Raw genomic sequence first — 121,896 nt, forward strand, 5'->3', positions numbered from 1 at the left:
GAGATGCTATCTTCTTCTCTCATCAGATGGGCAAAAAATGTAAACAACTCATAAAATACAGAGTTCACAAATTGCTCCAACCTTTGGGAAAATAATCTGGCACAACTTGTTAAAATTTAAAGCCTGCCTGCATCCTTTTTGACTCAGCAATTCCACTTCTAGCAATCTGTCAGTTTGAAACAAAAGCATGGCCACACATGAGTAGGCATACAGGAGATTCACTGAAATAGTTTCTGCTATTCACTCTTCGTAATAGCAGAATGAAAGAAATGGAAAGCAACCTGAAGGTCCATCCGTGGAAGGGCTGAATAAATTAGTCTACAGACCTCCTGTGCAATGTTGTTAATGACCAAACAGAATGAAACGTGGCATATGGATATGACTGACTTCTAGACATGATATTAAGAAAAAAGGAAAGGTGCAGAATAGAATATATCATATGTGCAATATATATGATATATGTTGATATGTAAACTTGGAGGGACAATGTATGTGCATATTTGCTTGTCCATGCCTAGCAGATCTAGAAGGATACACGAGAAAGGTAAAGCTCATTGCTTCTGGCAAGTTAGCCAGGTACCTGAAGGAGAGGGGTGGGGACAAGCTCCTCTTTCGAATACTCTTGTGTACCTTTGGAATTTTGAACCATGTGAATGTATTGCTTATTAAAATTTTATTTTTATTTATTTTTTAAATATTTTTTGAGAACTCACCACGTACCAGGCATTAGTGGTCTCTCTCTGTTTTATTTTTAGTATTTATTTATTAGCTGCACCAGGTCTTAGTTGTGGCGTGTGAGATCTATTTCCCTGACCAGAGATTGAACCTGGGCCCCCTGCACTGGGAGCATGAAGTCTTAGTCACTGGACCACCAGGGAAGTCCCTTATTAAACTTTTAGACTAATTAAAAGAATACACAGATCTAAAAAAAAAAATAAATAAAATAAATAAATAAAAACAAACAAAAAAAAAGAATACACAGATCTAAAAAATATTGGAAAGATGTCCACAGTATATTATTAAATGAAAACAGTATGTTCTAGAATAATAAAAATGATTTTTTTGGTTAGGGGAAGAAAGCAAAAAAAAATAAACAGAAAGCCCTAACAGTATACACACTGACACGCACATACACTTGTTTAGGCATTAAAAAAGAAATTTTTTCTTTACACATGACCGTGCATAACTTGGGCTTTTCAGGTGGTGCTCGTGGTAAAGAATCTGCCTGCCAGTGCAGGCAGATGTAAGAGACATAGGTCTGATCCCCGGGCTGGAAAGATCCCCTGGAGGAGGGCATGGCAACCCACTCTAGTACTCTTGCCTGGAGAATCCCATGGCCAGAGGAGCCTGGCGGGCTGCATTCCATAGGGTTGCAAAGAGTCAGACACAACTGAGGTGACAGCACGCAGGCAGGCATAACATTTCTAGCTAAAAAATAAATAAATAAACTGCCATTGCTTTGATTTTTCTTTTCTTTCTTTCTTTCTTTTTTTTTTGGTCACAATGCTTAATTAATTTTGAGCTGAGAACCCTGGTCAGGAAGACCTTCACGCAAACCTTTGGTACTTCAGACATGGTGCAGACAGCTTCTGCTGGCTTCTTGAGCCTATTCTGGCAAAATGTATGTTGCTTTCCTCCTCCTCAGAAGTTTCAGGTTCTGGGTTTCTAACCCAATAGGGTTGGCCCTCCAAGCACCTCCCTGGCCCTGCACAAGAGAAACATGCATACTCTCCAGTATATTAGTGGGATCTGAGTGGCGTGTTTCAGGAACAGAACAGGGAGGCACAAGCAGAGTGAGGAGCTCCTGGGGCCCCATGCCAGCCTCTGTCCTCAAGGAGGCTGAGCAGGAAGAGGCTCTTCCCCCTGCCCAGGGCCTCTGGGTGTATGGTCCCCAGAGAGCTGCTTGGACACCTGTGAAAGTGAAATTGTTAGTCATTCAGTCGTGTCCAACTCTTTGCGACCCCATGCATGGTAGCCTGCCAAGTTCCTCTGTCCATGGGATTTTCCAGGCAAGAATATTGCAGTGGGTTGCCATTTCCTTCTCCAGGGGATCTTCCCGACCCAGGGGTCGAACCTGGGTCTCCAGCATTGCAAGCAGCTTCTTTACCATTTGAGCCACCAGGCTGGGACCCCTAAGAGTTGCAAATTCATTATTTCTGGAAGGAGATAGATGGTGGCTTTGTTCACCCCTGAGATTCTTTGCTCAAATGGTCAGTCGCATTTGAGATTTCCATTCAGCTTGGTTTCCACTGAACTTCTGGCTCTCCCAGATTCATTTCCTGGCTCTAGGTCCCACAGGTCCGGTCCACCTCTGCCATATGCTATGCATAGAATTCTGGGCAGGCGGTTTATTCTCTTTAAACCCGTTTCCCCTTCTGAAAAATGGGGGGGGGGGGTGAAGTGATAAAACTCCTCTCCAGGCAGATGTTGCAAGAGGAAATATGCTGCTAGTGAGCCTAGCACATGGTAGATGTGATGCCTAAGCCGCTGGCTTTCAGCACAGTGAGGTTTTAGCCAGAGGAGGCCATGCTGCGGGGGTGCGGCCTGCCTCTGGCTAGAATGGTACTGTGATCCTCGGCGTGACTTCTGGGGTATAGCTGATGGGGATGGTGCACAACTGCTTGTGTGTGGCCTGAGTATGGGGCAAGTGTGTCTAGAACTGTCTCCTCGGGGGAGGTTCAGGTAGAACCGTCTGCCGTCTTGAAGCCACCCAACAGGGAAGGAGGGCTATGTCCACAAAGGCTCTGAGGCCCAACTTATAAAAAAACTCTGCTGGTCCCTCGTGGGCAGAGGCAGCGACACCCCGCATTCCCTGCTCCTGACACCTCAAGTGAGATGAGACAAGCGCAGTCATTAATTATTTCAGAAATAACCGAGGCAGCACTTGCCACCCCAACAGCTGAGGCTGCACATGCTCTGTGGATTTTAATTATTTTTTCAGGGCAATGCTTGCATTCATCAATCACAGACCCGTTCCGCTGAGCGCTCAGGGATGGGTTGGGCAGGATGAGGGAGTGATGCCTGGTTGGGCTCTCAGGGAGCCCCAGGGTGGTCGGGAGGAGTAGGGAGAAGGTGGGGTGCGATGGGACGAATTTAGGGAAACTCCCTGAGAGCAAACGGATCCTTTGCTCCAGGGGCTGACTCGGTGCGGGAGCCCAGCCTTTGAGTGTGGAAAGGATGGAGACATGTGGGGAGGAGAGCCAGGGTCTGTATCCAGGCACCTCACTTCTTAGCCACGACCTTAAACAATGTCACACACCTTTCCTCTCGGGAATCAGTCAGGGATTTGGAGACATCATACTGTGGAAGCGGTGGGAATAGCAGGAAGAAGAGACTAAGGCCCAGGGGGGTACACTGGCTGCCCAAGGTCACCCAGGGGTCATTGGTGAGTGGGATCCTCAAGGGTCCCACCTCTGGATCGTCGCCTCCATGTCTCCCGGGGCCTCCCCTGGTTCACTCCTTTTCCAGGCCTGTTTCTAGGAGCCTCACGTGCTTGATAGCTGCTCTCTTTAGGTGGTGATGCTAGAAATAGGCCTGGTGTGCACCCAGCAAACCCGGGTGTCCCGCAAGCCTCCTTCCTCTTGGCTCTTCAGGCTTGTTAACTATTCTTGGCTGTTCAGGGTTTTCGGAGCAGGTCCAGGTGGTGGCTTGCCCGAAGAGTGAGGAGGGAGGTTCAGATGAGCTCCTACCCTGGGGAGTGGAAGGGATTCTCCTTTTACCCAGGAGCCCCCCTGGATCCTGGGGACTTCTGTCCCGATTCCTGGCTATTCCTACCAATTCTACTGGATGATTTTTCCAAATTCCTGACCAATAACCTCTGTCCAAAACAACATTTCTAATTTAAAAAAATAAAATAAAATGCCATTGCTTTGATTTTTCTTTTTTCTTTTTTTTGGTCACAATGCTTAATTAATTTTGAGCTGAGAACCCTGGTCAGGAAGACCTTCACATAGCTGCCTCCTGATGCGGTGTGCAAGGTTTTGGAGGGCAAGGTTCACATCTGTTTCGGGACTTCCTAGTGGTGCAGCGGTTAATAATCTACCTCCCAATGCAGAGGATGTGAGTTCAATCCCTGGGATTCTTTACCACTGAGCCGCCAGGGAAGCCCAACTTTGTGTTTTAAAAAGACCAAAGAAACACTGGTAAAATGTTACTGTTCTGTAAAATAACATATTATATGAAAATAATAATAATAATTCTATATAATAGTATATTATATTATTATGGGACTTCCCTGGTGGTCCAGTGGCTGGAACTGTGTGCCCCCAATGCAGTTTGGCCAGGGAACTAGATCCCACATGGTGCAACTAAAGATCCTGCATGCCACAACTAAGACCCTGTACAGCCAAATAGGATAAATATTAATATATATATGCAATCAGAATAACAATTAGTTTAATACAAGTAGCCAGGTATCACTAATTCTTAACCATTATTTATTATTGCTAGTTTTAACCTTGACTTAGGGCTCTGGCCAGAACAGAAAGTATCTTGAATTCATTCTTCATCTCTTAACAGTCTGAAACTTCCTGGGATGTATATCTAAATACCTCTGTGGGGCTTGAAAACACCTTTACTACAAAAGGCCATACATGTGGCTTTTCTTACTTGCCAGCAGTGTTCTCATAGCCATAAAGACTACATATTTTTAGTTGGGAGTGCTAATTAACTTTACTGTTGTCCCTTTTTTCTCTACTCCTATATCTGCCCCTGTATCTCAATCCATAGACAGAAGAAAACAAAAGAAAAGAAAGCCAGGTCCGCCTCGCGTGGCCTCTCCCCTCACCAGCAGCATGAACATTTTAACTACCTTTTCCCTGAGCAGAAAAACATTACTCTTCACCCATCAGCTTTTCCCTAATTATTATTTCTCTCTCCTTTTTTTTTGGAGAAAATTGCTTCTAGCCTCTCTCCTCGCCTTCCCGACCAATTACTCAGCTGGGTTTACTGTAAAATAAAGTTTACATTAAATTGTTTCCATGGCAACCTCACACACAGGTTCTCTGGTCCTAAAGCAGTCATATCCCTTTCCTGGTTATAGACTCAAGCTTGCCAGAAAGTAATTTTTCCTTAAAGTACACAGACAGAACCTAACAAGGTTTGTAAAGAGAGATAAAGTCATTGCACAAGATAGGGGTCCCTTGATAGGGGGCATGAGATGAATCCCTGAAAAAATCCTCTGTTAAGTCATGGTTATTTACCTTGTGCTAGAGCCATTTTCAGTCTGCATAAGAAAGCTTGTTGAATTATAAATATCAGGGAGAGCGCTCATTTCTGGAGCACCACCCGCTACGTGCTAGCCGTTGGACAGAGCTCTCTGTACACATGAATTGCTTCGTTTAGTTTAATCCTCTTTGCATCCTGCAGAGATTTTTGCCCACAGACTGTCATTAGAGCCAGTGGGCATCTGCTCCCATGGAAAATGTCTCAGCCCCTGAAATTAACTAGCTGGAATTGAAGCAGTCATCCATGGACCTCCTAATAAGAATAACAGCTGCCACTTGCTGTGCCAAGGCAGTGACGGGAGGTTTGGCCGCATCCTCCCAGTGATTCAGCGTTAGTACAGGCTGCAGAGGTGGCGTCAGCTCCCTATCACGGGTGGGGAAACAGAGGCTCAGGGATGGAAAGCCCCTTGCCCGCACAGCTAGGAAGTTACCAAGCTGGAGTCTGAACCCAGGTGGGTTTAGTCCCAAGGCACGTGCTCTTGTCACTTTCCCTCCTTGAACTGCTTCCTGCCAGAGAGCTAAGGGAGAGACCAAAATCGACCAACTGGTGGGCTGTCTTCCTCTCCCACCCCCCTCAATTTTTCCTTCTGGCCATCTCCTGTTCCGTCTTAAAGGCTCAATTTAAAAGCTGCCTCCTCTAACATCCCTGCTGGTCCAGTGGTTAAGCATCCACCTGCCAATGCAGGAGATGTGGGTTTGGTCCCTGATCCAGGAGGATCCCACATGCCGCGGAGCGACTCAGCCCGTGTGCTGCGACTTCTGAGTCTGTGCTCTAGAGTCCAGGAACCCCAACCACTGAGGCCACACGCCGCAACTACTGAAGCCCGCACATGCCAGAGCCCGTGCCCTGCAACAAGAGAAGCCACAGCAAATGAGAAGCCCGTGAACTGCAGCTAGAGAGTAGCCCCTGCTCGCCACAACTAGAGGAAGCACACACAGCAATGAAGAAACAGCATAGCCAAAAATGAATAAATACATAAAATTTAAAAAAGAAAAAAAAGATTATCCCTCCCAATACAGGAAACATGGGTTTGATCCCTGGTCAGGGAAGATCCCGCATGCTGCGAAGCAAGTCAGCCTGAGAACCGCAAAGACTGAAGCCTGTGCTCTAGAGCCCGAGATCTGCAATAAGAGAAACCACTGCAATGAGAAGACTGCACACCGCAATGGAGCATAGTCTCTGCTTACCGCAACTAGAGAAAAGCCAGCGCATAGTAACGAAGACCCAGAGAAGCAAAAAAAAAAAAAAAAAAAAAAAATCCTGCCTCCTCTGTGAAGTCTCCCTGACTTCTCAGGAAGATTTGAGTCTGGCAAATCTGGCTCAAGTACTCATGAACTGTGGGACCTTTCAGATTGCTTTTCTCTCCTGAGTCTCAATTTGTTCATCTGTAAAATGGGCATCTCACAGGATCAGCATGAAGTTCCAATGTGATGAAGTGTAATGGAAGTATGTAGCAGAACTCCTGACAATAGGAAGCCCTGGGTAAATGTCAGCTCCTATGATTGGCCTCCCATAGTACCTCATTCTCATTTCGAATATTGCAATGATCTTATTTTGAACGTCTCCCTAGTTATTGGTGAGGCCTTAGAGCAGGATCCTCATTTTCTCCACTGTAGCTCCATCTCTGGCACTAGTGAATGTTTGTTGTTGATTGAATGCATAAAATTATCTGGGACCATCTCCCAGAACACTGGGCTCCTGGGAAATGTGGCCTGGAAGAAGTAAGATGCTGGGACTTCCTGTTCTTCTCAAATGCAAACATCCTGAGGAAAGGTCATTGACCAATCAAGCTTCAGCTGGGCTTGGATGACATGCAGCTGGGAAGGACCACAATCTTGGGGACTGGAGTGGGAAGATGCATGTCCTGGGGACAGGAAGAGGGAATTACAACTTTGCTCAGTGCCAACCCAGGCGAGGTCACCCTGAAAGACCTCTTGGTGCTTCAGATCTATTTTGGGGAGAAAACAGAGTATATAAAATAAATAAATCTTATAGGCCACCCGAGTCACGGGTTCTTCATCCCTTGATGTCATAAGTTCCAAAACTGGTCCACCAAGACAAGAGATAAAAAAGAGGGGTGTTTATAGCCAATAGGTGGGCTTCCCAGGTGGCGCTAGTGGTAAAGAACCCACCTGCCAATGCAGGAGACTAAGAGACATGGATTCATTGCCTAGGTCGGGAAGATCCCCTGGAGGAGGGCATGGCAACCCACTCCAGTATTTACATGGCAACCCAGTATCCTTGCCTGGAGAGTCCCACAGACAGAGGAGCCTGGTGGGCTACAGTCCAGAGGGCCACAAAGAGCCAGACACAACTGAAACGACTTCGCATGCATAGCCAGTGTACAAATGTGGGGGGGGCAGGTGGGCAGGTGTGGGGGGGTCTGTTCCCTCGAAGCTGACTTGAGGTCTCCCTGCCGAGCCGCAGGTCTGCTCTGGCCCAGGCTCCTCCTCCCGGTGACTCAGCATTGTGGTCGCCTGCGGACATTGAGGACCGGGACTCTCTGGGGCTGGTCAGTCAATGACCTGCTCAGTTCATGGCAGCTTTCAGACAAGCGGATCCTAGGAGAACATCCACCGGGGCAGCCGAGACTGAGAAGAGAAACAGAAGAGCTGAATCCTTTCTGGGAAAAACTGTTATCACAGATGAAACGCGTGGCTAAACTCCACTCTGCCCAGACTCCAAGCCCAGATGCTCTCAAGTCACTGCATTTTCCTGTGGCTCCTCCTTGGCCTCAACTGCTCCAGCTTGTCAGTTCAGTCCAGTTCAGTCGCTCAGTCATGTCCGACTCTTTGAGACCCCATGGACCACAGCACGCCAGGCCTCCCTGTCCATCACCAACTCCCAGAGTTTACTCAAACTCACCTCCATTGAGTCGGTGATGCCATCCAACCGTCTCATCCTCTGCTGTCCCCTTCTCCTCCTGCCCTCAGAACCTTTCTCAACATCAAGGTCTTTTCAAAGGAGTCAGCTCTTCGCATCAGGTGGCCAAAGTATTGGAGTTTCAGTTTCAACATCAGTCTTACCAAAGAAAACTCAGGACTGATCTCCTTTAGGATGGACTGGTTGGATTTCCTTGAAGTCCAAGGGACTCTCAAGGGTCTTTTCCAACACCCCAGTTCAAAAGCATCAATTCTTTGGTGCTCGGCTTTCTTTATAATCCAACTCTCACATCCATGCATGTCAACTACACAAAATCAGAAAAGCGGGAGAACCAGAAAGGACTTGGAAAACACCTGGTTCCACTCAATGTTCCCGGGAGTGCCCTCTGTGTGCCAGACCCCAGGATACAGAGCCTGATAAGACAGTCATGAGCACCTGTGCCAACCTCACGCCAGGCGCTGCTCTAGCACTTGATGGATAACAGCTCACTGAGTGATCACAATCACGTTGTTGTTATTATTCCCGTTTACAAAGGAGGAAAGTGGAGGCGCAGAAATGGTAACTTGCTAGAGGCTACACAGATAGTAAATGGCAGAGCCTGGATCGGTTGCCAGGCAGTCAGGCTCCGGGCTCTTGGTCACTATAGTGGTCCTTGCAGTTGGCCGCAGTCTGGCAAGTGTGTGCAGACAACAGACAAGGAAATAGGCCATTTCTGGGGCACCGAGAAGCCCCACCCTGGGAGCTAAGAAAAGACCTTCAGGAAGAGATACTATTTTTTAAGTTTTTTTTTTTTTATGCTGACCATTTTTAAAGTCTTCATTGAATTTATTGCGTATTGCTTCTGTTTTATGTTTTGTTTTTTTGGCCATGAGACATGTGGACTCTTAGTTCCCCAGCCAGGGATCAGACCCACACCTGCTGTGTTAGAAGGCAAAGTTCAAAGCAGTGGACCGCCAGGGAAGTCCCTGGAAGAGGTATATACGCTGAGATCTGAGCTATGGGAGAGAGGGTGGAAACAAACGAGATCCGAGCAGAGGGAATAAGGTGAGAAAGGCGCTGAGGCTCAGAGGGGTGCAGCAATCTCGCTGGAGATCCTACGGAGGGTCCAAGCGCAGCTGACCTGGAACGAGGGCCCAGGCTTCAGACCTTCAGCATACAGTCCAGAGGATTCCCAGCACCAGGAAGGCAAACCAGCAGGAACTCTAACACTACTGCTGCGCCCTGTTGGGCCTCAGGACAGAATCTGCTCACGCACCTCACCCAAGTGAAGGTGAAAGTCGCTCAGTCGTGTCCGACTCTTTGCAACGCCGTGGACTATACAGTCCATGGAATTCTCCAGGCCCAGAATACTGGAGTGGGTAGCTTATCCTTTTCCAGGGGATCTTCCCAACCCAGGGGTCGAACCCAGGTCTCCCGCATTGCAGGCATATTCTTTACCAACTGAGCCACAACCCAAGAAGGTCATACAAATCTGCACAGGCTCACTAAAGGAACAGGACAACAGAGAGCAATTATTAGGCATTTTGGCAGAGACGAGGGCTTGAAAAATCACCCCTCATGTAAGCCTCCACCCCCCACTTTCATTTGTCCCTCTTTCTGGCTCCTCTTACCTTGTCCTTCTTTCTTCTTCCTCTTACCTCGTGTGAAAAACGCCCTTCAGTACTACCCTGGTGGTCCAGGGGTTAGAATCTGCCCGCCAATGGAGGCACAGGTTTGATCCTTTCCCTGATCTGGGAAGATTCCACATGTCAGGGAGCAGCTGAGCCCGCTCACCCCAACTACTGAAGTCCACGCCCCCTAGAGCCAAGGCTATGCAACAAGAGAAGCCTCCCCAGTGATAAGCCCCTGAAGCACAACGAAGATTAGCCCCCCACTCGCAGCAACTAGAGAAGAGCCCGTGTGAAGCCAAAAACGAAGATAATAAAATGTAATAGAAAAAGAAAATGCCCCCCCACAAAGATAGGTTCATATCCTAGTTCCCAGAACCCGTAAATGATACCTAATTTTGAAAGTGGGTTGTTACAGATACAGTTAATTTTAGGATTTTGAATTTGAGAAGATCATCTTGGATTGTCCCAATGAGCCCTGAATACAATCACAAGTGACTGTGTAGCAGAATAGCAGCGTTGCTCACAACAGGTAAAGTGTGGAAGCAACGCAAGTATCCTTGCATTGAATTGCTAAGCAGAATGTGGTATAAACATGCAATGGAATATTATTCAGGCTTTAGAAAGAAGGAGGTTCTGACACATGCCACAACATGGAGAGAACTTGAGGACATTATGTTAAGTGAAACAAACGGGTCACAAATGAAGCTGCACTTAAATGAGGTACTTAGAGCTGTCGGATACATTGGGTAGAAAGTAGAATGGTGGTTGTTAGGAGCTGGGGGGGAGGGGAGGTTGGGGAGTCATTGTTTAATGGGTACAGTTTTGTTTTACAAGATGAAAACAGTTATGGAAATGGACGGTAATGATGGTTGTACGGCATCATGAATGTATTTAAATGGCACTGAATCGTACACTTAAAATGGCTAAGGAAGTGAATTTTATCTTATGTATATTTTATCACAATGAAAAATGGGAAAGAGGGCTTCCCTGGTAGTCCAGTGGTTAAGACTCTGTGCTTCCAATGCAGGGAGTGCTGGTTCAATCCCTGGTTGGGGAACTAAGATCCCACATGCCGTGCATTGTGGGCAAAAGATAATAAAAAATACAGAGACATTTAAAATGGGGAAAATGTATCCATAAACAAAAGAATTAATAGTAAAGTCACAAATCACCAGTTTGAAATACATACATAGATTTATAGAGAGAATATATAAATATAATTATATATAGAGAGAGAAGGTAGAGGGAGATGAAGACAGATACACAGAAGAGAAGGCCATGTGAAAACGCAGCAGAAAGAGATGCAGCCACAAGCCAAGGGATGCTGACAGCCACCAAAGCAGAAGACAAGGAACATATTCTTCCCTAGAGCCTCACGAAGGAGTACTACTCCTCACACTGTGGTTTAGATTTCTGGCCTCTAGTATTGTGAGAAAATACATTTCTCTCATTACATTTGTGGCAATTTGTTACAGTGATGTGTGCTACGTCACTTCAGTCATGTCCAACCCTTTTGACCTTGGACAGTAGCCCTCCAGGCTCCTCTGTGCATGGCATTCTCCAGGCAAGAATACTGGAGTGGGTTGCTATGCCCTCCTCCAGGGGATCTGCCCGACCGAGGGATCAAACCCGCATCTTTTATGTCTCCTGCATTGGCAGACGTGTTCTTTACCACTAGCACCACCTGGGAAACCCTCACAGCGGTGACAGGAGACTAATACACATGCCTCCCTTTCCCATCATTCCTTTTCCTGGTCTTTCTCCTCTGGGAAGAAGTGAAAGAGATGGGGACACACCCTGGAGGCCCTCTGTCCTCCTTGGGAGTCTGAAGCAGCTGGATCATCTCTTCGTTTGCCCCTTGTCAGGCCCTCATATCCTTCTTGCATGTCACTGGACATGTCCTGGCCACAAATTGGAGAACACACGACCTCTCATTTACAGATGGGACTCAGGGGCCCAGAGAGGGGCCATGACTTGCCTGAGGCCACACAGCGAATTAGTGACAATTCCAGAGCAAAGACAGATGTGTCCTGCCTGACAGCACTTCCACAACTTCTCTCTTCTGCCTGTGTTTCCCCAGCTGCTCCCAGCACAGAGCTGGGAACACCGCATCCCCTTGGTAACCTACCCAGAAAGGTAATGTGGGGTGATGGTGAACAACGTGGGCTTTGAAAACCCATAAACCTGGGACTGAATCCTGGTTCTGTCACTTAAATGCTATGCAGCCTTCAGTCCTTGACCTCTCTGGGCCTCAGTTTCATCATTCATGAAATGGAAATAATAATAATAATAGCACCTCCTTCAGAACAATCCTGAAAGAGAGCAGAGGACAGATGTGAAGAGGATAGCAGTGAACTCAGCTGAAAAATGGGTTTAATCATAGCGTTTACCTTAGAGTGTGATTGTAAGGATTCAAAGTGATAATGTACACATCCTATTTAGAATGGTGGCTGGCATGGAAACAATAATATTAGCTGTTACTATTTATCTTCGCAATTACATTGCTGCGTCCTCTTGTGAACTAAGAATTTGCTGTCTCTTTAGAATCAGTTATTTTAGGATAAAGTGAATATGTAATAATTGTTGTTGAAACTGTCTGCGTTGGGAATTTCCTGGCAGTCCAGTGGTTAGGACTCAGAGCTTTCACTGCTGAGGGCACAGTTTCAATCCCTGGTCTGGGAACTAAGATCCCGCAAGCCTCACCGCAAGACCAAAAAAAAAAACTATTAAGTGTATATAAGTTAAAAGCATGAATGCTGAAGCCAGATTAATTGATGCAGGTCCCAGGTCCACTTACATTTGACTTGGGCACCTGTGCCTTAGTTTCCCATCTGTAAGTGAAAGTGAAAGTTGCTCAGTCATGTCTGACTCTTTGCGATCCCATGGACTATACAGTCTGTGGAATTCTCCAGGCCAAAATACTGGAGTGGGTAGCCTTTCCCTTCTCCAGGGGATCTTCCCAACCCAGGAATCGAACCAGGGTCTCCTGCACTGCAGGCGGATTCTTTACCAGCTGAGCTACCAGGGAAGCCCCTTCCCATCTGTAACTTGGGTATAATAATAGTATCTACCTCCATAGAGGTAAGAGGATGAAATGAGATATTTTACATGAAAAGCTCAGCATCGAGCTGCCACAATTGTGTTTTCAATAAATGATATTCGTCATTAGGTATGACCATAGGGTCGTCAGGAGCAGTATACGAGGTAATGCACAAAAGAAGTTAGTGCAGGGGGGACACAGCAAGTGCCCTCTAAGCGGCACATGTTGTCTCTGCTGTCACTTCTGGCCGAGAGGCTGTGGAGGATGGGGCTGTCATTCCCAGGGCCCACAGGTTCCCGGTCAGGCAGGCGTTTTCCCCACCGCCTGCAGGCCCCCAGCTTCACTCTCAAGTTTTGAGAGCAGCATCTGATGCCCATTATAGATTGAGTTCCCCTAATCCACCCCAAGCCCTTTACCAGTTGTCAGCCGCTTATCAGCAATTAAGCTTCTGTTTTAGATGCCAAGACAGAAATACATTTTGCTGCTGAGTGGGGAGGCGTTCAGATGGGCTGTCAGACTCAAGTTCTTAATGTTCTTTTCAGTTTGGCAAAGACTTTCATAGACTTATGTGGACTGTTAAAACCACAAGGGACTCTAGAGAGGCCCATTTTACATGAGTGAAAACTGAGGCCAAGGAGCAGAGCCAGGTGAGCCAGAGGCAGAGGCAATATGCGTAGGGAGAGACCTACCTGTATTCATGTGAGGCTTGACAAACAGTGGGCAGCTGTGTAGAAATTGCTGTTGTTGTGTGTTAGTTGCTCAGGCGTGTCCAGCTCTTTGCAACCTCATGGACTATAGCCCACCAGGCTCCTCTGTCCATGGAATTTCTCAGGCACGGATACTTGAGTGGGTTGTCATTTCCTTTTCCAGGGGATCTTCCAGACCTAGAGTTTGAACCCGTGTCTTCTGCATTGGCAGGGGGATTTTTTTTTAACCCCTTAGCCACCAGAGAGAACCTGCACAGACAGAGGATATCTGGCCATGCCAGTTTCTTAGGATTCTTCTTTGCCTCCCTTTTTCTTCAGAGATAAGGATTCTCCTTTCCTCTGGGTAGAGAGAGGGCACCCCTTATTGAGGGTTTTATGGGAGACTCTTTCAGGGAAGAAGGGTTAAGGAAGGCGGTCAGAATGACTTTTCCTGCTTCCGGTATTTTCTCAAATCCTTCAGCTTAAAATATTCAATATCCAGGGTGCCGTATTTGGGAGCAGTATGTCCTGAACCCCACCCGGGGACCATTTTTAAGAAAAGGAAATAAATAAGCAACAAGGATATATTTTTATAAAATATATAGCACAGGGAAATGTAGCCACATTTTATAATAACTTTATTTCTTTATTTATAGCCACCCCACACGGCTTGTGGGATTTTAGTCCCTCAATCAGGGATTGAACCAGGGCCCTCTGCAGTGACAGTTCAGAGGCCTAACCACTGGACCCCCAGGGAATTCCATGTAATAACTTAAAAAAAAATTTCTTTAAAATTTATTTGACTGCACTGAGCCTTAGCTGTGGTGTCTGGGATCTAACTCCCTGACCAGGGATCAAGCCTGGGCCCCCTACATTGGGAGTGCAGAGTCTTAGCCACTGGACCACCTGGGAAGGCCCCCCCATAATAACTTTAAATGGAGTATAAATCGATAAAAATATTGAACCCAGATACCTACGATCATTTTTATTTGTTTATTTATTTATGTTTGGCTGCTCGGGGTCTTCGTTGCTGCCCACGGGCTTTCTCTAGTTGCAGCGATGGGGCTCCTCTCTAGCTGTGGTGTGTGGGCTTCTCATCGGGGCGGCTTCTGCTGTTGCCGAGCACAGGCTCTAGGGCGTGCAGGCTTCAGGAGCTGCAGCACGCAGGCTCGAGATTGCAAGTTCAGTAGTTGTGGCGCATGGCCTTAGTTGCCCCATGGCATGATCTTAGTTCCTCAACCAGGAATTGAACTCATGTCCTCTGCATTGGCAGGTGGATTCTTAACCACTGGACCACCGGGGAAGTCCAGAAGTCCCTATGACAAAGGAGGCAAGAATATACAATGGAGAAAAGGCAGTCTCTTCAACAAGTAGTGCTGGGAAAACTGGACCGTGACACGTTAAACAATGAGGTTAGAACATTTCCTCACATCATATACAAAAAAAAAAAAAACCCTCAAAACAGGTTTACAGACCAAAATGAAAGATCTGAACCCACACAACTCCTAGAGGAGAACATGGGTGGAATGCTCTTTGACATAAATCGTAGCAAGATTTTCTTGGATCAGCCTCCAAAGGCAAAAGAAGTAAAAGCAAATGTAAACAAATGGAACTTAATTAAATTTAAAAGCTTGTGCACTGCAAAGGAAACCACCAACAAAATGAAAACACAGCCTAGGGCATGGGAGAGAGTATTCGCAAATAATGTGACTGACAAGGGTTTAATATCCAAAATTTGATCAACAACTCCAAAAACTCAATATCAAAATACACAAACAACCCAATCAAAAAATGAGCAGGAGAGTCGAATAGATACTTTTCCAAAGAAGACATACAGATGGTCAACAGGCACAGGCAAAGATGCTCAGGGAATTCTCGAGCAATCCAATGGTTAGGACTGCTGAGGGCCCGGGTTAAATCCCTGATCGGGGAACTAAGATCCTGTAAGTCATGCAGTGGCAGCCAAAAGGGAAAAGGCAAAGACAGAGAAGAAACGACGTGTGACAACTCTAACAGAGATAGGCAAGTCCAAACCACAACGAGGTATCACCTCGTACATGTCAGGATGGCTATCATCAAAAAGAACATGGATAACAAAAGTTGGTGAGCTTGTGGAGGAAAGGGAACCCTCATACACTGTTGGTGGAGAATGTAAATTGGTGCAGCCACTGTGAAGAACAGTGTGGAGGTTCCTTAAAAAACGAAAAATAGAGCTACCCTACGATCCAGTAATCCCACTCCTGGGCATGCTGTTGTTCTTTTTCAGCTGCTCAGCCACATCCGACTCTTTGCGGCCCCATGAACTGCAGCACACCAGGTTTCCCTGTCCTTCACTATGTCCCAGAGTTTGCTCAAACTCATGTCTATTGAGTCAGTATTGCCATCCAACCATCTCATCCTCTGTCATCCCCTTCTCCTCCTGCCTTCAATCTTTCCCAGCATCAGGGTCTTTTCAAATGAGTCAGCTCTTCGCATCAGGTAGCCAAAATATTGGAGTTTCAGCTTCAGCATCCGTCCTTCCAATGAATATTCAGGACTGATTTCCTTGAGGATGGACTGGTTGGATCTCCTTGCAGTCCAAGGGACTCTCAAGAGTCTTCTCCAACACCACAGTTCAAAAGCATCAATTCTTTGGCGCTCAGTTTTCCTTATAATCCAACTCTCACATCCATACATGACTACTGGAAAAACCATAGCTTTGACTAGACAGAACTTTCTTGGCAAAGTAATGTGCTTCCTCAAATCAGGAAACAGAAGTGGAGGCCTGTCCCAAGGTTCTCCCCTCACCTTACACAGGGAAAGTGGGAATGGCTCAGGTCACCTTTAGCGCTGCTTTATTCCTTACCTTCTCTCCCAAGCACAATGCTGTGATGGAGCTTTTGTTTAGTCTTTGCTGCATTTTGGATGAATGAAGCACAGAGCCCCAAAAAACTGATTTGGGGAAAGCCTGTTCTAGGCCAGTTTCCAGGATATATCCAGCCCCAATCTCTGTCCTCCCGCAGAAGGGGGCTGAGTTACCCATTGTATGTATACACCATATATTGCTTATCCACTCATCTATCAATGGACGCTTGGGTTGCTTTCTCAAAGATAACTTTATTAAACTCTTTAAAAGAATTGCCATTTTAGACAGAAACCTCTTTAAAAGTTCATGTGTCCCAGCTCTACTATACGAGAAAGAAGTTGGGTATGGAGTGGAAATCTCTAGACCTTTAGGCTTCGACTTAAGAATCAGAAGTCTTATAGGCTTTCTTAGCTTTGAGCTAAGAACCAGAAGTTCCAAATCCAAGTCCTAGTTTTGCTATCAAGGCAATTTTAATCTTCTAGGCCTGTTTCCTCACTTGTAAAGTGAGTGATGGTATAAGTAATCGTATCTTAATCCATGTGCTCATATTTTATTCCATACACATACCCATTATGTGCTAGTGAAGTTGCTCAGTCGTGTCTGACTCTTTGTGACCCCATGGACTGTAGCCTGCCAAGGCTCCTCCGTCCATGGGAGTTTCCAAGCAAGAATACTGGAGTGGGTTGCCATTTCCTTCTCCACATTAATTGTGGTAGACAGCATAATTCTTTTTTTTTTTTTTTTTTTTAGTGTGGCTGCACCAGGCCTAAGTTGCAGCACTCAGGATCTTCCATCTTTTTTGCGGCATGCAAGATCTTTAGTTGCACTATGCGGGATCTAGTTCCCTGACCAGGGATCAAACCCTGGCCCCCTGCACTGGGAATGCAAAGTCTTAACCACTGGGCTACCGGGGAAGTCCTCAGTTCAGTTCAGTTCAGTTGCTCAGTCGTGTCCGACTCTTTGCAACCCCGTGAATCGCAGCACGCCAGGCCTCCCTGTCCATCACTAACTCCTGGAGTTTACTCAAACTCATGTCCATCGAGTCAGTGATGCCATCCAGCCATCTCATCCTCTGTTGTCCCCTTCTCCTCCTGCCCCCAATCCCTCCCAGCATCAGGGTCTTTTCCAATGAGTCAGCTCTTCACACCAGGTGGCCAAAGTATTGGAGTTTCAGCTTCAGCATCAGTCCTTCCAATGAACACCCAGGACTGATCTCCTTTGGGATGGGCTGGTTGGATCTCCTTGCAGTCCAAGGGACTCAAGAGTCTTCTCCAACACCACAGTTCAAAAGCATCAATTTTTCGGCACTCAGCTTTCTTCACAGTCCAACTCTCACATCCATACATGACCACTGGAAAAACCATAGCCTTGACCAGACGGACCTTTGTTGGCAAAGTAATGTCTCTGCTTTTTAATATGCTATCTAGGCTGGTCATAACTTTCCTTCCAAGGAGTTAGCGTCTTTTAATTTCATGGCTGCAGTCACCATCTGCAGTGATTTTGCAGTCCCCTAAAATAAAGTCTGACACTGTTTCCACTGTTTCCCCATCTATTTCCCATGAAGTGATGGGACCAGATGCCATGATTTTAGTTTTCTGAATGTTGAGCTTTAAGCCAACTTTTTCATTCTCCTCTTTCACTTTCATCAAGAGGCTTTTTAGTTCCTCTTCACTTTCTGCCATAAGGGTGGTGTCATCTGCACATCTGAGGTTATTGATATTTTTCTCGGCAATCTTGACTCCAGCTTGTGCTTCTTTCAGTCCAGCATTTCTTATTTAAATTAAATAAGCAGGGTGACAATATACAGCCTTGACGTACTCCTTTCCCTATTTGGAACCAGTCTGTTGTTCCATGTCCAGTTCTAACTGTTGCTTCCTGATCTGCATATAGGTTTCTCAACAGGCAGGTCAGGTGGTCTGGTATGCCCATCTCTTTCAGAATTTTCCACAGTTTATTGTGATCTACACAGTCAAAGGCTTTGGCATAGTCAATAAAGCAGAAATAGATGTTTTTCTGGAACTCTCTTGCTTTTTTGATGATCCAGTTGGCAATTTGATGTTGGCAATTTGATCTCTGGTTCCTCTGCCTTTTCTAAAACCAGCTTGAACATCTGGAAGTTCACGGTTCACGTATTGCTGAAGCCTGGCTTGGAGAATTTTGAGCATTACTTTACTATGGCAAGTCCTATGAGTATACAATTTCGATTCAGAATGAAGTCCTGTCCTTGTCACTTACTTGACCCTCCCACAGACCTCCTTCTCTGAATCTGTTCCTTTATCTGCCAAATGGGCTCAAAGAATCAAAATGAGGTCCTGGGTGACTTGCAAGTGCATACAGATGTGAGTCGCTATCGTGATCACCCTGAGGCTAGTTCAGCGTCTGCTGTGGAGCTCTATTTGTGAAGGGGAGAGGGTGGTCTGAGCCAAAGAGATGTGAGGTCACCCTTCGCAGTCACACAGGAAAGAGGGGACCGTATGTGGGACAAAGAGACCGTGTACGGGAAGAGCACACGGAGTTTAAGATTTTTCAGGGCAAGGATCTGAGCTGGAGGCAGATCGGATGTTGAGGGGATGGTTGTAAAGGTAAAAGAGCTGTCAAGATGCGCTAAAGTGAGGGGCCCTTGGTGACGTAGCCTTGGGGGGCTGAGCTTTCCTGAGGGCTGGGATGGAAAGCAAAGCCCCCCCACCCTCTTCTCCCTCAGTCTCCCCCCACCCCCCGCCCCCGCTGGCTGCTTCCCTTCCCCAATTCCCCCAGGGCTCTGGCCTTTCTACAGTCACTTTTACAGTTGCTGGTGAGAATGGTTTCTCTTCTGGTGTGACTGGCCCAGGGTTTTGTGGCTTTCACATGTCAGAACATGTGCCGGAATCCTCACGCAGGGAGGCCCTCTCCACTATGTCCCAATACATCTACTTACATTCCAGAAACATCAGGCAATCATCTAGTTCCAGTCCTACAGGTTTTTTTCCCCCTCTTTCTCAACACTCAAGCCTCAAATAATATCTTTGAGATCATTTTGGGGTGCATTCAAAAGGAACACACTCAAAAAGCTGGATGCCTTGCTCTCATTCACTCACTCATCAAACATCCAGAGAGCCCCTCCTTTGGGCCAAGTTTTGTGCTAGGCCAGGGTTTCCCTGGGATTCCCAGGTGGCATGATGGTAAAGAATCTGCCTGCCAATGCAGGAGCTGCAAGAGACTCAGGTTGGATCCCTGGGTCAGGAAGAGTCCCCAGAGAAGGAAATGATGACCCACTCCAGTATTCTTGCCTGAGAAGTCCCATGGACAGAGGAGCCCGGTGGACTACAGTCCACGGGGTCACAAAGAGTCGGACACGACTGAATGAGCACACACACATGGTGTGTGTGTCACAGGGGAAATGGTCAGGAAGCATGTCACAGGGAAATGGTTGCCTCAGGCTCCAAGAGGTCAGGGAAGGGCTAAAACTTGAAAGAGAAGTAGAAATTAGCCAGGTAAAGAGCCAGGAGGCTGTAATGGGAGTGAGAAAAATCATTTCAGGCAGAAAGGATAGCACGGGCAAGCACTCTGTGGTTTGGGGGAGCACAGGCTTGAGAAAGACCAGAGTGACTGGAATTCAGAAAAGAAGAGGCTAGAGCAAGGGGAAGTAGAGGCCAGGCCAGGCTTCATAAGTCAAGGCAAACATTATTCAAGCAGCAATGGGAAACCACTGATGTGTGTTAAACAAGACACGAAGTTTCTCAGTGTGATGTGCCAAGCCGAAGACTTCTCCCCCAAATGCCAATAGTCTGAGAGCACTCTGGTTTGGCTGCAGTGGTCCAAAAGGGTCTTCGAGATTGTCTGAAATAATCCCCTCCTGCGGGACTTTGCTGATGGTCCAGTGGTTAAGATGCTGCGCTGCCAATGCCGGGGGCATGGGTTTGTTCCATGATCAAGGAGCTAGGATGGATCCCACGTGCCGTGCAGACAGCCCAAAGATTAACAGTCTCTGTCCACGCTCCTCTGTGTGCCTCTCTTGTACAGGCCCTTGAGTCCTGGTGTTGGCGATATCACCAGTGCTCAGATGCTCAGTTGTATCCCCCTCTTTGAGACCCCATGGACTGTATGTAATATATCCTACAAGTCTCCTCTGTCCATGGGATTCTCCAGGCCAGAATACTGAAGTGGGTAGCCATTCCCTTCTCCGGAGGATCGTCCTGACCCAGGGATCAAACCCACATCTCTTAAGTCTCTTACCTGGGCAGACGGATTCTTTACCTCTAGCACCATCTGGGAAGCCCAGCTACATCACGAAATAGGCCTCAAAGCTGAATGATTTCTGTGGTATCTCTGGAAGCTTTGGAAACTTTAGGGCCAAAGCAGGGGCCAGGCAGAGCCTGAATTTGGAGAGGCTGAGACTTGGTCTCATGCATCTTTGCATCCCTCACTGAGGCGTTAAAGGATTATTATTAAAGGATTCTTTTCAAAAAAGGGTAAAATCATAATGTGCATCTAGGTATAAAATGAACACATGTTAGAGATTTCATTTAACTCATTACCAGTGAACGAACTGGTAAGATGTTACAACTAGTTTAAAGGAGAATCCAAAGAACAGACATATTTATTGATCAAGAATATTGACATAAATGCCCAAATGGAAGACAAATCAGCTTCTTTCACAGGGAAGGAATAAAATCCATGGAGTGTTGGCCAGACAGAACTTGCGTGTTGATAGACCAGAACTATTTTACTTTGCTCTCAGTTCTCTACTATTTACAGAGCTATAAAGTAGTTCAAAGGCAATAAAAAGCTAGAATTTCCAGCTAGACAGCATGGAAAGCTTGCACCAGACCAGCGTCAGCTTTTACTGTTAATGGCCAGGTAGTAAATATTTCAAACTTTGTGGGCCATATGGTCTTGTTTCAACTATTCAATTCTGTTCTTCAGGTGTGAAAATAGCTGTAGATAAGACCCCAATAAGCCTGCTGTGTTCCAATAAAACCCAACTCAGGGCAGTAAAATTGGAATAGCATATAGTTTTCACATGTCACGAAATATTCTTTTAATTTTTTTCAACCCTTTGAAAATGTAAAATCCACTCAAGGGATATGAAAGCAGGTGGCTGTCGGATTTGCTCAATATATAATATTTTGCCAACTCTTGCTCTAGACAATGCTGTTTTCCACTGAAGCATAAGTTTTTCTCTATAGTCTCTTGATTTGGTAGGCAGAATAATGCCCCCCTCCATATATGCACATGTTCTAACCTCTGGAACCTGTGAATAGGTATATTGTGTAACAGCAGAGGGGAATTAAAGTTGTTAATCAGATGATTCTGAGATGAGAAGGCTACCCTGGATTATGTGGGTGAGTCCAGTGTAATCCCAAGTGTTCTTTTGTTTGGGAAAAAAACATTTTTATTTATTTCGTTGCCCCAGGCCTTACTCGCTGCATGTGGAATCTTTAGTTTCAGCTTATGGAAAACAGTTTCCCGACAAGGAATCAACCTTGGGCCCTCTGCTTTGGGAGCTCAGAGTCTGAGCTACTGGACAACTGCAAAAGTCCCCATAAGGTGTTCTTAAACACAGAAGAAGTAGGCCAAAGAGTCAGAACACAGAGCTGGCATCATGAGAAAGACTGGACAGCATTGCTGGCTTTGAAGATGGAAGGGGGCCATGAGCCAAGGAATGCAGGCAGCGTCTGGAAGCTGGAAAAGGCAAGGAAATGACTTTTCCTCGAGAGCCTCCGGAAGGAACACAGTCCTACTGACAACTTGATTTTAGCCCAGTGAGACCCATTTTGGAGTTTCTGACTTCCAGAACTACAGGGTAATACATCTATATTGTTTTAAGATACCAAGTTTGTGATAATTTGTTACAGCAGCAATAGGAAACTTATATACCTCCTTTAATAAAAAAATATAATTTCAAAGAAAGATTATTCTTGGTCACAGAATAAAATTGGTCTCATTCAGTTTGGCTTGATTATGTACACAGGTGCAGTGAGAATGCTCACTTACCAGATCTTAACAATTTGTTTCAAATTTTCAAAAGGAATCTCAGATTGGGCTTTAAGTTTAGGTAAATTCCTCTCTTCTTGAGTCCTCCAAATATCTAAGAGTTTGGGATTTTCCAGGAAATGAACTTACCGATTCACCTATAAGGTTGGGAATGCTCTTCGTTGGGCGCCAGGTCACTTTTACTGGGAGAGCTGTGAAAGCATTAACTTCTATTTCTTTAAAAGTGTTAGTCATATCAAAAGTGGTAACTAGGGACTTCCCTGGTGGTCCAGTGGTTAAGATTCCAATGCAGGGGGTGCAGGTTTGATCCCTGGTTACAGGGAACTAAGATTCCACATAATAGTGCGGCATGGCCAAAGAGGAGGGGAAAAGAAAGCAGTGACTTCAAAAGCCTGCAATTAAAGACTATTCTTTAACATGTTAACAGTTTGAGGTAAGCATCGCAGTTCTTTTTTACTGGGTGGGGAAAGGGAAGACTCAGATGGTCCTTCTTGGCTGAATACATAAACTCTTGGCTGATGACGGATTGTTGAACCTTCAGAGAAGCATCAGAGTAAAACAAAACCTAGCTGTAGGTGCCCTCATAGTGAAAGAGATCACACTTCTGTTTATTATAAGAGTGTAAAAAAATCACTCTCTTCTTTAAATTGCAAGCTTATGGAAAAATGAAGTTAATTGAGTAGACCTAGGATCCATGAACAAATTTCTGAACCCCCCCCTTTTCTGAAGATTATTTTTTATAATCTACAGAATGATTTCTGAATTATTAGGTAAATACATCTGTACCTAATATTGTATGTGCATTTTGAAAGAGAAATTGTTCACAACTTTCATCAAATCCTGAGAAGAGATGTATCCTCAAAGAGATTAAGAACGGCTAAACTAAATGGTTCTAAGGTTCTTTCCAACACTGATATTCTGATTTTATGATCTGCCATCACTACTCCCATCACCTCCATAGGCTGCCCTTGTCCACAGCTACAGGGCAGAAACGACTCTAGTTCAAGCAACATTTTTCTCTTTCTTCTTTCAAATAAGTATACACCCATTCTCACCTGCTGGACTGAAACTGCTCTGATCACTGTTGGTGACTGCTATTTTTCTTGCTATTTTAACACACTTCAGTGTATAGGATGTTCTTATCACTGTAAATTTTCCAAAGTGGTTTTCCTTACTTACTTATTTCTACCTTCCAGTAACCTAAATTTTACCTTTTCAATTAGGACCCATTTCCTCTTAAGGAGTCCTGCTTGATGACTATATGGTTCATGTAAAATTGTTTTCAAGGCAAATGGCTGGTCAGAAGTCTGGGATAGTTTGAGCAGTAAAATAAAGTGTGGTAGTAATGGATTATAAACCATAGAATAAAATAAGAATCCGTGAGTCCACACTGATAAATGAATAGAGGAGAAGGAAAAGTTCTTCCTTATAGTAGACTACCTATAGACTTCCTTCCTATAAGGAAGTCGACTTCTTTCCTTCCTATAAGTCTTCCTTATAGTAGAATATATAAAGGAATACTGCTAAAACTAGTAACATCATCTCAGTGAATATCCCCACAAATGACCTGTTAATTTCAAAGGGGAAAATAGTAACTTTACAAGGGAGGAATCTAGCAGATAGCATCTTAACCGAGTGATTAAAGCTAACAGCAACACTGAGACAAACCCACAAACATGCCTCCTGATATGATGCATGAAGGACATGAGATCACTTACATGGTATTTCTGCTAAACAGGCATGTATGACCCGAACCCCATCATGAGGAAACATTAAGACCATCTCAGACTGAGGAACAAACTACAAAAACAACTGGCTTGTACTCCTCAAAAACAAAGAAAGGTTGAAGAATAATTTCAGATTAAAAGAGTCTAATAACTAAATGCGACATGTGACGGTGGCTTGAATCCAAAATTGAGGAAAAATAGCTATAGGACATTATTGAAATGGCTGATGAAATTTGAAAATGGGCTGTGGATTAAATAATAGTATTCTATCAATGTTCAACTTTTTTTTTTTGGACACACTGCCTGGCATGTGTGTGGTCTTAGTTTCCTGACCGGGGATCAAACATGTTCTCCCAGCATTGGAAGCTCAGAGTCTTAACCACCCAGACTGCCAAGGAAGTCCCAATGTTCAGCTTCTTGACTTCTACAGTTTTACTGTGGTTATGCAAGCAAATGTCTGCTCTCAAAAGATATACATGAAATAGTTATAGTTATACAGACACAATGTCTACAATTTACTCTTCTAAAATTTATTTTAATTGAAGGACAATTACAATATTGTGACAATTTACTCTTTAAAAGAAAAAGCTTCTCACTTTATATTGGAATATAGTTGGTTAGCAATCTTGTGATGGTTTCAGGTGGACAGCTAAGGGACTCAGCCATACAAATTCGTGTATCCCTTCTCCCCCAGAACTCCCCTCCCATCCAGGCTGTTGCATAACATTCAGCTTACTCTTAAGTTTCAGAAACCACACATTCAGAGAGAGGGAAAGATAAAGCAAATGAGATAAAATGTAAACAGTTGATAAATCTGGATAAGGTTATAGGGATTTCCTTGTACTAACTTGAAAATTTTCTGTAAAGTTCAAAATTATATGAAAATAAATTATAACAAGCATAGTTGACCAGAAACCTTTTATTTCACTGCACAGTGCTAAAAATATCCCTAGGATTTAAGGCCACTTTCTTGGCTTGGTAAACACCTCTAAGGAACATAACTGAAACTCTATGAAATAATTCAGAGGTTCTTCAAGATCCTAAATCTTCAATAGTCATTTACTCATCATTGTTGAGAAAAAAACTAATTTTCCATGTAATCAAAATTTATTCAAGTCAGGAATAAATAAGTGTATATCTTTCAGCAAATATGTGGGAACCTTTGTGCCAGACACATTCTAGATGTTCAGTGGGTCAAAGAGACCAAGATCCCTGCCTTTAGGAAGCTTATGGTCTAGCAGTAGGAATAGACAATAAACAATGTTCATAATTAAGAAGTAAGTGATATCTTATGCGTTAAGTGGTGGTAAGTGCTATAGAAAGAGTGGACAGGGCATGGGGGACCAGAAGCGCAGAGGCAGGGCAAGTCAGGCTCAAACACTGTCACTTGTGTTAGAGTTTGAGCCAGCTCCAGGGGTTGGTGATGGACAGGGAAGCCTGGTCTACTGCAGCCCATGGGGCTGCAAAGAGTCAGAGACGACTGAGCAACTGAACTGAACTTGTGTTAGCTGCTCAGTCATGTCCAACTCCTTGTGACCCTATGAACCCCCCCGGGCTCCTCTGTCCATAGGATCCTTCAGGCGAGAATACTGGAGTAGGTTGCCATGCCCTCCTCCAGGGGATCTTCCCAACCCAGGGATGGGACCCGCGTCTCTTATGTCTCCTGCATTGGCAGGCAGGTTCTTAATCACTAGTGCCACCTGGGAAGCCCATAAATAGTGTCAGAAAAGGCCTTATTGTGGAGAAGCACAGGCTTGATAGAGAAGAGTTTGCAGGCATCTGTTGGAAAGAGCAATTCAGAAAGGAGGAGTGAGTGCACAGAGTCCTCACCCCTGGACCACCAGGGAATTCCCATTTTGTTTTTTGGCACAAACTGCTCATTTTCAAGGAACAGAAACAACCCGTGGCTGTAGTGGAGTAAGAAAGTCCTACTTCTGCTGAAAATCCTCCTCTGACTTCCTATTTCTCTCAAAAATTCTTGCAACCCCCTTAAAGTTCCTATGGACTTCCCACTTCTTAACTTTCTGATTTCATCTCCTACTCTACCTTTAAGTTCACAAACATCTTTGGGACTTCCCTGGCACTTTCATTGCAGGGGGTGAGGGTTCAGTCCCTGGTCAGGGAACTAAGATTCTGTATACTTCGGGGTGTGGACAAAAAAAGGGTCTGAGTTCATAAAACATTTTTCTTTTAAACTATTAATATATTAGAATAAAACTGTCTTCTTAAAAATGCATTATTATCTTTTGAAATGCAAGCCTCACTTTTTTTGGAATGTAGGTTAATAATTATACTGTATTGTAATAGCATAGTCACAAGTTATCCTGAGTATTGCATGTAGATTAAAATGTTAAGGTCGGTCAAAGTGTAACATGTGGATGTGTGAGTCATGTAAAATAAAGGCACAGGAAGTCCAAAATTTTGTGTGCAGACATCCCCCTCACTGTTGGTTCCCTCAAGTATAGGGTTTTTCCCAAAATGTGCATGCATCCTCTGTTTCAGAGAATCAAACAACTTCCGATTATCGCCAAGCTCCCTCCTAATTCTAGACTGACAACCCATTTTCCAGAAGAGAAAATTGCAGCTCACAGTAGACAACCTACCTAAGGGACACACACCAGGGAAAACTGGGAGTCTATCTAAGCCACCTGAAGCGACCTTCTGCAACCCACCACTTTCCCAGAAGCAGCCCCAGGGACAAAAGCACAGAAGTTGCCTCCTATAAGAATAAAACAGGTCACCCTATTATTCCCCAGGGACAATTATGGAGTGCTTCAGGTTGTGTCACTGATCGCGTGCTGCCATTTTGCAACTCCAGATAACTTTAGGTTCCCATAGCAACACACTCCTACTCTGGAAACTGACATTGTTCCCTAATCCACGTGGGAAGGAACAAGAAGCTTCTCCCAGAAAACACAGCAGGTAGGAGAAGCCACATCATGGGGGTGTGAAGGGTGGGGATGGTTACTAAGGACTTTGTCCAGCCAAAGACAATGAACCTAACATGGTCACCACTGAATGACTAACCAATCCTTGTCCATTCTCCATTGGGTCCAGGGAGAGATGTCTGCCAAGAAAGTGTCTATTTCATATTGCAAGAAATATTACAATGCTTGGCAGGACCAAGGCAAAAATTTAAGAACCTAAGCTCCATCAAGTAAAAAAACTTCCACTAAACTTCATTAAAAGTACACAGCATTTTTCATAGAAAAGCTGTTGCAAACCCAGAAGATTCATGTTGGCAGATAAACTGAAAGGTCTATCACATGCAGAATTATTTGGGAGGTTGTTTACTGATGTCTGCAACTTTGAAATGGATCACAGAAACAAGATGGATTGATGGAGGAATGGACAGATACATACTAAAGCAAGCATAGCAAAATAATTGTAGAAGCTTAGTGGTTGGTATCAGAGAAGGCAATGGCACCCCACTCCAGTACTCTTGCCTGGAAAATCCCATGGACGGAGGAGCCTGGTAGGCTGCAGTCCATGGAGTCTTGAAGAGTTAGACATGACTAAGCGACTTCACTTTCACTTTTCACTTTTATGCATTGGAGAAGGAAATGGCAACCCACTCCAGTGTTCTTGCCTGGAGAATCCCAGGGATGGGGTCGCACAGAGTCGGACACGACTGAAGTGACTTAGCAGGAGCAGTAGCAGTGGTTGGTATAGGAGTAGTCACTGTTAAGTCTTTCAACTTTTCTCTAAGTTTGAAATTTTCATAATAAAATGTTGGAATATACTTAAATGAGTATCATGAGACCAGCGAAGTAAAAAAGGAAAAGTGTGAGAGAAAAGATGGTTGGGGAAAGATTAAAAGGGAAAAGAGAATATCTTCAGTGTTCTTCCTAAGCTGATTCCCTTTCTCATTTCTATCCTTGAGAGCTTATTGAAGCAGATTTTGGTTAAATTGGACTGAAATTATTGAAATACATTTTGGTGTCAAATGAAACCAAAGGATTTTTTTTTTTTTTTTTGAGTGTACTGCCCAGCATGTGGGATCTTAGTTCCATGACTAGGGATCAAACCTGCGCCCCCTGCGTAGGAAGCACAGAGTGTTAACCGCTGGATTGCCAGGGAAGTCCCAGGAACCCAAAGGAATTTTTGAAAAATATCAAATCACTAATGTCTTTTGATGTTTTGAAATTGGCTACTGTTATTCTCAGATGTTTATGTAAAATAAAATAAGTATTTAGTGTGGGGTAGAATTAAACACGTGTTTTGTTTTTTTTTTCCTCAAGCCTGTAAGTCCAATATCTCCAAAACAGAAGCTAAAGCTGGCAGCTTTTGAATGTTAGGGCTTATCACTCAAGTCCTAGGGTCAGTGGAATATACAATTGAAAAACTTCTTCAAGGCTCATACTCATTCCTTTATACACAGAGCTCAAAACAGTAAGTGTCAAGGTAAAAGCCAAACTTAAAGTCTTTGATATTTAGAGAAAATTTTCTGTGAGCTGACATCTTCATAAATATGCTCTACTCATAAAAGGCCGAAGACAAAGATCTGTTACCTGTGAAAGTAATGCCACCTGGTGGACAGAGATGGGAATGTCTTTACCAACTAGTTTTCTTCTTTAGGGAAAGATTGTTGTTTAGTCGCTAAATCATCTCCAATTCTTTGCGATCCCACGGATTGTAACCTGCCAGACTCCTCTGGCCATGAGATTTTTCAGGCAAGAATATTAGAGTGGGTTGCCATTTCCTTCTCCAGGGTATCTTCCTGACCCAGGGATTGAACCTGCGTCTCCTGCATTGGCAGGGTGATTCTTTCCCACTGAGCCACCAAGGAAGCCCAAGATTGTCTACTAGTTCTTTACTTTTTCCATTCTTAATTGCTCAACAAACGTGTAAAAAGAACTTCTGTCATGTTGAGGTTTGACAGAAAACGAAGTTCTGTAAAGCAATTATCCTCTAAAAAAAAAAAAAAAAACCCACACAAATAAAAACCTCTGGAATATTAGAAAGAGCACAGAACCAGAACAACTTGTCCCTATATTTCTATTTCTTTATATCCTTGTATTTCCAGCATTAGTTTTGAATATAATTTCTCACAAGGACTTGCTAATTATCAAAAGGCCCACAAAATGGTATTTATATGATGGGGTGGAGATATTAGCTAATACTGGGTGATAATCATTTCACAATGTGTTAGTGTATCCAATCAAGACACTGTGCACCTTAAATTTACACAGTTACATGTCAATTATATCTCAAAACAGCTGGGGGCCAGAGGGTGAGGGAATGGGAAGAAGCCCAGAGACCAAATTGCCTTCCATGTGCGTGTGCTCACTCAGTCATGTCTGACTCTTCGCGACCCCATGGACTGTAGCCCGCCAGGCTCCTCTGTCCATGGAATTCTCCAGGCAAGAACACTGGAGTGGGTTGCCATTTTCTACTCCAGGGGATCTTCCCAACCCAGAGATGGAACATGGCTCTCCTGCATTGGTAGGCGGATTCTTTACCACTGCGCCACCTGAGAAGCCCTTATAAATCTTCATATACTTAAGATGATTGCAGTCTCCTTGGTCATGCCATGCAAAACCCCACCTTTAAACAATTCTTTTCCTAGGGCCTGGAAAACTCTCCAGTTTTCTAATTAATAATGCCCATGGGTAGAATAACACCTCAAATGAAAGGCCTGGGTTCTGATATCTGCTGTCAGTCTACTAATTGTGTGGTTTGGGGAAATCACTCCCTTTGAATCCACTTTGTTTAAAAAGATACTTGTTTATGACTTACTTATTGGGCTGGCACATGCGATCTTCACTCTTCATTGCAGCATGTACAATCTTGTATCTGCAGCATGTGGGATCTAGTTCCCTGATCAGAGATCAAACTTGGGCCCCTTGCATTGAGAACATGGAGTCTTAACCACAGGACCACCAGGGAAGGCTGAGTCTGCTTTATTTAGATGTCTTTTGCCCACCCTACTTCATAGAGTTAATGGATCTTAAATCTTCTGTCTCCTTTTAACACCCATGTCTGGGATTAGCGGCCAAGGCCTAGAATGCCTCTCCTCCGTCTGCCCTGAGCAGAGAGGGAGCGTCTGCTTCCCTGCCTTTAGGGTACAGCAGCAGCTATAGCAGCAGGGAGTTGGGGCAGGATCAATACTGCAAGGATGCTAATTATTTTGCTCAAGATTACAAAGTTAATAAATTTAGATACGGATCTGGCTCCAAAGCCCATATTTTTTTTTTTAATTGTGAAACATGACACCAATAACAGACAAGTGCATTACACATAGAGATTAGTGAGTAATTATAAAGCCAACACCCATGGAGACACCACACAAAGCAAGAACTAGAACTCTACAAGTCTCTTGTGTCTCTTCCACAACATTCTTGTATGTGAAGCCTGGTGCACGGGCACCTCAGTTTCTCTTAAGGTATAGCTTTAAGGAGTAGTAATCCTGTGTCACTGAGTATATGTGTATGGATCTTCAGATTTACTCGGTAAAGCCTAACCATTCAAGTGGTTTTTCTGACTCTGCCACCGCCAGAATGAGTGTTCCCATCGTTTCACGTTCTTACTTGCCCTTGGCAGGCACCTCCCTGACTGCTAATGAGGTTGAGCGCTTATTCATGCTATCACAGAAATAGCCTCCTCATTTATCTGGCCACACTGGGTCTTAAGTCGCGGCACACGGGATCTGCATCGGGACATACACGCTCAGTTGCCAAATGGCATGTGGGATCTTAGTTCCCCGACCAGGGACTGAACTGGCATCCCTTGCATTGCAAAGTGGATTCTTAATTTCTGGACAAACAAGAAAAGTCCCCGAAATAGCCTCTTTAAGATGTGCTGATTCATGATTTGTCTCTTGCCCAGTTTCGTCCGGAGTTATACCATGCTCTCCGTTCCACTCTGTGCCTCCTAAGAGGCTCTAGGTGTGTCCAAATGGCAAAGCGCAGAGGTGAGACAAGCACCAGAGCTTCCTCTCTGTAATGCTCAGAGCGCTATCAGAGGTGGCCACAAGGCAGGGCTCAGGAAACGAGCTGACTGAGGAGTACAGAATCCTCACCGGCAACCCCCGAACACAGACTTACGAAAACCAAAGAATTTTTCTAAGTCTGGTACAGTGTTCATCTGGAGGCAAAACCTGAACTGACAAAAGGCTAATTATAGCTTTTACTCATCCTATGTTTCCTGCAGAAATATTAAGCTAACCTTGGTGGCTGTCCATAGACTCTGCTGTGAGGTAACATATAATGTTAAGTACTTATGTTCCAGAACAGCTTCCTAAAATCTGAAAATTTCTGAATTCTTGAACACATCTGGCCACAAAGATATTGAATACAGGATTCTGGACCTGCCATTTATTGAATCCCTGCAATACTTCTAGCACCATGGATAAGCAGGTGCCTTACATACATAATAGACCTGTTGGGAAGATTAGATAAGGAAGTTACAAACCTACCTTATTCTACACAGGAGACACCAGAGGCTCAGACTGGTTGATATGCCTAGTCCACACAGCAGAGCTGAGATCCGTGTTTACTGAAATTAGTGTATCTTACCAAACACATACTTGGTATATTAAAGCATAACCGATAACTACAGTCATTTAAAGGTATCAATGAAGCATACTTAAAAGTAGTTACATGTGAGCCAAACTGCATGCCGGCAGCACACTCACTGGGAAACGTGAATTAGATGGATTAGTCACACTAACACAAATCAGAGGCAGTGAGCGCACACACTCTTTTCAGAGGCGAGAATTCTGTCCAGAGAGGTCAAAGTGCACGCCCAGGGCCTCAGAGCTAGGCACTCGGAAGAGCTGAAGACATTCATTTCAGTCTGCTGAACTATAACCTAGCTTCCTGATACAGATACCAACAATCAACACGGCACTCCTCATGGACTTGTAAGGCAATGTGAAACTGTTATTTCTGAAAAATTCAGTATTTGAAGCAAACAAAGTTTAATAACATAGACTCACATCTCCCTTCCCACTTTGCAAGCTTGCAAAGCTCTTGCCTTGTCTTGGAGGGTGAGAGTGTCTTTTTGTCCAAGATCCACTGCTTAATCAGAGCTGACCATTCCACTCACTCCCATCTTCTCTCGGGCTTTGGTTTCAGTCATCATCCCCTTTCATAATTTTTAAAAACATTTAAAATTTTTTTATTCTTGGCTGCACTGGGTCTTTGTGGCCACACAAGGGCTTTCTAGTCAGAGTGGGGACTACTCTCCAGCTGCAGAGCGCGGGCTTCTCATTGTGGCGGCGTCTCTCGTTGCGGAGAACAGGCCCTAGGGTGTGCAGGTTTCATAGCTGTGATGCTCAGGCGTGGCTGCCTCTTGGCATGTGGGATCTTCAGGGACCAGGATTCAAACCCGGGTCCCCTGTATTGGCAGGCGGATTCTTAACCACTGGACCACCAGGGAAGGAGGCCCCCTTTCACATTTTTAACTTTGCTTTCGACTGACCCTTCCAACCTTCAAAAAGCCGGGAGGGCCTCCTCCCTTCGTTCCCTCTAGTCATCCGTGTTCCTCTTTTTCAGAAGCTTCAGATTAGTCTACCCCCCCTCCTACTTACCCCTGAAGCACTAGCAATTTTCCATCTCGCTGTGTTCCTCTGGCATCAGAGGGCCACCTTCTGGGGACACATCTCGGTCTTCTTTCTCATCCTCGCTCTGTTTGATGTTGTCGACCATTCCCCTCCTAGAGGCTTCTCTCCCTCGGGCTTAGTGCTGCTCCTGTTTCCCAGTTCTCTTGGAGGTTTTGTCTACAGACGTGATCTCTTACTTGAGCTTCACACTACATGCAGGCAGGCGTATTCCAAATTCAAGTTTCTGGCTTCTCCAAAGACACACCCATCTGTCTTCAAACTGCTTAGTCTCTTTTGACCCCACACCTGCTCCTGAATTCTTATCTCAGGAAATCACTACTACCTACCAAATAATCTAACTAGAAACCTAGTGGTCACACCTGACCCTTCTTTCCCCTCCCTCCAAATCAAGTCCCTAATTCCTGCTGGTAGCCCATCAAACAAGTTCAGAGGAGAAGCAAGTTCTCTCTTCTTGACAGTTCAGTTAAGCAAACATTTGAGCACTTCACACACACTTAAAATGAACTAGAACTGTGTACAAATTAAGTAGCCTACAAATCTCAGAAAATGCTAAACACCTACCAATTTATTCGTATAGGTCAAAACACTTGGAGAAATCACTGTAGATAACTCAAAATGTACCAGAAATCATAAAAAGGCATTTCTAAGTTGACAAGGGCCAGCTTTTATAAATTTGGTTTAAAATAGGAAAACAAATAGCTCAAATTCATCCCAAGTCGTGGCAGCCGTCTCCCAAGGTGGCCCCTCTGTCTCACCTCCTGGTAGTCTTACTCTTGTGTACCCTTCCCACTGGACGGGGCTGACTGGAGTGATCAACGGCATATTGCGGAAATGATGGGAGTCCTGCGACATTATTCCCTGGGTGGGTGCGGGAGCTAGCTGCATGAGAACATTCTGTCAGTCCAACGAAGAGGTCCACTTGGCTGGGACTGAGGTTTCCTGCCAGCCACCAGCACTAATTCCCAGGTGTGTGAGTGAGCCACAGTGGAAGCAACATTCTCCAGCCTCAGTCAGGGCTCCCAGTGACCACAATCTCCTGAGACTTAAGCCAGATCACTAAGCCACTCTTGACTTCTTCTCCCAGTTTAACTGTATGAAGATTAATGTTTGTTTTAAATGGCTGCATTTTGACCCTCATATAAGAAATGTGGAAAGCCCTGTAGCACAAGCATTCACATTATTGACCAAACGAAGACACTCTGAATGTAATGACTATGGGAAAGTTCTGAAAGTTCTCTCAACTTTTACAGATATGAGAATTCATTCTGGAGAGAAAGTCCTACTGAATGATATCAGTATTGGAAAGTCTTCCATTTTTTCCACATGCCTTAGAAAACTTGAGAACTCACACTGCAAAGGAACTTGTGAATATAAAGAATGAAGGACAGCCTTTAACGATGTCTCTAACATTAGGAAATACACAAAAATCCTGTCTGGACGCAAAATCTCTAAATGTATCAGCACTAGAAAAATTGTCTGTGATTCCTGTCTTCACTGACATGTGAGAACTCATACTGGAGGGGACCTTAGGAATGCAATCAATGTGGTGAAGTCTCAGCCTCAGTTCTGCAATGAGTGGTCACAAAATATACTGGGAACAAAATGTATAAATATTAAGTACAAGATTCACTTTATCCATATCCCATTCTTAGTTTGGGCCACTAGCTCATTCCATTTGTCTTTTTTTAGATAAACATTGATGTCTACAGCTGTCTTCTAAAATAAACCTTAAACCACATTCTTAAAAAAATACTAAATAAACTACTAAGCTCTGGGGGTAATTTGTTACGCCACAATAGATAATACCACAAAGAATTCCCAAGACACGTGAAAACCTGTTCAACTATACATGAAAATTTTGTCCTCCGACTTTTACCTGTTGGAATGTGGAAAATAGACTCTTGGTTGTGAGCAGCCAAGAAGAGGTTGAAAATACCTAAGAAGTTATTTTGAAGAGTACTCCATAAATCAATCCCTGTGGGAGAGTTGATGATTTCCAACTATGGGGGTCAGAAGTCCTCCAATACAGAAACTGATGACCAGACCAAGTACCCTAAAGGCATCAACTTATGATTGTAGGTGACAGTCATACAAGCACTAAAGACCCCAACTCGGACTTCCTAATGTCTCTCTCAGTACTAGCCACCTATTTGGTTTTCTAGACCATTTCTGTCAAAATAACAGGCAACAATAACATCCCAATTGATGTTTACATTCACATTTCCTACTCCTTTCACTTCAGGCACCACTGAGTGAAGCTAAAATAGTCAGTTGAGAAATTATACCTTCTCGGACTGGCCATTATACCTCCACCACTCTTCACACAGATCACAGTGTGGTGCCCACAAAATCTCTTGATTGCTAATTATGAGTAAAGGTCTAGTTTTGTTCCTTTCCATAGCACACATGGTTGCTGTCCCATAAAGGGTAACTTTAAATGCTACCATTTAAAGCATGTGACCATTTATGATCTCAATATTTTAGTGCCTTCTGCCCTATCATTTTGGGAATACACCCTTCCCATACACCTCTACGCCTAAAATTCTGGCTTACTTCAAGTATCATCTCCTATCTTTTCTCTTTACTACTTCCCACTGGCAAATTGTTACCTGACCTCACAAAAGATAGCTAATTGCTATTCACTGGAAACCTCACAGATCATTAAGCTATACTTCTCTCACATTCTGACATCATCATAATTGCTTTCTGCCCACCTAGTCTTCCCCACCAAACTATGAACCAAAGCTCAGAACCCCGAGTTTCCCACAATTAGGTCATAGTTGAATAATGAAAGAATTGAGCCTAGGCGTCCCAGTCTCCTGAGTCTTCTGTGTACCTGATCTCTTTTAGTCTATCCTACTGTTCACCAGTGTATTATATCATTTACTCAGATTATTTCTACCACTATACCCTTCATTTCCTGAAGACATCTAGAAAAAATCGCAATGTTTAACTGGAAGGAAATGTCCACATCCTCTCATTCTGATGTTCATTCATCTATTCCCCCTAAATATTATCAGCATACTGAAAAGTCACCCAGAACTTTTGTAGAACACTACCAAAGAATGATCTCTTATTAGTATTCTGCCATTTACATAAGCATCAACTTAAGAGCTGCCTCTTTCAATTCAAAATGAATATTCTCTTCTCCTTTAGACATTCTTACATGAAGAGTTAAAAGACTAGATGAAAAAGCCCAGGCACAGTAAGATTAATGTTAAATAAGGCACTATGACCTTGAGAGAGCAAAACTCTTTGCTGCTGATTGGACACTGACAGTTGAATCAAGTTAAAGCTCATGTCCTGTTTATTTTGTAGGTGCCCAAACATAATCTAGAGCCTGTTACCCATCATCACCTGGGGGCTTATCAGAAATGCAGACTCTCAAATGGTACAACCATTTTAGAAACAGTTTAGAAGTCCCTCAAAATGTGGAAGTTAACATATGACCAAGATCTACTGTACAACAGTTAACAATACTGTACTGTGCACTTGAAAATTTACAAGGTTAGGTGTTGCCGTGGTGCTGTAATTTCTTAAAAAGGTATCAGGACCCAGAAATTTCACTCCTAGTTATTTTAACAGAAACGAAGACACGTCTTAACTGAGATGAAAACGTGTCAACAAAATCTTGCACACAAAATGTTCACAGCATTACTAATAAGTCAAAAGGAATAAAAGGTATAAACAACCCAAATGTTTCATCAACTGATGAATACATAAACAAAATGCGGCATGTCCATACAATGGAATATTACTTGGCCATAAAAAGAAATTAAGTACTTGATATGTTACGTGAATGAATCTTAAAAATATTCTAAGAGAATTCTACATAATGTATGAATTCATTTACATGAAATATCCATAAAAGGCACATCCATAAAGACAGAAAGTAGATTAGTGGTTGCTGGAGGCTTGGGGTAGTGGTGGAGGTGACGAATGGGAGTAATTGTGAATGGACATAGGGTTTCCTTTTTGGCATGACGAAAAATTTCCTGAATGAAAGACAGTGGTGATAGTTGCACAACTATTATAAAAACAAACACACACAAAAAACCACTGGATCCTACACTTTCAAGGAGAGAATTTTATATCAATTGTATTTCAATACATGTTACTTTTTCTTTAAAAAAGAACTGAAGGTTCTCAGGCTGACCCCAGACCTACTGAATCAGAATCTGCCTTTTAACAAGATCCCCAGGCGATCCTCATCTGCATTCAAGCTTGAGAAGCACTAATTTAGAAGAAATACAGTCAAAATTATTTCTCTAGTTCATCATTAACTATTATGGGACAGTTAACTTGATTTCACCAGGGCAGATTTTTGTCACAATTGCTTGAGATACACAATCAACTACCATTTATCATGATTTTTATAACATCTGCTTTTTCCTTTGAAAATCTGCAAAGTTTTAGTACTGGGTGGCACCTTTATTGAGCTAAGAGCAAAGCCTTGGTATATATATATTTTAAACCCTCAACAATACTCGGTATACTGTAGGTGCGCCTACATGAAGTAAACCACCAATTTTGAAAAGGGTGGCAATAACATAAAGTGACCAAAGGAGATACACCTCCACATGGGAAATGAGACCAAAAAAACCCACTCACTTCAGAAAACAGTTTATTAAAGGTCAAATCAGATTTACAGAAATATAAAACAGGATAGAGGTGCAGAGGCTTCAAAGAAACTATACATACAATAGGAAGTAAATTACCTACCTGGAGTCTTCACAAGTTTTTCTTTATTACGTACAGAGCCTAATCTGTTTTTAAAAGAATCCTAGGGAAAAACCTCAGGAGTCGTATTTTTCATGATTCAGCAGCTAAAGAAAATGTCCACATTCCCGAAAGAGGATTGGACGTAAGCAACAATAGGTCGTGAACAGAACAGGCAACTGTGATAAGCTCTGCTTCTCCTCCGCAGCCCTTGAAACTGTGTGTCTGCATGCACAATACTGCAGGGAGTAGTGGGAAGGGGAAGGGAGGGGGAAGGCAGCGGCAAAGCCATCATGCTAAATGGCCGTCCTGGAGCCAAGAGCTAAAGAAAGGGAGTTTTTGGCTCTCTGAAAAGTTGGACAACTATTAGCTATAGTCTTTCTACGCTACCTAAACTTTCCCTTTTGAAACTCTCCAAGTTTTATTCAGAATCTGGAATGCTTGCCGGCGCTCCTAGCCAGGTACTGCATATAATGCCACGCCCAGACTGGGACTCCAGGCACTGCCGTCAGCCTGTCTGGGTTCAGATACTGGTCCTGGGTCATAGCTGCACAAAGCTGAATAAGCTCATTAGCTTTTCTGCCTTAACGACTTAGAACAGGTTTTAGTAATAGCGCCCATCTTATAGGACAGTTATAAGGATTAAAAAATACACACATAAAGAGCTTAGAACAGAACCTGGAACATAGGAAGTATTTTAGTAGATGTCCCTCTCAAACACAAGCGCTGGATCTTTCAAATACAATTTGTCATATTTAAATTGCAAGCTACACAGGATTTTTGATTGGGAAGTGGAATTAGTCTCATTTTATTAGATTCTGATTCCCAAAACTAAAATTCTAACTACTTTATCAATAAAAATGAATTTACTGAGGACATGAACTGTGTGCTATTCCATCTTTTTACTCCAGGTCCGGCACAAGGCCTATTACATAGAAATCTAATAAATCTGGAACAATTTAATCTCAGTAATTCAAAAATTATCTATAAAATCCATGGAGGTGAGGTTAAGGGAGACCTATAAAACCCATTATTTTATTCTTGTCTGACTATATACAATGCAATGTAGTTCTGGTAGGAACTTAGAAGCATTTGAAAATTTTTTCTATATAGTTTAAGGGATAAAATTAAAACTGAAAATATTTAAGAGAGGGGTTGAGGACAAAGCAACAAAAACCGGCACTCTGTACACGTCAACGCCAGTCCCAGCGTAACTGCTGAGAAGCAGAGGAAAAGCTTCATGCTGGCTGGAAGAGCTCCACCTTGGCCACAACCACAGAGAACCACACCAAACCGGGGCAAGACTTCTGAAGCTCAGAGTAAAGAAGCTATCCATTTCTACTACCACGTGCGTAACTGGTTTAAAAATACCTAATAAAGTCTTTCTTCAAAACAGATCTCTCACTTACCTTTTCAGTACATTTCCTAAAAACATTAAAGACAGACGTAAGGTTTGGTTGGTAATTTCCATGAACTCAGTTCTCTTCCTCTGACTCCAGTGAGGCTGACGTGACAAAGCAGGTTTTACGCTAGAAATGAATTCCTACTTCCCCGCGCATTCTTCAGATTCATTTTCCCCCAAATGTCTGCACGGTTGGCTTCCATTTCAGCATCAGTCACGAAATCTTGAAGGTTAGACACAGTAAACAGGGAAGGACATAAAATTAAGTGACATGGGCGTAGCTTTGAGTCTCACAAGTTTAACAGGGATGAGTCATACTTTAAAGTATGTGAAAATGAATTATATATTTTGTTCCTTTATGAAATTCAGACCTTAGTCAAGCTAAAGGTATCAGTTTGGTATAGCCCCAAATTTTGTTTGTTCCTTTAATAAATGTTGAGTGAAATAATGTGTAAATCCCACGAAGACCAAAATGCAAGTTGATCAACTTAGTATGAGTCTGCACCACCGATTTATTTTGCACTATAAATGTGTAAAGGACAAACAATTCTAAGAAAAGTAATGAAAAATACCGGCAAATTATTCTGATTCTCTAATTTGCCAGACAAATTTGAAATGGGTATTTTACTTACGTTATCACTTAAGTCGGGGACGGGGGATGAGGGAAGGAAATGAACCTTATCTGATTATCATTAGTACTAGCTTTAAATTAAGACTTATTCAATTGCTTTCTTAGGAAATTAGCATTGAAATTAACTTAGTGAGAGGAGAAAAAATACATGTGGAATTAACAACCAAGAAATGTCTTTAATGCTTTGCAAAATCAACTGAAAACCAAAACATTCTACACTTCAAGTAGTCAGCAAACAAAACTATTTTTCTTTGCCTCCTATAAATCATTAAATAGGTTTGTTGTACTCACATACTGACACCTCAATTCCCTTTGATAGCCAAAAGTGACAGAATCAGGTCATGACTTTGGGAATGGAAATGAGAGTAGGTAGATTAGGGGAACTCAGGCTGACAAAACTTGTTTTTTAGGGGACTGGAAGAGAAAGCCATCAGTATGCCATTAGTTTGAGCATTCTGACCACGCATCAGGTAGTTATCCTTGTGGAATGGTTCTGGATTCCGAATGACGCCTTCCTCCTCAGTGTACTCACTCCATCACTGGCTGAGCAGTCCACACTGGAGACCATTTAAAAACGTGCCGTTTGTAATAACCATTATCTATTTTAGTAGCTAGAAAGGTAAAACAAAAGTTAGCATATAAACTATCTTTAGGGACTAGGGCAGAATACTAATTCAGGAATAATGAACATAATGACCAGAGCAATTTTTCAAAAAGTACAATGAATACATCCGGTACTAAGGAGTTGGCTTTTGTTTTTAAGGGGGTGGGGGGAGAACAACCCTCAAAATGTCTTTTATTCAAAGTCTGTTCCAAGTACCCTCTTTCTTCTGCAACCTGTTTCACGATTGACATTCCAGACACGAATATAAAATAACATGGTTAGGTATTCACTAAACAGGAAGGTGAGCCAGTGATACTGCTCAACTAAATAACAAACACTGGAATCAATATGACTTCCATCCGCGAAAAGGGAAGTTTTGGACGAAAATCAGACATAGCAACAGTTGCTCCTGATGCCAGATTCTAATAGCAAAGGGCAAGAGGGACTCAAGTTACCCACCCTTAACTTTATGAAGAAAAAGCAAAGTTGAGTTTAAAAAAAAGAAAAGGAATCACCATTTAGAACGATCTGAAAAGAGCTGAGACATTTTATAAAACAGAGCAAGCTGTGTGAATACTGGGTTCAATGCTTCTTAGTTTGCAGTTAAGAAGTTGTATTCAAAGGGAAGATAAAATGTACATATAATTTTCTTTCCAAAGCAGGACACTGCTCAAAGCCAGGCAATGAGGTAGGGCACTTGTGTTAAGATGGTATCTGGAAATAAGGCAAAAATAAAATACTGTTTGCTGCAAGGTTAAGATGCATCCTGGATTAGATTTGTTAACCTAAGAGCCACGAGCTGGCAAGAGCAGACTTCTGTTCTTGAAGGCATTCTAGTTCGTATTATAGTATTTTGTTCTTGTACAGCCAACAATTAAGTTTCAAGGTCTGTATTAATATCTTGAAGCTGATTACTCGTCTCACTTTATGAATTTTCAAGGTAAATCTTGCCTTTTAAGTCAGTGGTAACAACTATACTACAAAACATTTCCACTGTTTGTATTTTAAATCCTTTAACATAATATACTTAACCACAGCTTTACTGACATCACAAACTGCTCCTACAGATTTAAAAAGACGAAGGGTAGGGGTAAACTGAGAAATGATTATCATTATACCCGTTCTGTCAGACCAGGTGAAGAGAATAAACCTCAAGATACAGAGAGTTAATTATTTTGTTTCTCTTCATGCCTGGTTTATAAGTTGACCACTGGACATAAAAAATGGAGGTCCCAGCACCAAGTTTTCACAGGTATTTTCATCACTCATTTGAATACCAAGGATATTGGCTATCCAACCCACATACATATTTGTATTTCTATAATAGTGTAAATAATCAAGAATCACATGAGTCATACCCTAATGATAACAGCCATATTTTTCTGGCCTACACCAAATCCAGCTACACTTTTAAGGGCTTACAAGGTTCTTTAGTAATTTCAAACACATAAAATGAGTAACATTCTTATTTTACTTAAACCAAATACCCACTGTCCCTGACTGAGGGGGGCTCAATAACCTGTCTTTCAAAAATGATACACTTGATTCATATATATTTTGAATCAAGCTTTTCCCAACACGTTCAACTTAGTTCTCTCAACTTGGTTCTCCAGTCAGGGTCAAAGCCAAGAGCAAAACTGAACCTGTAGACTAGGCCTAGCTAACACTGGCCACCAGTTGTGATGTGGAAATCTCTCCCCGTTTGGGATGCTCTGGATATAGCAGTAAACAAAGGGTCAAGCGTAAACTACGTCCACAAAATGGAGATTCCTGTAGTCTTAGCTCATGAAAATTAATTTTAAAACATAACAAGGTGTTACAATTATTTTAGTTGTGAAATGTGAAATATCAAGGGAGTAAGATACCAGGGAACTTCCCTGGTGGCCTAGCAGTTAGGAATCCACCTTCCAATGTAGGGGATGCAGGTTTGATCCCTGGTCTGGGAGCAGGATCCCACAAACTGTGAGGCTACTAAGAGTGTCCCAACTACACCCCAGCGCAGCAAATGGAAAAGGAAACCAGAAAAAGAATTCTTGACAGTAATTTCAACTTTTTTATACAAAATTTCCTGATAATCAAAAGTCATCCAAGGGCCCTTCAAGAAGTCTTATCCTATCCATTGGCTGATGATGGTGAAGGTGATCAGATTCAGGAATATTTACAGATTTTTCCTTTGGAGATGCTGTTGCTCTTGGACTGAATGCCATCAAAGCCATTATGACCTGGATACAGAACTTCTGCTGCAAACCTGTGTCTCCAGCCTGGCTTCCCATTTTTTCCCAAGTGCATACTTGAGGAATGAAATACTCATTTCATGTTAGCTGTGAGTAAACCACATTGGAAGCAAAGCAGACCACAAATTACTTAATATCTCCTGCCTTCCTGTTGCTGACCCTACTCCATTTCCTGCAGCGTTCTATTTTCTTTTTAAGAAAACATTTCCCTGCATAATTCTCTTCTCCCAATATTTGTGTGGGCTTTGCCCACCCCATCCTCTACCCTTTGAAAAAGACATCAAGCTAAACTCCTGGAAATTTCAGGGGGAAAAAATCAGTGTTGAAACTTAGACGCAGAGCTTCCCTGGTAGCTCAGACGGAAAAGAATCCACCTGTAATGCAGGAGACACAAGGGATGCGGGTGTGATCCCTGGGTTGGGAAGGTCCCCTGGAGAAGGGAACGGCTACCCACTCCAGTATTCTTGCCTTGAGAATTCCATGGACAGAGAAGCCTGGCGGGTTACAGTCCATGGGGTCTCAGAGTCAGACACAACTGAGCGACTAACACTTTCACAACTACTACTCAAACAGTAAATACTACTTTCCATGTACATTACCCAAAGGGTCAAATTTAAAAGGCCGCAATTGATCTGATTAGTGCCCTCTCCCCTTTCTTCTTGTCTCCGGTTCCAACAATGAACCTTAGAAATCATGGCCACTGGCAGATTGTCAGGGGCAAAGTGAATGCACGCTTTACTCCTAAGTGTGGGGGCTCTGACTCCAAGTTTCTCTTAGAGAAAACCTGCATTTGAATGAACTTTTGCCAATGACTGTGAAGTAACCTTGAGTGCCACTCTTAAAAATAAATGGACATAACATTTCCAAATGTAAACAGCCACACTTATTTTTATATACCAGATGAATTTCCTACTTACAACAAACTAATTCCAAAGATGCTTTACAATCTTTATTTCTGATTGCTATCAACCAGCACCTTCTCTTTCCCTCTAGTTTTTCTTTTTCCAAGTAAATTCTCCAACAGTCTAATGGTTCTACCTGATACCCTGGGTGAAATTCTCAATTTGATCTTGCTAAATTAGGTTACTATAAAAAAGATATAAAATGTATAAAGAAAAATATACTCTTGGATAAGAAATCATCTCTATGATGTAGACACTGTTATAGTCTATGCAGTTTTAAACTGAGGAAGCAGTTAAACTGTGCTATTTTATAGATGATGGTGAAGTCTTAAAAAAAAGTAATCTTGGGAGTTCCCTGGTAGCCTAGTGGTTAGGATTCTGGGTTTTCACTGCCATAATCTGGGTTCAATCCCTGGTTGGGGAACTGAGATCCTGGAAGCTGCACGGCATGCCCCCCAAAAAAGATTTTTTTCTATATCTTTTTAAGACTGCCATCAGAGCTTTGTTCTCAGAGATATGATTATCAAAACAAAATAGGAAAAGAGAGAATATATATTATCTATACACAGAAACTCATGTTCTCAACTTACTTGGCAGAAGAACCTAGTCATTTTCATTCACTACAAAGTTCTACTCCAAGTAAATGGAGTTTAAGCAAACATCAAGTAACTTCAAGTGAAAAAAGAGATAATGCAGACATTTAGTTTTCAAAGAACACTTGTTTGACAGGAAAAGGCGTTAAATTTTTTGGTTTCACTAAAATTTTTTGAAGTGTGGCACTTATGTTTCTAAATTAAAGAATGTTTTAAAACAACTTCATGAGCAGACAAAGGAATATGGCACTTCCAAGGCTTTGTCTTCCATCACGTCTAGTCACAGAAAAGAACTTTAAAAACATGCAGGGTTCACCTTGGCACAGCTGGGTCAGATATATGAGAGAGACAATATGGAGTTGATATTCAGTGAGGGCTCTGGGGAAATTGGAAAGCATTTCAGACACAGCAGCAGTAAAAGCTTGATTCTGATAAATCTAAAACGTGTTTTAGATTAATATTTGTTATCCACTTTACAATTAAGTAACTTAAGTACTGCATAAAATTTTACACAGGGGAAATATTTTAAAGTTCTAAGTACTTCCTAGTGTAATATGAAACCACTTTTTTTATGTGAAGGATTAGATAATTGATGTTACATTTATAAATATAAGAGAACTGAAATATCCATAATTGTTTGGGCAAAACCAAACCACTTAAATTGTAATTTTCAGACTGAACACAGGAAGTAGGCAACTAAAGGAAAGGACTTCATAACCCTAATGCCAGAAAATGTTTCATATTATACTTTTTACCTATGTCCTTCTTCAAGTCTGAGGGCTCCAAAACATGCTAGTGAAAAAAAAGATCAAAATTAGCATTAACGTAAGGATTTTCAGTCAATATTGCAAATAGAATCACCAGGGGGAAAAAGGTCAGAATAAAGAAAACTCAAATATGTGACTTAATGAGAAACCCTTGAGACATACAAAATCAAACTGCATTACTTACCAAACCTCTACACCATCTCCTGATACATATCCAGGGAAAAAATGTATCATAAACAGGCAGAGCAAACACTTTAACAGCCCTCCCCCTAAGTAACAGTTCAAAATGCAAAATTTCAAGACAAAACATAGGTCAATAAAGTACAATTATTTTGAAGCCTCTGATACAATTTCTAAACTAATGAATAAACTTCCAATTTCCTGCTCCTGAGGATGTTGAAATATTTTGAAAAGGGGGAAAAACAGCAGAACTTAAATGTGTGTGTGTGAGAAGGGGGAATCTACACAGAACATGCGGTAGGCGTACGCTGCAGGGAGGAAAGGGAGAGAGAAAACACCAAAATTAAAAATAAAAACCTTTCTCCACTTTACTCTGGAGCTCTATTTTTTCCCTTCTAGTTTAGCGAGGTCCACAGCTCTGTTTCTGAACAGACCAGATCTTTAGCATCTGAATGAATCTTGACTCCACTACAAACGTTCCTGCCTCATCTGTAGAAGCAAAGCTGCGCAGGTTAAGAGAACTCCCGAAAAGCACTTTCAGCAGCAGCTGACACGCAGGAAGCACTTAACAAACGCTAGCCAGTGGCATTAAACACAGTACATGTTTACTTAAATTTTACTTCCTCATTGGCTATTCTTTTTTATTTTTGCAAGGCAAAAGCAAGGATCTCCCTGATGGGCTCTGTGAAAGGCTGGAATTTGAGCCCAGACTTTGCCAATGTATCTAATGATACTTAACTTTCAGAACAGCTTCAGGCAAATTTTTTCAAATGTTCTTTATGTAGAAGTAAGTAGCTGATCCAAATATGAGGTATTTGGATCTTCCTGCCTGGCATCAACTATTACTATTAATAATAGGAGATGAAACAACAGTATACCATATATTTTTATACACACACAGTGTTATGTATATGTTAAATGTGGTGAACTAACTTTTCAGGTTTGCTGTGGGGATAATCAAAGTGGTCAGACTCTACTTGCAAGTACAAAACCAACTTAACCTCTTTTATCCCATTCCTCTACAAAATTACAGATTTGTATATAAAGAAGCAAACATGTATCAATCACAAAATGTAGAAAATATTCAATGATGCTAAGGCCAGGGCAACAGAAGCATACAACAGCAAATAAAATTTTCACAAATTTAAACCTTAAATTCTAGAATACACCGTTTTTAGCTTGTAATTCAAAACTCCCCACAATAAATCTAACCTAAAGAAAATGCCTTGTCTCTCGCTCTAAAAAGCAAAATATATTTCTACAGAAAGATAAAAGTGAAAATAAGGTTTTAGCACTAATACGTGCTTTATTACAAACTAGCTGTACAACCCTGGCTATGTCATTCAACCTCTCTGGGCCTCAGTTTTCCCACTGAAAACAGGGACACTAGTGCCTAACACGGGGGTTCCTGTGAATGTTAAAGATTATATAAAGTGCCCAGCGGCATGTAGCTGGTACACAGCAGGAACTCAATGAATAGGAGCTACTGCTTGACCAGTATGAGAGGTGTTGGACATCAAGTCAAAAATTCAAAATATCAAGAAGCCTCTCTGTACTTTAATTTCCCCAGGAAGAGACACAGCATCAAACATAGGAGGCAGGTCTGACAGCCTTTGTCTAGGGGGGCTATCACCATGACTGAAGTGTAGATTCAGACAGTCTCACAAGTATGGACAACTGTTGCAATACGGACACGTACTGCACTAGTGTAACAGTACCTTTGTTCTCAGAAAATACAAGAGTATGTGAAAAATCTATGCATCCACCTGTTCAACTTTTAGGCAGAGACTGGCCAACGAGGCTGTTTTTCTACTGGTTGGTCTGTGTACTTTCAAGAAGTGGAATTCTGAAAACTTTAAAGCAAAAGATTGCTCTTTAATAGTCAAGAACAGAGAATTTTAAATTCCCTTTGGGTCACTTGGTTCAGCCTCAAAACCTGATGCAAACTCCTAAATCCATATGACTAAATCTAAGCCTTCCACATTTTCTACTTACAGATTGTTACCCGCTGGATCTAGATAGTAAGTTTCAGTACAACTTCGTTGGCAAATTGCCACTTAAGTGATTTCAAGTATTCCATGAAGTGGGCCACTGGTTGATATCTATAAATCATTATACATGGCAATTTTCATAGTTCAACCATATATCCCTGTTATTTTCATGAATGATATATCACATTCCAATCCATGTCTCTTTAGAAAATGGAATAATCCCCAACGTAATTGCTAATAAATAGTGAGTTAGAGCAAGGTGGACAAAGGCAGTGTAACTTTCCTACAGTTAACAGTAAAGGCTTGAGCAGAATCAGTGTCAGAATGGGAAAGGAATAAAAGGTTTGAAAGGAAAGATTAAGATGCCTGGGAAGCATATAAAAGGTCTCAAATTTCAAGAATTTAGATTTGACATCATTATGTAATGGGAATGTATGTATTTGTGTGGTAATTATTACAGCAATTGTACAGGACAGAATACTGAGAGACATCAAGTAGGAAAATTAGGAAGAGAGTTGTAACAAACTAGAAACTGACTTCTTAAGACACATAGCAATGCCTCCAAACCTGTGAGTCTTAGATTTAGGGGTACATCAAGTCAACTAAATGTGAATTTCCTCCCTTACGAGATTAGCTCCATAATGGGAGAAGACTGCCTTCTGCCCACTGCATACTTTTATTCTTTAGAACATTATTTAGCATAAATGTATAGTCGAAATCTGAGTGTAAATGCTACTGTAATTAATTAAATAATTCACTTAAGAAGTATTGCTGAATTCCCACAATCTTTTAACACAAAATTTCCAATCAGTTAACGTAGTCAAGTACAATCATTAGTTCCCATGGCTAGTCTGATAAATGTCTTTCTACATTTAATCCTGCAAGATTAAGAACTACAATCCTAGGATAATAGAGAAAGTAAGTAGAAGACCTCATAGAAGAATCAGTATGACTTAATCAACAGAAAATCCAACAGAACAACTATTAAGATTGCAACCCGGAAGATCAAAATGTGCTCCCCAAACACATAATTCTTTCATGGTTATGTAAGAAGGAAATGGCAACCCACTCCAGTGTTCTTGCCTGGAGAATTCCATGGACAGAGGAGCCTGGCAGGCTTTTTATAGACCATGGGGTCGCAAAGAGTCAGACATGACTGAACAACTCTCACTCACTATGTAAGGTTTTGTTCCCTTTGCCAGATGCTGCCTCTTGTTATCCCTAGCGCCAGCTGAGTGCCAGGAACACATGTACTCACTAAATGTTTGTTAAGTGACTGGCAACTGTTTTTCAGCATTATCAAGTTTCATGTGATCTGGAGATACGATTAGAGGCTGCGAGTGGAATTACAGATATAAAATCCAGTGGCTCTAACAGTGGTTAAAGTCCCTAAAAAGGGACAAAAGATAAAGGAAGAGGGCATTACAAGGAACAAGGAAGTAACACGCATAGTGGATCAGAGCCAGCAAAAGACAGAAAAGTTTTGAAAGTTTCTCAAACTGTGTCAAATTTAACAAGATGATCAAGAATAATGATCAGGGGCGAAAAGGGCAAACTGAAATGGCCTTTAGATCACTGCTGTCATTAGCAACACTGGTTTTGACTGAGCAGCAATTAAAATGATCTGTAATTATGAATCTCGTAGGCAGAACACAGCTGGATGGAACCCCAAAGCCAACTGTGGGCACCTTGGTTTAGATGTCTATTTGGAATTCTGAACTTGGTCTTGGTGCTAAGTACAACTAGAGCCAGCATGACTTTGATTAATACCTTCCACGTCCTAAATCCCAGCTCTGATACTGCAGAACTGTTTATTCACCAGCCATATATACATACATGGGCTGTTACTATCAGTGAACCGATTTCCCCAAAGTTCACAGGCAATCAGAATGCCACTCAGCTTTGCTTATGCATGCTACCTATAGGCTTCCTTCTCCAGGAATCAAGATATGTGGAGAACAGTAAGGCAGTAAATTCTGGTTCCTCTATCTTTAATCTACCACTGAGCCTAGGCAAATCATGTTACAAAGTAAAGTGGAAACAACAATGTTTGTCTAAAACACACACACACAAACAGAAAAATAACAACTGCAGGTAATCAGAATGATGTTAGGGAAAAAAGGATAATCAATATTACACAAAGCCATGGTTATATATGCACCCAGCATACTTCATGACCTTCCAGCAGCCACTTCAAAGACATAAAAGAAAGCCAGGGAAGGTACAGAACAGGGCAGTTAAGAAGTGTTCACAAAAACAAAGTGGCTTTTACCTTCAAAGAGTAAGAACTCCAATCTGGAAAGAAAGTTAAGATGATAAAATTGAGTTCCATGTAAAATCAGAGTGATTACAGATAAAATACCACAATCTGGCTCGATTTTATTCAAAGTAACTTAAATCCTGAAACACTCACTAGGAAATGTTTTAAAACTGGTAAAAAGAAATCTCATATCACAAAATGTTTAGTAAACTTATGACAAAAGCCTCAAGTACAAAAAAAAAGATAGTTAATTGTAAATAGGTTTAAGAAGGTTCAATTGATGAAGGCTAAACTAATAGCAATATTTACAAAAGGGAAGTTTCTCAGTTATTTCAAGGCTATCATTAATCTTGCTATCACAACACAAAGTAATTCGTACACTGCTATTTCTTTGAAAATAGTTTTTGACCCCACCCACAGTTCTGAGCTGGGAAAACTGTCTATTATTCAACATTTCAAAGGAGCCCAATAACAATTAATGGGTACATAATTGCATAAAGAGTGCATATAGCGAGTAAAAGCCAGGAAGCAGTACACACACAGGTGGTTAAAATGTGAGCTCTGGTATCAGACCAACCTGGGTTCAACTTGAGACTGGTCACCTCTAGTCAGGAGGCCTTGGACCAAAATGTGTCTGTTTTCACATTTATACTTACTTTACAGGGTTAATTTGTTTAGTTGCTAAGTTGTGTCCAACTCTTCTGTGACCCCATGGATTGTAGCTCACCAGGCAAAGACACTGGAGTGGGTTGTCATTTCCTTCTCCAGGGGATCTTTCCAATCCAGGAATCGAACCCACCTCTCCTGCATTGTCAGGGGGATTCTTGACCACAGAGCCATCAGGGAAGCCCCTTACAGGTTAGTAAGTTTAAATTTAAGACAATGACAGCCTGTTGGCAATATTCAACATTAGCTTTTCTGTCAGATTTGCCTCTGACTGAAATTACAACCAGTTCAATGTGTTAACCTCAGTTCTCTCTTACTAAGAAGTTCTGGCTAGCAATTATAGGTCTTAGAACTTAAAAAAAGAAAATGTTCATAGGTGAAAGAGAGAGATAATAAGAGTGTATTATCAGACACTAAATTAAGCAGTTTTGTTAAGACGTAACAGAGTTTGAAACAGCTTGACCTCATGAAGGGTCTTATGAATTACAGGCAATGGAGAAAAGTTATTTTTAGTAAATCCATCCCATTTGAACAAAGCAACATGTGTATGTCGATCTTCAGGGAGGTAAGAAATATTTCAAAGAACTGCTCATTATTTCAATCCTGACCAGGAATTTCTCACCTAAAGGCTTTAGTTGTCAGTAAGGGGAAAAAGAGATAAAAACATAAGGAGACCTACCTTCACATTTGTTCTGTCAGATTCATACGGTCACTCCATCTTTATGTTTTAAAGTTTGAACTGTATGGTGAAAATTCTTAAAATCAAGTTACTCTGATCATATCCAGTGGATACTAAATTTTAGTTAAAAAAAATTCATGATATATACATTTTACAAGCTTTTCTCTCTAGGAGAAATCTAAATCATACACATTGTTCATGTATTCCAATTATAAGCTGAGTATTGTATTACCAGGAAAGAATACCTTTCAAACTTTCAAAGGTGTTTTTTCTGGAAGACTTGATTATTACTATTTATAAATAGTAAAATCAACCCTGAGTAGTCACTGGAAGGTCTGACGCTGAAGCTCCAAATATTTTGGCGACTTGAGGCAAACAGCCAACTCACTGGAAAAGACCCTGATAGTGGGGAAGACTGAAGGCAAAAGGAGGTGACAGAGGATGAGGTGGTGAGACAGCATCACCGACTCAATGGACATGAATTTGAGCAAACTCCAGGAGACAGCAGAGGACAGAAGAGCCTGGTGTGCTGCAGTCCATGGGGTTGCAAAGAGTCAGACATGACTTGGCAACTGAACATCACCATCACCATTTATAAATCTGTTATTACCTCTTGGAATCCTCTCTAAACTCTCTGAGGATAATGACAACTTACTATTTTGTATTTCTAACTTCTGAAACATAAAACACTCAGTGGTTGTAAAATGAATGGAAAACACATCAATTATCAATGTTAGGGACAGACTAGACTTAACCTTTTCAATAAACAGTTGATTTCTAGCTAATTACCTAGATTTGGTTGATAATGTATGAGATGAATCTATTTAATTATATCCCTTCCTTATTAACAGGTTGATCAAGATGTTACTGTACTTTCTGAAAAGAAAAAGAAAAGTTAATTACTTTTATAATACTTCCCAAAGACAAATTCCAGTATGGGGAATTTTTGGTCATTCCTACTGTAATACTGAAAGCCCATACTACAGAGAAAGCAATTGTATATTTTGCGGTTTTTTAAGGCAAAAAAAATCATATAACTTCAATAAAAATAAGACTACAGTTAACTTTCAATACCACATGTCATGATGAAGTTTCAATTTGGGTTTGCTATTTATTAGATTTAAACATTTCCCCCAAATACCTATTGGTAAACAAGGTCACGTAAAGTACATACTGAGAACTGATGCAAGCATTCAGCTGCTGGAAAAGTTACTCAAACTTCTTTCTTCAAGGCTACTGCATGACACATTTATAGACTGAAATACGTTGCCCTAGACAGACTCTCTGGGTAAATTTTAAGAAGCCCTATCATTGCTTTGACCTGCTTTGCGGATTTAAATGTAAAGCAACACAAAAACTGATATACAAATATTAGGTAATATTTCAAATCATTAATAATCGTCTGGGGAATAGTCTACACCAAGCAAAACTAATCATGTGAAATTCAGTTAAAGACAGCTAGTTATCTTAGAGCCAGATCACCTGATCCGTTAGAAGCACAAGTATGATAAATACAAAGCCTTCAGCTGGCCTCTTATATAGTGCCATGTTACTGTCACGGTGACCTTAAATTCGGGACTGGTGGGTACTGGGAATCCCTGATTCTAATCTGAAATACCCAATTATTTTTAAGAAATGGACCAAATTACAGAATTCTAGAAGCAGGATACACAGAATTCTAGAAGCAAGACACTGCAGTCCTTAATAGCATTTTAACACAAACACTGGTATCTGTTTACCTATACACTGTTTTTTTTATATGGCTCAGATTTTCATGAAACAGAACAGCAGAAAAGCCTGGATAATCTAAAGCCATTTTTTTTAAAATTAATTTTTAAAGACCATTTTTCTTTTTTATTCAAGAGTGCATAAGGAAAATAGGATCTTCATATGACCAATCTTAGGGCTGAGCATACTGGCTTCTTTAATGTGTCAATTCTCTATTTTGCACACACACCTGCACTCACACACACACACTCACTGAGGTTTGGAAAGTGAAGGCCTTTAACAAACTTCTCCACCATGTCCTTGAAAAACACAGAAGGACTAAAAATCAAAGTTAAACAATGGGGATGGCTCAATATTAACAACACTTTAAAAACACTTAAAGACTAGTATAGATCAAACTCAGTGATGAAGATTAATTTGAATTTTGTGAATAAAAAAAGTGAAATTTTAAAATTTGAAGTCAATCAAAATGTGGCATTTCCTTTTCAAATCAACTGTTTGTAAGTTTGCTTAATAAAAAATGGCTTTTCTGGAGACCAAAATTCAGTATGATATTTTGGCCAAAATTTTTAAATATGATGAAGAAAAACAAAACAAATGACAACTGAACTACCAATATCACTCACACACAAAATGTTAGCAACCTATTTCAATCTACAACAAAATTAAAGTTAACCATTGAACACACACACATTTGAACTGCGCTGGTGTACTTACACGTGAATTTTTTTCAATAGTAAACACTAGACAGTACTATATGATCTGTGGTTGGTTGAATCCGAGAACACAGAATGGCCATATATGGAGGAACCGTGTATAAGTGAATTTTCCACTACAAGGAGGGTTGGTGCCCTAACCTGTATTGTCCAAGTATCAATGCTACTTTGAATTCAAATTAGGTTGGTTTCATTTTAGGCAGAGGTTACAGACCTTTAAAGTAAACACAGAACTAAACCTTTAAGTCTAACCTGACATTCTTGGGTTTATTCCTAGCCTAGTGTACACTCGGAGTTCAGGCAGAACAGGGTCTGAATCCTGGCTTTGCCCCTTTATAGGTAGTGACCACTAGCTACCCACAAAATACACTTAATCCTAGTCTCGGAGTTCCGCATAGGTAAAGCAGGGACAATGTCACCTACCTTAAAGGGTTGTTGATTACATGACATACAAAGTGATTCCTTAGCACAATGACTGGTAACAAGGTATACACCATGTTAGTAGCTTGTAATTAACCTACCATAAAGACATGCTTGGCAAAAAAGAAACAGCAGAATATTCCTTTCCATACTTCATCTATATATATATATTTTTTTAAATAAAGTTCTGGAGTTCAAAGTAAGATATGTTATCAATTATCAAGGACTACTACCTCCACGTCTCTATCTAAAAATGGATACACATGCCATTTCTGTTCTTTGAATTTCCCATCTGTTGATCTTAATCCGTTTGAAAAATTATTTTTCAAGTCATCTGCAACAATTTTCTTCCTTAATCTGCTTTTTTATCATCAAAGGTTTACTTTGATCTGATTAATGAATGTTAACTTTTTTAAGTCAGAAATTAAAAAAAATATCACCAAATGGGTGCTCTTTGTGACCTGTTAGCCTTTCCTTTCTGAGCTTTCAGAAGTTATTTTTCTCTTTTATGACTTGTATCTGTTTTCTGATCTAATTCCTAAATAAACATGCTATGACACTTCCTCAGAGATTTAAGTATTTTTTTGCTTTTTCCTTATTATCTTCCATCAATTCCCTAAAACTATTAATGCCTGATTTTCTAAACTCATTTCATTTTCTTGCAAAGTAAGCTATTAACCTTTTCTTGGGATCCTAAACACTATTAACATTTGTGGTGACTGTTAAACGTTTTTAATCTTCAACTAGATCCACTGAGACCAACTAGTCTATAAATCATTATAAACATATGCTGTTGCTATCTTTTTCTACTAAGGTCTACTCTCTAACACCCCCAACCCAAATGTAAAATGACCTATGACCTTGCTATGTATTTAAGGTGTATTTAGGGACACTGGCATAACCAAGAAGCACGTTAGAAGTCTCTTGCTCCATCTCAAATTACTGAATCAGAATCTGCATTTTTTAAAAAATCCCCAGGGATTCCTATCCACACTAAACTTTGAGAAACACTGATGAATGGTGAAACTGTGACCTAAACAGTTTAACTAAAAAGTTAAAATAATTACCAGAAGGTCTTTCAAAATTACTTTGATAAATGCAACAAATGGTCTCATTTATCATTTTCCCCACATTTGAAAAGTCAAGCAAAAATGATATTACAACTAACAAGCAAACTTATCTTTACGATTTAAAAAGACATCTCAATAACAATATTACTGGTTGTATTTAAATTCAAATAGACCAAACTATTTTCCACACCAACTCCAAGAGATTATACTTAAATATTATTAATCTGTTAAGGTTATACTTCTTCATGGGAAGCATGGAAAGAAAGTTTCAATATGATAAGCAAATGCTAAATGTACACCATCTAACTAAAAAGTATGCCCAAGTCATTATGACCAATGCAACAGAGGTACTTGAATGATAATATATAAACATACAACATTATAATCAATAGGCTCAAATAATAAAGAGATTATTATCACTTATTATCAAGATTTGTCTTGATAATGTTTTTCACCTTTTTCCCCAACAAAATTTTCAAAATAGTGACTTAGGTGGTAAACAGTAACGGCCTTTTAAAATATATTAACCTCTGCTTAATCTACTTAAAAACCCCGGTAACAGAAAGTTGCAGATTTAAAGAATTTCTGGCCATAGCATGAAATTAATACCCCAAGAACACGTGTACAGGAACATCTGTGTTGCCGACTAAAAATCGCTCAGTATATGAGACCTTTAATAATGCAGTATTTTCATATTGAAGGAAGTATCTTTCTCTCTACGTGTCTAAGGCCGAGCTCTTTTACCATTGTTACTGAACTACAGATCCTCATCTTTAATCCTGTAAAGAAAATTTTTAAGTGATCAAACCTCACGCTATTTTAAAAGGCATGACAAAACCCACTACAATAAAGTAATTAGCCTCCAACTAATAAAAATAATTGGAAAAAAAATAAAAAAATACAAGGCATGACTAAGTTATACAACTTTATGACTAATTTAACCTCTGGTCCTCTTAAAAAATGGACAGCTAGGCCTAAAATTAACCCTTGGGGGATTTTCATAATGGAATAGAACAGTAGTCCTGCTTATAAGTTTTTTGAGGAAGTGTCTATAAATGATTGTGATTTCAGTCATAAATTCCAAGTCTAAATAAACAGCAATGTGATTTCTTTCACATCAATAGGAAGATATTCCCTTACGTGAGTAAAATATGGGAGTTTCCCAGGCGGACTCTAGTGGTAAAGAATCTCCTTGCAAATGCAGGAGACATAAGACACTCAGGTTGGATCCCTGGGTTGGAAAGAGGACTTGGCAACCCACTCCAGTAATCTTGTCTGGACAGTCCCCGTGGACAGAGCCTGGAGGTTTATGGTTCAGAGTTGCAAAGAATCTCATGGCTGAACCTACTTAGCACCCATGCAACAGTGTATTTAATGTGTTTTGGGGGGTTTCCCTTGTGGTTTAGCCAGTAAAGAATCCGCCTGCAATGAAAGATTGTGATTTCAGTTATAATTTCCAAGTCTAAAACGAACTGTGATTTCTTTCACATCAATAGGAATAAATGTGAATAAAATATACTCCACAAGAAAATACTTAATAAAAATCTTATTTCTAAAAATAAACTAGTAAATTCAGGGCTTTAGGTAGAGAAAAAAGACACCAATAGAGCCTAAGCTTAAAATGATCGTCAAGCAACCTCTTTTTATTCCTGGAAAAAATACACCACAAACCAGTGAGCTGCATCACCCCCACCCCAACCCACCCCAGCCCCAGCTCTGCCAGTACTTAAAGGTGCCCAAGTTTAGGTACTTTTGCTGTCAGAATATTCTTACTGTCTCAGTGAGTGACTTTTTGATTTGAAGGAAATCAGAAACAGTAAAATCTTCCTGGAAAATATTGACCAAAGAATTGTCTTTCTTGAAATAGGATACATTTCTTCTTCCCCGTAGCTCATGTTCATTTAACAATCTTCATTAAAAGAGGGTAGAATGTATCACTACTCCTCTGAATGGTTTCTTACTTGATTTGTTTCCAAATCATCAGGTCACTTTCCTTCTAAATCCTGTTATTAACAGTACAGTATTCAGAGGAAGGAACTTCTATTTCAAGCAAATTTCCACTCTGACTTGCGGAACTTCTACCTTTTTGACGAGTAAGGAATTAAGTATGCCTTCAAGGAAGACAAGTCACGAGAAAAATGACTAGATTAGGGCTATCTTCAAGAGAATGGATCAGTACAATAGAAACCCTTATAAAGTTTAAGAAATAGAGCTCTTGATATGTTTCTTATACACTAGAGACATTCCTCAGTGGTGCACCTAAATCCTCCAACATAGCCTTCCTCAAATATTCCCTCACCTTTCCTTGACTTGCAGACACGTCATGTCAAGGGGTCAAGGACACTGGAGAATAAAATGCTTACTCAAAGCACTGTACAAGTGTTTCCCTTTGCTCACCTCTGTATGTTTTCCAGGATCATTTCCAATGTGAATATGCCAGAATTTCATCATAAAAGCTTTATAGTTGGCCTGTTATGCCAAAGACAACAATTCCATCTGACACCAGGAAACCCAGTTCTAACCCCAGTACAGCTACTTCCTGATGCTCTAATAAGCCACTGGAATTCAGTACTTTTATTTGTACTATCCCAATCCTTCTCTACCTTCATGTGGGCAGGTGCCCAATACCTAGTACTAAATGTGAGGAAAAGAACTCCATTTGACTACGAAAGTCTCCATTACAGTACTACTGAATCTTTGTGGCACAATTGAACCCACCGCACCCCACCCAAAATCACCAACACAACACTTTGAACATGTTAGATTTTATTAAAAATATTTAACATTGTACAAATATTCCAACACAGTTATAGTACCTGAACACTGTACCAAAAGCATAATTTTTATTAAACTATTGATTAAATGGTCTTGCAAATGTACCTATTTCAATATTCTCATATTATTGAATGCTATCAGCAATGTAATGCTTGCAGGAGCTTTCAACTCAATTATAGAAATAGCCTTATAACATACTAAACATCATAACAGAACTCATTAAAGTACATTTCTATCTATGTTACTAAACAGGCTAGAGAAGTCACCTTTGTCCAGCCATCAAAAATGAGACATCAAAATAAGCAATGGGATCCTGACGAAGTTACTACAGAAACTGAAAGCCCTTTTTTATATTTGAGAAATTTAACTTTCCCCCCATAATGCCTCCTTCTTTTCAGTCCCATGAAATGTATTTTATTGTTAGTGTATAAAAGCCAACAAGTTTGCACTGCATTTTCCTTAACTTATATGAACCTTCAGCACTACTAGAGTGTTCCTATTGCTAATTATAAAACTTCCCTAGGATGATACATTATTAAGTACAATCTACAAGTTCTACACTCCAATCTGTTCCATCACTGATACATGCATAAAATGTGTCAGAAGAGAAACATTTAACACAATGATGCAATCACTGCAGTTCTTAAAGTATAATTTCATGGTAGTCATATACCTCTGGTCTACAGCAAGCTCACAGATACAGGTTAATATTCATGACACTGACTAGTCCATGTTTATTACCTAGGAGATTCTTTCTAGACTGATATACCAACCAACAAAGGCGGCATAAGAATACTGAGGAGGTTCTAGGCATAAAAATTCATAATTACTTTTAACCAGTGCTTACAATTATTTTTTATGTGGTAATCAGAAATGCCTAATTATTAATTCCTTCAATTTATACTGTACCATCATGGAATCCCCTGAGTATGAGATTTTGCTCTTCAGTAATGACCTAAAAATCGACTGTAATTCTATCAATATCTACTTATCCCATCAGCTCTCCTGTGGTTTAGACAAAATACAAGTTGACAGACTTAGATTTGTTTCTCCTATATAAAAAGGTCCTAATATTTTAGCTACATAATTTCCTCTTGACCTAAAGTCATCATATCAACTGTGTCTGTAAACTGAGCCCACTTTTATTTGTCATATTGTTAAAACTTTTAAGATGTATTATATGCTAATCTATCCAATAAAATGTAAATATACTGAAGATATTAGAGGGACTGAAAATCACATAAAATAAAGCAAATTTACTGTTTCTCCAAGAGATTTAGTCTATCTTGACCACTTATAATTTACCCTGAGTATTTTTCATTACTTTACTTCATACTTGCAGGCCTTTCCTGCTAACCTAAGAATTTGAGAATAAAGGGTATGAAATACTTTTTATATGTTTATATGTTCCTACTATGAACAGAATTATTGTGTTAAAGTCTTATTCTTCTACAAGGCTGACATAAATGCCCACTTATAGAACATGGGCATTCTCCCACACTTAATGCCCCACTACTGATTAAAAAAAAAAAAAAAAAATAGGAAAAAAAAGTTCTTACCAACAATTCCACTGGTTATCGTCCCCAGCGAACCCCACCTAGCAAGTCGACATCATGACATGTCAGGTCAGGGCAGCCTCAACCTCGCTTCCCTGATAGTCAGGTGATAAAAGGAAGGAGTTAAAACAGGAAAAGTACACTTGCAGATTTCTGGATAACATCTGAAAATGATTAAAAAACAGAAACAAAACCAAACAAAAAACCCAGAGCTTCTGGTAACCTCTAAATAAAAAATATATATATACATGTATATATGTAAAAGAAAAAACTTTCCTAAAATGATTAATAATGACCACTCCCAATTAAATAAATTACTGATCAATACATTAAATAAACAATATTTTTAAAGTTCAGTACTTGCATTTCAAAAATAAAAACGAATCAACAGCTTCTAATGCAAAAGTAAAAATGCCTGGTCAATGAACTTGTCATTCTGGATTCTCTAGTCAGTCACCCAAATCCACGGTCTTACTCAGAAGAACTAAGTTAACAGAAGCTCCCAATCTTAGAAAAACATAAACACACTTATAAATCCAGTGCACTCTTTCTATAAGGCTTTTTCTTAGACGCTCACTTAAGAGGCTTCACGTAATAAAGGACAACACTAACATTAACAATTCTTCTACATACTCCGGTTGGTTTTAAAAACACTGGATAGTTCAATACAATAAAACCTCTTTGGAAAAATCAAAGTGGTAAACTAACACATTTAGAAGTCTTTTAAATGGACAAATGATAGCCTTATAGCAAGTGTTTACCGGAAGGATTTGGTTTTACAAATAATACACAATTAATAAAACATAGGTGTGATTATCCAAATGGGCAGGAGGCAAACGATGCAATGAGTTTCAAGAATATTATATGGCTTTATGCTAGGAATGGAATTTAATGTCCCTTCTCTTTTGGAATTTAATAGATATATTTTGAAGTACGCTGACCTTTTTAAAAAGAGGGTTCGCCTAAGTCAGATTTCAAAGCCAAATGAGAAAAATGATCTAACAGAAAGCATTGGGCTTTCTTATGCAGAATAACCCCAGAAACTAGAAAAACTGAAAAACAATTATGCTGAACTCTCTTTAAAAAAATTAGCTACAGAACCATAGTAACTCAATTTCCACATCAATTGGTCAAATAAACTTGGAATTATTAGAAATCTGGCTAATTAAAACTTTTTTGCTTTAAAAAAATTAAAACACCGTCATATAAATATGTACATTTAAGCAACTGCTATAAATGAGTGATCAAATAAAAATTAAGATTTCACTATGGGGAGGGGGCATATTTATATCATTCTCCGGAGAGTATCTACAAATAAGAGGTCATCCTCAATATAAAGTAAAAATCTTTCCCAGCACGCATGTAGCAGGCTCAGAAATAAAAACAGATGAATTAGGTGGGAGAACAAAAAAGATGGCAGGAGAGTAGGAAATCAGATTTCCTAGAACTCATAATATGCACCTATTTAAGAAAAAACCTAATGCAAATCTAGAATAAAAGCCTCTTCAGGTGACATTTTTCAGGTCTGTTTATTAGACTGTTAGATTTACTTCTGTGAGGAGTTAAGCTCTGAATCTATTTTCTGGGAATGCCGCTTATAGCAATAGCTTACAATAGCTTACATCAGTAACGGAAAAGCTCCAGAGTAGACTGAATGCTTATAAAGTTACGTTTGTATGTTAAATAGCCACAAAAAATCTATGAAGTGCTATTAGAGGGGTACCTCTATAGGTATATTTTTAATTGGTGAGAGTAAAATATAATTTGCAATTAAAGAAGAAGATTTTGACATGGAACCTAGGTTTGATTCATGTTTTTGCTGGCTTTACATTTTAGGATGGGTGGGGGAAGCTCATAAATTACTTTTTCAGAATTACTTCTATTCCCATTCCTAATTTTGTTCATAAGAACTTGTTCGCTGGTAACAGCTAAGAAATAACAAATAATTCAAATTTTATTTCTACAGCCTCTCTTCAAGAAATATTGTGGGTTTTACTTAAATCTAATTTAGATTTATAGCTAGAGCTTCAAATTGTATTTTCAAAGTTGAAAAGACAGCATTTAAACAATGTTTGGTGTCTATACCTGCATACATGGGCATAAGAAAAACAACTGGATCCAAGCTTTATCAAATAGATACCCATGTTAACGCCAATCTGTTATACACAGGAATTATATGTAATTCCTCTACTGGTTTCCAAAAACATAAAAGGGATATTAACGAGGCCTGTTAACTTACTGAACTATATAATAAGTGTATTTTTAAAAAGAAATGATATCCTGACTTTCATCAGCAAATACTCATTTTTCTCCTCAAAGTCAAAAGAGAAGTCATGAAAACCAAAATATGCTGACTGAGCTCTCAATTAGATAGCTTATAATTTTGAAATCTAATACCACTCATAAAAGACACCAAACAGGAACTAAACACAAAATAAAGATGTGCCCATTTTAATTCTTCTCCAATGGCTTATTTTTCTAATTTAAAAACATTTTAGATCTGCCTAAGAATAAAATGGAAGGGACAATTTTTATTGGTTATTTGAAAGTGATCCAGACTTTTCTGCGCTGTTTAGATTCTTTCGTTCATCTTATTCTCAAGCAAAAAAACGTTCTTACGATAAAGGAAATGGAAATAGATGCTATGATTTGGCCAACAAAATTTTTAGCCATTTGAGTAGCAAAATAAATAAATAAATAAAAATAAGAGGTATTAACAGGAAGTCAGAAGTAGGACTACTGGATATTTTTAAGCCTCTCTTACAAGGCCTGAGTGTTTCTCAAAGCAAATTTACATAGTAATAGGAAATTATATTCCTAATTAGTAACTGAAGTGGTAATCACAATCATGTTTACTGAAAGTTTACATGAAGTTTAGTCCGCAGAGCAATTGACGCCACAGTACTAACATTTTTTCCTGCTATGTACATTCACTCCAGCAAATAAGGTCTTCAGACAACAAATTATCCTTTATAGAAAGAATGTGGGTCAAAATAAATTGCAGTCTGCTTCCCCAACCCCATTTTATTTAATGCAAATTATCCAATGCCTGCAAGAATGTTCAAAAGCCTGAGCTTGTTTTTATAAGAATAAAGGATAAAATTGCCAAATTAGATGACTATGAAAGAACATCAATCAATGAAGTGCTATTTGGAATAAATATTAGAATTTAGACTAATCCTCAGTCTGATATCCACGATACAAATTAGAATAGACAAGAAATTTTGCATGAATTTGATCACTCACATAGGCAGTTATAGTTTGAAAACAATATTCCTTGCAAGGATTACGAATAAAATAATGTTTTAGGACACAATTGAATTTGAAATAGGTAATGTTTTGAATAGATTTTTGAGTTTTATTGAAATCTTACATGAACAAGAAATTGGAAATACAATCACATCAAAGAACAAATTGTCACGGCTTTGACGTTTAAGCCAAACAAATTTTGTAGGGCAGGTTTCAAAAAGGTGTGAAGTTATAACAATTTAAAAACACAGTTGACCTACTTCTAGGAATGCAAAACATACAATCATAGGTTATTTTCAATACAAGAAAACTTAAATTTGTTTGCTTTTAATTTCTTCAAACTACTAAGACAAAGCACTAGCTTGTATTTTTATTTACAGCATACTCCATACCCCTATGTAAGCTATCCCAAATCCAAAAAATGAAACTGTCCAAAACCAAAGGTTCTGCAAAATCATGATTTTAACAGTGTGCTCAGCTTGTTTTGAAGCTAAAATGAAGCCTGAAACGATAAAAGCACTGTAACTCCCAGAAAGGGAACTCTGCAAGCCCAATAATGTCCAAGTGCATTTATGAAAAGAGGAAAAAATAAAAAGACTTGAGTATATACACAATAGTGATTTCTTCAGCCAAATACAAATGGCAGCAAATTGCTACTTAAAGATGAAACAGATAAGCCAATTTTTTTTGAAGGATGTAGATCTAGAGCCAATCGTATCTTGTCAATATCATTTTCAAGCCCTCACTTGTCTATTTCCACTGTTGCCCATAAGTATCCTGATAAAATTCCTGGTTGTCATTATTGTAACCATAGTTACCAGAATAGTCACCACCTTGCTGAAGCGGCTGTTGAGCGATGGGTTGGGAACCCCAGTTCTGTTGGTTGTTGGTCTGACGGCGCTTGGAGTCAGGTTGGTTGTACCCGTCTGCCTTTCTCTTGCCTCCTACATTGCCCCCACGGTTGCCCCGAGATCCACGGGAACCACGGCCTCTCTGCTGTTGTGCAGGACCCCCTCTGCCACCCCTAGAGCCTCTTGGTGGTCCCAAAGGTGCCCCCCTCTGTGAGTAGCCAGCTCTACCTCTTGGAGGTGGTGCTCCCCGCCCCCTCGGTGGTGGTGGAGCACCTCGCCCTCCCCTTCCTCCTCCTCTTCCTCTTACTGCATAGCCATCATCATAGCCGTAGTAGGGATCTTCATAGCCTCCACGATAGTCGTGATAATCATAACCATAGTAATCATCATAGTAATCTTCATAGCCATAGTAATCTGGAGGGTAGCCATATCCACCTCTCCCCCCACCACGACCCCGACCTCTAATTGGAGGTGGCATGCGAGGAGGAGGGTGATAGTAATAATCTTCATACCTAGCAATGGAGGGAAGAGAGAAAAGAAAAAACAAGTTAGTTTGCTTTAAGATTTTTCCTAACTTTTTAAACTACCCGATCTCTGACTTATTTATTAAATGAAGACTCACGCAGTACTCCTGGAGGCCTGTCTAGCAGCTTGGCGCTCTTTCCTTTTCTTGTCTGGTGGCTTGGCTAAGACTATTTCAATTTCTTCCCCTTCTATTTCTTTGCCATTCATTTCATCCATGGCCTATGCAAATTAGAAACAAATTTATTTTATAAGTAACAGTACCTTAAATATAACATTGTCTGTACCATTTAATACACCTGATAAACAATTTACTCCACGTTTTAATTTCCAAGATGAATATAGCCACCAAATATTTAAAAATACACAAAATACTTATTCCCCTCAACCTTACTTTATATGTAAGTTACACTGAGAACAAAATGGATGTCCTATTATTATATTTAAAAAGATAAAGCAGAGAGCTGCTTGTTGCTGCTCCTTAATTTCAAGTAACTAATTCCTTCAAGCTAAGGCCAAAACAGACAGCAAATTCCCATCTGGAGAACATGCCCATATTAACAAACTTTTCAGGATTAAAATTTTTAAACAAACACATGGCATTCAGCCTGTACATCTTAAAACTGTTCGTTCATAAAAATGTCAAGAATTTGAAATATAAATGAGACTATCGGTGAAATTTAACAAGATACTAACCAAAAAAAAGAAAAAAGCCTCAGCTTCTTCCCCATCCCAACAATGTTTAACCTGGAATATACTTTACCTGAATGGTTAAAAGCACAGAGCCCAGCAAAGGCTTGAATTAATTAAGACTCAAGTACTCATCAGGAAAGCAGTAATCAAAAGTATTCTGGGCTCTAGTTTTTTATTTATATCATTCCACCTATTAACTTCTGCCACACTTCAAGGTTCAAGTAATTCAGTAACCAAGTATCACCTCCTCACCACAGTTTTTCTGTTTCCCAATACAACCTTTCCCTCTCTGGATATACACAATAAAATGCTCTGACCATAAAGAACATTTTAGTGGTTTACAAGTATCCAGACAAAAGATTAAATCAGTGTCTTCCTCTTACCTAGTTTTTCCCCCTTTACCACCTTAGCTTTTGGCTGCTTCAACTAAAGCAACTAAATGAGTCTATAAAAGCTTCCTGGTATAAACAAAAGAACAATCTGTCTATACTCTTTCCTCTGGCCATCCTCTGAGTTAGAAATCTTACAATTTCAGAAATCACTTTGGCAAACCACCCTTGAAAATTATTTTCAATTATGAACAATCAGTTATTTAATACCAAGTAAATCAAAAGGAATATTTAGAAGGTATAAATTTATTAGTTATCAGTCCTTCCTATCACTCGCAATTCAGAAGCCAAACAAGTTCTGTACTAAGCTATGAATTTTATAAGCAATATTGTCTCAGTAATTAGCTTCCGTCAAAAAGCACACCAATAAATTCTACTAGTCAAAGATTCTATAAGGCACATTTTAAAGCAGTACCCTGGTCAGGAAACAAAAACTGCCCTAATTAGAGGGTGGGGCCACTTTACCGACAAAACAAAAAAACCAGGCCTGAGTCACCAAGGGTTTTAGATCTATCTCCCCAATTATATAAAAAGCTTTTACTTTGTCCTGTCTTTTGTTTTGTCAGCCCCTCCCCCCACCTTTTCTCCAGAAGGGAGAGAGGAACAAGAGGAAGAAAATGAAAATTTCAGCCATTAAAGATGGTGTTGAGCCACTATCAACGGAAAGCAGCAGAGTACTCAGGCTATATGCTTTAGACACTATATGAAAATACTTTTTTCCATACTTTTCAAATACTATCATCAACAAGCAAATTAACTATTATATGCAAGAAATATTTCTAACAACTATTGAAACTGGAAAAAAAAATACTGTGAGGATTCTAAAACGACCAAAGAAAGGCAAGACTATGAAGAACTAACCATTTCCTCAGAACACACCTACTGAATTACACTGTACTAGATATGAAGCCATGTACACTACTCAGTTCCATTCCCAGGTCCTTAAATAAGTAAATAGTTACAATATATTCACTATCATTTTGGTATTTATGGAAGCTAATTACTATTCCTTGTAACATTTTCAAGGTATCATGCTATCAAAGCTTAGGCTTACAAAAATAATACAGAGATTAAAAGTAACTTGCCTGAGGTCACAAACTCAGTTAGTAATAATCAGGCTTTGGAATACAGAGTCTTACCTGTTACATTACTACCACTTCACAGAGATTATTAAAAGAAAGCTCCAGAGTTCGGTAAAAGCTGAAAACCAATTTCATGTGTTTATAAAGTCACTTTATGTGTTTTAGCAAGTTTCAACAACAAAATTCACATATCAAGAAACAAAATATCAAATTTTTACCTTAACAGCTGCTCCTCTGTCTTCGAAATGAACAAATGCATAATCTTTCAACTTCTTCACTCTTTCAAGTTTTCCAAACTCAGAAAATGACTTTTCCAATATTTCTTCTGTCACTGTAGTAGCCAAGTTTCTCACAAATAAAACTTTCACCTAATATAACAAATATACAAAACAGGCATTGGCTACTTAATTTTAGCTGAAGTCCTATATTAAAGTATTTCTTCCTATTTTCATGGCATAGGCTTTTATTCTCAAAAACAATTAAGCTAAAGGTGCTATCACAAAAAGTATGAAAACTGAGAAAGTAATTGTTACCAATTTATATACATTATCAGTTTCTTCTCCTGCCATGTCATTGAAGTACCTAATACTGTGAACAGGATCTTCAAAGAACCAAAATAAAATTATTACTAAGTTACTTTACTAATTTAATATGGTCCCTTTGTTGTTGTTCAGCCGTTAAGTCTTGTCCAACTCTTGTGATCTTGTGGACTGAAGCCCACCAGGTTCCCCTGTCCATGGGATTTCCCAGGCAAGAAGACTGGAGTGGGTTGCCATTTCCTTCTCCAGGGGATATTCCTGACCCAGGGATCGAACCTGGGTCTCCTCCATTGGCAGGTGGATTCTTTACCTCTGAGCCACCTGACAATCCCGTAAGTCCCCCCCAAAACAAGTTTTTCTGTCCCTTCTACCCCACCCAAGAACTGGATGAGCTCATGATTCTAAAATTCATATGAAAAAATAAACAAGCAGTAGTAGCCAGGGAAAAAATAAGAACAAAATTTAGAGACTAGCCCTACTAGATAAAACTCTATCAATTCACTGCTTAAATCATTTAATCAGTGCAGTGTTGATCTGAATAAAGATGAAAAGTGGACTCATACCTCACACTATATACTATGATAAAGTGCAAACAGATAGAAAATTTAAAAGGAGGGGGATGTTTAAAATATTAGAAGAAAATAATTATGTAACACTGCACTGGAGAAGGCTTTGTTAATTTAAAATCTATATGAAGGACTGAAAAATTCAACTACTAAAAAAAAAGATTTCCATATGGTAGAAAATACCATAAGTAAAATTAAAAAAAAAAAAGGCATCACAAACAGTTAACCTATCTTTTATATCAGAACTCTAGAAAATTAAAAAAGATCAACAGAAAAACAAATGAATGAAGACAGGCAAAATTTATGAATACATGGTTCATACAAAGAAACATAAATAGTCCTTACATGCATAAGAAATGTAAATTCAGGCATGTACAGTAAAGAGAAACAAATCATAAAACAGCTATGAGATACCACTTGTTACGAGACTTGGCAAAACCAAGTTTGAGCCTATCCTCTTTTAACAAGGATAGGAACATCCTGCTGTATTCTGCTTGTGGGGAGCAGAATACAAGTGCACCTCCTACAGAAAATATGGTCAGTATCTTAATAATTACAGATGCATTTACCCTTTGACTCACAAATCTATCCTACAGATACATCTGTATTTATATTAACTGAAATGATATAAGCTTACTCATTACAGTATTTTAACAACAAAAGATTAGAAACACCCAATGTCCAGCTAGTTGAATATACTATGGTACACCTACAGAATGAAAAAGTACATAGTCATAAAAAATTAAGAGCTGATATTTAAAAAAAAAAAAAAGGTGAGGATGCACTGTTAAGATTTTTTTCCCCATTTTATACCTCCAAAATAGGGATCCAATTTACAGTCAATGTGACAGACAAGCACTTGTCAATAGTTTAAATGGCAGCATTTTACAATTTCTTATCGATACATAAAATAATGGTATATTTCCTTAGAGCTGAAATATGAGATGAGACGAAATATGACAGTGAATAAAACAAACATAGTTCATTAATATAGCTACCAATAACCATTTGTGTAAGAAGTAGGGAAGGAAAGAATATATAATCATATTTGCCTGCTAAGCACTACAAGGATAAACCAGAGACCACTAACACTGGATATCTACAAGGGACAAGGAGGAAATAGTAGCTGGAGCTAGAGGTAGAAATGGGAACTCCTTGGCTGTACTTTGCCATATAATTTTGATTTGTGAACTAAGGAAATACATTACTTATTTAGACAAAAAGATTAACACACCTACCAAACAAATTGTTACCTTAGATAAAGGGCTAAGTAAAAAGGATTTGGGGAAGACACTAATTCAAGGGGGGAAAAGTCTTTCACCTCTATCTTTAACCCCTTTTTCTAAATGTTGTCATATTGACGTCTAATTCTACATCAGACAGGCCTCCATTACTTTATTTACCTTCTTTTTTGAAACTCAACATAGATCTTTTTTCTTTTCTGAGATGAAACCAAAGTATCCTATATAAAAATTACTAGTTGAAATAATGTTTAAAGCACTCAATAGGAAAAAGATCCCTTTAAGAAAGATACCTGTATGTATAGCTGAAACTAACACAACATTGTAACTCAACTATAATCTAATATAAAATAAAAAATGCCCCTCTCAATCTATAATACTGTTTTTAAAATATTTTAGAAAATGCAATACAGGCTACAGTCAGTTTCTACAAGATAGATTCAAAGTTGTTAAGAGATCTTATAAAGAGATTTATCCAATTCCAATAAAATAGACAACATCCAAAATCAGTAAGTTTGCTCAAAGTCACAACTGTATTAGAAGAAACAAGTGGAATTAAAATCAAGCTAGTAAGAAATAAAAATAATCAGGGCTCTTTAGATTTCCAGCCCCTCCCCTTGACTCCTATCTACTCCAGGAATACAGGAAAAGTGTGCAGCACATCGGAGTCTCTCTGGTTCATTCTCAGGGGATCTTTGAGTAATCCAAGAATGTTTCTGCTTAAAAAAGCTTTTATCATGTTAGTATAAACCAGGTCCCTCCTCCAAATTAATCAACAGTGAGAACTGTCACCTCAGATTCTGGAGTAAGAAGCTTGCGGAAAAGACTTTCAGTCCAGAATAACCCAACCATTCATTTATGGCCATCCACAGAGCTGCTGCCCCCAAGAGGTCAAGAGACAAACACCAAAATAATCAAAACTTCATTAAAAGCAACAGAGATTCAACTCAGATATGTCCCTTCACCCCTAGGAGTCACCCAGAGGAAAGCCTAAGAACTAGGACTCACAGAACGATCCTTTACCAGGCCAAGATTCCAGCAATGAAAGTATAGGGCTTAGGAGGAAAGTGAAAGTCCACCACAGGACTTGCCACGCATATTTTGCCACTAAGAGCAAACATGATAACCCCTCACCTTTCTTCATGGAGACAATACTATAAGGAAGCTTGATCCATTAAAAAAGGAAAAAGACACTAAATCTAAATAAAATAAAGTTCAAGGCCATGTAATAAAAGTCATAGTATGGTCAATGAAGATTATAATTCATTATCTCCAAAACATTACTTCTCTCTTTATTGCATAAAACCTTGTGTTTTTTCTTTTCTTAACATTTTTATCTTTTTATCTTTGATAGTGCCAAGCACTAATCGAACTCTCAGTAAGCATAGAAACACCTAATTGAAGGGATTTAATTTCAATTCTTTTTACACATTTATCTGCAGAAAAAGAAATGGTTAGTGGAAATTCCTGGATACAAGATAGGCTGTTAAATTGGTGCTAAAGCAGGTTGTTGCTTAAACAGTTAAGAGCTACAAGTTATATTTACTGTAAAATTTGAAATATTCAAGCTTATATTCTAAGTACAAAATGTAAATGATAACCACACCCCCAACCCAAGATACTGCATTTACCTTAGCCATGACTTCTGGGTCTGGTTCTTCCACAGGGTCAGCCCATTCAACTGTAACTACATTTCCCCACACTTTTACTTTTCCACTCATCAGCCGGCGTCTGGCTTGTGCTGCTGACTTGTGATCCTCATACTCAAGGAAGCAGAACCCCCGATTCTTCTTTTTGTCATCGGGTTGATGATAGAGAATAACGTCCACCAAACCCTCTGTTAAACCAACAGCCAGATATATAAGCCAAAAGCATCCACCACACACTTAGCGATCAGGCAGACCTAAATCCACTTGCCGAACAGCAAAAAGTAACTGGAGACGCCTCATAATGATCTGTTAATTATCTAGCTAGACAACTAAATCAGAATTATTAGATATGGAGCTACGGACAATATGTTACGTTCCTTTTAATTTTAGGGGCCCTGAAAGTATAGTCATAGACAGTAAGTCCAACTACTGTATTCTGACATATGACATTCTATTTTACAATGTTTTAAAGAGTGTTTGACATAACATGACCTTATTAAAACTTATGAAAATACTACCAAGGAACTTAAAAACCAAACATAAATCCAAGAGAACACTCAACAACTAATCAAAACCAAAAATCATCTTTGAATCTTTTTAAAAGTTACTATTTTTACCAAGAATAAAAGTAACTGGTTAAAATGTACTTCTGATCTTAGTCCTGTACCCTCACCTTTCCACATATTATCCAAATCCTTAAGAGTAATTAGATTTTATTTCTAGCAGCAATATCCAGAATGTGATTTGGATGTGGGAGAGCGGAAGTAAAGGATAAGAGATGAGGCGGTCATAAAACTAGATTACGGTACTGGATGGTTCAGCCACATAGATGTTGAAAGTACTAACAATAAGTTAATTCAGGAAGAAGAAAAAGACTGAGCCAGAAGCAACCTTCAATTAACACAAGCCTGAAACCAGAAGAGCAACAGATACATCTTGAAGGGAAAGGATTATTTATCTGTAGTATGTCTGGACAACAAAAATGTAAAGAAATGGTTTTTATAGGGGATGGAGAAGCAATGGTCTAAAAGTTGTCTTTTACAATGCAGCTACCATTAGTGGATCTCCATCAGCATTTTAAAAAATGAAATGGAATAGGAAATGTATGATTAAATCATATTTGAGAAGTGAAAATGTAATTCTGCTAAATTTTGTTACATATAAATTTATACTTATAGATCTGTGATCTAGAATTTTCTTCTCAAATCAATTCCATGGATTTAGGATTGGAAATGCGGAAAAACCTGAAATAGACGAGGTGAGAGGAAGGAGGAGGAGGAGAAGCGCTCTCATCCCCTTGGCCTTAGAAGACTGAATCCCAGATGGGGAAGCCTTCACTTGAGAGCTATAGGGCAAAGGTTGTGTCAGAAGTTATGGTTCAACTAAGGAAAAGAAGTGAAGAGGACATCCCAAGAACTTGAGGCTATAAGAGAAGTTGTTTAGTCCAAACCACTAAAAAAACAGAAAGGAGGCAATTTAGACCCCCAGTAGATATGTGAATTCTTAAGATTAAGATACACCTCCTCTTTTTGCACTTATAATGTACCACAGATTTCCCAAAACTAATTTCTAAATACATTTTTGTTTTACCTGTGACTTTACTGAATTCTTCCAGAATGTTTTCTTTAGTCTTATTCTTCGGAATTGATCCAACAAAAAGCCTGTTGTTTGCCACTGAAATGCACACTCCAAGGTGTTTACCAGGGCGAATTTCATAGCTGTCACACTGAAAGGAAGAAAAGAACCAGACACCCCACAACCACCCCAAACTCAGAACAACTGATTTCAGTCTAAAAAACTGAACAATTCAAGGTCAAACACTCCCTGCTTCATGAACTCACCAAGTGCCCTCACGCTTGCCTTAATATAAAATGTGTATTTTTAACTTTTACAGCCTCTGTTTTAGTTTGGTTTCATTAACCTTCACTGCTCTATCAAATATAAATGAATCAAAAAATATATATAAATGAATCAAAGTTATTCATTTTATCTTTGAAAAGACCTGATTTCTTATTTCAATATTATCAATCTCAAGATTTTTTCCCAGAGAATTTTAGAAAAAATACCCGAGACTGGTAATTCAGAGCCCTTGGAGATGAAATGAGATACAGATAAGTCTCAGGAAAACAACAATATGTAAAGAATAACAACTATGTTTAATCAATGCAAAGAAACATAGAATTTCACATTTTACATAAAACAATTTTAAAAAATTAAACTTCCTATTAAACATAATACTTTCAAAATTGTATTAAATCATAGGAATAAAAAGTGTTTTATTTAAATGGTTATGGTCATTATTTCCTAGGTAAACTTGAGCTTTTTATGCCTTAACATTACTTACCTATTAGTTTACTAAAAAAATATGGAATTAAAATCATCCACATGTTGCCAGAGGCAAGGAAATAAAAGTTTTGAAAACTTCTCAGTACTAAATAAACAAACTGGAAGGAAAAAAGTCCATAATAAAAAATCTGGGTCAAGTTAGAAGTAGAACAAATTTAAAGGCAACTAATGAAACGAAAAGCTTGGTGAAACAGGTTACCATTCTAAAATAATTAGAACTAGATTAAGTGAGGCCTTCAGCTGTCTGCCAAGAGTACCCCCCAAAACCAATGATACTGCTATTCTGAGTTACTGAGATGACTGTATCTTAACGCAGTAGGAGAGAAGTCATACTTAATTTGCATACTACTCTGAAATAAGTACAAAGGGTAAAAGGCCCTACAAAAAGGAGGTTCCTAGAAGACTGTTTATCAAGTAAAAGAAAAAGAGAAAGATTAAAGAACTGGAGAGTTTGGAAACAAAAAGAAAAGAATAGAATATACTTAGAAAATAAATAAATTGTATGATTAGGTTATGACAAAAACAAAAGAGATTCACAACCATTTCCTGATCATGTCCTAAAAGTCCATGTAGCCCAGTTATATTCCCCAGAACCCATTCCAGACTTCATCATACTTTAAGAACATTACTCTAAAGTTTAACAGCAAGAATTGACATTTCTGTGTAAGATCAAAAGGGAGAACTGCAAAAGCCAAATATTCAAATAAAACTTTAGATACTAACTGCTGTAATAAATAACTTCTTAGAATTATAGGAGACTATCACCTTATTTCTTGTGTATTTTCATTTATTTTTTACTTTCATAATATGAAAAAACAGCCACCAGTCACATACTAACTTAGTAAATATGAAAACTTTCAAAACAAAAACTAAAGTAAATGAAACAATGTTAACTGCAAATGTTTTTAATTGAGGTATTTTTCTCAACTGACTTGCCAGACAATGGGCATGTCTTATCACATACCAGTTTAACAGCTTCCTGCGCGGCTTCCTTTCCACAGAAGGTGATGAATGCATACCCTCTGTTCTGACCAGACAGTGGATCCATCATAAGACGCAGATCCCAAATGGGACCAGCCTTTTCAAAAAGAGGCACCAATTCATCCTCGTATAAATCTCTTGGTATTTTACCTACAAAGACCTGAAATAAAACCTCTGTGTTAGAATCCCAGTGTAATAAGCAATTTGATTTTAGAGCCACAAAGCCTAGCTGCCTTTTTTAGGGGATGGGGACACATAGATGGTTAAGGAAAAAATGGGGCAAGTTGAATCTTACAAAGTTAACCCTAGTTTTTCATTATAATGACTTTCAGGGCATCAACACAGAACAATATTCTATACTGAAAAACGGAAACTGATTAATAATAGTAAGTGCTCAAAATTTGTAGTAACAACTCTAAATTTTAAATTTTTGTAATTTGTCCTTTGCTCACAAAAAATAGCATAAAAGGCCTATATAAATCTTCAGTGAAATACATGTGCATTTTTAGAAAAACAATAATTGAATATGGAGAAGGGAATGGCAACCCACTCCAGTATTCTAGCCTGGGTAATTCCATGGACAGAGAGTCTGGTGGGCTACAGCCCGTGGGGTTGCAAAGAGTGGGACATGACCAGGCGAGTAACACTTTCACGACAGTATGAACATGCCAATTCAGCAAAGTCACAGTAAAAGTTAAATAAAAAACTGAATAAAAGATTGACGAGGTCGCTTTCAAATTTCCTCAACTCTAAAATCTTTACTACTTAAAACTCCACTGCTTTATCTTTCTTCATCAGAATTCCTTTCTCTATCAGAATATTACATTTTAAGATACGAAAAAAATTCACCATAATTTAAAGATTTTGTATTCTTAATTAAAATTACATAGTAAGTAGGATTAAGTCCTAATATACAGGAATGCTAAATTAGAATGAAACAATCAGAAACCCTCTCAGTATTTAATATCAGATGACAATTTTCTTCAAATTTCTACCATGTCAGCAATACGGAAAATAACCTTTTATGTTAAAACATTTGCAATCCACACACAAAGTCGTAAAGAGTAAATTACTGCTTGCATGAGATGAATTTTCTAGTGAAACTCATCTATATCAACATTTCATATCCAGATAATTGATCTGACTGAAGTAATGAAGTAAAAACTCAACAACCAGAAAACTAAGATCATGGCATCCTGTCCCATCACCTCATGGCAAACAGACGGGGAAACAATGGAAACAGTGACAGACTATTTTGGGGGGTCTCCAAAAATCACTGCAGATGGTGACTGCAGCCATGAAATTAAAAGACTCTTGTTCCTTGGAAGAAAAGTTTTGACCAATCTAGATAGCATTTATTAAAAAGCATAGAGACTGCCAACAAAGGTCCGTCTAGTCAAAGTTATAGTTTTTCCAGTAGTCATATATGGATGTGACAGTCGGACTATAAGAAAGCTGAGTGCTGAAGAATTGATGCTTTTGAACTGAGATGATGGAGGAGACTCTTGAGAGTCCCTTGGACTGCAAGGAGATCCAACCAGTACATCCTAAAGGAAATCAGTCCTGAATATTCATTGGAAGGACTGATGCTGAAGCTGAAGTTCCAATAGTTTGGCCTAATGCAAAGAACTGACTCCTTGGAGAAGACCCTGATGCTGGGAAAGATTGAAGGCAGGAGGAGAAGGGGATGACAGAGGATGAGATGGTTGAATGGTATCACCGACTTGATGGACACGAGTTTGGGCAAGCTCCGGGAGTTGGTGATGGACAGGGAAGCCTGGCGTGCTGCGGTTCATGGGGTCGCAAAGAGTCGGACACAACTGAGTGATGTGACTGAACTGAAATGAATGAAGCAATGGACTTCCCTTGTAGCTCAGACAGTAAAAAATCTGCGTGCAACGCGAGAGACCCGGGTTCAATCCCTGGGTTGGGAAGATCCCCTGAAGAAGGGAATGGTTACCCACTCCAGTATTCTTGCCTGAAGAATTCTAAGGACAGAGGAGCCTGGGATCGCAAAGAGCTGGACACGGCTGAGGGACTAACACTAACACGAATGAAGTAATACCTGCAATCCAAAAGATGCCAAATTATTGGAGATTAAGTTTCTGGTGTTAAGTTCTGTAAAAGCTGTGGTATCTTAAGACAATCCTTTTCAAAATAATCAGGTTCACCTTCACTGCTATCTGGTAAAATCTGAGGTGGTCTTCTGAATCTCTAGCAAGATGCTTATACAACAGCTACTCTAATTTTTCTACTTCCTTAAAACCTCCAATCCTCATTCATGAAATCTCATTCTAAGAAGGTCGCCTGAAAAGTCATTGGTTTTCCTGACATTCTTTCCTTTTGGCCTTAAAAACTTTTCTCAACATCTCTTTTCACTTCTTTCCTTTATACCTCAGAGAAAAAAATGTACCTCTTTTCCAAAGAGTAGCTCCTTAACCCTAATAAATAAGCCCATTTCTTCCTACTACTTTCTTCTGGAAATAATTTTAAACCTTTAGTGTTTCAACTGTCCTATCCTGTTCAGTACACTCTTTCCTTCCCACTGTTCTCCATCTTCAAACATGCCAAACCTCCCATAACAAAATACAAAAACCTCTTCTTTAGCCTGTTACTGTTCCTTTCATTTTTAAATGCTTTAAACATATGGCCCTTACCTGTTTGATTTCACTCATGCAGTTATTCAACACATCTGTTGTATGCTTAACACTGGGCAGCTAAGAAAAGTATAAAGAACAGCTCGGCCATCATCTCAGTGACATCCCTGCAGAACCATCTTTCTAATGAAAGCTCACTCTGAAAAGCACTTGCATCTGTGCCTTTTTACACTGTTCTGTCATGTATTCATCATCAAGTTCCGTTTCTATTGCTTTCTTACATTTCTGGGGGATCATTTTCTTCCCATTTTTTTTTTTAATTGGAGGATAAATGCTTTACAATACTGTGTTGATTTCTGCTATGGAACAATGTGAATCAGCTCTAAGTACACATATGTGCCCTCTCTCTTGGAGCTTCCCTCCCATATGCTTTTAAACTCTCTACAAGCTGGCTTCTTCCAACACTAAATGGTACACCCAAATGTCACTAATGGACTTTTAAGGACCAAATTCAAAAGTCTTCCCTTCCTCAATCTCTTCATCCTTGCCTTCTCAACCAACACTAGTGATGCTACCTTCTGAAAATTCTCTTCCCATAAGTTTTCAGTTCAGTTCAGTTGCTCAGTCATATCCAACTCTTTGTGACCCCATGGACTGCAGCACGCCAGGCCTCCCTATCCATCACCAACTTCCAGAGTTTACCCAAACTCATGTCCACTGAGTCGGTGATGCCATCCAACCATCTCATCCTCTGTCATCCCCTTCTCCTCCCGCCCTTAATCTTTCCTAGCACTGGGGTCTTTTCCAGTGAGTGGGCTCTTTGCATCAGGTGGCCAAAGTATTGGAGTTTCAGCTTCAGCACCAGTCCTTCCAATGAACACTCAGGACCAATCTCCTTGAGGATGGACTGGTTGGATCTCCCTGCAATCCAAGGGACTCTCAAGCGTCTTCTCCAACACCACAGTTCAAAAGCATCAATTCTTCGATGCTCAGCTTTCTTTATAGTCCAACTCTCACATCCATACCTAACTACTGGAAAAACCTCAGAATCTTCCACTAACCTGGTCTTTAAAGGTTAACTACTTTAACTACCTTTAAAGGTTTGACTACTCCTCTATCCTTTCCATGGTGATTCTTCTATCCAATTAATAACATAAGCTGCATGTTTCCCAAAGTTATGGCCCTATTCCCCATAATTCACTGTACTTCCTTCCCTTGTAAGGATCATATTCACATCCCAAAGCCTACAACGCTACAGTCACCTTCCAATACCTCCTACATATCTCAAGACCTAATTCTGTATCTCCAACTACCTAGTAAACATTTCCTCCTGGTAGTCCTGATTTTACCTCAAATTAACAGTAACTTTAGTAATGTCAATTTTCATTTTTGGGGTATAAATATATGTATAGATAAGAATAACTAACTATGCATCAAAATGCTAAAAGTGGTTATCAATACATAAAAAAATTCTAATTTTATTTTCCTTATTATATTTTTAAGTATTTTACAATAAAGGTACAATGTATTTAGAACAAGTTTCCTTTGTCCAAAAATCAAAATAACTAAAACCGACCCTTGTCAATCAGTTCCTCTGACTTTTCCCCACATTCCTCTTGGGGAAACATAATTTTTCTTGGGAGAACATAATTTCTGCTAACCACCACCCCACCCCACCCCAGCCCCACCCCCGGCAAATGGTTGAGGAAAAATACTCTCATAAACAAAAAAACCTCAGGTATTTTTAATCCCTCCAATTCTCATCCATATCTAATTAATTTTTATTTTTTTCATTTATTTTTATTAGTTGGAGGCTAATTACTTTACAATATTGTAGTGATTTTTGCCATACATTGACATGAATCAGCCATGGATTTACATGTGTTCCCCATCCCGATCCCCCGTCCCGCCTCCCTCCTCATCCCATCCCTCTGGGTCTTCCCAGTGCACCAGCCCTGAGCACTTGTCTCATGCATCCAACTTGGGCTGGTGATCTGTTTCACCCTTGATAGTATTCTTGTTTCAATGCTATTCTCTCAGAACATCCCAGAGTCCAAAAGTTTGTTCTCTACATCTATGTCTCTTTTTCTGTTTTGCTTATAGGGTTATCGTTACCATCTTTTTAAATTCCATATATATGGAATTTAGCATTAGTATACTGTATTGGTCTTATCTTTCTGGCTTACTTCCCTCTGTATAATGGGCTCCAGTTTTATCCATCTCATTAGAACTGATTCAAATGAATTCTTTTTAATGGCTGAGTAATATTCCATTGTGTATATGTACCACAGCTTCCTTATCCACTTGTCTGCTGATGGGCATCTAGGTTGCTTCCATGTCCTGGCTATTATAATGTGCTGCGATGAACACTGGGGTGCACGTGTCTCTTTCAAATCTAGTTTCCTCGGTGTGTATGCCCAGCAGTGGGATGCTGGGTCATATGGCAGTTCTATTTCCAGTTTTTTAAGGAATCTCCAACACTGCTCTCCATAGTGGCTGTACTAGTTTGCATTCCCACCAACAGTGTAAGAGGGTTCCCGTTTCTCCACACCCTCTCCAGCATTTATTGCTTGTAGACTTTTGGATATCCAATTAATTTTTAAAATATCAGCTTGAGGGCTTCCTTGATGGTCCAGTGGTTAAGAGTCTGCTTTGTGGTGCAGGGGTCATGGGTTTGATCCCTGGTCCAGGAGGATCCCACATGCCATGGAGCAATTAAGCACATATACAGCAACTACTGAAGCCAACGCTCTAGAGCCTATGAGCTCCAACTACTGAAGCCAGTGCACCTAGAGCCCTTGCTCCACAACCCAAGAAGCCCCCACAATGAGAAGCCCGAGCATGGCAATTACAGAGCAGCTACCGCTCTCTCCAAGTAGAGAAAGCCCACGCACAGCAACCAAGACCCAGCACAGCCATAAATCCACAAATAAATAAATAAAATGCCAGCTTGAAGTCACTCCAATGCAGGTAACTGGCTCCCTCCCTATTCATAGAACTGGTACAAATCTTTCATAAGATGTGGACTCACATGCCATGTAATTTTTCTACATTCTAGAAATGAGTGAACACCACAGACAGGTCTAGATGTTCATGAAGCTTACATTCTACTGATAGAGACAGACAATTTAAAAGATAATACAATTTCAGGAGGAAATTATAAGATAAAAGCAAAGAAAAGGGATAAATGAAAAAGAGATTATATTTTAAGTAGGAGGGTCTCCCTGAGAAGACAAATTTGAACTGAGAACAGAGAGAGAAAATAAAGTAAAAGTATGAGGAAAGGGCATTCCACAATGATAGAGCAAGTCTGTAAACACATCGAGCACAACTGATCTATCTGAAGAACAGCAAATAGGCCAGTGATTAAATAAAAAGTCCACACAGGAGACAGTGACAAGAAAGAGAAAATGAGGACTGGATTAAGTTAAATCATGGTTGGAAGTTTTGAGTTTTATTCCAAACATGTTAGGAAGACATTAAGAGGCCTCTGAGCAGACAAATAACTAGGTATTACTTATGTCCTAAAAGAAATAAGACTGGCAGCAGGGTAGAAAATGGATCGTACGGAAAAAAACAGGCTGACCAGTCAGGTTAACAGTGCAAGAGATGATGGTGGCTTGGTGCAGTAAGGTGAAAGCTTAAGGGTAGGGAGAATGTGAGAAACGGTGAGTTTTAAGCTATGTTGGATTCAAATCTACATTCCAGTTACCGTGAACAAGTTTCTAAATTAGCAAGTCTCAAGATTCTCATCTGGGAGTAACAGCAGCAAGAGCATTCAGCTTCCATGTAAGCAGAGAGCCCACATCTTGCTCCTCCTTTTATTCCTAGTATTGAATGCAGTGCCAGGGACATCACAGCTGCTCATCTCTGAGTAAATACATGTGTGAACATCTATCTCATACTGTGACTTACAGGCGAGATTCCCCCCTTCTTTCCTACTCAAGGACTCGGTCTGGCAACAATTTCATCATCAATTTCCTCCTTTATACACGGATCATTCCCATCAGCACATAGTATATTACAGTCTCTCCCTTAAATTTTATTTTTAAAAAAATATTTATTTATTTGGCTATGCAGGGTCTTAGTTACTGCAGGCAGACTCTCAGCTGTGGCATGTTGGATTTAATAGTTCCCTGACCAGGGACTGAACCCAAGCCCCCGGCACTGGGAATGCAGAGTCTTAGGCACTGGACCACCCGGAAAGCCCTTCCTTTAAAATTTCAATTAAAATAAAGATATATCTTGACTATAAACCTTCTAACCATTGTCCCATTTCTCTGCTATCTTTTGTAGCAAAATTGCTCAGAAGAGCTATAATATTCCTAATGACTCAAATTTACTCATCTTCTTAGTCTCTTGAATCTTTTCCAGTCTGGCTTTTGTCACCACTCTAGTCAAAGTCGCTAACAACATTTACGCTATCACAATCAAATGTCAATTCTCAGTCCTCATCTTACTTGGGAAGTTTGATAAAACTGACCTTCCTTCTGTGAATACTTTCTTCAGTTGACCTCTGGGACACCACACTGCTGGTTTTTCTTATCTCATTGGCTCTTTTTTAAAAATGTATTTATTTGGCTGTGTTGAGTCTTTGTTTCGGCACGCAGGCTCCAGAGTGCACAGACTCAGTAGCCCTCCTCAGCATGTGGGGATCTTAGTTCCGAGACCAGGGATCACACCCAATCCCCTGCACTGGAAGGCAGACTCTTAACCACTCGAGCATCAGGGAAGCCCCTTCACTGGCTCCTTCTTCTCAGTCCCCTTTGCTAGCTCCTTCTCATCTCCCCATCTCTCTAAATGCTGAAGGGCTGAAGGAATTAGATCTTAAAAATTTTTCTCTAGCTATACACACTTCCTTGGTGACCACATCCAAACATGGTCTTAAAACACCACCATCTTAGATGCTTATGCCTCCCACATTTATGATCGCCAGTCGAAACCCTCCTATGAACTCCAGGCTCACATAAGCAACAGCTCACTCAACAGCTCCATGTGGATGACTAAGAGACCTCTAATTCATACATGTCCAAAACTCAACTACTGCCTTTCAATCCTGCTAATTTGCTCTTCTTTACAGCCTTCCTCATTTTAATAAGTGGCAACTACATCCTTGTAACTGCTCAGGTCCTAGGACTTAAAGCCATGCTCTGCTCCTTTCTCTCATATCTGTATCCAGCTTATCAATAAAACTTTTTTTTTTTTTATTAGTTGGAGGCTAATTACTTCACAACACTTCAGTGGGTTTTGTCATACATTGATATGAATCAGCCATAGAGTTACACGTATTCCCCACCCCGATCCCCCCTCCCACCTCCCTCTCCACCCGATTCCTCTGGGTCTTCCCAGTGCACCAGGCCCGAGCACTTGTCTCATGCATCCCACCTGGGCTGGTGATCTGTTTCACCATAGATAGTATACATGCTGTTCTTTCGAAACATCCCACCCTCACCTTCTCCCGCAGAGTTCAAAAGTCTGTTCTGTACTTCTGTGTCTCTTTTTCTGTTTTGCATATAGGGTTATCGTTACCATCTTTCTAAATTCCATATACATGTGTTAGTATGCTGTAATGTTATCTTTCTGGCTTACTTCACTCTGTATAATGGGCTCCAGTTTCATCCATCTCATTAGAACTGATTCAAATGAATTCTTTTTAACGGCTGAGTAATATTCCATGGTGTATATGTACCACAGCTTCCTTATCCATTCATCTGCTGATGGGCATCTAGGTTGCTTCCATGTCCTGGCTATTATAAACAAAAATATGGAACGCTTCACGAATTTGCGTGTCATCCTTGCACAGGGGCCATGCTAATCTTCTCTGTATCATTCCAATTTTAGTATATGTGCTGCCGAAGCGAGCACAATAAATCTTCTTAAAATATACACTCAAGTTATCCAGAATCTGACCCTTCTCATTAGTCTCACCCTACTGCATTCACCCTATAGCATTCACAACTCTATATATTAGCACTGATTAACAGGGCACAGCACTTAAAAAAAAAAAAAAAAAACAAACCTACTGATAAAAGGCATCCTGAGACAAAAAATACACAAGAGCAGTTTAGTTCAGTCGCTCAGTTGTGTCCGATTCTTTGAGACCCCATGGACTGCAGCATGCCAGGCCTCCATGTCCATCACCAACCTCCAGAGCTTACTCAAACTCAAGTCCATTGAGTTGGTGATGCCATCCAACCATCTCATCCTCTGTTGTCCCCTTCTCCTCCTGTCTTCAATCTTCCCCAGCATCAGGGTCTTTTCCAAGGAGCCAGTTTTTCACATCAGGTGGGCAAAGTATTAGAGTTTCAGCTTCAGCATCCATCCTTCCAATGAATATTCAGGACTGATTTCCCTGAGGATGGACTGGTTGGATCTCCCTACAGTCCAAGGGACTCTCAAGAATCTTCTCCAACACCACAGTTCAAAAGTATCAATTCTTCAACCCTCAGCTTTCTTTATAATCCAACTTTCACATCCATCTATGACTACTGGAAAAACCAAAGCTTTGACTAGACAGACTTTTGTTGGCAAAGTAATGTCTCTGCTTTTCAATATGCTATCTAGGTTGGTCATAGCTTTTCTTCCAAGGAGCAAGTGTCTTTTAATTTCATGGCTGCAGTCACCATCTACAGTGATTTTGAAGCCCCCCAAAATAAAGTCTGTCACTGTTCCCACTGTTTCCCCATCTATTTGCCATGAAGTGATGGGACTGGATGCCATGATCTTAGTTTTCTGAATGTTGAGTTTTAAGCCAAATTTTCACTCTCCTCTTTCACTTTCATCAAGAGGGTCTTTAGTTCTTCTTCGCTTTCTGCCATAAATGTGGTGTCATCTGCATATCTGAGGTTACTGATATTTCTCCTGGCAATCTTGATTCTAGCTTGTGCTTCATCCAGCCCAACATTTCTCAAGATGTACTCTGCATATAAGTTAAACAAGCAGGGAGACAATATACAGCCTTGACGTACTCCTTTCTCAATTTGGAACCAGTCTGTTGTTCCATGTCCAGTTCTAACTGTTGCTTCTTGAAATGCATACAGATTTCTCAAGAGGCAGGTCAGGGGGTCTGGTATTCCCATCTCTTTAAGAATTTTAAACAGTTTGTTGTGAACACAAGAGTAATTGGCATTAATTCTGAAACGTATTTTTTAGTGTTGCTAGGCTCTGGCCACACCTAAGTCTAGCCTGGTTAGAATATCTTTGTATTTGAGAATATTTGTTATTTGAATATTTTAAAACTGTTCTGGGAAGTAAACTCAGCTTTATATCATTTCTATTATAATGCAGTGATGCTTCATAATTACACCATTCACCATCCGTATTCTCTCCCTACCCATTACAAATGCATGCAAAAGCAAAGACAGCACATACAGTGGCACTATGAGAAGACTCTTGAGGGACTTCCCTGCTGGTTAAGAATCCGCCTTCCAAAAAAAAAAACAAAACAGAATCCGCCTTCCAATGCAGGGGACATGGGTTTGATCCCCTGTCAGGGAACTAAGCTCCCCAAGACCACATGCAGCAACTACTGAGTCAGCTCTCTGGATGGAGCCTGTGCACAACTGAAGAAAAGCCTATACGCTGCAAGGAAGATCCTGTGTGCTTCAACTAAGACCTGGTACAGACAAAAAACAAACAAATATTTGAAAAATACACAGTTGAACACAGCTAAATGAGGAATCTAAGTGTCAGACTATTCTACCACTTTCTTAACACATGTGTATATTTTCAGAACCATTCAGGTTAACTTCATTAAGCATACTTGAAAAGATCTGTATTTTCAGGAAAAGCAATTGATTGATTAGAAAGAATTCATAACAGTAAGCTTCTTGTACTCTACATGATCATATGAATGTTAGAAGTCCACCTGACATTGCAGCTTTTTCATAAGAATACTGTTCTATTTTAAAAGAAATATCAAGGAATTTTCTGGCAGTCCAGTGGTTAGCACTCTGCACTTCCACTGCAAGGGGCAAGGGTTTGATCCTTGCTCAGGGAACTAAGATCCCATATGCCGCACATGGCATGGACAAAAATAAACATATAAACAAAAATAAAAGAAACATCAACAAACCTATGCCCAATGTTATAATCACTGGGGTCCATGAAGAAACAGGCCAAAAACACTGATTTGCTTGAGAAACAGGAGATGGTCTCATTTCAAGATCAGTTTAACTAAGGACTTTAAAAGAACTTTAAAAGGCTGAAAATACATGGTATTCAAAAACTAACTAAGCATCCCTCTTTTTAAAGTTTTTTAAGCTCAGTTTTTAATGAACTGAAATGTAACATAAATGTTTTCCTTTTATTACTGTGTTGGTCCCTGAGCCATTCTGGCTCCATATGAGCTGTCCAGAGTAAACACTCAGTCATGTGCAGGTTAACCCTCCCCACCAGAACCAATAGAATCCAGTGAATACCTGAACAACTGTTCTCCCTTTACTCATTAGACATTAAGGTTTTGAACAAGTTTTGGCTGCTGTCTACCCACTGATTACTCCAACAGTAACAGAGGAAGCCCCGAAGGCTCTGGAAGGAATCAATGGAAGTAACCAGGCAGCTCCACAGTGCTTCTGATTATCTACAGCGGTTGCTCCACTATCCAGCTTCTACTTACTATTTTTGCAAACACAGCAGCTTTTCTTTATATATAATGCAAATCAGATGCTACAAAGTCATATACTTATAGGTCTGTTAAACACCCTGTTTCTTTTTAACATTTCAACTAGCTAATAAAACAAAGAGTTAAATCCAATATACAGAGCTTATTATCAATATAGAGACATGATCTGCATGGAGATTACATTTATGTCAATGAAACAGAGTTTTACAAAACCAGCTGAAGAACAGACAGGCACTGTGACCCGCAGTAACTAGATGTATGGTGATCGTTCTGGAACCACAGGAATATCACATCACCACGCTGCGCACCTAGAACTAACAGTGTTGAAGGTCAACTGAACTTCAAAACCAAACAGAAAACAAACTCATACAAACAGAGATCAATTTGTGGTGACCGGAGGTGGGGTTGGCAGGAGAAGGATCTGGATGAAAGTAATTAAAGAAAGCTACAAACCTCCAGTTATAACTAGGGATACAATGTACCACATGATAAATATAACTAACACTGCTCTATGTTATATAAGAAAGTTGCTAACAGTAAATCCTGAGTTCTCATCACAAGGAAAAATCATTATTTTTTTCCATTTAATTTGATGAGGTGATGGATGCCTACTAAACTTAGTGTGGTCATCACTTCATGACCATGTAAGTCAAACCATTAAGCTGTACACCTTAAACTTATTTAGTGCTGTATGTCAAGTATTTCTCAATAAAACTGGAATAAAAAGGGAAAAAAGGATACAAAAATACTATAGCCATACTAGGTGTGAGAGCCAAGGCACAATAAAAAAAATACTTTTCAAACTTGGTATTCTCATTCTTGTATATTTCTCATCTCAAGGTCAATGCTTAGCAACAAGGTCCATTAATGAGTATTCACCATACGGTTAATTTACAGTAGATTTTTTCCAAAGATAAAACTTCATTCTCTTCTCGTAACTTACTTTCAAAACTGTCAGTATGAGGCACTGACCCTAATTTCAACTTTCTCAATCAAGAGCTAATAGTAATTTTTAGTAACTGCAATGAACCATAGAGGAACAAAACCCCAAACCTTGGAGCATCAAAAGTGATATCAATTAAAACCAATCACTTTACTAAATCTATCATCAACCCAATATATTAAAACACTCCTAATTTTCAAAACTTTAATCTTCAACAACTATGGGCCAAACAAATCTCATGAAATCTGAACTTAAGGGAGGAATCCAAACTTTTATACTGCAATTTTGTTGCACCAAATTGCTTGACGGGAGTGCCTTAGGCTGCTGATCTCATATAGGGATTTTTGCTGCAACCATTTCTGCTGCATATAACTAACATAGAGAAAAACACATCTCTCTTCTACAGAGGGAGTGAAATATAAAATCTGCAAGAAGATCAAACTAGTCAACCCTAAAGGAAATCAGTCCTGAATATTCATTGGAAGGACAGACACTGAAGCTGAAACTCTAACTTAGGTCAACTGATGTGAAGAATTGACTCATTAGAAAAGACCCTGATGCTGGGAAAGACTGAAGGCAGGAGAAGGGGACAACAGAGGATGAGATGGTTGGATGGCGTCACCAACTCAATGGACATGAGTTTGAGCAAGCTCCCGGAAGTTGGTGATGGAAAGGAAAGCCTGGCATGCTGCAGTCCATGGGGTGACAAAAAGTCGTACACGACTGAGTGACTGAACTGAATTGAACTGAAACAAATTTTACATTTAAAATATGATTTGTTTTTAACTGGGTCCTCAGAACAGTTTATTAAATGAAGAACTTCCAGTGAAATCTTAAAAGTACTAGCAAATCCCTCCCTGTCTACATCAGTTCAGTTCAGTCGCTCAGTAGTGTCAGACTCTTTGCGACCCCATGGACTGCAGCACACCAGTCCCTTATCTACAAAGAGCCAAGATAAAACAAGTCTCCATTGAAGAGCTCATTAATGAACCTACCTAACAGGCTAACAAAATTTATTTCGATTAATTACAAAATAGATACAACCAATTTTACAGTAGGCTATATTGGGCACTGTGAAGAACAAAACTGTATGACACAACTTTTATTTCTAAGGATTTTATAACTAGTCAAAGAAACAAGACTAAGAAAGTGAAATAATAATTAATAAGGATATCACATGATGAATGGTATACTATAGGTAACTTTTTCAAAATGTATTTCCCTCTTGGAGGTGTTTCAACTTGTCTCAGGAACAAGAAAAAGGCAAAGGAACAATTCCATTTTTTATTCACTTTACATGAGGGCTTAGGTGCAAATTTAAAACCATTAGAAAAAAAATACATATAGTACAGGAGTCCCTGTAAGAAAGCTGAGTTATATTTCCATATTGTTAATATTCTTTTGGCCACACCACGTGGCATGAAGAATCCCAGTTCCCCAACCAGGGGTTGAACCCGTGCCCCTGCACTGGGACCACAGAGTCTTAACTTACACTGGAGTACCAGGAAAGTCCCTCCATATTCTTTAAAAATGAAATATAAATGTAGATTTGAAAGGGTTCACAACATAAGTGGACTTCCCTGGTGGCTCAGACTGTAAAGCGGCTGCCTACAATGCGGGAGACCCGGGTTCGATCCCTGGGTCGGAAAGATCCCCTGGAGAAGGAAATGGCAACCCACTCCAGTATTCTTGCCTGGAAAATCCCATGGATGGAGGATCCTGTTAGGCTACAGTCCATGGGGTCGCAAAGAGTTGGACACGACTGGGTGACTTCATTTCACTTCACAACATAAGTAGAACATTAAAGTTAAAGTATGGTGTCAGGGAATTAATGAGAGGACAACTGTGAGTATATTATGTTTCAATGACACTTTCTCCTAAAAGGAATGTAGATGGCTTAGAGTCCCAATCCCAACTCTATCAATAATTATATAGCAGCAAGTAATTTACAGTAGTTTTTTTGAAATTCAAAAACAAGCATATGTACCTGATTCAGGTATCATAAAAAGGCCTAGAGTCCTTTTAATAATGTTAAATATTAAGAAACAGAATACTAACTATAATAATGCTTAAAAGCAGCTCAGGGAACAACCACCAATAAATGTACATTTACATACAGAGACCATAATTAAAATTAGCTCTGATATAGATCTGAAAAGTTACATTAAATGGTGATGTCTTTATTTACATACTCACAAACTAGAAATAACAATCTGTGCTTTGGGCTACCTCAAAAGTTAAATTTCAGCACTCAGAAGAGTGTCATTGATAACGTTTGAATAAAGTTTTAGAATTTTTTAAAATTCAAATAAGTAGGAGATACATAATGATACCACCTAAATATTTTAACTGACACCATCACTTAAGGACCTACCCCCTTCACTCTGCTTTAAAGAAAATCCTGTAAGATTATCATTTAATCTAATTTTAAGTTATGAAGTCATGATTACAGTAGTCAAAGAAAACAAACCATAACCACCAATTATCTGTCCTACTATACTCCTGGCATTATGCTAGGCACTAAAAAGACAATGGAGACATCAAATCAGAAAAGGTACCTGCAACAATAGGACTTATCTTCTGGCATTCAGTGTTCTCCATTTAAAGGATTAGAATAGTCTAACATAAAGGCATATGAAGAAACCCTCATGAACACACAGATGGAGAAGGGACTCCTTCTTTCAAGTATAGACCAACGTGCTCAACCTTTTATTTGATTCTACACCCTTCCCATGTGCAACCCATTCCCTTCAATAAATCTCTCTGTAAACACAGAGAGGGGAGGGTCAAGGAGAGATGACAAGCACCATTTTGACATAAAAGAAAAACAGAATAAAGCAATTGTTTTTCCTTAACCACCTCATCCCAAGGACCTAAAATGGCGTGCCGCGAGCTGCATGGTTCTAGCTACCAGTTCCAAGAACTCTATACCTTCCTTTACAAAGCGTTCAGGTATCCACCATTCACAGGGTTATCCCTACTTATGATGACAGCAAAATACAAATGGATACCAAAACAAAAGTTATGGCTACTCTTTGAAAAATATGGAAGTTATTTTTCCCATCATACAATAGACAGAAATATTTACAAAGTGGAAAGATTTCAGCCAAAGGCTGAAGAACACTTACTTCCGTTCCGATTCCAGGTTGCACGCCAGAGTACACACTGTCTGGGGGGGGACCGCCATACTTCCTCTGTCCTGTGGTTACGTCCAAGGTGTAACCGGTCCTTTCAAGTAAGGCCTAAAGATAATTATACACAACTGCTAGTATCTGAGTGTTAAATATCACACAAATACACACACAAATCAAAATATAAATCTTTTCCAAAAGGTACCCCAGTATTTTAGTATTTTAGTCAAGGGGGAAAAAAAGAAAAAAAAAATCACAGAATTCACACTGGTTCTTCTCACACACATAGACTTTTACTTCTCCTTTCCAGACATTTAATGGAGAGTTGTAGGCAAATTAAGTCTCTGAGCACACATCATCTTTTTTAATGAGAAAAGAAAAACAGGGGGAAGGATTACTAACACTTCAACATAAGCTGACCCCAAGCTATCTGTTCATACTTACATACCACAGTATGCCTCCTTTTGTATCCCCTCTACATCAGATTTTTCCCTTATTTGTTCCCTTTACATACCATACTTACATCCACAAGTCATTCAAATAAAATGTTCTCTATCCTTAAAAACAAGAAGAAATCAGAAGTCCTAGGTCTTTTAGGCAGCTACTTTCATTTACTATTTCTCATATCATCCTACTCTTTCTATTGTACTCAAATAATTTAAACTTTATTTTGTTTGATTCTGTTGTTTTGTACTCCTATACCATAAGCTTCATAAGAACCAGACCATTTCTCATACAGCACAGACTCAAAATACTTGGCAATTACCAAATGAATATACTCTCAGGTTTCAAAAAATAAACTGTTTCCTCATTTCCAACCTTCCTCACAACATCATATGAGGTATTAAGAGGAATCATAGAAAAGATGATACTGTCTTTGCCCTTAAGGGTTTATGTTCATATGAAAGGCCTACAGAACAATGACATAATGGAAAAAAAGAAAGGCAATCTATCTAGGAATGGGAGGATTTTACACTTCAGGTTTTAAAAAACCACAGAATGTTAGAGCATCGAGAAATTTTAGATGACATCAAGTTCAATAGTTTTAAAAAATACCTCTAGATAGCCCTGGGATTACAGTTATCTTAGACCCTCCATTCTTCTACCATTGACACAAAACATGTATATTATCCATTACTTGTATAATATGTAGTATACACATATTACATATACAATATGCACCTTCTCAAGAGCAGATAGCCAGTTTTAGGGAAATAACCTAGACCTATTCTATGAACAGAAGTAAGTTAAAAAAAAAAAAATAACCATTATAGCAAATAAAGTTCTCACCCATTATTAAGATATAAGAATGGAAGTGTGCCATTTTCCACATGAGGAAAAAAAGGTACAAAGGGGTAAAAATTTTAAGTTGAATTTCTTGTCTAAAACATGATGGAACTGTACAAACTTCAACATTAACTATTTCGAATTGAAAAGTCTATCACTACAGCAAAACATCAATATCCATTTAACTAAAGTATGTGGTTCACTCAGTTCAGTTTAGTTCAATTGCTCAGTCGTGTCTGACTCTTTGCGACCCCATGAACCGCAGCACACCAGGCCTCCCTGTCCATCACCAACTCCTGGAATCTGCCCAAAACCATGTCCATCAAGTTGGTGATGCCATCCAACCATCTCATCCTCTGTCGTCCCCTTCTCCTCCTGCCCTCAATCTTTCCCAGCATCAGGGTCTTTTCAAATGAGTCAGCTCTTCGCATCAGGTGGCCAAAGTATTGGAGTTTCAACTTCAACGTCAGTCCCTCCAATGAACACCCAGGACTGATCTCCTTTAGGATACACTAAAGGCCCTGTATTTTCCTTTCAGTTTATCTAAATAATAATAACAGTAACAATAATGGCTCATAGTTATACTGATCTCCCTACGTTCCAGGCATTATGCACTCTATGTCAGAGCACTGCAACTGCAGAGAAGCCCTTGCACCGCAACACAAGACCGCACATCATGCAAGGAAGATCCCTCGTCCCACCACCAAGACCTGACCCACCCTAAGAAATAAATATTTCTAGAGCATTGGATCTCATAATTACATTTAACTTCATTACAACTACCCAAGTCAAGTTTTACCTTGATCTTTGCTTCATCAGGTCCCTTTGTGGACTCTTGCACCTTGCTCCCCTGTTTCTCCCTTTGCCTGTAGGTCTTCATAACTCCACATAAAAATGCACTTTTGTTCTAGAACAGCCAAGTAATTCAATGAAAAAGAATTATCAGGAATTGCTGAAGGGTCAAATATACAATTAAATCTAAATTTCAGAAGAACAGAATTTAAACAAAATATTTACTCATTTATTAACTCAACAAATACTTGATGAGTGGTTGCTATGTGCCAGAGACTGGAACTGATAGCACTTAAGACATGTAAGACCTCTGGGGAGCTTACCTTCAGCACTGGCAAAATAGTCTTCCATTTGCTGATATTTAAAGGCATCTGGGCTATTTTTGCCAGATGTCCTGAAACTATTCCTATCTACACTATTTCCCTCTAAGATAACAAAACAGTTTCACATAATCCAAAAATGTCACAAGAAGTGGGAGACTTTTACTTTACACTTGCATTTCTGAAAACTTTTTGCCATGTAAATTTTTTAAAGCTAATTTTTTTAAAGAAGCAGAAGTAGTCACAAATAAAAAATACCACTTAAAAAAAAAAATACCACTTATCCACAGGAAAAAAAGTAACAGTAAAATAATTTCAGATCATTAGCTGTCCAAAGACTTTTCTGGATAATGTCCTTACCTGAACATGTGATAAGTCACTTTCCTTGAACTGCTGTAGTACAGACAGAGCTCCTTCTTCATTAAATTCCCTGAGAGCATCAATTGCTCTTTCATCAAGATCGACATAAGCTACCAATCCTAAAAATTAAATTGAAAACGGGTAACATTATTGCAACAAAGAGGATAGTCTAAACTGTGCTATCAATGTTCCATCAAAAATTGCTATATTCAATACTATCACTAACTACACTTTCATTCAACTATACGCATATAGGTCAGCTATACAAATACTATATAGAAAGATCAAGAGTACAAATATGAAAACAGAAGACACAATGTTAACACCTATAAACATAAATTTCAATCCCCACATCCCACAAAAAAAAAATTCTAACCCCATTTCCCACTCTGCAAAATGTTTAAATCTTGGAAGTTAAATCTGATGTACATACACACTGTACTACAGAATAAGCATTAAAATAATAAGTTCTGATTATGTTAGAGTGGTTTAAAAAAAAAAAACAAAACACTATTTCCCAAGGATCAATCTTCAAATTATATGGACTGCTGGAGTTGTTGCTAACCACCCAAGAAGTGGGGGAAAAAATGAATTATTTTTGCTAAATAATTCTTCCCACTCTCCAAAAAGTGTCAAAGGCTTTCCCTCCTTAGCACCAAAGATAGAATGAAATTTCATTTGTTTTTAGCATCTACTTTGCTGCAGTCAGAATGTGGAAAGGCATATTTCACATTAAATTTTAAATTTTTCCTATAAATGCAAGTGCAGCTTGACTAATCAATTCCGAAAAGTCATATTTTAAGGCATTTTTTGTTCTTCACAAGTGTCACGCTGAGATTTTAAAAGATGCTGTAGCATTAACAACAGTCAACAATGACAATTTTTTTTTCAAATGGCATTAAAAGGACTTTACTATGGACTTACAAGCAAAGTATACAGAAAATATATGCACTGCATTCTATATATACATATAGTATATTTAACTGCACACAGAACATCTACTATGTTTAAATATAATTTAAGTCTGTTAAATTTTATATTTCTGAATATATTTCAGAACTGATCCAAAGTAAAATGGAAATATTTGGCAGATTAAAAGCCCCAAGTCCATATGAACTAACATCAAAAGTGACTCCATTTTGGTAAAGCCAAAAAGAACTTTATTCCATAATAAATAATAACACTTGCAAAGTTACTTAAAAAAAAAAAGTCATGATTTAAGAGCTCAAAATGAGCATGCCAAAATAATTGGCATTTCCTTACCTGACTATTCCATATCACCACCCAAAGTCACAACTCAGGATACCCATCAATCCATTCTGTCAATCCAACCCTACACCCAAGCCATCAACCTCTTATCAATAACAAAACACTCTACAAGAGAGCATCTCTAAGCAGATCACTGCCAATTCTCTATGGCAGAACATCAAAGAAAGTTCCTGAGCACTGATTTTCAAAGGGACCATCACCCAGGAGTCAGTCTGAGAAGACATTTTAGTGTCTAAATGAGCTTTAGCTTGAGCTTCTCGGATTTAAAAATAAATAAATAAATAAGGACAAAAAACTAGGTATTTGTTACTACAGTACTTAAGACACAGTTTGTGAGACAATTCCATTTTCTCTCCCAAAATCTGGACAGGCACACAAAACACAGAGGAAGAACGTTTCCATCTAATGGCCCCAAAGGGGGAGAACACATTTATTTATGAACAATGCTCTCTAATGGTATATATATTTCTCTCCCTCTTTAGAACTTCAAACCACTTACAACAACCATATTAAAATGTTCAAATTTGCTTAAGCACTTAACCATGGGATTCTAGATTTAAAAAAAAAAAAAACACAGCTGTTACAAGCCAAACACTTCCAAATTACTGAGAGTTGTAGATTTCTGTTTGTTACAAACTGGACAGGCCACAAACTCTCAAGGAGTCTGACATTTTATTATCATTTCAGACAATACCATCTAACTAGTCCTCTTATTATGCCACCTAATAAGACCTAAGCTGTTTTTACAATCACATTAAGAAGCTAAAGGTAGAAAAGTAAAAGCAAAATGACGACTGATTTAGATTAAGAAAAAAATGTAAAATTTGATATGCTGAAACACATTTTAATTGATGGTAAATCTAAGACAAATTGATGTACTGTTCTGAAACAACTCAGACTGCATATTCAACACTAAGGCTTCAAAATAATGAAATAAGAATATCAAAGTCAAACCCAGTATGCCCTCAATGAAGGGAAAGTAACATTCAGCTCTACACAGATCAGAAACAGTAAGTAATATTTAACCTTAAAAAATCTATAAAATTCAAAGTGGTTTGCCCTCACTTTCATAACCAGTCAGAAACAAGAAATGTATATTATACCTGTCTGAAATATTTCATCAAGTCTTTCTGCCACCTTCTGAGGGAGGCCTGCCTCTATCAGTGTCTTGTAGTGTTCTGTGTGATTTACACTGGAAGTATCCATTGGTTCTTCCTCTTCTTTTAACTGTACCGCATTACCATTCACCTGATTAGCCATTTTATTATGCTGCTGGAAAAAATTCAGGAGCTATATTACATTAAGCCAGAAATAACTAGTTTGTAGGACAATGCATGATTTATCTAATTTGTATACATGCTGCTAATAACCTCTATCGAAATATTATTTCTGATGGCTTTTCTGATGTATCTGACCTAAATTTGCGAGAATTCTGTAAAACCATGGGAAATGTACATGGAAGTGTTGCATCTTTAAGGAACTTCATGTACACTAGGTTAGATAAAAGCTTCAATTTATTTAAGGTAGAATCACTGATTAACAAAAGCAGCAGTTGTGTCCTGACGAGCTCATCAACAGATCACCACAAAATCCTAAAAAGCCCCTCGGCTCTCAATTCTTAAACAGTTTTAGAAAGTCTGGTTTAAAAACAGAATGAACACCCACAGACAACTTAAGGCTCAAGGACTTTCAAACTTTACTAGCTCTGCTTCAAATTCAACATAGGTGTGAAATAAACGCCCTGTGGTCTCTAGTTCAACATGCTGCTGGTTTGGGTTTTCTCCACTTAACTTAAAAAACACAGCTTGACATTAATTTTTGTTCTAAAATTAATTTGCTATTCCCATTCACAGATTTAAAAGAAAAAATGACCAGGTTTAAAAGCTAAATGATTGTTGTAAGTCCACATAAAATAAAAAGTGAGCTATAGTTAAGGTTGCTTCTTTTTAAACTTAGGTCAGATGTCTCAGATTTACCTACCCAAATCATTTTGGGTGTTCAACTTTTATGTAATGCTGAAATTGATCAACTCCCTGAAGAAAGATTAAATAATAAAACCATACAAGGCCAGTCTCTATACTAACTCCTCAAAACATAGGGGATTAAAGTGCATTTGTCTGTGGTGAAATTATAATGTAATGAAGATAATAAGCAGCAGAATAGACATTGCAACAAATACTGAAATAAAAGACATGAAGGTGGATTTCAAGGAAAAGCCTACTTTTCCTGATGAAACTGAAGATACCTAGACAGCTATAAAGAAAATACAAGTTTCCTAAAAAGCACTGAAACCCATACATAAGATAACCACACGTCCAGACTGCTTCTCAAAACACTGTGCAAATGCACCAGGTGCAGTTTTTCTGACTTAAACAACTTCAAAGGCCACTGATATTTAGTTGAAATTAATGAAAAAGGAAGACTGAGAAGGAGGTAATAGAAAGCAGGAAGAGAGGAAAATGCACAAACTGTTACTCTGAAAATAAGATAAACAGTATTATAACTTCTTATGATTACAAAACATTAAGACTTACTAACCCACTAATGTCTATATAGAGGCAGACTCCGTGGTTAATCTCTGGGTGGATAAATGTTTCTCAAGGCAAAACTCAAATTCTGATGAACTGGCAAAAACAAAAACATTCAAAACTGGCACTTTTGATAAAGAAACTACTTATAGTGTAAGATGAATAGTTTACTGATTAGTACAACCTACTTCTACAAAGATGCATTCAAGTCCAAAATATTTTTGGGAACATATAGTTGTTTTCCATGCTCACCCACCCTCAATTACGACCATAAGATAGATCATTAGAACTCAAAAGTTCTCAGTATCACAAGACCCTTGCGGTACTGCACCTGGGAATACTGTCAATCACGGAAAGAAAGCAAATTTTTAACAGAAAAGTTCAATGAACATCTGTTAAGGTGGTATTTTTTAAAGTATGTGTAAAGCAAAAAGACAAGTTGTGTATTAAGCACAAGACAGAAATATTTATGACTACCATTCATTGCAAAGGTTCTCTACAAGTTGATTCCGAAATCAGTTGAAATTTTCAAAAAACTGTCTGAAAACTTTAACAAAAAAGTACAACTATTAAGAGAGTCCAGAAAACAAAACCTTGCAGATCAAGGAAAAAGCTCTCTTCAAACCAAATTTAATGTGCTCATTTTAAAAAAAGACTTTGATGTCATATGAGACCATTTAAAACTCTTGTGTCAATTCAATGCCACACAGCCAAACCATATTTCTGGATGCAGCAAATATACTAATGTGATTGATGTTGTTTGATCTAAACTTCTTTTGCAAAAAGGAGAAATTTAAAACAGGGTTGCTGGGAGATTTGGGAAATCTGGCACTAGCCCTTCCCTGACTTTTTTTTTTTCTGAACATCTCGTGAAAATTCTTCTCATTTTAAGAGACCAGCTTTCAAAGATCCAATGAAATGAAAACTAACGGTTCTCTCATGGCTTAGGAGTGTCAAGCCCTTATCCTACGACTGACTCATGAGACATAAATTTAGACTCCGGAGGACAGCAAAAAATCTGAAACAGGTAGTGTGGAAGGGGCTGAACCCTTCAAGATCCCCGTGGCTTCTTCGAGTCTTAAAATTCTGGCAATACGGTTTCTATCGCAGAAGAAAAAGAATCGCCTTTCCAAAAGAGTGCGCCTATGGCATTTAGACTGCGATATCTCAGGCGCCGCTTGAAGCCTAAGTTTCATGGCCTCTAGTAGTCATTTTTTCCTTCAAATCTCGACTTGCAGCATGCAGAACTGGGGTGGGGGGGGGGGGCGGCTGGGGAGGGGAAAAGGAGGCTTTTTCCTACACACACCGGCCTCTCGGCCGCTGCTTCATACAAAAGTTTTCTCCCGGCTCGGTTCACCCGGGTTGGCATCCCGCCCTCGGCCCACCCCGGCCCATGCCGGTCCTGACCATCAACAAACCCCACGCGCGGCTAGGCCGGCTGAACGGGGAGCAAGGCGGGGCTCCGGCAGGGAGAGGCGATGGGGTCTACCTAAAACTGGGACTGAAAGCGGCCGACTCGGCCGCGTGGAGCGGCAGGCGGAGGCGGGAAAAGAGCGGCGGACCCGGCAGGCCGCGCGGAGAGCGCCCGACGGGCCGGACCACGGGCCTGGGCTGGGAGGGGAGGCGGCGGGTGGCGGGGGGAGCGGGGAGGACGAGCGAGGGCGAGGAAGCGCTTCGGCGGCGGCTAGGCCCTCCGCTGAGCAGCCGGCTGAGGCCGAAGCCGCCCCCAGCCCTTCCCCACCCCCACCCCGGGGGCCTCGGAGCGAAAACGAAACTGGGGAGCAGGCGCCGAGTCCGGGCCGGGCCCGGTAGGGTCGGATCGGGGCTCCCGGCCCCTCCCCCCGCGGGCCGGCGCGAGACTCACCAGGGCAGAGCTGGGGCCGGTGGCCGGGCCCGTGAGAACCAGCGCGAGGCGCTTTGAAAACGACTAGAAATGGCGCGCGCGCCACCCCCTCCCCCCCCCGTCACGGACCGAGACGCGATCCCGGCAGCACGCGGGGTTTCCCGGAACTGCTTCCAGGGACTCTGAGCGGCCGGGCAATCACTTCGCGCGGCGGCCTGATGAGCAGCTCAGAAGACCAATAGCAGGGAGAAGAGGCGCCCCACGCCGGACGGCTCAGAAGCCAATCGCGGAAGCCGTCGGCTGAGCCAATGAGGGAACTCAGCGCCGCCGGCTGGGGCGCCTCCGGGGCGGGGGCAGGAACACAAAGGGGTCTGTGGTGAAGCCGCGAGTGGTAGGCGAGGCTGTGGCGCCGCAGGCCCAGAGTGGCCGAGGCCCGCCCCCTCCCCCGTCCCTTCTCGTCTGCCGCCTGCGCGAGACTGCTCCCGGAACCCCGCCCCCTACGCCCTGCATCGGCTCCTTCGGCCGCGGGCCCTCCCGCCCCTTCACCGGCGCTAATCCTCCTCCCTGGAGTAGCCGCCGCCGCCGCGTTCGCCCCGGACACGCCCACCGCCACGCGGCCAGGCCTCCTCTAGGTCGTTTTCTGGGCTCCAGTTAGAGCACGCTGTAGGGGTTTGGCTCGTCTGTTTTGCTGGAGAATTTCTTCGCGAAGAAAAATCATCCCTTGGAGCACTCAGAAAACTCCCTCCTTGGCTCCCTTCCACACATGGTTGGGAGCAGCTCAGGATGTGAGGGAAATCGCTCAAGTGGGCATTTACTCAAGAGTCATGTTAGCTACAAATGACAGAGCTGAGACCTTTCTGCGTGGGGTTTGGAGCTAATTCATATTCACAAAAGAACATTGGGCAGGTGTATCCATCTACGAAGCCAAAGGAGCCGTGCAAGGATAAGAGCTAATTCCCAAAGGAGGCTAAATCCCGTTTTTCCTAAACGTTTCTCACCCTCCACCCCTACTTGTTTGTCCCCTGTTCCTCGCCTTAGTCCGAACCTCTCTCATCCCACGGCCTTTCCTTCGCCATCTCCAATGCCCAGTCCCTGTCCAGGCGAGAAGGAAGCCAAGCAGTGGCCTCAGAGATTTCCAGATACACTTCAAGGATAATTTAAATTTCCCGGAAACTATCAACCAAAAATTAGCTGTTGAAAACCTATGCATTCGGTACTGGGCTGAACGTCATGGAGAACCCAACTTTTGCAGCGTGCGGTGTGAAATTTATGCAAATAATTTTATTATTTAGTAGCTAAGCCATGTCCAACTGTTTGTGTACCCCGTGGACTACAACACAGCCAGGCTTCCCTCTCCACCATCTGCCCGAGTTTGCTCAGACTCATACACATTGAGTCCGTGGGGCCATCCAACCATATCATCCTCTGTTGCCCCCTTCTCCTGCCTTCACTCTTACCGGACATCAGGGTCTTTTCCAAAGACCCTGAATCAGGTAGCCAAAGTATTGGAGCTTCAGCATCAGTCCTTCCGATGAATATTCAGGGTTGATTTCCTTTAGGATTGACTGGTTTGATCTCCTTGCTGTCCAAGGGACTCTCGAGTCTTCTCCAGCTCCACATTGCAAAAGCGTCAATTCTTCAGTGCTCAGCCTTCTTTATGGTTCACCTCTCACATCCCTACCTGACTACTGGAAAAACCATAGCTTTGACTGTAGACATCTTTGTCAGCAAAGTGATGTCTCGGCTTTATAATACACTGTCTAGGTTTGTCATAGCTTTTCTTCCAAGGAGCAAGCATCTTTTAATCTCATGCAAATTATAATGCAAATTAAAATGCTAATTTTATAATTTAAATGATTAATATAATTTTGTAATATAATTTGAATACATATAAATTATAAATAATTTTATAATGCAAATTAAGATGTATATGCTAGGATCCTTAAGAAAAATAATACAAAATGATGAATACAATTCAGGAACAGAATCTGGAAGGGCATGGTAAAGGGACTTTGAAGTTTAAACTTTATTAGCTTCACATAAATCTGCCTCTAACTCGAGGGTTCTTAACCTATTTTGTGCCATTTGACAGTCTGGTAAAACTATGGATCTTTTGCGTTTTTAAATGAGCAAAGTAAAATACGTAGCATTATAAAAGAAATGTTGAAATACAATCAGGAAATACCTATTTAAGACATTTGTGATATAGTAATCTTTTTCTTTAAACATCAATATCTTGCAGCAAGTTAAACTACTGAAATTTTAAAGCAAAAAGAAGGTATTGCAAGAAATCCCACAACTGGAATGAGATACGAAAATATCTGTTATTCCTGTTGGTGAGAGAGTGAAAGTTACCACGAACTGTGGTTTGTTTCCTGTATTCACAATGGGAAAAAATGCTTAATTTCAGCAGTATATTAACAAAAATAGTTATTTTTTTTTCTTTCAAGTTGAAGAACCAGTGAATTCCAGTCAGAGATCCTTCTCCATTTAACATAGAATGAAAACTCCTGGACTGGATACTGTAAGTAAAGTGATTCTATCATCAAGTATTTTCTGAGGTCAAATACTCACCTGTATGGTCCTAAGTATACTCCACCTTTTCAGACCGTGTATCTTGGTTTTTTAAAATTTGGAAATATGGGCATCTGAGCTTTGCATTTGAAAAAAAAAATTGTGTGTGTGTGTGTGTAGTCATGAATGTGATATTATACAAATATTTGTTGTATGCCCTCTACATATAAATCACTGTATGAAAGTATGAAATATAATTGCTGTCCTTTAAGTGGTTACATTCTAGTTTACAAGGCAAGACAAGTATACAAATAAATATAATAAAATGAATTGCTAGGGAGAGCTCCAGCTATATTTCTAACCTTTTTAAGATGAAGTAACACAGTACAGCTAGACCAGTCCACAGCTCTTCCTGTCACAGAACAAATCTGTGGTCCAACTGGTATGTCAATGAACAACATGCTTTTGCTTCTTTAAACAATTACAGAGCACCCAAATACTCAAATTGAAGCTTTGACTTTTACTACTTACAACCTGAAGTAACAAAGAATGTTTAAAATTATCAAACCTTTTTATTGGGTCCATAGATTAATCTTTTGTCTTACTTGTCCCTTTCCTGATTCTAAAGGAAATAGTCTATTCCTCAGACTCCAAACAAGATTACATCAGTTCAGCTTCTTCAAAAATGCCTTCACTTGCTACTCATGAGGTTAAGCCATCTCAGCCACAGTTCAAGGTCACACCCAGGGGGAAATGAAAACGAAATAATATAGAAAGTAAGAATGAGGAGAGAAAAATGGAAAATGAAGAAATACCATGTATAAAATGTTAGTGAAAAGGACATCAACAACCAACCCTTGTTAACAGTTTTTAGGTGCCAAGAGGTGTCTACTCAGGGAAAGCCCAATGTGATGAATAAGTTAGAAAATATGAGTTAGAAAACTTCAGTTCTACTTGGAATTCTCCCACTGTCAAATAGAACTGTTTATTTCCTCCATCATACTTTAATAGTTACCATTTTAAGCCACTTTCCAAAATGGTAGTGCTCCAATCAAGACTGACCAGAGCTAAAGACTGTGTCTCATTTATACCTTCTAGGATTACCCTTCTTTTAAAAATAAAGTGCCATCTGGCTGACATGCAATAGCTTATGATCAACTGACTCCAAGACCTTACTGCATGCCTGCTTTATCATTTTTGCAACATTGTTCTCTTGAAGATTATCCTAGCTGACCCATCAACTTCCCTTCAATTCTCAAATTCATCCAACTGTTTTAAAACAGGAAGAGTGCTTCTCCATCTTAGTGACAGCAGTGTTTTGAACAATAATCACTACCATTTATGGAGCTCTTACTATGTACTGGGGCTTCCCTGGTGGCTCAGACAGTAAAGAATCTGCCTCCAATGCAGGAGACCTGGGTTCAGTCCCTGAGTCGGGAAGATCCCCTGAAGAAGGAAATGGCTACCCACTCCAGTATTGTTGCCTGGAGAATTCCATGGACAGAGAAGCCTGGCAGGCTACAGCCCATGGGATCGCAGAGTCAGATATGACTGAATGACTAACACTACTATGTATTGAGTGCTTTATATATGCTGTTGCTGATCCTCACACGAAAACTTAAAGGCTAGTAACATTCCATTTTATTGAGGAAACAAAGCTCAGAGAGGTTAAAACATTTGCTCAAAGCCACACAGGTGAATTAAGACTCAAACACAGGTGTGAGCTACTTTATCAGGCCCCTTTTCGATTGAAGTCCTAGTGTTGCCAGACTCGTCGTTTGTAGAGATGGATATTTTACCAGTCAAACACACACACACATACACACCCACACCATCATTTGGCTTCCTTGGTGGTTCAGCAGTTAAGAATCCACCTGTCACTGCAAGAGACACATGTTCAATCCCTGGTCTGGGAAGATTCCACATGTCACAGAGTAGCTAAAGCCCATGCACCACAACTACTTAGCCCATGCTCTAGAGCCTATGCTGCAACAAGAGAGGCCACTGCAGTGTGAAGCCTGAGCACTGCAACTAAGAGTAACCCCTGCTCGCTGCAGCCAGAGAAAGCCCACGCCTGGTTTTTACTCCGCACAACCAAAAAAAGAAAAAGAACCATCATTGTCAATATGATGAAATTTTTTTTTTTAATATGATGAGTTTGTTGTTTAGTCGCTAAGTCATGTCCAACTCCTTTGTGACCCCATGGACTGTAGCCTGACAGGATCCTCTGTCCATAGGACTTCCCAGGCAAGCATATTAGACTGGGTTGCCATTTCCTTCTCTAGGGGATCTTCCCAACCTAGGGGTCGAACCCACGTCTCCTGAATTGCACATAGATTCTTTACCACTGGGAGTCGTCAGGGAAGCCCCAATATGATGAATAAGTTAGAAAACACTATTTAGAGCCAAAAGCAAACTGTGATATAAGATAATGAGAACATTTTCCTATGTCCTTTGCAGATTGGCTTCTCAATGCAATTTGAACACGTTCTGAGAAACGACAGTGTTTAAGAACAAAATTGTGGCCTCACAAAATGTCAACATTGAGGAGCAACAGTCGAGTAGCTTTGTTAGAAAATCTCCTATAGAGGTTATACCTATATAGACTTCACAGCACTAGTTAATGGTTATAAAGCACCTACCATGCTATCTCATTTAATATTCACAACAATACATGAGGCAAGTAGCAAAAGGTATCATTTCCATTTTGCAAATGAAGAAACTAATTCCCAGGTGACAGCTGAGACTCAAACTATGACGTAAGTCCAAATTACAGTCTCGTAATCCTGCTACATAGCTAGAGCATAATTGGTTTGATTCATTGAATCAAAACCAATAAAGTTAAACCTTCACCTTTCTAAGACTTAATATTTCCAAACTTGTTGGTAGTCTCTGATTTGTTTTTCTTTTGGTCATACTTCATGGCTTGTGGGATCTTAGTTCCCAGACCAGGAACTGAACACGGAGGCAGTGAAAGCATGGAATCCATACTACTGGACCACCTGGGAATTCCTGGTAGTCTCTGATTTTTAAACTCTTTTTTGTACTTTTTTTTTTTTTCATGATTTCTCTGCTTTCCTGGAGTTTTGTTGAGAGAACATAGAAAAAGTGAAAAAGAAAAATAGCAAAATGAGCTCTCCTTTCCAGCCTTCCATTCCCTCAATCAAACTCAAGATAGCAAGAATCAAATTTCAAGGCCAGTTAGGATTGCTGAGTCCAATTTAAGAGTGATGAACACTTAGTCTTTGGAGAAATTTAACGTATTTGTTTGGAGAGGGCAAAGGCACCCCACTCCAGTACTCTTGCCTGGAAAATCCCATGGACGGAGGAGCCTGGTGGGCTGTAGTCCATGGGGTCACTAAGAGTTGGACACGACTGAGCGACTTCACTTTCACTTTTCACTTTCATGCATTGGAGAAGGAAATGGCACCCCACTCTAGTGTTCTTGCCTGGAGAATCCCAGGGACGGGGGAGCCTGGTGGGCTGCCACCTATGGGGTCGCACAGAGTCGGACACGACTGAAGCGACTTAGCAGCAGCAGCAGCAACATATTTGTTCCGCTTGGCCACAGCAGAATTCCCTGGAGAGTCCCCACCAGGACCTTGGTGCATCTTTGCACTGACACTGAACTCTGCAGCTGGTAAAGAGACTGGCACAGGCGGTGGTAGCAGCTTCCACCTAAATTCAAGAAATCAAACTCTAGGAGACTGTTGAACATAACATTTGGTCCATTGACTTCTGATTATTTTAAGGCTTCCCTATGAGCAGACAGAAGAGTTATATGTGGCAAATCTTTTAGGAAGTGTTACTATAAGCTTTTAACTGAAATCCAGTAGAATTCTAAGTATTATTACCCATATTCCAATATGCAAGTTAAATATACTGTTACACAAATCAGATTCAACAGGGATTGTGAGTCCTGCTCCCTAGGTATAACTTTTGAGAGTACAATAAAATAGTAAGAATTGATTATAAATAGACAATATGTGTATAGCTAAAGTTTCATTACCCTTAAGTTAAAATATCCATTAAAGGGACTTCCCTGGTGGTCCAGTGGTTAAGACTCCAAGCTCCCAATGGAGGGGGCTTGGGTTCAATCCCTGGTGGGGGAACTAAGATCCTACAGGCCGCATGGCACAGCCAAAAAATTTAAAAAGAAAAATAGGAAAAAATATCCATTAGAATAAGGGGGAAAGTGCTCTGAAATTATCATTAATACAAACTATAATACTGTATGCATGAAGTTTTTCCATTTACAAAGAGTTTCAAATAGAGTATCTCACTAGATATCTACTACATTTGAACATCTTGAAATGTATGGCCTTTGCCCTGTGATGCTCCTCTCCCGATTCTCCTGTGGGTTCTGTAATACTCCCCTCTTCTGCCCATCATTATATATGTGCTGTTCTCACACTCTTATCAGGGCCACCCCAGTCACCTGCATGGTTTTCACTATTCATTTCCATACTCACTATTCTCATGTTTTTTATTTTAAAAAATTTATTTATTTTTGGCTGTTCCTGAGTCTTCATTGCTGTGCTCAGACTTTCTCTAGCTGTGTTGAGCAGGGACTACTGTCTAGTTTTGGTACCTGGGTTTCTAATTGCAGTGGCGTCTCCTGTTGTGGAATATGGGCTCTAGAACGTGCAGTCTTCAGTAATTGCAACTCCCAGGCTCTAGAGCAGGAGCTGAGTAGTTGTGGCACACAGGTTCAGTTGCCTCATGGAATGTGGGATCTTCCCAGACCAGAGATCGAACCAGTGTGCCCTGTGTTGTGAGGTGGATTCTTGACCACTGGACCACCAGGGAAACCCCATCACTATTCCTACTTACCTACTGGCCCCTTTTGGGTCCTAAGCTCTGAACTCATATTCTCAACTACCCGCTGGGCATGTGAGTGTGTTTGGATGTTAAGAGGTTTTTTGAACTCCACAACTAGTCTCTAAAAATGGTTTTTATCTTCCATCATTTGCCCCCTTCCTCACTGAGTTCCACCCACCCCAACCTGGTGCTATTCCTCCAGCATGCCAACCACTGCCTCAGCCCCTCACATTTGCTCTTTAGTAAATTAAGTACTTAGAACACTTTCCTCCAGATATCCTGACACCTTCAGAACTCCTCTCTAATGTCACCACTTCAGAGAGTCTTTACTGTCTTCTCTAAAATAGTAGTCCCTCTTCACTCCCTTATTTTTATTTACTGCATTTGTTATCACCTCACCTTATGTATGCCTTTGTCCATCTCCCCCACAGAATATAAGTTCAGTAAGGGCGGAGCCTTCATCTCATTCAGTCCTATACCAAGTATGCTGTTGGTGCTCAACAAGTTTTTATTAAATGAATGAACTTCTATGCTTTGTACCCTGACCAGATTTCTCCTCTTTGTATGCCCGGGTTCCACTCATAGCATAATCATCCATCCAACAAATTACTCACCTCAGAAATCCGGATATCATAGGTTTTGACTCCTAATAAGTCACTGGTGTAAACAATTCATTGTGTGCCTGGAGGCTGGGACTAGGACTTGAGCTAGGGTACAAATGAGAGCTTGTCCCCCTTCTTGTCCTACTCCGGCTTTGTCCTCTCCCAGGAGGGCCCTCGTGTTCACATGTGTGGCTGCAGGTCCAGTCTCTGTCCATCTTCCCAAACCAAGGGCTATGTGTACACACATGGAGCTTGGTTTGCCTTCAAGAGAACAAACTTGGGGAAGAGGCTTGAAGTGGGCTGTCGGGGCAAAGGTGTCCAAGGCCCTAGATAACTGAAGTTGGTGATCTAGAAGGGGAGACAGGAGTATGAGTTCTAGATGGCACATTCCTCTGCTCCCACAGGGAAAGGTGCAACTGGAGGAGGACCCTTTAATATACAGGGCTCAGAAAGATGGCCCTGTTGCTCTGGTATAATGGCAGTATTACCTGAGCTAAAACCCAAATTCCAATAGAGTGGATATAACCAAATGAAGGTGCAATCTAGAAAGCATGCTTCTTCCCTCCCTCGTCTAAAAAACAAAGATAGAGTCTTGTAACTTGAGAACTATCAATAAGGAGACTTAGAAAAGGAAATCTTGGGTAAAAATCCTATTAGAACACAGGACTTCATCAAAATGTGAAACTTTGGTTCTTTGAAAGACATTGTTAAGGTAATGAAAAGTCAAAGACTAGGAGAAATATTTGCAAATCATGTATTTGATAAAGGACCTGTATCCAAAATATATAAAGAACTCTCAAACAAAAGAGTCAAAACTTTCATTAGATTCTCAAAGGAATCTGGATCCTCCTTAAAATATTAACACCTATTGGTTTATAATGCTCAACTTGGAGAATTATCAGCTTGGAGAGTTCAGAGGTTGACCAATAGCCAAATCTACAGCTGGGAGCTTAGAATCCTGCCCAAGCTCCCTGTATTGAGAGCTTGCCTTGCAACATTTTACCAAAGTTGCCATAATGTCTAAACCTAGATAACCCTCCAAAGATGACAATGATTCATCAAATACTGACGCTTCAAGAGTAGGTGACTTTATCCTCGTTTTACCTTGGGAGGACCACATAGCCTCTGGGAGTCTTTTTCCCTCTTGCATGAGGCCCCACCAGATATGCAATGACAGAACAGCTCCTGTTTCTACAGACTTTCTTTTATAAGTTGCTTGTGTGGTGAAAAATCAGAAATGAAGTCACCAGTCCCGCTAGAGGGAATGAAATTGATACATCAACTCCTTTCATTTATCTAAGACATATTTGTTGCCTCCCTATTCTAAGTCAAACATTTGCTAGGGACTGAAGCTACAACAGTGAGCAAGACACAGTGATTTCTTGGAGGATATCAAAATCTAGTGGAGGAGACAAAGAAGTAAACAGGCATTTACAAAACAGGAATAAAGTGCTTTGACTGGGATAAACCCAGGGAACACAACAGGAACACCTGATCCTGTCTTGTGGGATCAGGAAAGGTTCCCTGGAACAAGCTAGGCATGGAGACCTGAAGGATGAAGAGAAGCTGACCAGAAGAGTGGAGAGAAAGAGATGCAGCTTGGAGAGTGCTGCAAGTGCAGGGGAAGTGCAGAGAATCGAAGCTCAGGAGGGCAGCAGAGGCCAGATCTTGTTCACTTCCTCACACATCACACACTGTGCCACTGGCCATGGAAAACATGAGAAAGTTTTGCACAGAAGAGTGGCAAGAATGGGTTTGCCTTTCAGAAAGATCATTCTAGCTGCAGCTAGGGAGAATAGTTGGAAGGGGGTTGAAAATAGAGGAGACTCATTAGGAGGTTGTTTCAGTAAGCAGGATGTGGCTTGGGGATGGTCTAAATAATTGCAACTAATATTTTGAGCTCTATTATTTCATTTAATCTTTGCAATTCTGTGAGGTAGGTATAATTACCCACCACTTTACAGATGGGAAATCCAAGGAACAGAGAAGCTAAGTAACTTGCCCAAGGTTACATGATAAGTGGGGGCAATACAGAAAGCAGGTAGACCGATTTGAGAAATATTTAGGAGGTAGCAAGGTAATGACTGGAAGACTAATTGTGCAACTGATTTTCATGCTTGCTTTTGGAAGGGTGGCTTAAGGAGCAGTTTTCAAATACTGAAGTACAAGTTTCTAGCATGGATGATTAGACCATGACTGAGTTTGGAAGTACAGAAGGAGCAGGTGAAGGGTGATGGTAGTGATAGAACAAAGTGGTAGATTCAGTTTCAGGTCTGCCTGGGTAATTTCTGAGTGATGTCTAGAAGGCAGCCATAGGGGATGCTATGAAATTCAAAGTGAGATTTTGGTATCATCAGCTTCAGTCTCTCCCAAAGGGAAAAACAAAAGCACCTTTAAAGAAGGTAAAAATGAAACAGACTTTGTGTACGAACCATTTAGGAAAACAGATAAACACAATGAGATTCACCATGAAACCATTTTAGATCATTACAGGGTAATTTTCTTCAATCCATTTTACTCCTCAGTTGTTTTTCACTAACAGCCTTTTTATCTTGAAGTCTCCTAGAGATAAGGCGGTCCCAGTCGGCAGCTCCTCTACTGTACAGATATGGGCATCTAACCAATGCTTCAAAGAGTAAGTTTCTCCTGAGGCACAGAACTCCTTTTTCAGCAGGAACACTAACCTTTGAAACACTATGTAACCATTTAACAAATTATCATTTCAATGGACTCAGTGGAGTCCAAATGGCCTAGAAGCACAACCCTAACCAAGGGCTAGCCACCTAGAGAAAATTCAGAGAAGGAAATCTGCCTCTATTAGAATAATGGCGAAATATTAACATACTAAATACCCTTCAGGAGAGGTGCCAGGTCAATTTCTCCAGCATTTTCCGTGAACTTTCCTTTCCAGAGATAAAAAATGCTGAATGTGTAGGAAGGAGAAAAAAAGTTTTAAGAAATGTTTATGCCAACTGCCTGGAGATCCAGTGGTTAGATTCTGAGCTTTCACTGCCAAGGGCACAGGTGTCATCTTTGGTTGGGGAAGTAAGAGCCCAGAAGCCATGTGGCACAGCCCCTCACCACTCCCCCCAAAAGTCTGACAATTTATAAAATCTCTTTCAAGTCTTGGCTATTGGGTAAATTAAAATTTTTCTTTCATATTTGTATTTTCTCCCAGTTTAAAGTATTTCTACTCCCTACCTCTGTCTAAATTGGTCTTCCATTAAAAAAAAAAAAAAAAGCTTCCTAAGATAAAATTACTTGTAAGAAATTTGAAGATTGTGGCCACAACCTACTAGAAAATAATCACTGCCTTAGGCAGACTGTGAAATTTTGTCATGAATTGAGAGCCTTTGACTATTTTTAAGACATATCTCTGTTCTGGGATCCTAATACTAATTTAGTAGAAACTGTTTTAGTATTAACAGATACCCAAAAATATCTCCTTCAAGCAATATGGCCTCCCCTCATTTTTCCCTTTTGGTTTTTTTTTTTTTTTTTTTGCTTTTGTTTTCCTTCCCCAAAGTTAATGAGTTACCCATACTAAATATTTCCATGTTGCTTTGCCGTCAGCCTAATCTTCATAGGAAATGCCCAGGTTTTTGCATCTCCCCAAAATATGGCAATATCCAAAAGGTTGACCAATATGTGAAGACACTTCCCAGGTTCCCACAAGAACATCTATACAAAGGCATTAATATAAAAAACCAATTGTGCCCAATTTTAATGAATCTGATGAAAAGTTGTTTTGTGAATTGGTGCTGAATTACTAAAATAATTCTCCACTTTTTGATTTTAAAAATTTTACTTTTAATTACAGAATATTGTTAGAATAATACAGATGGAGATAGACACTAGTATAACTGTGACCAATACCAGAAGGAAAACTGCGCTACATACTTAACTTGTTCACTCACTCTCCACAACCATAGAAAACAGGCACAATGTGTTCAGGGTATGTGCAGAAGCAGCCAGAGACTTGGGAGCAGAAGGCATGCAGAAAGCTTTAGCAAAGAGAGACTGATGGATAACTTTACACAGAGTTCAACGCAGCAAATGGGCAACAACTGGCAGGAAGAGAGGAGATAGAGCTGGTCTGGCCCTCTGCCCTTTTAACTTCCCAACTGGAGTGTACATGTCTGCTGAGAAGGCTGGGGCACTTAGAAGCCAAAAGCAGCAGAAGGAACAGGTTGGGGGTAAGGCAGGAGAATAAGGAAGGAAAAGCGGGTAAAATACAGTTAGGTCATGGAGATGATATCTTCTCTGGCCATTCCGAAGCTAATGCCCCTAGCAGCTCACAGAAACAACAGGAGAATTTTGGTATTCATTAAAACCATCAGCAACACTGATATGGGAAAAAGACACGTTTGACTTTAGTCATCAAGAACATGTAAGTCATTCAACAATTAAAATAGGAATACCCACAGCTAGATTTCGTATAGAACAAAGAACATGCTCCCTGCCCAAATCTGTATTTAAATAGGAGTGGCAACATAAAGACATCTACTTGGTGGAGTATTTCACTGTTACTTCTGAGGTTGTGTTACTGCAAGGGATGCAGACCCACAGGGCGGTGGATCACAGGAAATCACTATAGTACACTACCCAAGAAAGACCACTGGCTCTTTTAACACCAAGTCCCAAAGAGTTATGGCAAAGGTTTTTCAAATGTTACAACACTCACAATAAAGCACAGTATTTGGGGCAGACTCAAGAAAAAATATATTCCTTACTCTAGCCCCCATTCCTGGACATTGATTCCCTCCCACTCCCACCCCCAAATGCTTGGATATGCATCAACATTTGGGATATTTCTTAATTCCTATTTGAACTGAGATAAGGAGAATTGACATTACTGGGCTTAAATTGGGTCAATGCTGACATAAACAGGTTAAATTTGTAAGCTGAGAGAATGGAAATACATTCCTATCTAGGTTTATTAATTCCTTGTGACTAGGGCAAAGAGAAGATCATTCAGTCTGAGACTAGGACAATCAACCTATTTGGTAATTATCTCCAAGACTAATACATATAAACAAGTGCTTGGTTCTGTACAGATCTTTCAGGAGAGTGCACACAAGAGCACTAGTGTTTAAATTTTTTTCATAAAGAATGAACAAAAGGACATTTCTCACGTTGGAGTTATGTCGGTTTTTCTGTCACATGATCAATATCACCCAAGAGCATGCTAATTCAGTGTGAATTCAGTTTCTGCTATTGGAAAAACAACAAGAATACACATTTCACTGTACATACACATGCCCTTATGCAAGCTAAGATAAACACTGGGATGTGGCCCTTATCAAATCCTAGAGTTAGCAGTACAGGGAGATTTGATCTTAAAGGGTAGAGGGGAAAGAACACAGAAACGACCTGATTCCTTGGGAAGGAACTCTATGCTTCCTTCCCCAGTCAATTCCACTTGCTCCTTATGCTCCACCATCACTTATGGTCCTAGCTTTCCTTGAAGATATTTTCCCTACAATATTCCCTACAGTGATCCCCAAAGAAAATTCTTAAATTCTGATCAATGGCAATAACAGTGGGCATCTCTTGCTAAAATCACCACTGTTGATGAGTCCTTGGTCCCCAAATCTGTGTCTCATTTTTCCTTTCAATCTGAATCTTCAGTTAGCTTTCACAAAGAGGAAAGCTTTAAAAAAAGTTAATTAGAAACAATGAGGAGAAAAGCGATGATCATTGCCTTCACCGTGCAGAATCCTGCTCTCAGGAAGATAGAAAGATACAAATGCATGAGCAACTCAAGGAGAAAGCCCTTTGAAGGGAAGATGTGTGTGCCCAGCTACTATGGTGAGTGAATAGGTGTGGCAATTCAGGCAAAGTCTCTGGTTGTTTTTTTCCAAAGCAGCTGTGACCACCCTATCACAGTTCAACATTTCTCCTAGTATAGCTCTTTGGGTCAAGGATGGGAGAAATTACTTTGAAAGATTTACTCCATTTCCAGGCCTGAGCATTTACCAGCATTTATCACCTGGTCTTCAGATTTCCAGTTATTTGTGAGGCTGACTTTGATGAAATAATTCGCTAGTACTGAGAGAATACAAATCACTATTTTGCAAGAGAGAATAATATTCCCAAAGCCATGGGTCAGAATTTCAAGTGGCTTGTCTTCTGTGATATTTTAAATGGTGACCCACAAGAAAGAAATTCAGCACAGTAAGAGAAGCTTCAGTCTTGACAGAGCTCTTTGATACAGAATACAATTGTACCTTCAAATGAATCATTCCCCATTCATAATTACAGGACTTAGTCAGTGTGCACTCTTTTATGTTTAATAAGAGCTGAGCTCCGGCTGAAACTCTTCTCACATTCTGTACATTCATAAGGCTTTTCTCCTGTATGAACTCTTTGATGTGTGATGAGGTTGGAGCTCTGGGTGAATCCTTTTCCACACTGCACACACTCATAGGGTTTCTCTCCTGTGTGGGTTCTCTGGTGTTTAATTAGGTCTGACCTTTCACCAAAGCTTCGCCAACACTCGTTGCACTCGTAGGGCTTCTCTCCAGTGTGAATTTTCTGGTGTGTGATGAGGTGAGAGCTCCGGCTGAAGCTTTTCCCACAGGCATTACATTCATATGGCTTTTCCCCAGTGTGGGTTCTCTGGTGCTGAACCAAGTGTGAGATGCGGCTGAAATTCTCCCCACATTCATTACAGTGGTATGGCTTTTCCCCCGTGTGGGCTCTGCGATGGCGCACAAGGTCAGAGTTCTGACTGAAATTCTTCCCACACTCATCACACTTGTAGGGTCTCTCCCCTGTGTGGACGCGATAGTGTTTGATGAGATCAGATCTCTCACTGAAGCCTCGCCCGCATTCGTTACATTCATAAGGCTTCTCACCCGTGTGGGTCCTCTGGTGCTGAGCTAGGTGAGAGCTCCGGCTGAAGCTTTTCCCACACTCCTCACACTCGTAGGGTTTTTCCCCACTGTGGGTCCTTTGGTGCTGGATGAGGTGAGACAGCCGGCAGAAACTCTTCCCACACTCATTACATTTGTGAGGCTTTTCTCCAGTGTGGATTGTCTGATGCTGAATGAGGTGAGAGCTTCTTCCAAAACTTTTCCCACATTCATTACAGTCATAGGGCCTCTCCCCAGTGTGTGTTCTTTGATGTTGAATAAGGTGGGAACTCCGACTGAAGCCCTTCCCGCATTCATAACACTTATAGGGTCTGTCACCCGTGTGGGTTTTCTGATGCCGATTAAGGTCTGAGATCTGACTAAAGGCCTTTCCACAATGAGAACATATATGATATCGGATGCTTGTGTGGACTTCTTTGTGGACAAGCAGATCTGTGACTTGCTGGAGAGGATAGCTTACCCACTCTTCTGCCGTTAAATCTCCCCATTGTCTTTCTGATCTATCCCTGTTGTCAAAGGCCTCTTCACTTTCAGGATTTTCCTCAGTATTACCAACAGGTCTTTCAGATGCAGTCTCAAATTCCACATCTTCACTAATCTCTTGCTTTGGATTCACCTCGTTTTCACTCCTGATTTCAAAATCTGTAATCAAGGGTAAAGAATGTTATTGGTAAACACACACAAAAATGATCTACTGTGTGCTGGGCACTGTGCTAAGTTCTTTATGTGAATTACCTCAACCACCCTGAGCACCAGACATCATGATGATGTCCACTTTATGAATGAGAAATCCAAGGTCCACAGAAATGGTTCACAAAAGGTTAAACAGTAGTAAATGGTAAAGCTAAGATACAAATCCAGGTGTCTTGATAAAAGTTAATGCTTTGAATCACTACAGTTAATGGTTCTTTATTCAAATTATATACGTTCCTGGTGTTTCAAAAGAAGAAAACCAGAAATAGAAAATATAAAAGACTCTAGGAACTTCCCTGGTGGTCCAGTGGCTAAGACTTCAAGCTCCTAATGCAGGGGGCCAGGGTTTGATCCCTGGTCAGGGAACTAGATCCCACATGCTGCAACTAAAACTGTGTGCCACAACTAAGACCCAGCACAGCCAAATAAATAAATATATATATATAAAAGAAAATATAAGACTCTAAATTAGAACTTCTAAAAGCAAAGAGCCTAGATATTTTCTATGTGAATGCATGTGTGTGTATATTGTATGTTCTTGTCAAGTCTTCATCATTAGCATTATTTAATATCCACTAAGCACCTACTAGGGGAAAAAAATGGACTTACTGGGTTAGCATGGAGAAAAACAGATTTTTATCAATCTATATCAAGTCTCACTTGACAGGAAAAATGACTGCCAAAGTTACTTGCTACTTTTCAGCGGCTTTTTTTTTTTTGTACTTTTTTTTTTTTTCTGCTTCACCATGCAGCTTTTGGGATCTTAGTTCCCAGACTGGAATTGAACCCACACCCTCTGCATTGAAAGAGCAGAGTCTTAAGCACTGGACTGCAAGGGATGTCCTCCTCACTGGCCTTTTAATGCAAACAGAAGTGAGACAGTTGGAGAAGGCAAAAAAGATGCCTGGTTCAGAATGCTTTTGGCATTGACTAGGTAAAGACTTTAAAAGAAAATCAAAATACACAAAGTCACTGTGTATAAGAAACTTTCTACCAGTCACGTCTTTTCCAAGTTGTGTCTCTTGGTACACTTTTTATAAAGAGGTTACTAGGTATTCTGGGGGGAAAAGGTCCATGGACAAATTAGTTTGGTAAATGGTGCATACAACATCCTCTTCCTAGAAATTTAAAATGCCCTGATACCAGATTATAGGTTCTGAGGAGTCTGAAGGTTAAAAAAAAGTCTTGTAAACATTATTTAACCCATTCCCAAACTTATTTGGGCAAGAAACTTTTTTTTTTTTTGGTGCTTCCATGTTTCCATCTTTCCAACAAGCATTCCTTGGGCTGGACCACTGATGTATAAATTCACATTTCTTTAAGATTCTAATTTCTTGTTTTTGTTGGATTAAGTGGAATACTTGGGTTCCTGACTACCACAGATCTGGGTAGATAGAGTCATTTCTAGTTGCATTTCTAAAGGAAGGATCCAAGAAAGTTGAGACATCAGAGAGAGTCCAGGTTAAATAGGAAACCCTTCAGAGTTGCCATTTCTTTGTTAAAAGCTATGGGGATAAAGCTTTCAGAAAAAGAAATAATCCTAATGAATGGCAGATAACCTAGTGAACCATACATGGTTGCTAACTTCTGTCAAGTCCTAACAGGAGACAAAGTGAGTCAAAAGACTGTTCAGCTCAAGAACAGTTTATTCTATTGCACCCAGACAAAAGGGTATCTCACAGAAGACAGGTTTGCAGGCCATTAAAAAAAATTAGCTTCCCTCTTTAATAGAATTTGTGATCTCATTTAGTTCAGGATTCTCCTGGAACAGCATCTGACACACTCAAAATCTATGATCAACTCTGAAACATCTCTAGACAAGTACCTACTGTGGATAAATAAAGGACCCGAGGCAAAGCTAGGGCTCTGAAGCCAAAACAAACACAAAAAGGTGGCTTTTGCCCTCCTGTCAACCTCGGTCAGCACCCCTTCATCTTCTAGTAAAAGCACCATTTACAGGGGCATTTATAACCTGGCAAGTACCATTATGTCAGACCTGTTTGGTCAGTGATCTGTACAAACAGGCTGGAGAATGGCAAATGATTCAGGGCACAAGAAATCTGAGTGTTTCTAAAATGCACAGAAACAATCTTTCATCCTAGACGACATGACCTTGATATTCCCTCACTCAAAGATCTGCCTGAGGACTCAGCCCACGCCAAAATCCAATTAGGTGCTTTAAAAATCAAGTAACTAGGTTGTGTTGAAAGAGCTAAGGCATTTTTGATAGTCTCAAAAAACGTGGGGTGGAGAAAGAGAATTCTTACCTAATGAGACAACATTTCCATAATTCTCCTGCATAACATCCCTGTAAATGTCCCTTTGTGTAGGGTCCAGAGGTCTCCATTCTTCCCGGGTGAGGTACATGGCCATATCTTCAAATGTCACAGGTGCCTGAAATCACACATTGCTTCCTCAATACTTGGTATCTAGGAAGTTAGTACCAATTTTTCTTCTTGAAACGAGAGACATGGCTAGAATTGTTGAGAAGGCAAAAGGCATTAGGTCTGATATGTAGAATCCAAAGGAGAAATAAGTAAGCAACAAAGAGATGTGGTTCAGGAGACAGCAATTTATGAGCAGATTGCTTTGGTCCCGTGGCCGGATACCCCTGCCCTCCTCTTAACAGTACTCTTCTCAGCACACATCGAACATCTACATCATTCCATACCTTTACCTACAACGTTCCTCTTTTCTTGGAGTATCTTCCTCGGACTAGTGAAATCCTACTATTCCTTAAAACCCTGTTCCAGCACCAGCTGTTCCTCAGTGCCCTCCCCCCCTCCCCCACTCCCCGCCGCCCATTCCGCGCTCTGCTCCACTCCTCCCTCCCACACCTCAGAGAGAATACTCCCACTTCTTGGTTCCCACAGCACCTTGCTCCTACAGAAAATAGTGCTTTTATCACGCTAGTTTCATGGCTAACCGGATGCATCTGTCTTCCTACAGACTGAGCAGACAGGGAGGGCACGTTCCATCCATCTTTGTCTCCCTAGTATTGAAAGGCAAACAGCAGGTGTTCAATAAATGCTTGTTTGTGGCTATACTGTCCTGATACTGGGTCTCTGGAGGCAGAGTGGCAAAGCAAGCGAATTACTAATCCGAGGGAATTTCCCATAGGGATTTGCAAAGCAAAGAAACGCGGGCACGAGGTGGTTAAGCACAGGCAGGGTCCGAGAAGCCACCCCCGGCTTACCTGGGACCCAGCCATGAGCAGGGTGGCTGCCATCTCGGGCTCAAGGATTCGCCTCCCAGGAGAGACAGCAGGAAAAGCAGCTAGCAGACAGTGCTAAAGGAGGCGAAAAGCAGGGCGTGAGGCACAGAAACAGGCCCTGCCCACTCCCCGGGGCTTGAGTTCTGGCCGCCCAGGCGGGTGGGGAGGGCCCTGAACCCGGGCCGGGTCACTCTCCTCCCTGACCCTCGAGCGCGACCCGCCCTCTGTGTCTCCGCCACCAAGGGGTGGAGGCTGCCAGAATTTAATAAGACAACCCCCTGGCTCGGTCCCTCCCGGACCCGGGGGTCAAGCCGATGCTCTCTCAGGGAGGAGGCTCTCAGCCCAGCCCACAGAACGCCTCTGCTCCTCCATGGCGAGGCTGGGCCCTTTCCGGCAGCTGCCTCGGCCAATCAGCGAGCGAAGCTCCAAAAGCACTCTGCCAATTAGATTCCGAGTATTAGGCCCACCTCCCGTAGCCCGGCAGAGCCCCTTTAGCGCGCCTGCGCCCGACCCCGTGGCCTGTCGGGAGTTGGAGTTCCACTCTGTCGTACAAAGGCCAGTCAAGAGGCCAAAAGCCACGGAGGGAAAGAACAAAAGGGTGAAGGAAAAAAGCGCGTCCTCCTAGCCAGGGCGGAGTATCTTTCACTTTCTTCTCTTGGAGAGAGCAGCCGGATTAAGCCAGAGAGGTTGCCCTGCTTCTCGTCACACCTCTAGAAGTTTATCTTGAGTCGAGCTTAAGTTAAGCTTAACTGCGACATTGAGCCTAATATAGGTGCTGGCCTGTGTTGGGTTCCTCTGGGATTAGCTCTCATCTGACGACCCAGACTTGAGAGGAAAGCAGCAGCCGCCCACTCCCCAGGGGAGACTCGGCGGCCGCGCTGGAACTTTGAGCTCCACCCACGCACTACATCTCCCAGCAGCCACCGCGGCATTCTCACACTGCTGCGCAGACTACAACTCCCAGGAGGCACCGCGCAGCCCGTCCGCAGGAGAGTGAGGTCCGCGGCAGGGCCCGGCTGGGTCCCGGCTCCATCGCTGTTAACCCTGTAGGGATATCCAACCGCGTCCTTCTAAAACAGGCTCCCCTTGAGCGGCCGGCTGATTTGCGCCTAGCGGAGGGGAAGCAAAAGCCGGAGCGAAGTCAGAAGCGAGGGTGGGTTATAGGGCGCGTAAGGTGGAGCGAGCCGGGCCCGGGGATTCGGAAAGCCTGTCCTTATTATCCCCGAGGGCTTGCCTGCTAAAAGAGTTCCTGGTGCCCTCCCGCGTCGATGGGATCGTGGGCCTCTAACGGCTTAAGCCCAACGGGCTCTCAGGATGTTACCAGCCCTTGACCGACTTAAGGCAGGAAGCCGAAAACCCGAATTGGGAACCAACAGACTCACCTCCTGGCCCGCAAAAGATGCGTTAGGTCTCCGGCTTCAAAAGATCCAAGAGGCCTCAAAACAGATTTCAAATCCGCAAGCAGAGTTCTCTTGAGACTGCGGACGTTTGGAAAGATTCTAGGGATCACCGGCAGACCCTGGATATCTTAGACCTGCAGGTAGATCTCGAATCCGTAGACATGCAGGCAAAGCCCAGAGATGGTAGGCGGTTCCCAAAGACTCACAGAATTCCCGAAACATCAGACTCTCAGGCAGCTCAGAGAAACCACAGGCTCCTAGGCAGATCTCTGAGACCACAGAACTAGCCAAGAAATATCACCAGCAGCTAAGCTGCATTCAACTGGAGCTCTTCCGAACGGAAGGACTTGCAGCCTTCCCTTTCCCCAGCCAGGATGAGAAAATGAGACAATGGAAGCGGAGCACTAGGGAGAGCAGGCATTCTGCGCGAAGGAGAGCTCCGAGCTCGCTGTAGCCTTGGAGAGGGAAGTGATGGAAAAAGAATATAGCAGCTTATTAGGGACTCCCACCCTCTTCAAGTTATAAATATCCCCAGAACCTTGGCCATGTGCCCAGAAGCCTGTTGTCTCTAACTGTACAGGAGACTTCTCTGCCTGGGCTGGGAAAGGGGCTTTTCTTTTGTTTTGCAGATATGTCCACCCACCAAGTGACTTGAATTTTTTTCATCAAACGTGACTCTAGGCTACGCTTTTATTAGTGAGTGTCCTGTTCCCAGTGCCCCGTTATTTATGGTTAATTACTCAAGTGTTTAGAAAGAACTCAGGACCCTACCCAGCCAGGAGGCAGACTCCCCCACTCCCCACTGCCAACTGTGAGGTAAGAAATTTTTTAGATACCACAGAATTGTACCATCCCTCCCCCATCTAAAATTAATATGGGAACCACACACACAAAAACATAGAATCGTAGAGGATCCCCAAGAGGTGGTGTCCTGAGTGGGGGAAGTGTGTGGGCATCAAGGTCAGACAGACCTAGGTTGGAATCCAGGCTGTGTATCTCTTTGGAAAGTCATTTCATCGCTCCAGGCCCGCTTCCCTTTCTGGTGAAATTGGGTAATCCATACCTAAGGTGGTGGTGAGCAGTAAGATGATTTAAAGCACTCCATACAGAGAGAGCACTCAGATGATCGTTGATATTACTATTAATCCTGCCTTTGGTGGCAGGAGAGACTTTCAGAAAGCCTGTGGATATTTTCACTGGCTCAGAACATCTGAGAAGTCGGAGTGGCTGGATAGCTGTGGAGATCTGCTGGTGACCTTATTATCCAGAGTGTTTCTGCTGAAAATCCAGAGGGAGCTGGCAGTTGAGTCAGTTTGTTGAGTTCAAGAGAACTGGCGTATTGAGCCAAGTAGAGCAGAAGTATTTGGGGCTACCAAAAACTCAGCAAGGTGAGGCGTCACGCTCCCAGGGAAAGCTCTGGGACAAGGAAGAGAGAGATCAGCTCAGAGTTCGCAGGTTTCTAACTGGGCCGAAGGTGAGGTGAGTGCCCGAGCCCCTCGGCTCAGTGGGGCTCCCTTTTCATCCCTTCTCTGACAGATTGCTTTGTAAACTTTCTTAGGCCTTTTCTTTCCCCTTGTTCCAGAGCTTTAAGTCCTTCTTTGTCCTCTCGCCCGCCGTTCCTTTTATTCCTCAGGCCTGCCTCGGGGCAGGATGACTCTCCAAGCCTAGCTTGGCTGCTTGCCTCCTCCTATGAGTAAGTGCTTTTCTCTTTTCACCTGGGACCCTCTGAGGGTTGAGAAGAAGGGGGACTGAGAGTGGATGGAAAGCAAGAGTGCATTTGGTGCCCCTGGAGGGGTGGGCAGTGGGGAGGAGGGGGAGGAAAGACTCTGGGTGAGGGGTTTCCTGTTGCAGCCTTCAGCTGGACTCTGAGGGTTGGGGTCACTGGAGAAGGAGGTGGCTTCCTGCCCCATTGTTCAGGACTTCATTGTTTTTCATGAATACGTACTGTGGGTGGGTTTTCAGTAACTAACTTGGAAAGCTGTGTTTGTTCCCATTTTTTCAGCATACAATCAGCGCCTACTGTGTGCAGAGGCAGCAGCACAGCCTGCCACTGGAGAAGGGGGCCAGGAGAACAGTTTCATTACAGTCTCCAATTTAGGCTTTTGACAGTGTCTCCAAATGGGGTTTTACATTATGTCACATCCACTGACCAATTTGATCAAAGAGCCTCCTTGCATATCCTGAAGCTTGTTTCTTATTAACAGACTGCTATGCCTACTGAGCACTATAAATTATTATATCTTAATAAGTCTTTAGTATATATAGTATAATGTATAAATACAATATATATTTATACAAATGTAAATAAAAGTATATTTTTACACTTTAATAAATTATATATATTTATTAATATATCTTAATCCTATAATTATCCTGTGAGCAGCACAATTATAATTTTTTGTATCTGGAAGCATTCATTTGCGAGACATTGAAAAAGATGCCTCAATATTTGTGATCTTGTTATCTCTTCATTTTTAAATATACCAGGAACATGAAAAAAATAAAAATCAGTGATCCAAAATCCTCTTTACCCCTGCTGGGAGCAGAGATGAAGCCTCATCTTAGCACAAGGAGCTGGGAGCGTGGGGGACACTTAGAGTTACAGTCAGTCACTGCAGCCCAGACGCGAGAGCACTCCGACGCGAACTAGTCTGCTCCAAAGAGGGGTGGACTCACAGCTTGGGGAGGTGGGTAGGGGAGGAGTCTTCACAGAGGAGGCGACGGCGGAGCTGGCTCGCAAAGACGGTAAGAGTCTTGGAGGTGGAGAACGAGGGGAGGGAAAGCATTCCAGTCTTCCAGAACAGCATGTGCGCAGCCACGGAGGCGTGAAAGGACAGAGCGCGTTTCAGAGTGGTCAGGATTGGGTCTGGTTGGAGGGAAGGACGTGGGGGTGGAGTGGCAGGGGAGGAAGCAGAGCAAGCACAGTCCCTGATGTCCCTCGTGGGGGTGGAGTGGCAGGGGAGGAAGCAGAGCAAGCACAGTCCCTGATGTCCCTTCGCCCGCCCGCCCGCCTGCCTCTGGCCCTGGCTGTGGCTCAGCGATGCTGGTGACAAGGTGCAGATGGGGTTGGGGGTGGCCTGGGGTGAGAAGAGCAGATTGACTCTGCAGGAGGGCGGGGGGGGGGACTGGGAAGCTCTTTCTGACCTCATGCATTTCAGCTGGTTTTCTCCTGAGTGTCAACACTGAAAAAATGTAAACAATTGCATTAAAAATGTGCCACAGGCTTATTTCGTATTGTTTAATCTATTGACAGGCATCAGGCCTGATCTGTCCTATATCAGCTCCGCGCTGGGAGATAGAACACTGCCCCTCAGTGATTGCAAGGCTGCCGTGAGGATTACATCTGAGAATGGCTGCAAAACGCAGGGGCCCAGAGGAGGGCCCTGGCACATACTGGCCACGATGGTCATGGAGCAGGTAAACGCATCACAGATGCTGTCGGAGGTGACACCGTACTTCAGAGTGACTCCGAGTGTGCATGGGGCCCCGAGTTCAAGTCCAGATTCTGTCTCCTTGAAGCAGATTACTCTCTGAACCTTGGATTTCTCGGTCTGTAAAACCAGTATAATAATACAATACATAGAAACATAAAGTAGAATAGGGCTTGCCAGGGACTAGGGAAGGAGGAAATGGGGAATTGTTTAATAGGTATAGAAGTTTAGTTTTGTAAAACGAAAAGTTTTGGAGATTGGCTGCACAATATTGTGAATGTTCTTTATTACTGGACTGTATGTACATTTAAAAATGGTTAAGATGGCTAATTTTTTGTTATGTATATTTCCCCACAATTTTTTTTGTTTTTGCGCACAACTTCATTTAAGACCCACCAGTTCTCAACCCACATGTTAAAAAAAAAAAAGTATAATAATAGTAACCTAGTTCAGGGGGTCTGAGGGTTAGTTGAGACAATATAAAGTACCGCCCCCCGGGCCCCCCCCCCCGCCCCGCCTCATACTCACACCAATAGCTAATACTAACTGGGTGCTTTGTGTCAGGTGTGATTCTAATGAATCCTCACAACAACCCTATGAGCTCAGTGTTATTATTTCCATCATTTTACAAATAAAGGATGAAGGCATGTTGTTTACATAATGTGCCCAAGATACTCAGCTAGTAAATGCTCAATAATTAATAGATAATACTGACACTGTCATACAGAGAAATGATCTTTGTCATGGTAGAATGCGGTGTAAAAATTATTAGCATTTCATAGTACTGTAGAAGTTCTGAGGAACCATATCTTTCAGCCAGGGGATCAGAGAAGACTTCATAGAAGACATGAGCCTTGAAGAAAACGTAAGATTTGGACTGGGATGGGGGTGGGGTCAAAATAGGCAGCCATAGTTGGGAAGGTCCATCAGGTTTGCAAGAACAGGACAAATACCTCCCTCAGGCTGGCTGTAGCATAAGAGGCAGCAAGGGTGGAAGATAAACCACTAAAGATAGGCAGGAGGAGAGGAGCTTTTAAAGTCAGACCAAGGACAGCTGGTGAAAATCCACTGAAAATGAGGGCCTGATGCTTAGAGCCATGCATGGCTCATGCAGGTAAGGTAGGGGGTGGTTTTGGTTTTTTTTTTTTGCCATACCGCACAGCCTGTGGGATCTTAGTTCCCTCTCCAGGGATTGAATCTGTGCCCCCTGTATTGAAAGCTCGGAATCTTAACCTCTGGACTGCCAGGGAAGTCCAGGTGGAGAGTGTTTTGAGTTGGGAGTGTTTTGAGTTGAGTATGAGGCCTTTGCATCAATCCCCCCCCCCCCAAAAAAAACACCTGAGAGAAAATGTTGATGGTGGCAGTGGAGAGAAGGAATGGGTAAGGGAGACTCGAGAACTGATAACTGATAAGATGAAGAGGGCAAGGGGTTAAACCACGTGTTCCTGACAACAGTGAATGCAAAGCTCACGTGGTAAGGAGCACAGCTTGACCAGTGTGGCTGGAGCACAAAGGGTCGGGGAGAGGCCGAGGCTAGCACTGCACGACGTTGTGGGCTCCGCCACAAGCAGTGGGAACACATGGAGGGCTCTAGACGGGGATGATGGAGTGGGGGGCTGCAACAGGATCAGATCTGCAGTTTCAAAAAGCCTATTCTGGTCACTGCAGTGGACAGCATGCCTCGGAGGGGGTCCCGAGTGGATACAGGAAGCTTGGGAAGGTCCTGATGCCTGCTGACTGACAGTCTGAGGCCTATTCATGCTTTTCTGTGTCCTCTTGTGAACGTAGATGTGAACTGTATAGATATGGGAACTGGAGACGACTTGTTCTTCTGCTGTTTACTCTGACTCATCTCCTTTGTAAACAGTAAGGTTATTGAGGGTGGAGATTCAGTTTTGTGTTTTTTCCTTTGCTGTAAATCCCTGACACCAGAAGCACAATGGATATTCAGATGGAAAGTGAGTACTGAAGATCACCCAGGCTGCCATCTTTAAATAGCCCCAAAGTAACATTTATTGACATTATTGTATTAATAGTGGTTGATATTTTGTTCTGCATTTTTTTGTTGTTGTTTAATCCATTTTGGGCCACCT

General features: G+C 40.7%; 2 protein-coding genes, 1 long non-coding RNA gene and 1 other non-coding gene across 16 annotated transcripts; 1 reads left to right on the forward strand and 3 right to left on the reverse strand.

Annotated features, from left to right (window-relative positions):
* The first annotated feature begins 14,751 nt into the window (after positions 1–14,751).
* Positions 14,752–22,217, forward strand: LOC122426863. The gene is made up of 2 exons (XR_006265252.1): positions 14,752–14,857; positions 21,683–22,217. It is a non-coding gene; the product is annotated as an uncharacterized LOC122426863 (long non-coding RNA).
* Positions 22,218–61,784: 39,567 nt separating this feature from the next.
* On the reverse strand, positions 61,785–96,430 carry HNRNPR (heterogeneous nuclear ribonucleoprotein R). 7 transcript variants are annotated; one of them, XM_043444956.1, is made up of 12 exons: positions 96,272–96,420; positions 94,418–94,503; positions 92,983–93,148; positions 90,611–90,729; positions 89,938–90,045; positions 87,849–87,962; positions 72,541–72,717; positions 70,821–70,956; positions 69,213–69,427; positions 65,454–65,603; positions 63,172–63,293; positions 61,785–63,061 (listed from the first exon to the last, which is right to left on the reverse strand). In XM_043444956.1, exons 3-12 carry the CDS (start codon positions 93,137–93,139, stop codon positions 62,449–62,451), a joined length of 1,911 nt encoding a protein of 636 aa, XP_043300891.1. In that variant the 5' UTR covers positions 93,140–93,148; positions 94,418–94,503; positions 96,272–96,420; the 3' UTR covers positions 61,785–62,448. The 7 variants fall into 7 exon arrangements, with proteins under 7 accessions (XP_043300891.1, XP_043300893.1, XP_043300890.1 ...); XM_043444958.1 differs by lacking the exon at positions 94,418–94,503 and having other exon boundaries at positions 69,213–69,418; positions 96,272–96,429; XM_043444955.1 differs by lacking the exon at positions 94,418–94,503 and having other exon boundaries at positions 96,272–96,429.
* On the reverse strand, positions 80,913–81,019 carry LOC122426968. Its single transcript, XR_006265313.1, has one exon. It is a non-coding gene; the product is annotated as a U6 spliceosomal RNA (small nuclear RNA).
* Positions 96,431–107,973: 11,543 nt separating the features above from the next.
* ZNF436 (zinc finger protein 436) lies at positions 107,974–116,877 on the reverse strand. Of its 7 annotated transcripts, none has more exons than XM_043444760.1 (4): positions 116,355–116,877; positions 114,955–115,047; positions 114,026–114,152; positions 107,974–111,707 (listed from the first exon to the last, which is right to left on the reverse strand). In XM_043444760.1, the coding sequence occupies exons 2-4, from the start codon at positions 114,985–114,987 to the stop codon at positions 110,455–110,457; spliced, it is 1,413 nt and encodes a 470-aa protein (XP_043300695.1). In that variant the 5' UTR covers positions 114,988–115,047; positions 116,355–116,877; the 3' UTR covers positions 107,974–110,454. The 7 variants fall into 7 exon arrangements, with proteins under 7 accessions (XP_043300695.1, XP_043300697.1, XP_043300696.1 ...); XM_043444762.1 differs by lacking the exon at positions 116,355–116,877 and adding an exon at positions 115,681–115,822; XM_043444761.1 differs by lacking the exon at positions 116,355–116,877 and adding an exon at positions 115,440–115,605.
* Positions 116,878–121,896: the final 5,019 nt, after the last annotated feature.

The sequence above is a fragment of the Cervus canadensis genome, chromosome 24 (assembly GCF_019320065.1).
Source record: "Cervus canadensis isolate Bull #8, Minnesota chromosome 24, ASM1932006v1, whole genome shotgun sequence".
In the NCBI taxonomy this organism is placed as follows: domain Eukaryota; kingdom Metazoa; phylum Chordata; class Mammalia; order Artiodactyla; family Cervidae; genus Cervus; species Cervus canadensis.

What these genes read in the sequence shown, in the direction of transcription:
- ZNF436 (XM_043444760.1), bottom strand. Translation starts at nt 114,987, where the DNA reads ATGGCAGCCACCCTGCTCATGGCTGGGTCCCAG. An exon ending in TGCTCATGGCTGGGTCCCAG is followed by an intron (nt 114,153 to 114,954) that starts GTAAGCCGGGGG and finishes GTGTGATTTCAG; the next exon opens with GCACCTGTGACATTTGAAGA. An exon ending in TGGAAATGTTGTCTCATTAG is followed by an intron (nt 111,708 to 114,025) that starts GTAAGAATTCTC and finishes CCTTGATTACAG; the next exon opens with ATTTTGAAATCAGGAGTGAA.
- HNRNPR (XM_043444955.1), bottom strand. Translation starts at nt 93,139, where the DNA reads ATGGCTAATCAGGTGAATGGTAATGCGGTACAGTTAAAAGAAGAGGAA. An exon ending in GTGACTTATCACATGTTCAG is followed by an intron (nt 90,046 to 90,610) that starts GTAAGGACATTA and finishes TGGCTGTTCTAG; the next exon opens with AACAAAAGTGCATTTTTATG. An exon ending in CTGATGAAGCAAAGATCAAG is followed by an intron (nt 87,963 to 89,937) that starts GTAAAACTTGAC and finishes AATTATCTTTAG; the next exon opens with GCCTTACTTGAAAGGACCGG.